The following is a 144,179-nucleotide window of genomic DNA, read 5'->3' on the forward strand; positions in this document are numbered from 1 at the left end:
TAGCGATTTTAAAAAATCTGCAATCGCAATTTGCGAGTTGCAAATACCGAATCACAAAAAATTGCAAATCGGTATTTGCAAATTGCAAATTGCAAAACTGGCAACCCGGAACAGTCTGATGACATCACAACCAGGAAGTGAGTCAGTCCATGCTTTTTCCAGAAGCCCCAGCCACAAAAGCAGGCAGGGAGACCCAGCCAAGCACCAGGGAGGCAGTCTTGAGAGCCAGCCAGGACCAAACAGGATAATGGCTACTGATGGGAATGTGAAGGAGAAAGGAGAGAAGAAGCGCAAACTCAAATTCAGTGAGCAGGAATTGGAGGTGCTCACCGAGGAGGTGGTCAGGAACCACGACAAATTATTTGGAAAACACTCTCTACAGGTACCGGAAAGTGAGAAGAGAAAACTGTGGTCAGACATCCAGACACAAAATATGCACAGTGGGTGTTGCGCTGTGCTCCGTTGAGGAGATACGCAAGTGATGGCTCGACTTGCGTTCATGTGCCAAAGAGAGGGTAGCAAGCAGGGTAAAGGAGGCAATGTGTAAACTAGTGGCAATAGCATTGTTATTAGCAAAACGGAGAGTGGCGATTTGCTGCGAAAGAAGGTCAGCAACCACATACAACCAATGGTTGAGGGACTCGGTTTACAGCAAAGACAATCTGGAAAAATATGCAGAAGAACTCCCTATGCAATCTTGCCCCAAAGATATATGGCATCCTAACAGTTTATTTGCTAGAACGTGCGGAGTCAATACCTGATGTTCAAAAATAGATAAATATGTTACACATAGATTGCAAAAAGAATAGACTGTAATGTATAAGTTGACTCTATTCGGCTTCACATAGATGGAGCTGCTAATGTCTTTTTTTGTTCTTTGTTTTGTTGTCCTTGTTAAGCATTTTGCTCACTGATCATATGTATGGTGCATTCATTATTAAAATACCCAAAAATAAATAAATAAATAAGTATTACTATATAAGGGCCTGTCTTTGAACAGCCATTTGAAACCAACTGATTACCTGTGTGTAGATTATTACTCTCTCTGGCGCAACAGTGAACCTGCTTTTTGCCTTGCCAAGAGGAGTCCCGTCTTTATTTATTTCAGTTTCCCCACAACAGTATTTATTTTTAAAATCACAAAAATACTGAAAATTGGTCATCTTTTTTAGTGACTCTCCACGCTGTTATTCATGGCTTTCAAGCCAACAGCTGAGCAGATTCACAGCATGAGGAGTTAAAAAACTGGATGCGATTTTGTTTAACTCAATGTATATCTTATTATATATTTGTTTTGTAATGCTAGCATTGTTTATTTTATTTGGCTATTTAATGAGTTTAAACTCGACCGGCATGAAAGCAGGATTGCATATTTATCGGTTAAAGTAATATGGAAATACACAAGTCCTAACATAATTTATTCACAAAACGGATAATAAATATGGATAAATACAAAAAAGATGGCCAAAAACTAAATATGGATAAATACAGACGGTAATGTAAAAAAAAAATATGCCATAAAACAGGGAGCCCTAATTACCAGATACACATCTCTGCACGCAGTCTAGAGAGTCCCACTAGGGCCAAGAAAAAACAACATGTTGCGTGTTTCACAAGAAGTTGGGCACTCAGGTTAGGGATGCATGTCCAGTTACCATGCAGGGGACATTCCTCTCCCTACAGGTGTGATGTCATGTCATTGGTATTCCATATGTGTCAGTTGGGGCACTGAGGGCCAGATGTAGGAAAGGATTTGCAAGTCGCAAACGGCAAAAACTGCCGTTTGCAAGTTGCAAATCGCTTTTTCCTATGCAGAAATGCATTCTGCGAGTCGGGACCGACTCGCAAAATGCATTTCAGAATCGCAAATAGGAAGGGGTGTTCCCTTCCTATTTGCGATTCCTAGTGGTATGCAATACCATTTGCGACCGCATATGCGGTCGCAAATGGTGTCGCAGTTACCATCCACTTCAAGTGGATGGTAACCCACTCGCAAATTGGAAGGGGTCCCCATGGGACCCCTTCCTCTTTGTGAATGGACCCCAAATTATTTTTTCAGGGCAGGTAGTGGTCCAACGGACCACTACCTACCCTGAAAAAATACCGAAACTAAAGGTTTCGGATTTTTTTTAAGTGCAGCTCGTTTTCCTTTAAGGAAAACGGGCTACACTTAAAAAAAAAAAAAATGCTTTATTTAGAAGCAGTCACGAACACGGAGGTCTGCTGACTACAGCAGGCCTCCATGTTTGCGAGTGCCCATAGTCGGTATGGGGCCGCAATTTGCGACCCACCTCATTAATAGTAATGAGGTGGGTCATTGCGACCCCATACCGACTCGCAGACGGTGTCTGAGACACCGTTCTGCATAACATTTTGCGAGTTGCAAATAGCGAGTCGCTATGACTCGCTATTTGCAACTCGCAAAATGTTTCTTTACTACATCTGGCCCTGAATTCGCACATTGGACGGAGCTCATCTACATCTAGCTTCTGGTGTGTTTTTTCTCATTTAGATATAACTGAGCTGCACCCTGTAGAATAAAGTACTTTGCATGTACTTACTTCGATCCTGTACCTCCATCACTTTCATCTCTTAAAGGTGGAGTAATCTCCATGCACTTGTAAGACCTAAGTGATAAACTATCGCAATAAATGTGCATAATGAGGCTTTCATTCTAATCCGCTACCTAAGTCACCTTCATCTTTCTCTGAATCTAGAAGTGCGTTAGAGTGCCATTTTCTCCTCCCACTAGACCACCTCACATTATCGGTAGCAGGACACTAGAGGCCTTGTTACCAGGCAGAAATGTTTAAGGCATTGGCATACTGGGGTTTGGCCAAGGCCCCCAGACTTCTAGGAGGACCCCAGATAGAGCCAGCTCTGTTAAGCAGATTCTTGCCCTGATGACCTTGAATAATTCTTACACAGATTGTTTTAAATACCGTCTTCATTTAATTTATTTTTATTGTGGGTGTTGTATGAGATTCAATTACAGACATTTTGCAGATAAATGTTAATTTTGTATTTGATGCACCAGCTATAAAAAAAAGTTAGATCACTACATGACCTCATGTATGAAAAATAGGTGTGTGGCAGAGATTATTTGCAGTAATATTAGTGAGCTGCTGTGTTAACATATTGAAATAGTGTTACTATCCCTGAATGGTAGATGTAAATACATTTAGAATTTGGACGAGTGTGCCTGTGCACTGTCAGTGACTTGGCCAAACATGTCATGAAAGGCCTAAAATTGAATCATAATTTCGAAGCTGTTCTGAACAGGGGCCCAGAAATACGATTGGCCCAGGGACCCCAAAATCCTTAAAATGGCTCTGCTACCAGGTGAGTAGAAATAGGGGTGTTAATTCTACACATGCAGTATTATTAATACCAGTGGTCCATCAAATCAAGAGCGATTGCAGGTTGAACCCTGAAAATTGCTGATTTAAGAGGAATTACTGCAGAACTGGTAATTCTGGGTTTAATTTCCCTGGTAATTCCTCATTCCATCTGAATTTTTGCTTTGGAGATTTCATCTGCTTTCAGCAGCCAAAGTCTCCAGGTAAAGCATGAGTGGTCCCTGCATCTTATTATTCCTAATGTGGCCTGCTACAGGGTTAATTGCCCCCAAAGGACCTATGGGCCTCTTGTAATGAGGTTGTCTGTTGGCTATCTTTTTTGGAGACTTTGTTTGATGCGCATGTGTTTACAATCATTGATTTCCTACCACTGCTCTCATTAACAGATACCAGATAATTTGCAAATCTGCTTCTTGTGTTTCATATACTGTTCTGTTCTACATAGTTCAGGTTGATGCGGGATAAATTTGTTATCCCTCGTGAGCTTTAATCCCCACACCTTTCAGCTGTGTACACTTTGAGTAACCATCCACTTTCCAAATGCCATTTTCTTGTAATAGGTGTGTTTCTTGTTCTAAGACTAGATCGCATTTCAGTTTCTTGAGCATTGATAGCTTTCTAGACATTTTCCTCCGTTTTTGATAATATTGTTTGAAATATCAGATTTGCGCCTTCATCATAGAACATTGTGGTGTATTTATCACACCTGGTAAATACCATTACCCTGTGGTGAAGTATTTACCAGCTGTGGTGAATACACACATTCCAAGTTTTCAACTTTTAAATGACTCATGCAGAATCAGTATTTACCACACAAAATTCTGCAAATTTGGCCTGCTTTGGAGCCTTTTCCCTCAATGAATTTAAGCAGGTTACCTAAGGCACTCATTGTGTTTGCGTACGAGTCGGAATTCCGAGTTGTGTGGTATTTACTGCACCTGGTAATTACCATCTGAGTTAAACAGCTCACCACTCACTACATTTTGGCAGGTCATATCTGATGAAATGCAACAAGGGGCCAACAATATGCATTTACAGTGACACAGATTTTGTTGAGGTAAGCAACAAAATCTGCGTGTTATTCCCCAAAACCTCAGAATAGGTGCAAACGTACCCCACTCTATAGTTACTTTTCAGGTATAATAAAGGTCACACCTTACACTAGCCACTCGTAATGAGTGCCTTTCAAGGAAAAACTACAAGGGTGTGATAATTACCGCACAAGTCATGATTCCAATTCCTATGCAAACGTCTGCTTAAAGAGGGATCGCAATTTACACCTGATCTTGTAATGAGGACAATAGTGATGACCATATCACTCATCTATACCTTTGCAGCACTGTAACTTATTTGACATGTATACAGCTGTGAACCTCACATATTTTTGGGAAGCGGTGGATGTCCTAAGCCCCAAGGGAGCTTTCAGAGAAAGGAGAACTGGCAGTTGTCTTTCGTTCCTCTTTACAAGACATTATGCTCATTTAGGTAAGGAGTGTTAGGGAGTCAGACAACTCTTTCAGAATAACCTCCATTTGCAGGGCGGTGCTATATATAGATACGGATTCCTACCCTCGCCCCTAGAAATAGTAGGCAAACACAATTGTTGGTGTTTTACAACATAAAGTTATTTGCTGTGTACTATTCGGCCATAATATTCTCCAGTGTATCAATTTAAACTTCTACATCTGCTTTAACCTGGTTAACAATCTGTTTCATACTAATCCCTACAACATGGACTGTTCTTTGTGAAAGGAGTAGGCTTGGGACTCCACAGAACAATCCTTAGAATGAGGAGCTCCCATAACGATTAGGAATAAAACAGGATGCACATTGATGTCTCTGTCAATGGACCACTGTGATTTACCTCTAGGACAGCTCCAAGTCAGCAGTTTTTCTCCCACACCTCAGGAGCCATCATTGTGAACTGCTCCCTGCTTATTCATAATTTAGGATTAAAACATTTTGGGGGTCATTACAACATTGGCGGTAAAAGGCGCTTACCGCCGTGCAGAAGACCGCCAATACACCGCCGCGTCAGCGGAATTCCGCCACAGCTATTATGACACACATCTCGGAAACCGCCGAAATTCAGACACCCACACAAGTCCGCCACACCAAAGGTCAGTGATAAACTGGCGATAACAAAACCTCCACCTCCACGCCAACAGAAACACGCCCATGCTATTACGACCCATGAATCCACGCGGCGGTCTTTCAACCGCGGTATTCCATTGGCGGTACACACTGCCGCGCTCAATATACACACACATCTCCAAAACACCACCACTTTGGACAATTCAAAATACACACACCTGACACACATACAAAAACACTCCCACACACCCAACGCAATATAAAACACACACCCACATCACCCACACACCCATACGACCAAAAATGTATCACGAAGGCCAGAGACACAGCACAGATCAGACAATCCCACCACGCAGAGGCACACAACACCATCACCAACACAACATCCACGCACAAAACACCACACACCACGACACATCACCACACATATCAACACTCACACCGCCCCACACATCACACACACCACCCCATGGCACGCCAAAGACACCCCCGCTTTTCCAAGGAGGAGCTCAGGGTCATGGTGGAGGAAATTGTCCGGGTAGAGCCACAGCTATTTGGCTCACAGGTACAGCACACATCAATAGCCAGGAAGATGGAGCTATGGCGAAGAATAGTGGACAGGGTCAACGCTGTGGGACAGCACCCAAGAAATAGGGAGGACATCAGGAAGAGGTGGAACGACCTACAGGGGAAGGTGTGTTCAACGGTCTCCAGGCACAACATCGCGGTTCAGCGGACTGGCGGCGGACCCCCACCTCCTCCCCCACAACTAACAACATGGGAGGAGCAAGTCTTGACCATCATGCATCCAGAGGGCCTCGGAGGAGTCGGTGGAGGATGGGACACTGGTAAGTCAAATCTTAACTAACATATCCCCCACCCTACCTGCATGCTATCACACACCCCCACCCTCACACCCTCCCCTATCACCCCAAATCCTCACTAATGTACTAATAACACAAACTACACATCCCAACACCAAGCCCTGCATGACACAACAAAGCATGGACACCTATCACCTAAGCATGCCCACTGCACATACCCAGAACAACCCCCTAACCATCATCACACAAGTCCCCACACAGGAATGCTAGCACTGGGGTACACGGTCACCCACCCATTGCACACCATGACACACACACATGCAATAATCATGCTCTTATGCCCCTGCAGGAACACGAAGGACTGTCACCACACCAGAGCATCCAGACAACACCACTCCACCCCCAGAAGAGGCCCACAGTGACAATAGCAGCTCTGCCCTACTGGAGCCTGATGACCAGCCCAGACCATAATGGGCCTCAGGACAGTCGGTTCCCCTCGCACAGGCACAGCCCAACACTGACCTTCCACCCTCTGGTAACACCAGCACAGCACCCACCCAGCAGGCCCAAACCTCCCTACCCAGGACAGGTCAATCAGCGGTGTGTCCACCACTACAGGGAACCCAGGCTAACCCACCACCCCAACAACAACAGGGACCTGGGGGCAGTGGTAGTGGGCACACGGTCCAGGGGACGGAGGCACAGGAACACAGGGGAACTGGGAGGGCTGCTGTGCGACAGGGGGCGGACAGGCCAAGGGAACCCACTCTCCACGAGGCCCTCACCTCCATCATGGGAGCATACCACCACTCCCAGGAGACGATGGCCACGGTCCTGGTCAAGTTTCAGGAGACCCAGCGCCTGCAGGAAGACCAGTATTTGGGGTTCAGGGAGGAGCTCAGGACCATCAGCTCCACCCTGGGCACCATCGTAGGGGTGCTGAAGGACATACAGCAGACCCTGAGGGACACCGTGGCACTCCAAGGGGCCCCTGACACTAGCCAGGACGATGAACTGGCCACCAACTCTGCTGGCGCTAGTGGACAGGACGCCCCGCCACAGGACCACCACACCAGCACCCCACCCTCTGCAGATTGACAACCACCCCGCAAACGGTCCCTGGGATCCAGGAACAGGACAGAGCAAGATGGCAAGACCCCCGCCAGGAAATGAGACCACTCTGATTGTCCCCCCACTGCCCCACTTTGTTACCCTGTCCATACTTGAACTGCCCCAGATCCTCTTCCTATGCCCAGATGGGCAGTGCACCTGTGAGACTAATAGACTGGACTCTGCCATGGACATTCCTCCGCCATCATCCATCACCATGTAACAACCCCCTCCCAATTCTGAGCAATGCAATAAACACCCTTGAAACACAAAACAATCTGGAGTCAGTCTATGATTTGTTAAAATGTAATATCAATGACAGTGTGAAAATGGGTTGTGAGATGTAAAAGCAACATACCAATGTCACACATCAAAAGTCCTTGAAGGATGCAAGTAGATGACACACGTTGGTAACCACACCTGTGAAACCGTAATGGAAAGAAACAACTCAATTACCAAATAATCCCAAGTAATTACACACAGGATAGAGGAAGACATGTGACAGTGAATGTAATGTAAAATCTGAAAACGTTCTCACCTGTGTGTCACTGGAAATATTGCTGTATGACTGACTCCCTGTTGTCGTTGTCTTCTTCCTCAGCTTCCTCCTCATCACTGTCCCCAGGCTCCACAGGCTCCACAGCTGCCGCAACACCGTCATCTGGACCATCCTCCTGCAGAAAAGGCACCTGGCGTCGTAAAGCCAAATTATGAAGCATCGAGCAGGCAATGATGATCTGCCACACCTTCTTCGGTGAGTAGAACAGGGAACCACCTGTCATATGGAGGCACCTGAACCTGGCCTTAAGGAGGCCGAAGGTGCGTTCGATCACCCTCCTAGTCTGCCCATGGGCCTTATTGTAGCATTCCTCTGCCCCGGTCCTGGGATTCCTCACTGGGGTCAGTAGCCAGGAAAGGTTGGGGTAACCAGAGTCCCCTAATAGCCATACACGGTGCCTCTGGAGTTGACCCATCATATCAGGGATGCTGCTATTCCGCAGGATGTAGGCGTCATGCACAGAGCCAGGGAACATAGCATTAACCTGGGAGATGTACTGGTCTGCCAAACATACCATCTATACATTCATAGAATGATAACTCTTCCTGTTTCTGTACACCTGTTCACTCCTGTGGGGGGGGGCCAGAGCTATATGGGTCCCATCAATGGCACCTATGACGTTGGGGATATGTCCAAGGGCATAGAAGTCACCTTTAACTGTAGGCAAATCCTCCACCTCAGGGAAAATGATGTATCTCCTTACGTGTTTCAGCAGGGCAGACAACACTCTGGACAAGACGTTGGAAAACATAGGCTGGGACATCCCTGATGCCATGGCCACTGTTGTCTGAAAAGAGCCACTTGCAAGGAAATGGAGCACTGACAGCACCTGCACGTCAGGGGGAATTCCAGTGGGATGGCGGATTGGTGACATCAGGTCTGGCTCCAACTGGGTACATAGTTCCTGGATTGTGGCACGGTCAAACCTGTAGGTGACGATGACATGTCGCTCTTCCATTGTCAACAGGTCCATCAGCGGTCGGTACACCGGAGGATTCCGCCATCTTCTCCCATGTCCCAGCTGATGGCGCCTACGAAGGACAAGAGCGACAATAAAGTAAATTTTCATCCAGGTATGTACCCACAGTTACACAGAACACGACACCATACACTTCCTGTATGTGTGTTGAGTGTAGGCCTAGCTATGTGTGACGCAGAATCAAATGAAGCCATGTGGGCCCCTGAAATGGCGGCTGCCTGACCTCTATACTGGGACAATGGGATTGTGGGGTAACCGTGCTGGCGTTGCACACCGTTGCGGTAGGCGGTCGTAGACCGCGGCGCAATGCTGCATTGGTTCACATAGGACCCTATGGGTCCCAGGAGCCAATGAACAGGTGCGCCGGCGGTGATGATACGCACCGCCGCAGACGTCACCGCCGCGGACGTCACCGCCATTTTCTATCTGTTTAATCACTAGATACCTGACCTTCGACAGGAGAGGACCTACACTGCAAGTGCTGCTGTGACCTCGGTCTGGAAGCGACGATGGCTGCTGCGTCTGGGGAAAGGGCCCCTGCCTTAACTGCTCAGGAGTTGGAGAAACTGGTAGACGGGGTCCTCCCCCAGTACACGCTACTCTACGGTCCTCCAGACCAACAGGTTAGTGCACAGGGAGCACGTTGTATGGGCTAGGCCTGGGTGGAGAGGGCTGGGTGGAAGAGGGAAGGGGGCAGAGTTCAGGGAACATTAATGCATGTCAATGAATGGGCCACATGGCTAGAGTAGGGAGGGGGGCCACTCACATCGACGGTGCAGTTGGTAATGACTTCTCTTCTTCCCTTGTGCATGTCATGTACGTCAGCGCCCACCAGAAGAGGGACATTTGGCGTGCCATCGCCAAGGACGTCCGGACCCTGGGGGCCCACCAGAGACGGGGCACCCACTGCCGTAAAAGATGGGAGGACATTCGCTGCTGCAGCAAGAAGACGGCGGAGGCTCAGCTGGGGATGGCCTCCCAACGTGGGAGGGGTGCCTGTCGCATTATGACCCCCCTGATGTTCCGGATCCTGGCGGTGGCCTACCCGGAGTTGGATGGGCGCTTGAGGGCATCACAGCAGACACAAGGGGGTGAATACAACCTCATTCTGCTGACTTTGCGCGCAGTAGAGGGGTCTGGGTGGGGGAGGAGGGCTGTGGGTGTACCTAGGCCAGCCAGAAATGCGTAAACTTGGCCCCTCTGTAATGCAGCCCATGTGGCACTCTACCCCACCTCACTACAGTGCCAAGTACAGGTATAGTTGCCCCTGTGGCATCCATGTGTGCAGATGTCCACCATAGCGATGTAGGCCATATCCCAGGAATTGCATATGCAGAGCCAAGGAGCACGGTGTAATGCAGGGGGCTGCTGTGTCTGTCTTGTCCACCAACGGTAGCGGTATGCCATGCACTCAACCTGTTCTTCTTCTGTCTTCCCCCCTCCTTTTTGTGCTCTCCCTGTTCTTTTGTGCATCAGCATCATCAGGCGGAGGTACAGTGGCACCGGAGCACGAGGGAGCTGCATCCCACATGGCCATGGAGGGCCACACCACGGACTCAGAATGCACCAGTGGGACGGAGGGCGAGGGGAGCTTCACGTCGGCCACCGGATCACCAAGCAGCGACACAGACTCGTCCGCCGATGGGGGCTCCCTTGTGGTGGCGGCACCATCTGTGCGCCCCACTTCTACAGGTACAGCCGCCACCTCCCCTACCAGCACCGCCCTCCCAGCAGCCCCTCAGCGTTCGCCCCGTGCCCGCCCACCCAGGAGGGTGGGCATCACCTTCGCCCCAGGCACCTCAGGCCCTGCCCCAGTCACCCCTGCTGCCCTCAGTGAGGAGGCCATTGACCTCCTCAGGTTACTCACTGTTGGGCAGTCTACCATTGTGAATGCCATCCAGGGTGTAGAACGAGAATTTCAACACGGTAATGCATTCCTGGAGGGCATTCATTCTGGTCAGGCTGTCCTTCAGCGAACCCTGCAATCTCTGGCCTCAGCACTGATGGCAGCCATTGTCCCTGTGTCTAGCCTCCCCCCTCCAACCTGCACCACCCAGACCCAATCCCCTGTACCCCAGCCTATCCCAAGCACACCATCAGACCAGCCTGCACACACCTCAACACACAAGGGCAGCTCAGGCAAACATAGGCACCACACATCCCACAGGCACTCACATAAGCATCACCCACATACAGACACAGCAACATCCACTGCCTCCACTGTGTCCACCTCCTCCTCTTCTCCCTCCTCCCTCCCAGTCTCGTCTACACACACACCTGCATGCACCACATCTACAAGCACCAGAAATCGCACCAGGACACCCAGCACCACAAGCCGCTCACCTGCACTCACCACCTCCACTGCCATTTACACATCCCCTGTGTCCTCTCCCAGTGTGTCTGTGACGCCCCCTCCCAAAGTACACAAACGCCGGCAACCACACACCCAACATCCATCCACCTCACGACAGCCTCCAGTACCTGCACCTGCACCCAAAACACCTAAAGTGACACCTCCTACAACCACCTCCTCTTCCTCCACTCCCAGACCACCTCCAACTACCCATCCCAGTGTTCGTCAGAAACTGTCCCTGTGTAAAGTTTACCTTTTTGCCCCCCCCCCCTCCAATTCATCAGTCCTGTCGTAGCGCCTCAGCCAAAAAGCCTCCAATACCAGTGGTGCCTGTTCAAGGTATGTGGAGTGCACCGGCCACCAGGGCAGGCAGTATGAGCCGGAGCCAAGGCACTGGCAGCCCACCCCCTGTAAAGGCTCTGAAATTGGAAAGTGGACGACGGGACCGTGTGAAGACTCCTGGTGGGAAAACAACTCACAGGGGTCCCAAGGGGATTGGAGAGTCAGCTGTGGCTCCACCAAAGGTGGGGAAGGGCCAGAGGAAGTCTGCCCAGCCTGTTGTGAGTCTCACGGCGGAGAAGGGCGTCATCATTCCCAGCGGTCGAGACGCCACCGCCAGCACCGTCGTCACTGGTCAGGAGACCACCGCCGGAGTCAGTGCCCAGGAGGGCCCAAGTATCGTCACTGGTCAGGAGATCACCGCCCAAGTCATTGCCCAGGAGGGCCCAAGTATCGTCACTGGTCAGGAGACCACCGCCGGAGTCAGTGCCCAGGAGGGCCCAAGTACTGTCACTGGTCAGGAGACCACCGCCGGAGTCAGTGCCCAGGAGGGCCCAAGTATCGTCACTGGTCAGGAGACCACCGCCCAAGTCATTGCCCAGGAGGGCCCAAGTATCGTCACTGGTCAGGAGACCACCGCCAGAGTCAGTGCCCTGGAGGGCCCAAGTATCGTCACTGGTCAGGAGACCACCGCCCGAGTCATTGCTCAGGAGGGCCCAAGTATCGTCACTGGTCAGGAGACCACCGCCGGAGTCAGTGCCCAGGAGGGCCCAAGTATCGTCACTGGTCAGGAGACCACCGCCGGAGTCATTGCCCAGGAGGGCCCAAGTATCGTCACTGGTCAGGAGACAACCACCGGAATCAGTGCCCAGGAGGGACCCGGCTGCCACAGCCCCGGTGCGCTATGAGGGAACGCCATGCCACACACCAATGCCCAGTCTGGGTATCGTCATGCCACACACCAATGCCCAGTCCATGGAACGTCATGCCACACACCAATGCCAAGTCTAGGGATCATCAAGCCACACACCAATGCCCGTTCCAGAGACCGCCATGGCAAAGCACCGCTGAACAGTCCAGAGACCGCCATGGCACAGCACCGCTGAACAGTCCTGAACCGCCATGGCAAAGCACCGCTGAACAGTCCTGAACCGCCATGGCAAAGCACCGCTGAACAGTCCTGAACCGACATGGCAAAGCACTGCTGAACAGTACAGAGACCGCCATGGCAAAGCACCGCTGAACAGTCCAGAGACCGCCATGGCAAAGCACAGCTGAACAGTCCAGAGACCGCCATTGCAAAGCACCGCTGAACAGTCCAGAGACCGCCATGGCAAAGCACCGCTGAACAATCCAGAGACCGCCATGGCAAAGCACCGCTGAACAGTCCAGAGACCGCCATGGCAAAGCACCGCTGAACAGGGCAAGCACCGCCATGGCACAGCACCGCTGAACAGGGCAAGCACAGCCATGGCAAAGCACCGCTGAACAGGGCATGCACCGCCATGGCAAAGCACCGCTGAACAGGGCATGCACCGCCATGGCAAAGCACCGCTGAACAGGGCATGCACCGGGTAAGAATGTAAAGACCGCCACATCAAGCATCCTTATCCCATGTGCATCTGGGACAGTGACGGGACAGGAACTTTCATGGGGAGACTGATCCAGTCTGGCCACCAGTCCCCCTCCAGAGCCACTGGCGGATGTTATCTACTTGAGAGACTGTGGCTTTGCACTCCCCAGGATATGGCAGTTGGCAACCCACCCACTGTAGAGACTTGAGAGACTGTGGCTTTGCACTCCCTAGGATATTGCAGTGGGCAACCCACCCACTGTAGAGACTTGAGAGACTGTGCCTTTGCACTCCCCAGGATAGTACAGTGGGCAACCCACCCAGTGTAGAGACTTGAGAGACTGTGGCTTTGCACTCCCCAGGATACATCAACGGGCATGGAGCCCCGTCGTGGATCTGGCTTTGCAGTCATCCGGCTGAGGTGCCCCCCCTTCCCTTCCCCCTGAGGTGCCTGTAGTATTTCTATCTGATGCCCCGGCAGTGTTATCTCCGATTGAGGACAGGTATCTTTTGTTGGCCTCGCCCATGCTTTTTTGGATTAGTGGTGCACGGACATTGCTATGTGCATATCTGCACTACTTCTCGTAATGTATATATTTCTGGCTAATTTTCTTATATATCTGTATATTTTTGACAGACATGTATATTGATACATTACAATGTTTGAACAGATTTCGCTTTGTCTTTGCATTCTTCCGGTGGGATTGTGGGTTGTTACTGTGATTGTTTTGGATGCATTGGTGTGTATGTTGTAATATGTGAGGGTGGGGGTGGGGGTGGGAGTGTTTTGTGGGTGTCCCCCTAAGTTTTGCCTCCCCCCTCCCCCATGTCGTAGGTGCTGTACTCACCGTTGCCGTCGGCCGTGCCGCTGTTGGTCTTCGTAGATGACTAGGAATACAAGGGCCGGAAGAATGTGTAATTCGGGCTCCATGGACTCCTCGTTCCTCGTGGGATGTGTTGAGGTGAGCGTTTTCCCATTGCAGTAACTGTTTCCGCCGTGTTTTTATCCACGGTGAATCCGCCTCGGAAAAGGTGGCGGATTGGCGGGTTGTGATACTATGGGCGGTACATTGTCTTCCGCCTGTCTGTTGGCGGTGACCGCCGCGCTGCTTGTCTGTACCGCCCTGGTGGGCGGTGTGTTAAAGTGGCTGTCTTTGTTGGCGGTTTCCGCCAGGGTCATAATTCCCTTTTTTGGTCCGCCGGCATGTTTGCGGTATTGCCGCACCTTTAACACCGTCCGCCAGGGTTGTAATGACCCCCTTTGTCTGTCATCGCATTGTATGGCATTTTATTTCTCATGCTTTACTGCATCATTGGAGCTGATGGAATGGGCATTCAAATAGATTTTTGATTTTTGTGTTCTGCTCTGAATTTTGCATATTTGACTTTCCACCATTTCTCTGCAATTGTGCGAGTTGTTCTGAATTTACCAGTGCCCTGTTTAGATTTTTGTCTGCACTCCCTCTTCAAATGCCCAAGTCTTCTACAACAATGGATGCTGTATTTTGTTCAACATCACAAAATTCACATTAGTGCCATCATTCCTAACACCTTGCACTCCTTGATTCATTCTCCTCACTCCATTTTGTGTAAAATTCATATTTGAACCCATTTGTTAATAGTCCCCTCTCTCAAATTGCTTTGTCTGAGCAATCATCTATTTTTCTTTAAGCTTAAAAATATTCACTAATATTTTTCACCAACATCAAAGTCTCATCATTGCTGTTTGCCACCCAGCACAATTCACTTTGCTGAATGAGATTACTTATTTCTGCTCTCAAACTATTCATAAATTCAGATAGGAAACCACAAGCTTCATCTTGCCTGGGGTTTTCAACTCCGCTATGCATTTAGTAAATTTGCATCAATCTCTTTATAATATGAATGCTCTGATTCTTTTGGCTTTTGTGTGATTCTCAAAATTGTGATCCAATTCACATCTTTCTCACCGATCTGCTTTTTCAAATACACAATGACAGCCTTATATTTGTCAGCTGCTACTGCAGCTTGTGCATTATTCGGACCAACCCTCAATGGTTCTTTTATCAGCCACCCGACAATAACCTTGAACTCTAACAGCAAATCTTCAGAAAACACAGTTTCAGATAACAAGTTCAAATCTGTCTATAACATGGCAGAAATGCTTATCAGTTTATGAAATTCATCACACATTTTACTCGATCTTCTCAAAGATTTTGGAAAATTATGGGTAAACTCCTACAAATAATCTCTAGACCAAGGCACATGCAAATAATTACCACCATAAACCTCTCTCAAGAGAAACATTAGTAATGCACTCACTGCCACTTCAGAACCACTTGGAACATTTCTCTGTTTTCCCTCAATCTCTTTCATTTTCTTTTTCTTTGCTGTGCTTGTCTTCTATCTTATTCTATATTTATTCAAATCACTCCATTCCAGTGTTGTCTGAATTAGATCTTTAATATGAGCCCTTGCGATAATCAAACCCATTTCTTTGATTTCATCAGGTGTCAAATCCATTTTATAATTTTGCTTTACATTTCTTCCAATTCATCAGCTAACTACATGGAACATAAAAATGAGAGATTTTCACAAATAATTTGTGTCGCAAATTTGCACATTTGAAAACAACATCTAGGGGGCACAGTATTCCCATTCCTTATACTGAAAATAGGGACTGATCTTCCCTCTGAGTTGAGCGTCCTGAAAAAGCAATTCAGAAAAAAGCTAAGAAAATGTGCTTTTCAGTAATGCTATTTACATGCCTGTTGGCACTAAGTAACTATAGTTGGCATCAGTGCAGTCTATAAAATTAATTCAATTGCATCAAATATGGGCATCACTTTGGTGTTATTCCAAGCACCATTTTACAAATGAAAATAGACCGGAACAGTGTAAGCTGCAGGCATAAAAAAGGATCAACTAATTTAATTCAAGATCAGCTTTACTAAAGTGTATCACAGAAAGATTCCACACTTAAGATTGTGTTCAGCCTTTGATACCTTGGGCCATATTACAGAAAGTGCCCTGGTGGTGCAGCAGATTTTTGCACTCATTTCTATCACCTCTGGTGCTACAGATGTTTGTGCGACCCTTTCTATAACACAAATCAATCAATCAATCAATCAATCAATCACAATTGGGTCTTCCATAATTTCTATAGTGGGTTTGGTCACATGCAAATAAGGAAACACTTTGCCTTTGTGCCCACACATTATTGCAGTGTGGATGCAGAGGCAAAGAATCTATGAGGAAGCACACAACTGCGCAACATTGAGGTAGCGCACATTTAGTGCACTTCCTTACAGTGTCCATTTGGAAGCAGGCATCGGGGTCACTTTAGGGACCCAAGGAGGTATCCCCCTGCCGGTGGGTGCAGTAATGCACTGTACCTGCCTACCTTTTCCCATCTTCGAAGAGAGGCCAGTCCGCCTCCAGTGAAATACTGAGCTGCAGTTTAAAACTGTTGCTATGTTTTCCCACAATGTGCTCTCTTCTGTGCAGGCGCAAACTGTCAGAGTTTGCTTCTGTGATGAGGACAGCACATTTTCTATGTAATCCGGGGCACTGTCTAGGTCTGCAGAAGGTGAACCAAGTTAAGTGTGTGCCTCATTGCTAACAGGGATGGTACGCCTGGTACGTAATTCTGGCCATGGAATCTGTTCTATTTTAGAATCCTTGCAGGGGTCCCCACCCCAATACAAGACACCCTGCAGACATGGCCCTTGGGGAAAACTAGGGCTTCTGAGCTGACCCAAGAATCCAATCAGGCATATATTCCTGACCATATTGGAGTCCTACAACTTGCATGATGCCTTAGCAAACCTATGTCCAGCACATACATATAATGAGGTCAAAACAAATCACAGTTCATATGTGTGTTTCAACTCTCCTCTGTTTATCAAACCTGGCAGTGTGTGACTGGGCAATCCCCACCACTGCATTATTGTAAAAAAATTGTTTATTAGTTGAGAAGGGTGAGAGACCCACTCAAATGATAAACACAATCATTGTCAGGGTTGCTAAATAAACCTGTGCTTAGACATCTGGTAGCCTGGCACAAAAGCTGTCGGGTTTAAATTAGGGGCATTTATGCAGTACTCAACAAGTGATGAAGTAAAAAACAACCCCAGAAAAATCCCAAACTCATTTGGAATCCTAGAGACAATTATAATAAATAAAATGACACCAAAACAACAAAAATCAATTGTAAGTAAATTTTAAGTAAATACAGCACCAGGAAGTACTTAGAGGCATATTTATACTCTGTTTGCGCTGAATTAGCGTCATTTTTTTAATGCTAATTTGGGGCAAACTTAACTCCATATATATATTTTGGTGCTAGACATGTCTAGCACCGAAATATTGGAGTTTACGTCATTTTTTGCCTGTGGAAACTATATTGCGTCAATGAGATGCAAGGTAGGCGGTCCCTGGCTAAAAGTGACTCAAAGGCCCTAGCACCTCATTTATCCTCCCGTGCAAAAATGGTGCACAGGAAGGAAGCAGGCCTAAATAATGGTGCTACGCTTGCTTAGCTTCATTATTTAACGCCTGGGTCAGGGCAGGTGTTAGGGGACCTGTGGGCTTATTTCCATGGAATAAGGCCACAGGTGCCCTTCCAGGCCCTAGGGACACCCCCACCCACACCACAGGGACAGCAGAGGATAGGGGACCCATCCCGGGTAAGTACTGGTAAGTAGAGGTAAGTATTTACCTTTTTTTTTAAACTGCCATAGGGGGCCCTAACTTGCCCCCTCCCACATGACGCTAGGGACTTAAGTCCCCTGGGCATGGCCATTAGGCTGGGGGGCATGACTCCTGTCATTACTTAGACAGGAGTCATGTCCATGGGGGTTGTGTGTCTAACAATCACGCTAGTCAGGTTAGAGTCATAATTTTGACTCTAGACTGACTAGCGCTATTCTTTCACACACACTGCGCCATTCTTTAAATATGGCACCCAGCCGGCGCTCTGAAATGGCGCAAGACGGCACTATACTTTTTGATGCAAACCTGCGCTAACGCAAAAAGTATAAATCAGGGTCTAAGTACCAAACGCTGTTATCTGATTTTGCTGACCTGGCCAAAGCTAGAAGTTAAGGTTGATCGCAATGGGGCACAGGTTGGGTACAGGGAAAAGTTTACCTTATAACTTAGTCCATGTTTCACACAAGAAGCACTTGTCAAGGAGATCAGCGGCAGTCAAACTAAAGGCTGGATCTGGAGTGGGGCTTGCCAGGGACATCTTAAGGATTCTTGAGGCTCTGGGCGAAACATATTTTGGGGTCCTTATTCAGAACTGCTTTGAATTTCTTATCCAATTCAAGCTCTTTCATGCCCTTTTTGGTGAGGTCACTGACAGCGCACAGGCACACTCATCCCAATTCTAACTCTTTACATCAAATACTCAGGGATAGTGACTTGTTTTTACTACTGTAACACAGCAGCACTAATATTACTTGAAATAATCTCTGTGACACTCTCCCATTTCTCATATGTGAAGTCCTGTTTTGATCTAAATGAAACTCTTTTTATGGATGTTACATGATACATAAACACAACATTTCACGACAAAATGTCTGTAATAGACTCACTCATCACCCACATTAAAAATAAATTAAAGGAAATCAGTATTTAAAACAATCTATTTAAGAATTATTAAAGTTCATCAGGTCAAGCCTCGCAGCAGAACTGACATGGGTGCGTCAGGGGGCCCGCTTAAAGGTTGGGGCCCTGTATCAGAGCCCACTTTGCCCAAGCCTTAAAACATCTCCTGAGCTCATTGTTGGCAAGGTTGCCGAAATCTCAGCCCTCAGTTGGAACTTTGCATTGGCGGTGTGGTCATCATCGGCTCAAAGAGCTGGTCGATGGATGGAACTTCGTGTTGGCGGGAAACATCTTGTGTTTGTTGTCATGAAGAGCTCTGGACGGTGAAGTTCAGGGTCTGTGACTGGGAAGGTCTTATTGGCAGTTGGATGCAGGTCTCAAATTTACCTTGGTGAAGTCTGCTCGTGCTTGCACTCATGAGGAGACTGGGGATGGTTATTTTTGATTCAAACAGCCCAGAACTTCTGTTTTCTTCATCTGGAGTGCAGTGTTTGCAGTTTTGTGGTTGTAGAAGTCTAACACCAGCTAAGGCCCCGGGGCCCAGGCCCCAGGTGACACCTCATAGGGGTTAAGACTCCTTCCAGCAGAAGCCAGCAGCAGGGTTCAGGCTGGTCCACCTGGTACTGATCAGCTGGGCATTTGAAGGGAAGGCCTCTAGAAGCGTGCTGTAGCCCTGTAGCCCCAACAGGAGGTTGACTGACTGATACTTGGAGTCACTTTTGTGGTTGTGGCTTCAAGGCAATCAGGTCTAGTCTTCCTTCAGGCTTCAGACAGCAGGGCAGTCCTTCTTCTGAGTCTCCACAGGTCCAGGAGGGCTCTTATGAAAGATTCTGAGTGTGTCATGTTTGTACCCAGTGCTAGTCTGTGTGGAGGGTACCCCCTTTGTCTAATCTAAAACTGGCTCTGGGTAGATCTTGATGTGAGTTGTATATGCCAGTGACAGGGCACGCGTCTTCAGAAGTCAGGAATGGAGTGGGTACAGCCCTCAAGCTGCACTTTGAAGCTCAGTAGGGACTGAGGCAACCCCCAAGACTTCCTGTTCTGGAAGGAATACAGATAACACCATAAGAGAGGATTTAACAGGCATGTGACCTTGTACACTGGCAGAAAGGCCCATTTTTGCCTTATTCCTCCATTTTTGCTGATCTGGTTTTTGTTGGCTTTATGGCTCTGTGCACTTCACCTCTGCAAACCAGTGCTAAAGTGTGTGTCCACTCTCCTTTAAACATGGTTAAATTGACTTACATCCAGGGTGACTGGAATCATGTGATTGTGCAGCGGTGGCGATTTTCGTATAGTTATAGATTTGCCGCATTTGCCACATAATCCATCATCTGTCATATAATCTGCAGATCTTAACAAAAAAAATTGTTTCTAACTCAAACTGTTCAAAAGTTACTAAAAATTCCGTGACATGTCACACAAGGGAAGGACCTTTGCAAAGCTAGACTAGTCAGCTCTCTGTTAGGTGTTATTGTATTTAGGTGTTTAACTGGTACTAATCAGGTGCAGCCAATGCCCAGAAAGTATTACCAAGTTTAAAAATGATGAACTAATGCAGAAAAGTTATTACAAAATCTGTTGCATTATGTTGCATAATTTGGCCCTCTCTTGCTGCATAATTCCAGTGGGCCTGCTTACACCCAAATGGCACTTTTAATTTACTTCTAAGTGCTTGGTAAAGTGGTGCTACCTGAACATACACCTTCATGTTTTTTCTGTCAAATGTTCAGGTCTAGTTATCACTCTACAACTCAGGGGGTTTAGGCTGAAGATTCAACATATAGCAGTAGTCTTCAAACTTTCTAATGCCGCGCCCCCCCAGTTGAAAAATAAAAATCATTGGCCCCACCCTCAGTATTTTTCACAATTATTTTAGAAAGATGGCAATGTTTAAATAGGTCTAAAGCTATTTAAACATTGCAGTTAAGTACTGTTACCTTTTTAAAACCGCAATAACATGCTTCTGCTTAAAACAAAGGCATGTTATCTGTATAATATTTCTTTTGGACAGAGTTTGGCGCCCCCCCTGGGATCACTTGAGGCCCCCCAAGGGGGGCCCGCCCCCCAGTTTGAAGACCTCTGACATATAGTGAAGGTAATGGCAAAGCTACAAGAGAAGACCTGGATTCGGTCATATGCATACTAGTGGAAACATACACTGCAGAGCATTTTATGTACCAAGCATATGGACACTACAATTTTCCTGTACTCCCCTGCTCCTAATTGAATACATTGCACAGAACCTTCATTATCTTTAGTATGCTTCTACAAGGGCACCAAACTGGTGGTGATGGACAATAATTTAAAATACTCTCACCTGCAATTCCCACCACTCCAGAATGGTCAAGATGGTACTACCAATAAGAGAGAATATGGTTATGTCCCACTGGATCCCAGCTATGATGAATACAGATAATAGTTCATCATTCTAAATCTGTGAATTCAAGCTAACCTCTCTAAATTGGGGGTTGCACACCTCAGAGTCACTCCTTGTTGGCACCATTCACATGGGATATTGGAGCTCTTTATGAAGAATCTAAAGATGTGCACTATCACTTCATACTGCCCTCTTCCTCTTGGTGCACAGTTGCACCTATTCTGTTAAGAAAAAATATACAGTAGATTATCCTAATAAACCCTGCCTGGGAACTTATAATTCTAAATAGTTATCATGTTGAGAGCAAGGGACACAGAAACAGAATGGGGAATCAAATGGAAGACAAGAATCATGATGTGCATTCAGAGCTTGGAACATTGTAGAAACCTCCATCCGTGTGGGAATCTGAATTAAGCAATTGAATTTACAATACTGTGGAATGTTTAGTGGTTATTGTAGATGGTTAGGACAAATTTATAAACAGTAAAGTGGCATTTCTCATACAGTTCTGTCAAACACCATCCTTTGTCTGAGGTCTACATGTCATGCAGTGGCAGGGCCTGAGTATGAAACCCGGAACTCAAACTATACAGGCTCCACCATGCACCGATAAAGACTTCACCACTCCTTGACACATGGAAACAGCAAATTCAGAAACTTACTGCCATTGTCCATTCTCAACCACAGGATGGTGACCAAAACCTTAGTGATAAGGGATCACTGAGTCCAAGACCACTAAGACTTTAGATAAGGTTACCCCTCAAGATGTAGGACCCCACCTCTCTGAGTCTGTTTGCTAGGTTAAATATGACCAGTTTAGACATTGTGGCCCTCCATCTGATGGGAGTAGTAAAGCATTTACTGCATATATTAGGCAAAAGCACCTGGTAATTCACTAGACCAGATTTCAAGTCTGTGTGATTTTAGTTCATGTATTCTTACAGTGCACACATTCTTCACTTGCTGTAAAACAGAATGCACTAAAAATACATAAGGTAAACAGACCCAGCTACTGCTTCCTTTTCTGTATTTGACATTTGTGTATTTGTTTAGGGCATCCCTCATTCCATTGAAAAAAGTGTCACATTAGGTGTCCAGGTGTGATGCCTGCCCTGCCTCCATCATGTTCATCCTCTGACTCATTTCCTGCAGTACATCAACAATGTTGCTGGAGGATAGATGGGTGCTGGTACAGGAGTAGCTGGATACTCCTGGGTCCAGGGTGGATGGGGGCCAAAAGTCTCCCCATCCACTAAAGCCTCCAGAGCTGGCCATATGCTTAGCTTCATCACCTTTTGTAGTCATGGAGAAGATGTTCTCCACCCACAGTTGCCTGACAACTTGTTTGTTCTCTGGTATAGGCATCACATGAATGGAGGAAGGAGGATCTGAGGTAGTAACTGGAGTTCTGACAGAAGATCCAGCTGAAGCTGGGTTGTTAGCTGTGACTGCTGCTGAGATGGCAACATTGGTGGATTCAGATGTTGGAAGGTTGGAGGGGCCTCAGAGCATATTGAAATGGGGTGATTTTCTTACAAAGGGAGGTGTTGATTAGTGTGTGACACATGCATCTACACCCACATCACCCACAGTCACAGAACTCAATTCACAAAGATAAACTTAAACCTGAAGTTTAAGTTTAGACCTGAAGTCCAAGTTTAGCCCTGAAGTCTATGTTTAGACTTTAGGTCTAAACTTAGATTTTAGGTCTAAGTTTACATTTGTGAATCAGACCCTTAGACTTCAGGGTTGAAGTTAGACTTCAAATCAAACTTGGACTTCAGGTCAAAATGTAGACTTCAGGTCTAAAGCTAGACTTCGGAGCTAAACTTAGACTCCAGTTTTCCTTTGTGAGAACGTGTATTGTAGCAGTTTGTGTCTGTGGTTAGGTGATATAAGTTTGGTTTGGTTACATCAAAAGAGCCATACTGTTTCTGACAGTGGTCCCACACCTTGGTAAATCTCGCATCGTGGGTTATTAGTAGTGCCACACATGTATGGTATAACTTTGACACAAAATACCTGCCCTCTGAGTCCGTAATCAACATCACCAGGGAGGTATTTGTCAAGGACCAAGGGGTAAGAGAAGATCTGAGCCCGCAGTGCACTGTCGATGCACCATACGGCGAAATGGTCCAGGAGAGAGGCATCTACACATCAGATATCATCTCTATGGGACAGAGCATGTCCATCGGGGAAGAGGTCACCAAATGTGTGATGATTATGGTGTGTCAGAGTTTGCTGAACTAGCTCATCCTGTGTAGGGCGTAGCTATTGGTTATTGATGCATGGTAGAATTAGAGAGTACAGAAGCCCCGAGCAATTGGAGGAGTCTCCTCCATGCCCAGCTGGCGGTAGAGAGGGTCTGTATGTTGATTGGGTCCAATGGGATCCCAATCGGAAGAATGGAGGCAAAATTCATCGGGTCAGCTTGGTCGTGCTCAGATACTGCATAGAGGAAACGGGCGTCACCATGAAACCAATGATAGTCAAAGTGGCACTGAGCAGTGAGGTAATACTGCTGGAAATGTGGTACCCCAACCCCCGTTTATCGTCTGAAAGCACCAAAGTGTTCCAGCCCACCTGAGGTTGTTGTCCCGCCCAAACCAGATGAATCAACAGAGTCTTAAGTGTAGATCGGGGAAGAACAACCATCCTAATAATGGTGATACGACCCATCATGGATAGTGGGAGTTGACACCACCCCTCAATGTGCATTGTGAGTTTATTGATAGCATGGCCCATAGTTCAGGTGGATAATTTGCTCTTTATCGCTGTGTAACCAAATGTCTAAGTAGCAAACAGGACCGTCACATCACTTCAGAGGGAAGGCACGGGTGAATGGAGCCATGGTGTTGGTGAGAGGAAATATTTATGTTTTTTTCCAGTTGGTACCGCGATCAGAGAAGTCACCAAATCAGGTTATTTCCTGGATGAGGAGGACTATATTATCTTCTGAGTGCTGAATGAATAGCAGAAAGTCATCTGCATAAAGTGACAGGAGAAGCGGACGCAGTTAGAACTGTAAGCCGCGTGGAGGTGTCTTTCCTGGAGGTGCCGAACCAGCAGGTCCATCGCAATGATAAAAGAAGAGGTGACAAAGGGCAACCCTGTCTAGTCCCCCTGGTAATCTTGAAGGCATCCCGGAGTGATAGCTATTACGATATAAACAAGCATTTGCAATGTAGCGGGTATCGCGTTTGCTTGAGTTAAAACAATTAGCGTTGTAAACTCCTAACAGACTTTTTTTGCCACATAAACTGAAAATGAAGAGTAAAACAGTTTCACATAAATGAGCTGACGGTCACCATTAGCGTGAAGGAGACACAGAAAAGGAAATAGAAGCTCGCTCGCAGTGAAATGTATTGGCAAAAATGCAATTATCCAATGTACCGCCAAAAGTACAATTATCCATGTAACCAGAAAAAGTGCAATTATCCATGTAACAGAGTCACTGTCATGCAAAGTGCTCAACTACTGCACAGATCACGCTGCCTATGAAATAAAGAGAAATGGTAGTACAGAAACCATACGGAAAACATGGAGCCTCCTATGTTTTCAGTAGTTGCTGGTGCGCTCGAGGAGGGCTAAACACTAGAAAAGGCATGACATATGCATGCCTTTCAATAATGAAATCCATCGAATCTTAAAAGGCAAGCCTACAAACCAACCAAACTCACTGGCGTGACATGGGTGTGGTTACATGCCCATAGAGAGATTTCAACAGGGACAGAGTACTTTGCACTCTCGACCCTAAAATGCACAAGACTATGAATAGAATATTGAGAATGAGACTATCAAGGATGTTTGTTTAACCAGTTTGTTAATTCAGCAGGAACACACGTTTCATTATCAATATTATATCCACTGGTAATAAACAGTCAAACTCTTTTAAAAACTCTGGGGGTCATTACGACATTGGCAAGCGGTAACCGCCGTGCGGCCGCCAATGCGGCCGCACTCCCGCAGCCACCATCACGACATTCCCGCTGGGCCGCAACATAGGAGCCGGCTCCTAATGGAGCCGGCGGTGTTGCGGCCGTGCGACGGGTGCAGTTGCACCTATCGCGCTTTTCACTGTCTGCTATGCAGACAGTGAAAAGCTGGCCGGGGCCCTGTTAGGGGGCCCCTGCACTGCCCATGCCAGTGGAATGGGCAGTGCAGGGGTCCCCAGGGTCCCAGGACACCCCTTACCGCCAGCCTCTTCCTGGTGGTGCAAACTGCCAGAAACAGGCTGGCGGTAGGGGTGTCATAATCCCCAGGGAAGCGCTGCTTGCAGCGCTGCCCTGGCTGATTATCACCGCCGGGGCTAAAACAGCGGGAAACCGCCGGCCCCAGCGGTGCTACCGCCGCGGTCGTAATAGGCCAGGAAGCACTGCCAGCCTGTTGGCGGTGCTTCTGTCATTTTAGCCCTGGCGGTCTCGGACCGCCAGGGTCAAAATGACCCCCTCTATCTTTGGTACTAGCTTAGTGATATATTTTAGGGAGAAGTTGCAATCCTATTTTAACCAGTCAAGACAGGCAAGGAAGGAAATCTGGGGAGGGGATTTATAACTCCATATTTTGGGGAATTAATGGTGGCAATCTGTAGGCTCCAGTTAGAAGATGAGTGGCACATGCACAATTCGACCTTGCCATGATGTACTCTTCTTAGCTATTGCAAAGGCAACTGTTTGAGAATTGACTCATTTTCAGTATATGACCTCTGTTTGATTAATAACATGATCATTAAAGTGCAGCTAAAACCCATACTCTGTTTGGATCACAGTCTGGTTACTAATGAAATAGAGGTGGATGGCATAGAATGGCCTAATAACCAATAATCATTAAGTTTGATATCTCCATATTAATGAAGGAGCATGGGTGTTGATGTCTGAGAACAGCTAAGCACACAATGCCCAGGAAACATCATACATGAAGAAGAAGGAAGATGGGACAGTGGAAACTAAGCTAAAGCAGGACAGACACTTCCAGTACTTGGCTATCTGTATGCTGCCATTGCCACTACAGAGCCAAAAGGTTATACTGGCACTTCCATGTCACAATAGTTAGAGATCTATAAAGACTTATGAGACTAGAGATGAGGTGTTTGGTGTCAGCAGATGTTATGACTCTTTCTTGGTTTCATATCAATTTGTGACTCTGGTATTAAGTTCATCCATTTGTGCCTTCAGGACCATTTGGTATCAGAGCACCCTCATCCTTTCGAACTTCAATCGTCTTCAGGCCCAGAGCGAGTTTCCAGATTTCAAATCACATGAGGTGAACAGATCCAAGCATATGCTTATTAATTAATCATATTCAGGCAACCTATGATTAAACCAACAACAGTTTTCAACGTATTTAACCAGAAAATATTCAGAGATTTTGTAAAGATTTTGGAACAATTGCCTGACCCACAACTTATAGTGGCATGCTTCATCATAGGCACTCTATCCACACCAAGGTGGGTGGATGCCACTCTGATGGACTCATGCTGTGGTGGCAAATAAGGATTTTCTAGAATAAAGCATAGACCCAGACTAATAAAAATATTTTAGAATATTCCATCAATGATTCATTGGGAACCCTGGATAGAGTTAAAATTAAAACAAACTGGGTATTGGTAGAACTGCAATAGTTCTACTACAATTGAAAATCAAGAAAACATCTTTTGGCCATATTCAAAGCCCACATGGGTCAACTGCATTCTTCCCTGCTCATTTAAACATACGTTTCCCAAGGTCTTCCCAGACCCCATGAGCTCTGGGGAGGGGAAGATGTGCTCCTGCCAATATTGGGAACAAATAGGAGGAAGATTTAGGAAAAAATAAGCTAAATATAATTTTCCAATAAACTTCTATTGAATTATGGGTGTTGGCCAATGGCTGACACCAACACTACCTCCCCAGTGCATCCATTTACCGACACTGGGGAGGTATTGAAAGTTCTCTCCGGTACTTGCACCGGAGGATTCCTTTTTTTTAAAGGGCTGAGGTTAAGCAGAATCACTTCTGTCCCATACCCCCCACCCATCTGTGACATCAGCATACCACAAGTGGGGTGTGAATGTCACAGTCTCCCCACCGGACGCAGAGGAGCCAGGAGGTAAGTGTTTTCTCCTGCTCTGGTGCGGTTTTTAGGCCCTCAGTGCTTTTTCAGGGAGGGATCGTTGGGAAGGGGAGGATCTCTTCTTTCCAATTTTACTGTCATGAAATGATTTTCCTAGTTGAAGAAAGCAGGATACCCATTAGGCCATCAGGGATTCCCCCAGGGAGCAATATTAGAAAAAATAAGTGGTTTTCCCCTGGGGGAAGGAGGGCGATCGTGCCCTCAGGAAAATACAAATTAGAAAATTAAAAAAGAAATTGTCAGGGGGTAGGCCCTCCTGCCATACAGGTCAACTGTGCTTGGGCCCCAATTTATTTTGAAATGTGTTTGTGGGGGGTTGTCCCTTTTGGTGGACAGGCTGACATACTTCCACCCCCTGGGAGCCAAAATAGTTTAAAAACTATTGCACCTCTGGAGGAAATAAAAAAAAAGGAAAGAAATTGTCAAGTGGTCGGCCACCCTGGCATATGGCCCAACCCTTTTTGGTCTGAATCTTTTTTTAGATGTCTGTTTAAAAACATGTAGTTAGGGGATTGGCCCCAACTGCATGCAGATTAACCCCCTTTGAGGCCCTATATATAGATTTTTTAATGTTTTGAAATGTTTGTTTTCTCCTGGGGGTGCGAATTGCACCCCTCCAGAGGAAAACCTAATTTTCAAAAAAATATTAGTAGGGGATTTGTACAGAGCCCTCCTCATTCATTGGTCTGTTGTGTCATTATTCTTCCACCCTGTGCTACATTGGTCAAAAGTAATTTCATAGAAGGTAAAATCTACATTTGCTCTCATAAAGCACACATTCACCTAGTAGCCCCGCAACTTTGTGCACAGGCGTGCTCCTTATGAAAATTCACAGTGCTGTCACTCACAGTGAAGTTAGCCAAATGGAGAAGTAGCTGTTACTCCTGCTGTTCTGCTGAGCATGTTATGGCATCAACTTGTACATGCTGTGTAAGTTCTCCTGGCTATGTATACAGCTTGGACCTGTATACAAGGAAAGACTCTGTAGGCTGTCTAAAAGTCATGGAAAAGATTGTATGGGAGCTTGTCCAACCACTCTTTCATAAAGGTTATAACCTTTATATGAACAACTTCTATACAGGAGTAGAGCTGTTCAGTGAGCTGTGCAAGGCTGGCACTGTGGCATGCAATATAGATCGATGTTGCCACAAAATATTCCTGCAGGAGTCTGTTTGTAAAAACCTCAAATAATCCCAGAGCACTCTTGCCTTCCAGCGAGCTGCTTGTAGTCAAATTCCCTGATAGGCGTGATGTGTATGAGCTCACTACAATCCATGAAGAGAGCACTTCTCCCATCCCGGATTGGGGTCAGACACCAAAGTTCACAAGCCTACCTGAATAATTGATTACACCAAGTACATTGGTGGAGTGCATAAGAATGATCAGGTTTTTCAGCAATACAAGACTCGTAAAGCTTCCACAGAAGGAGTTTACCCACTTGATCCAGAAGGCAACATATAATGCATATGTTGTTTCTTGTCAGACCGCATGGGAAGACCCATATCGTTCCCTGACTTTCAGTTGACCGTCATTGAAAGTCTTACTGCTACACAGGGAGCAGCCTCCACTTAATCTGCTGTGAGGACTTGACAAGGTTGCAAGACTGATACTTTGCTGACCACATTTCAGCAGCAGATAGAACGACCACGTTGTCATTGCAAAGTCTGCTTTAAGCAAGGAAATCGGCAGGAACCTCGTTGTTACTATACCAAGTGACTCTCTCATCTAGCTGTATGTTCTCCAACTTGCATTATGTTGTACCATACAAAAGTGAAGTATTGGGAAACTGACTGAGGTGGAGCTGCCCTTTTATATGCCTTTCATGAGCTGTGCATGGATGGGTACCTTCCATTGGCTGCAACATCACTAGGCAAACTGCCTTACAAATTGTTTTCTTCTGCTTGAGAAAACTATGGACCTGTTTATGGCCTGTTCGACACCTTGTATCCACTGTCAAAACATGGTAGGTTTTTTGTTCACATGCTGGAAATGGCCCTTTCTGCAGGGTCATCACCAAACTTTTTTCCTTCCTCCTTGTCTGACCCTCTTTTTGTTAGCTTTAGGATTCTGGACACTTTACCACTGCTAAACAGTGCTAAATTGCATGTGCTATCTCACCTAAAACATGGTATGTTTGGCTTACACATTTTAGGGATTTTTAATTTACCTGTAAGTCCCTTGTAAAGTAGTATACCATACACCCAGGGCCTGTAGATTAAATGCTACCAGTGGGTCTCCTGCACAGATGGCGCCACCCACAAACGTAGCCTTTCAAACCTGTTTCAGGCCTGCCACTGCAGTGCCTGCATGCACAGTTTACTGGCACATTGACATGGCATTTCAAACTACTTGCCAAGGTCCAAGGGACGAACCCTTCCGATAGCCACAGTGCTGCTGACAATAGAACGTCACAAAAGTCTGTTCCTTCCAGAAGGAGTCCCAGAGGAAAAACCCCAAAGGGGGAAAAAACCTCTTAGACAGGAACTCCCTGGAACAGAAAAAAGGACATGTGAAAAATCCGAACTTCACGCCAGGAAAGAAATAACTGGAAAAAACAGGAACAAAAACCAGCCGAAGCATGATCACCACCAAAGGAGGTGTTGCAACGCAAAGAGAACAAGAATTTGACCCCTTATACACCACTTAGCAGGAAGTGACATGCACAAAGAAGCAAGAACGCCATCTTGGAGTGGAAAAGGAGCTATAGAATAAAGCAGAAGAAAGCACCATTTTAGAAAGGGAAACCGATGAATGCAGGGAAAACAAAATGAGAATGGCATTCTGGGAAGGAGAAACCCTGGCCCCCAAGGAAAAATAAGAAAGAAAGCACCCTAGATTAGGGCATCAGGTAAGTGAAGGGCTGGTGAGGGGGGGTGCAGGCACCCCATGGCGAACACCCCTGCCACGCATTGAATGTGGCAAGGCCCGATGCCCAACCCTGGGCCTCTGACCTTGCTGCAGGCAAGAAAATGGGTCACAGCCAGAAAAAAGGGCAGCAGCGAGTCCCGCGATCCGGCAAATGGAGTGCAGCTCCCACCATGACCGTGCAGGGAATGCCGTGGCATGACACCTATCTACAATCCACGTCTAGGACAAGATGACATCTACACTTTGTGCCTACATTCCAGACAGCCACAACACAGGAGGGACTGGGTATGACAAGAGAGGCATCTCCATCCATCTGTATTCTGTGCAACAAGTGTGAAGTGAGCACCTCCTTTTTACCTGCTCTGAAAAAAACATGTGTTGAGAGCTGGGGTGCCTGGTGGACTTTGCCCTGGTATGCCTCCAAGTGTGAATGGCCCTGGTCTGTGGATACAGAGCGAGGTCTTGCCCTGTCTCACTTCTATGGCATCCCTGCCTTCTGGGCGTGCTGGTATAATGAGCTGTGTGCCCTCCTGACAGCTGGAGGGTGTAGGGCCTGTAGCCCCGACGAAGGATAAATCAACCTGCCCAACCACAACCGCCTCTATCTGGAGTGTGGGTCTGCCACTCACTCCCCCGTGTGCAGCTCCCTGTTGGAAACCATCACTCTCGTCACCAAGCGGGGTGGGCCAGACTACAGAGGCTCGTCCGCCTGGCCCTGTACCCAGACCAGCCAGAGCAGAGGGCAGAACAGGCCTCCTGGGTCTGACTTGATCCCCCTGACGGGCCTGTTGGGTGAGCGATCTCATGGGAGGGTGAACGGGTCACATAGCTGTCCCGCTGTACCTTCGTAGGTGGCACTGCTTCCAAGCTGCACCGCTTGCACATGGGCAGCTGTCATTGGACAACCCTGCAAGGTGGGATGCCTCCCCACTAAAATCTTACAGTGGATGCCCCCTCCCCTTCTTGTGTGGGCACATACTTTGTGTGACACTTAATATTGGTTCGTGGTATCGCGGGGTGAACCACAACAGAGGTCGCCCTTCTCCACGTTGGAGCACTCAGGAGTTAGCTGGAATTTACCATGAAAACTATAATGGGGGCGCTGGTGCGCTACTTTCTATGCTTTGCCATTGTATTTTCCAATTAGGATTATCACAACCCTGCTTGTAGGTCAGCAGGTGTTCCTATACCCACATGGACTTATCGTTTCTAATGTGTTCACGGGATATGATGGGGAGTTATGTGTTCCTGGTGATCCCTGATGTTTCTGTGTGCTTCGTCCTTACATAACTACTAAATTTCATACCCCAATGATTTAGTCTAAGTTGTTCTGCATGCCTACGCAATGTCAGGATAACAAGTACTACAGGTCATGCACAGCATTTATGTTGATAAAATCACAGTTTAATGCTTTGTCCTCCACCTGCTTTCTCACTTTTCTCATGCTACTTAAGTGGCTACCTCTACATATGAGCCACACCATGACACAGGCCGTCATCACCAGCCGACTGGAGAACAGCAACGTCCTCTGCGTAGGAATCTGCAAACACCTCCTACAGAGACTTCAGACCACACAGACTGCCACAGCCAGGCTCTTCCTTGGCCTTCCCCAACGAACCTACATCACACCCCACCTCAGGCAACTCCACTGGCTCCCCATACAGAAGAGATGCTAATTCAAGCTGCTGATCCATGCACACAAGACTCTACACAACCAAAGGCCTGTGTACATTAACCACCGCCTGAACGTCCACCAACCGACGAGAAGACTACGCTCTGCCTCCTTTTCACTTGCCAATACTTTCTGCATCTACCAAAGCAGAAGTGGCGGATGCTCCTTCTCTAACATTGCAGCAAAAACCTGGAACAGCCTCACCATGCACCTTCTGACTATCACCTCACTTCCGGAATTCTGAATGGCCCTCAAGACCTGGTTGGTCGAATAAGCCTCTGAGACCTGCACCACCTGTATACTCTATTGGGTGATTAGCTGCAATTTATAAATCCCGATTGATTGGTTGACCTAGAGGTGTCCAGTGTGGTGTAACTTGAACAGATCTCACTCAGTTTCCCACAATGCCCTGCAACACTTGGAAGTTTGCGTAAATAGCTAAGATCACTCCTTTATTTACATTTTGTGTTGGTTATTTCTGGAATCTTAACACCTGCGGTAGAGCACAAACTGGAACATGGATGTATCAGTTTTTTCCACTAAAAGACATCATTTTTTACAATGAGTAGTTGTATATATTGTGGCTTGTCTGTGCCACCACTTTGGAAAACCTACTAAATCTGAGCAGTTTTGCTAAACTTTGAGGGTTACAGAGACTTCTGGGTAAAATTGCCTTGAGAGAGCCATGCAAGACAGCCCATCCTGAATTTCCCTACATTTCCAGTTCTTAAAGATGTGCAGGTTTGCTAATTTTCCCTAGGTGCCCACTGAGCTAGGGCCCAAAATCCACAGTTACCAACATTGCAAAAAAGGATCAGTTTTCAGTGTCAAAATGTGATGTGTCCATGTTGCATTTTGGGCCCTTTCCTGTCGCAGGCGATAGGCCTACCCACACAAGTGAGATACCATTTATATCGGGAGACTTGGAGGAATGCTGGGTGGTAGGAAATTTGTGGGATCCCACAGATTTCAGAAGTTTCTCTCACAGAAATGTGAGGAGAGAGTGTTTTTAGTTAACGTTTGAGGTCTGCATGGGTTTTGGAGTATGAACAGCTGGTGAGAGCTACACCAGTCACCCTACTCTGGATTCCCATAGGCATCTAGTTTTCAAAAATGTGGAGGTTTGCTAGGTTTCCAAAGGTGCCAGCTGCGCTAGGGCACAAAATCCACAGCTATCCACGTTGCAAAAAATGGGTCAATTTTCAATGGAAAATGTGATGTGTTCATGTTATGTTTTGGGCTGCTTTGTGCTGCGGGCAGTTGGCTTACCCACACAACTGAGGTAACATTTTTAGCGAAAGACTTGTGGGAATCCTAGGTGGTAGGAAATCTGTCCCTCCTTGCAGACGCCATACATTTTTCTCACAGAAATGTGAGGAAAATGTGTGTTTTTGTCAAGGTTTAAGGTTTGCAAGGGCTTCTGGGTAAGAAACGCTGGTGAGAGTCACCCCACTCTGGACTCTCCCAGGTGTTTGTTTTGGTCTGTTTCCTATCACAGGCACTAAGCCTACCCACACCAGTGAGGTACCATTTTTTACCAGGAGACTTGGGGGAATTCTGGTGTAGGAAATTTGTGTCTCCCTGCAGATTTCAGAGATTTCCTTCTCCGAAATAAGAGGAAAATGTGTGTTTTTAGCTACAGTTTGAGGTCTACAAAAGCTTATGAGTAAGGAAACTTTGTAAGAGCCAAGCAAGCCATCCTACCCAGGTTTCCCCAAGGTTTAAAAAATGTACAGGTTTGCTAGATTTCTCTGGGTGCTGGCTGATCTAAGACCCCAAATCAGCAGCTACCAACATTGCAAACAACGGGTACGTTTTCAGTGAAAAAATGTGTTTTAGGCAGATTTTTGTGTTGCAGGGGCTAGGCCTACCCAGACAGTGAGATATAATTTTATCATACCACATGTGTGAGCATAGACTAGTGGGCATTTGTTATTACTAATTGGATTTCACTGCATTTGTGCCTTCCAAATGTAAGCCAGTGCATAAGAAAGAAGACATTTTGAAAAATGCCCTCTGAATCACATGCTAGTATTGGTACCCCCACATTGAAAGATGTACAAATAACCATTGCTCGTAAACTCCATATCTGGTGCCCACTTCAGAAATACATAGGTTTCCTTGATACCCCTTTTTGACTCTACATATTTCACCACATGAGTTTATCTATACTCGATACACATTACAAAAACACTGTATGGTGCAGCTCAGCTGTTGGCTCTGGGTACCTCAGGTTCTTGGACAACCTACAAACTCTATATGGCCCCACAACCAGAAGGGTCTACCGGACTTATGGTATATTGCTTTTGTAAATCAGCCACTGTGGCAAAACGTCACAGATGAAAATGTTGTAAAAAATTGCAGTTTTTATCTACTCATATAATATTTTTTATTTCAACAGTCCCTTTGTTAAAACCTTGAGGGATCTACACATGAGATCCCTTGCTGAATTCAGAATTTGGTCTACTTTTCAGAAATATGTAGCCTTCCTGGATCACATATGGCTTTCACACGATTTTGCACCAGAAACTGGAAGAAGGCTGGGAGCACAAACAACAGGAAAATAGGCTACCTCTTTGAAAAAGGTCTAAACTGGGGAAAAAATAGTTTTTGGGATTCAGCTATGCATGGTCCTGAAAGCTGGCAAGATGGTGACTGTAGCACAGCAAAACGTTTGCTGCTGCGCTCGTAGTGGTCTTCTTCCCACCTCCGGTTTAGAAACCTCAAGCACTCTAGTGCGACATTATCAATATTCCCACCACTAGAGCTTGACTAGATCTTTGGACTTGGTGAGATCAGATTAATTCAATCACAATTCAACGTTATAAAACCATAAACGACTCAGAACCCCATGAACAACCTAACACTAAATCAAACTCCAAACCAAATAAAGTTTCAAAGCTTTATCACAATCCCCAAATCAATGTCACAGATATAGAGCGCAAAACTAAGTTGTAAACATACATGAAAACCATTGGCTGGCCAAAACGTCTAAAGAGATTTAGCCTATTAAACATCAATGCTGTTAAACACTCCAAAAGAATGACATAGATCAGCAAAACCACAATATGCACATTATTTCAGCATTCAAAACAGATGATGGTGACATTAGTAAATCATCAAAATACAAGTTTAAAAGTCAATTGCATTGCTGAACCATCCTTACTCTAACACGAATTTAAACTTGCATGTGTGGGAACGGGCTAACACATGCAGGCAAAAGCAAAACAAAGGCAAAAATAATTTGGAAAAATTATCTAACTTGGGCAACTCTCAATAAATTATGCTGGTGTAATTATCTAAGCTGAAAAGAAACAAGAAACCACATTTAATTATACCTCTCCTCATAGGACAGCAGACAGGAATACTTCATCAAATAGAACGATCACCTTCTTCTGACATCAGTAGACAGCAGCATAAGGGCGGTGCAGAACACGGGCTGTAAATAGGATAAGTCAGCAGTTCAGAATTAGTTGGGCATATTAGTACTGAACAGCATACGCAAATAGGGCAATTAGAAAGTATGACTTTATTCTTCAGAAATTAGCTAGAGGTTAAAGAGATTCAGAAGAAGCAGAAGGCAGGTGGGCATCATCTGCACATTAAGACTGTCTCTAGCAGAGCGACTAGGTGGACTAACTCAAAGTTTCAGTCTCTCACTAATTAGAAATAGCCATGGTCCATTGATTGGACCTTCAGTTGGGCTCATCTCACGCACAAGATTTAGCGTCTAATGGTAGTCGCTGGCACCATCAAGTTTGCAACTATTCAGGATTTTCTCAGAAATTACACATTGTTATTTCAATGATTTCATACAGTTATGACAAAATATTACATTTTCTAGTTGTTTGTTACTTTAGAATCCTTTCTCACGGTGCACACAAATTAAGCTAAGCATTTTTCACATGAGAATTATTTAGGTTTCCTGTTTTGTTTGACAGCTAGAACAAATATTGTTACATAATTATAATTGAAACATGCTCTTCACCTTCAATACAATAGGACATTCAACATCATGTCAACAACTTAGGGAGATAATTCATGTCAGTGGGAACAGAATAAGCAATTCATTTTCCTCTATTGGTGCAAGAATGAAACTTCAGGCCTAGTCAAGCTAAGAAAGCCTAAATGCACATTGATACAATTAATACACTTACAAAACCTGTTTCACACCTTCCAATTGAATCACATATGCAAAGCAAATTACTTTATTACATACATTATTTGCAACATTATTAGATTACAATTTAAATGTGCATTTATTTTTCTGCTCACATGTGACTCATGTTAATAATTTAATTTAATATAGGTATAATTGATTCATTTTCATTTAATATTGCACTTCTAATATTTATCTATTAAAATACTTTTTGCATTATCTCATATCAATAATTCACTCAAATATAAATGCACAATGTCTTTCATGTTAAACGTGATGCCAAAATATGAATGGTGGCCACATTGTCCACCATGATTCAAATATGCACATTTTATATTTCCACGGGAATTTCTCTGTTAGACTTTTAAATGAATTCACCTTATGCTAACTTCTATGCCATTAATGTATTTGTAACATTTGATCTGTATCATTTCATTGATGCCATCTTTGGGGAACAAAAGCACTCTTTTGCAAGCACTTTTTCCTATTTTTCCCAAATAACTCAAAATTTAGATATATTTTGCCAATTTTCTCAGTCTCCTCCAGGGGTAGCCTTAAACCTTGGATCCCTGTAAGAATGCCCAGGATGTTGAAAAAAGGTACACAGTTGACATGGATACATTATGGATGCCTAAGCCCAAGCTACTCCAAATAGTCAGAAAAAGGTTTAGCCTTTTAAGGGGTGAACCTCAGAAGTTTAGGGGTTAAGCTGGAGAAGAATACATTGTTTTTGGCTTACAAAACTGGAGTTTCGTACCCAATACCGGAAAGTTAGCAGGTCTGACGACACCTCATTAGGACTCTTCCCAGTTCCACAGAATTATATTTTTGTAGGTTGTGTCTCAGGGAAGGTAATTCTTGGAATTATAGGCATCACTGTTGAGCCACACAGCGCCAGGGAATACTGCTGGGAGTCTCTAACAATTGCTGGTTCTGCCAGGTGGAGTATGTGTGGCATTCCAGAGGGAATCCGTGAAATCTCCTTTTGGCAGAGAGCTATTTGCACACCTGGGGTAATTAATCCTTGGTATTATTGTTGTACTTTGGGACTCCAAGGCTTCTAGGGTGCGGGTTCTCTGCTAGGTGATGGCCACCATGTGTAACCAGGATATCAGCATGATTGTATTTGTGGAGCAATGCTGATGTCTGACAAAGCCCTGCTATTTTTCATTTGGATCTCACCTGTGTTCTACAGAGGTATCATTTTTCATTCATTATGTATTAAATGGCACTTTATTTAATTTTTTCACACCTGTGTTTGGGTACCCTTGTGAAGGATCACCCCTCCATTCCTTTGAATTTTAGGAGTAAACGTATTTGATTCCATAAAATTAAAATAATAGAAGAATTCCAAAACATTGAAGGACTACATGGATTTTGAATTAGATAGACAATGTACATAATGGTTCTCTGTTTTGCATGTGAAAGGGCAGCAGGTGAAATACTGATGAGTAATGAACAAATGGCCCAAATAGTATACAAAAAGGAAATATGATTTCTCTTTAATTACTCTGTTTTGTCAATTACATTCAGTGACTGGAGATTAGGATTTGTCTTTGATATGTAATTGGATTTGTTTCCACATTACTTCTGTTTTAAAATGAATGTTATATTATAAATACATTTAAACACATTGACTTTTCTGTGTTGTTTTATACCAAGAAATCGAAGAACCATAAAGAGATTTGTTTTTTTCAAGTTCAGAACCTATAGAGCATTTCTTGGACTGGACTGTATGAATTGATCTACTTCCTGATGATTAATCTGTTGACTGTCCCATGATTTTACCTCATTTAGGGGCAGATTTATGGAAAGTGCAGCTGCACTAAGTGCAGCACCACTTCCTCTGCGCCCCTTAGCTCCCCCCTACCGCCACCATGTGTGCACCATATTTAAAATGGGGCACACCGTGGCACAGGGTAAGGGGCAATACTGTCATTCAATGTGATGCTATTGATGTACTCTGCAGGAGCAGCGCCAACTCAGGAGTAGCGTCAAAATGTTGGAGCTACTCCTGCAGAGTACATAGTGGCCCATTCTAAATAATGGAAGCCCAGTTTTTAATGCCTGCTCTGAGCAGGTGTTAAAAGTGCCTTAAATAATGGCGCAGGGAAATCTCACAGTTTTTTCAGCCCCCCCCTAACGGGGGAACGCCCCCTTTGCATACATTATGCCTGGCACAAGCATAAAGTACCGCAAAGGGTTACAGAGTGGCGCAATGTATGCATGTAATATGGAAAGGGGGTTTCAGACTCGTTGGGCCACATTAACGTAAAATATAATGACACTAATGTGGCACGAGGTGGCGCTAGGGTATTATAAATATACCTCTTAGTATTTGGCTGTTGGGCAGCAAATCTATGGAGGTGGGCAGCATGCACAGCAATTGATGAGAACTAGTTGAGTGATGAGACTCAAATTACCTTAGTTGTCCACTATTTTTTGGATGACCAAATATATATTCACCATGCACCTACCATTCTCTCTCGGATGTCGGTGCATGATCCAGGCACACCTTGGCAATGGAAATTTACCAGAGTTAAACTGGTAGTCTTCTCACTCTTTAAGAATAGGTAAAGGGCCTGTATGTTACTACAGATCAGAAGAAACACTGCTTCATTATTACATGCTGGGAGACGTACAGTAGTCATGTGTCCTAGGAAGGCACACTTGGTCAGCTCCTCCAGGCTACAGAGCCACTCTCTCTCTGCCGCAAAACCTTTCAGCACATACATGATTGTCATCTTGCTGTGCACACAAAAATAAGGATACGAGTGAAAAGTACAGTTGAATTTACTAAAGCTAGGGTTGAACATCTCTAAAATCATGCAGGGTATATTCCTATTATGGCAAAAACAATGTGATGCACAACTATTCGTTATAAATGAAATCGCCCTTTGCTTGTGAGTTGCAAAGCTTGTCAATTGCAAAGGCATATGCCAATGCTTTTGTGTTAGCAAATATGGTCTCAAACTACTGGCAGGTTATTACCTTTAAAACCGTGCTATTGGGATTTGCAAAGTACGAGCTTCTCCGAGATGGACAACTTCCACTTTGTAAATGCAGCTGCACGCATGCGATTTCCTTGATGTCCATTTGCATGATGCTATTTTTTGTACATGGCAGACAATCCCTTTAAGGGACATTGGATACTCTGTTGACAGTCTGTGAATGTGAATGCTGGGATAGCAATCTGCTGTCTCTCGCACATCTTTGCAAACAGAATACCTACCTCGTTCATTTTAAAGGATTCTATGAATACTACAGAATGCTGTTATCACTGATACACATTAATACATGCATCCCGGCACAGAAACTGCATCTGAGATGTAACCCAAGGTTAGGAAATCAGGCCTATAGAACCATATGTCGTTGTAAATCTGGGAAGATTCAGATCTCGTGAATTATAATAGCAAAATCTACAACTTTCGATATTTAGGAGATTTTATATTGTACTTCGATCCAAAAAACTCTATCATTGAGATCGTTCTTATTTAGTTATTGAAATGCATGATTACTAGGCAAACTGCCTAAGTATGTGTCTCTTTTTCCGCACATGCTTTTTGTGTAGGTCACGTCTAGCAACTACATAGGGTAAATTGTTAGACATTTGCAAAGTAACAATAGATTATTTGTCAGTTATCCACATTGGTTCATATTGTCAGGACACACCTTTTCTAGTCCGATCCTTTATGTTAAAAAAACATTACCACCCAAACACACCACATACTGCCCCCTCACTTCGGTATTTGACATGGGCATGGTTTAATGCAAACCATGCAAATGGCTGAAGCATGTAGCTAGCCCTGACCTGTTTACTTTGGGAGCATGACCACTGTGGCTGAACTGTGCCTACGCCTCCTTTCTAAATTCCTATAAATGTCACTGTTGTTCTTTCAGAACCTGCCGGCATGTGGGTAGTGTTTTGTCATATTTCCATTAGCACTTGGTATTCATATAAGACAACATTTGGAAGCAGGAAAGAGGGAGGGTTTGAAAAATAAATTGTGAGGAGTTCCCCATTGACTTGCACTGGAGCGGAGACAACTTAAGGAGGAAAAAAGCTAAAATAAAGCAAATTATCCTCTATTGATTGGGTCTCGGTTTTAACTTGTGTTCCACATTTTTATTCCTTTCATAATTATGTCATTGGTGGGAGTTCTTTGTGGATGTTTCAGGACTCTTTGTTGAACAACTATTTCTAGATGTGACTCATAATATAAAGATTTTTTTTCCTCCTATTGTGACAGAGATCTGCAGAGTTATGGTAAAATGGGGAGAAAAAACAAGAATGGGAACAGTTTACATGGAATGCATGACTTTAACTGTTTACTGTTGAATAAAAATAAATCAAAAAACAAAATTGTTACTATCGTGTTTTTGTCCAATTGAAACAAGGCAAAACTATACCTCCCAGTATGCATTAATGTGGCATTTGAAAGATCAGGAGTGGGAAGCATGGTGTTGTGATTACATTAAGCAAGGTGGTGTTAGTGCATCTGACCTTAATAAGTAATCTTACAAGGGGACGCTAATAGGTCGATGAACCTTTTGACTCGCAATTAAGATGTTCTTACCATAGCTCCGGTACATATTCAATAACCAATACACAATATCAATAATCACCAGCAATCAATAACATCAATAATCAATGGAGTCAGTAATTGTCACATACCATGAGCTTTCAGTCATGAATAACCACACCTGTAAATAACAGTTAGAGTATTTATTTCCCTATATTAACAATGCTAAGGTCATGTAGATTAATCTCAAAATCAGATGAAACACATACAGAAAGAATACTGGCTGTCCAAAGCAGCGGAAGAAACTTAATCTAGTCAAAACTTGAACTACAACACATTCTAAGGTTATGGTGCAAATTAATAACAAAGGCAACTGCATCAAAGTGATTACATACATAGAGTCCAGCAGAAAAATTCATCAAGCATTATTCCCATTTAGCCTAATTTCATTACAGAGGATCCTTAACTAACATCAGATTAGCATCAGCACGTTGGGCTTCATGCAAAACAATTTAGTAACATCATTTTGGAAAACCATCTAACTATGGCTCTATAAAAACAGTGCAGTTGGTACCTAGAAAGGAAAAGCAAATATACATAATAATCAGCAGTCTAATTCATAATACCTATCCTCAGTGTGGATCAGCAAGCAGGGTTAGTCTTCGTCTTCAGGACATCAGTCGATCAGCATGGCATCAGGATTCAGCATTCAAGTTCAGAAAATGCAGTCTTTAAGCAGTAAAGTTAAGCATGTCTCTTGACAAGATGCACAATGGGCAAGAATGAGCTAACCCTCTCCAGTGCAGTTCTGTTAAATTAAAACTAGTAAAACTACTTCCCAAATCCCTATTGGTCAATTAATCGCATGTTCACATTTTGTCCAAATCTATGAATTCTACTATTACTCCCTTCATATGTCATTGATCGGTTTGTCCTGCAATGTCCTCATTATTCGGCTTGTCAGGTACAATTTTGTTGCAGCTTCCACTCCAGTCAGTATCTCCATTGTTCTTCTCCTGAGAAGGTCAGTCTCATACGCATTACACACAAAATTTTACATTAGCAAGAACAGCATCTTCTAGCAGTCAGTTTTCATGAGAAAACTTTAGCTGTGAGCACATTTAAACAGTATAATAAAAATCACAGTTTAACTCTCTAGGACAGCCATTTCTTAAACGTTAGGAAATACAGCTTTAACATGAGGCCTGGCAAGTAGGCCAAAACACTCGCTAAGTTAAGGCCTATAATTAATTAAACTAATACATAATACATAACCTTTAATATGACATATTACTACATTAGTCAAACATATATTCAACATTTCACAATGTTAGGATATTAATAAGTACACCGTGAACATTGGCGGCCACTCTTCGTAATCACATTTTCAAATGCGTGCATTCTTTTTCTACGTTATTATATTTTCTACTCAAATCACTTATTTAGAATTCATGAACACTCATTCATAATTTTTAGTAAACCACTTGCGCTAGCAATCCCTCCTCTGATGACTAAATGTGTCATCACACTAACTACCACCTACAAAATTTAGCATCAGCTAAAATTCTGTCAATTCAATCCCTTAATACTTTTGGTTCCCTTTTGAATTTTCTCTATACAATTTTTCCCTTTTCATTCTTCCCTACTCTGATTATTCTTTGACCTTTTCAGTTGAATTCTTTTGCATAATTTACACAATCCCCATATTCCAATTAGACAAACCACAATAATTAATATTCTGTTCAAGATTTTCAATAGAATCCCAATGTTGATGAGCGAATTTCCCACTGAAGCAAAACCTTTGCCAACCTTTTCCCAAACACCTTGTTCTTTCAATTCTTTCAAATCAGCACTTTCATTAGTCAGATTAGTAATTAAGCTTCTAATTTCTTTACTGTTGTCAGGAATATACGAACAACAATGCCTAGAATTAATCATTCTACAGATTCCACCATCCTTCGTTGAAAAAATGTGTAAAGCAAGACTATTCTGAAGAGTCAGCAGCTAACTCAGGCCCAGATTAATACTTATTTGCGCCCCATTTGCGTAATTTTTTAATGCATAAAATGGCACAAATGTGGCGCAAAACAAGCATAAATATGGGCCTCAGTATCTATCAGGAGTATGGCCCCTGAAAAATTTGCCAGCATGTTATCCACAATAGTAGACAACTTTCGAATCTTTATCGAATTCAGAATGACTCCCACTGAAGGAATCACTGTCTGAAGGAATCACTGTTCCAAATATATCTCCTGCTATACCAGAAGAGGACTCCCTCCCCTGTCTCATATGATGTAATTCCGTCTTCAAATCATCCATTTGATAAATCTTTGGGAAAACTGTCCCCAAATAACATGTCCTATACCATCCTCTTGGAAGACGGTAATAAGCGTTAAGACCACAGATATAATAAATTCTGGGAATTGCCAGATCCTGTCCATTCAACATGAACGCCCATTTACTCTGAAACAAAAACACATGCTTAATTTCACTCTTTTCCACTAACAAAGTATCAGTGCGTGATTTAGGCCTGTATATACAAAGTTTCCCTACGTGAAGCGCATCCAAAGCTAATTTCCCTTGCGTTTTAATTGCACTACAAGCATAATCATTCCTATAAGTCCTTTTCTCCAAGCTTTTTCCTAACTTCTTCAATGCCTTTCTCCTGTCATCTGTGTGATCTAAGAAGCTTTTCTCTAAAGGAGTAAGCAAGCATGTCAAATTATTCCTGTGCGCATAAGCTGTGCCAAACGTTAATGTAGGTTCAAAGAAACCTCCTACTTTTACTATGTCATTATCCTTAGCTACTCTACTTTAATACCTAATTGTAGGAACAAACGAAAACTCCATATCATAATTCCAGTGAAAGTACTGTATGTACTTCTGGTTATAAAATCTTGTTAGTAGCAGACTACAACTTATTCCATAAGTTAATGGCAAGCTGTGATAAGTAACTCCTTCCTCAACTGATGAAGGAATCTGCGTACACACATATCAATTCCTCGCATCCATCATCTCAACATACTCACTCAATAAGCGATAGAAGAGATTAGAAGAAAGTTCTCATTGCTCATTAGTATCCCCATGCAAATATTTCTCATCTAACCTAAACTTCTCTATTGTCGTTAGTGCAGTCGTTGTCCCAAAAGCAGAAGAATGGTTGGCTTCACTCTTATCAAGAACAGACATACCCACAGTCAACACTACAAACAATATTCCACACATAATCGCCAAACCAATACTCACATATTTACAGTGGATAGTATTTCTACCCTTTTGGCTAATATTACTCATGATCTGTAAAGAATCAGAAAGAAGAAAAAATTTAGAAAAACTGCAGCAAATATCCAAACTAGACAATTCTTCTTTCAGCAGTTATTTGCAGCTTTCAGTCTCACTTCCAGGATCCCTAGTCAAAAATCGGTAAACAGCTTGTCAAAATCAGGTTTCAAAAGTCAAATCAGGTTATCAATGTCTCTTCCGGTTACTTTCAACAGTATCTCTTTCAAAAACAAATTTTCTCAGATTGTTTCAACAGTTCAGTTCATCAGCTTCCTTCAGGTGCCAAAATACTGACTCGGAATGTCTCTATCAAAACAAAAAGATAAGAACTCTTGCTGCCACTCACTTGTAGTTGCATACGCCCATTCAGGACCTGCGTATCTCTGACTTGCCATTTCAACTTTCTTTTCTTTTCAACTTTCGATCACCATTTAATTCTCCTTCACTTAGATCTTCTCTCCTTATTGTATCTACTTCTTCCTCGAATATTGTTTCAACAACCACTCCTGTTCCTCTTTCTACTTGCAACTCTGGCCACTTATCTCCTTTCAGTGGACCTTTTGTCAGTATTCTCTTCAGAGTCGAATTTGAACCTTCCCCTTGTTCTGCAGTGTTTTCTCTTGACGGACCTGAAATCGGTCCAGGAGGAGTCAGATCACAATGACTTTGATCCACCACAACTCTTTTCCCCTCTGGGTCTGGCAACTGCCCTGTTTGTCTCTCAAGATCGTCTACTTCTGGGATAGCGTTCCTCTGATGGGACTCTCCTGCTGCCTCAATTGAGATAGGCTCTCCATCACCCTCCTGGAGGTCTTCTCCTTTGCCTCTCACAGGAGTGACTGAACCGTCCTCAACGGGTTCTGATCCGGTCTCAGTTCCCCTTTGTTCTCTTTCCAGCCCTGAGACTTGTTTCGCTGTTGTTGGTACTCTCAACAACTCTTCTTCCTCATGATCCAGTGTACATGCCACTTTTTTCATGTGACTCGCATGAATCCAGTCAGGAATTCCAGCGCACTTCACAGCTGTGGTAGTTGTCAGAACTACCTGATACGGTCCCTTCCAACAAGGCTCCAAACACATTTTCCTCACGTGTTTCCGGACCACAACCCAGTCTCCAGCTCTCAGATTATGTCCTGGGTCAAACCACATCAGCCAGACCTTTGCAGTGGTCCAACACCATATAATCTGTCATGTTGACAAGTGAATTTGCAGGCACCATTGGCAACATCATGGCTCGGCCCATAAGGATTTAATGCGGCAGCAATCATGTTTTCCTGTCGGGTGTGTTTGTAATTGACATCAACACTAAAGGCCACGCGTCAGGCTCTTTCAAATTCTTGGATGCACACATCTTTGCAACTCTTGACTTAAAGGTACCATTGATCTGTCCCACTAGTCTGATGCTTCAGGGTGGTAACTAGAATGCAACTTCTGCTCAATGTTCAATGCTGCACACAATAATTTAATTACTTCATTGTTGAAGTGACTTCCCCTCCCTTACGGTTTACAAATAAACTGCACCTAAACCAAATGTATGGTATTTGGTGACCCAAAATTTAGATTAAAGAAAAAATAATTCTTGATTGCGAGGTTCTTGAACATGTCAGTGATTTTGATTATTTGGGAATTAGGTTAGACAACTCCCATAATTGGACATCACATCTGTCAAAGTCCGTTATGCCCCTCAAACAAAAGACAGGAGGCATCTTGAGATTTGCTGCTAAAACGGCCACCTTTCCCATTACACCTGCAATGGATATTTACAAAGTGCAAGCTAGAGCAGGCGTTCTATATGGTGCCGAGCTCTGGGAGCATGTCAAACTCCATGATATAGGAAGAGCAGAAAATCTCTTTATCAAGGCCCTGCTAAAAGTTCCATCAATGTCTCCAACCTTGCCTATCCGAATGGATCTAAACTTGCATTCTATCGTAGATATTGCTGCTCTGCGACCGCTCCAACATTGGATTCGGATTTGGCCCACAGTGGCGCTGGATCCCTACAGAACATGGCTAACAGCACTTTTACAAGATTCTCAGGTTGATAAAATCCCATGGTGCAAGTATGTAAAAAGGATTTTTTTTAAACTTGGGTTGGGGTCTTATTGGGTGGACCCCTTGCATCTTCCAAAAAAAGCCCCCCAGATGTTGAAGGATGCATACTGGGAAAATGTATACACTTCAACTCTAGCAGCTGTCTCATTGGGTAGTGTGACAGACAGCTTCTTTCTTATCTTTTAATTGTCACTATGAGTCCAAGCACTTTTTGGAAATTATTACACACCCAGTGGCGCGTGCACTTTATTCAAGATTTAGACTGGGATACTTACCAGTGCGCGATCTTACCGCTAGATGGAAGCAATCTACTAGTTTGTCTAATTCTTGTCCGATGGGATGCAATACCAGGGAAACTATTGGTCACCTTTTATTCCACTGTCCAGCATTTAAAAAGCAAATGGCTCATTGGATAAGACCCCTTTGTAAGATGATGGGCATCAGAGACCGTCACTCGGCCCTTAGGATTTGTAGTACAAATGCCCATGAGCTGGTGGTGGGCGTTGTGGCAACGTTTTTAGCAGCTATTTGGTGGTATAGAGCAGGTTTTATAAATTGATACAACATGTATTCAAGGGTAGCGAATGCGTTTTCGATTGCCTACTATTTAAAATTTTAGATTCTGAATATACGTTTTTATAATATTACATCTTTTTTAACATTGGGAGGATTTTAGATGTATTCGCTCAAGTCTTATTTTGTGTTGTTTGTCTGAGAAGCCAATTTTGGACAATTATTTAGTATAGGCTATTAAAATTATTAGGGAATAAGCCATACATATTCTCGATAGAGACCTTTGGTGTGTGATTCTCACACCCTGGATGTTGATAATGTGAAATATTTCTTAGCTTGAAGATCCCACCATTTTTACTGTGATTATTTGTTATTTTATTTTTAAATATGCTTTGTGAATTTGGTTTTACGTTTGTACTTGTATTGCTTTTATGGCACTTGTTGCTGAAATAAAGCTTGAATGATGATGATTATGATGATGACTTCCCCTGTCTGATTGTAAAGAGATCGGAAACCCGAAATGCAATATCTGTTCCCTTAGCAGTAGTTTCGCTACTGTGAGACTATCATTTCTTTGTGTATGGTAAGCTTCAATCCAATGACTGCAATCACCAAACATATCTCAAACCTCCACATACAGGCATCACGATACAATCCATATACATTCTGCAGAATGGACTTCCCGCTCTTCCAATGTGGCTCAAATTAACCACTGTCCCTTTTCCCGCGTTTAGTTGTTGGCAAATAACACAATGATGGCAAACTGCTTCAGCAACTTGTCTAAACTTTGGGTTAAACCAATCATGTTTGAATAATTGAATCATTGGATCCCTTCCAATATGTGCTTGACCCTGATAGTACCTCACCATTTGAGACAACAGAATACTTGGCAAAACCAATTGACCCTCTTATGAAACCCACAATTCATCTTGTCTTTGCACACATTTTAGCTTGCTCCATGAGCGCTTTCCTCCCCGTCAGCATTATTTTGCAACATTTTCAATTTCTCCAAGGTGTCAATTACTTCCAATGCATAGTTTGTACAGGCTTCATCTTCTTCAGATAACAGTTCCCACTTGTCTTTGAATGATATACAGTTAAATGCGCAAAACCTTGTGACTCGATCCGCATACCCATTTCCCAGTGACACACAGGGGGTCATTACAACCCTGGCGGACGGTGTTAAAGCTGCAGTAATACCGCAAACAGGCCGGCGGAGAAAAAAAGGGAATTATGACCGTGGCGGAAACCGCCAACATAGACAGCCACTTTAACACTCCGACCGCCACGGCAGTACAAACAAGCAGCGCAGCGGTCACCGCCAACAGACAGGCGGAAGACAAAGTCCCGCCCACAGTATTACAATCCACCAATCCGCCACCTTTTCTGGGGCGGATTCACCGTGGATAAAAACACGGCGGAAACAGCTTTTGCAATGGGAAAACGCTCACCTTAATACACTCCACGAGGAAGGAGGGCTCCATGGAGCCCGAACTCCAAATACTCCCTGCACTTGTCTTCCTACTCCTCTACGAACATCAGCAATGGCGGTGCCGAAGACAAACGGTGAGTACTGCACCTACGACATAGGGGAGGTGGGAGGCAAATGTCAGGGACACACACACGCAAAACCCCCACCCCGAACCTCACCCACTACAACACACACACCAATGCATATCCAAACATCACAGGAACAACCCACAACCCCCCCGGAAGAATGCAAAGACAAAAGGGAATCAGTATAACTATTGTAATGAATAAAAATACAGTAAGCTTATATATACAGAAATATATACACATTCCAAATATATACATCACGATTAGTAGTGCAGGAATGCACAATTCAATGTCCGTGGACCACTGGGCCAAAAATGCATGGGCGAGGCCCACATACGATACCTGTCCAGAAACGGAGAGAACACTGCAGGGGCATCAGATAGAAATACAACAGGCACCTCAGGGGGAAGGGAAGGGGGGGCCCCTCAGCCGGATGAGTGCAAATCCAGATCCACGACGGGGCTCCATGCCCATTGATGTATCCTGGGGAGTGCAAAGCCACAGTCTCTCAAGTCTCTCCAGGTGGTGGTTTGCCCACTGTACCATCCTGGGAAGTGCAAAGCCACAGTCTCTCAAGTCTCTCAAGTGGGTGGGTTGCCCACTGTACCATCCTGGGGAGTGCAAAGCCACAGTCTCTCAAGTCTCTACAGTGGGTGGGTTGCCCACTGTACCATCCTGGGGAGTGCAAAGCCACAGTCTCTCAAGTCTCTCAAGTGGATGGTTTGCCCACTGTACCTTCCTGGGGAGTGCAAAGCCACAGTCTCTCATGTCTCTCCAGTGGGTGGGTTGCCCACTGTACCATCCTGGGGAGTGCAAAGCCACAGTCTCTCAAGTCTCTCAAGTGGGTGGTTTGCCCACTGTACCATCCTGGGGAGTGCAAAGCCACAGTCTCTCAAGTCTCTCAAGTGGGTGGGTTGCCCACTGTACCATCGTGGGGAGTGCAAAGCCACAGTCTCTCAAGTCTCTACAGTGGATGGGTTGCCCACTGTACCATCCTGGGGAGTGCAAAGCCACAGTCTCTCAAGTCTCTCAAGTGGGTGGGTTGCCCACTGTACCATCCTGGGGAGTGCAAAGCCACAGTCTCTCAAGTGGATAACAGTCTCCACTGGTTCTGGAGGGGGACTGGTGCCCAGAGTGCTTCATCCTGTGAAGGACAGAGGTAGTGGATGCAGTTCTCCACTGGTTCTGGAGAGGGACTGGTACCCAGAGTGCTTCATCCTGTGAAGGACAGAGGTAGTGGATGCAGTTCTCCACTGGTTCTGGAGGGGGACTGGTGCCCAGAGTGCATCACGCTCCTCATGACGGTCCCAGTTCCGTCACTGTCCCAGCCGCACATGGGCTCATGATGCTGGAGTTGGTGGTGCATGCCCTGTTCAGCTGTGCTTGACTTTGCCGTTTCTGACCTGTTCAGCGGTGCTTGCCCTGTTCAGCGGTGCTTCCCATGGCGGTCTGTGCCCTGTTCAGCGGTTCTTGCCATGGCGGTCTTTGCCCTGTTCAGCGGTGTTTGACTTTGCCATTTCTGACCTGTTCAGCGGTGCTTGCCCTGTTCAGCAGTGCTTGCCATGGCTGTCTGTGCCCTGTTCACCGGTGCTTGACTTTGCTGTCTGTGACCTGTGCATGTGTGCGTGGCATGACGGTCCCTCAGTGCCCAGCGGGGCTGTGTGTGCCGGGGCCCTCCACGGCACTGACGCTGGTGGTGGTCTCCGGACCAGTGACGATAGTGCTGCCCTCCAGGGCACTGACTCTGGCGGTGGTCTCTGGACCAGTGACGATAGTGCTGCCCTCCAGGGCACTGACTCTGGCGGTGGTCTCCGGACCAGTGAAGACAGTGCTGCCCTCCAGGGCACTGACTCTGGTGGTGGTCTCCGGAACAGTGACGATGGGGCTGGCGGTGGCGTCCTGGCCGGCGGGGAGGATGGCGGCCCTCTCTGCCATGCTGCTCTTACCAGACTTTGGAGACTTCTTCTGCCCCTTCACCACCTTGGGAGGGGTCACAGCTGACTCAACACTCCCCCAGGGACCCTTGTGGGCGGCTTTGCCGGCAGGAGTCTTCACCCTCTCCCGTCGGGCACTGTCCAACTTCTGGTGCTTTACAGGGGGTGGACTGGCAGTGCTTTGGCTTCGTGTCACACTGGCTGCCCTGGTGGCCGGTGCACTCCACATACCTCTAACACGCACCACTGGTACCAAACGTTTTTTGGCTGAGGTGCTACTACAGGACCTATGAATTGGAGGGGTGGGGGTGGTGGGACAGAGGTCAAGGTTGCTCAGGAAAAGTTTCTGACGAACACTGGGACGGGTAGCTGGAGGGGGTCTGGGAGTGGAGGAAGAGGAGGTGGTTGTAGGAGGTGTAACTTTAGATGATTTGGGTGCAGGTGCAGGTTCTGAGGCTGTTGTGAGGTGGATGGATGTTGGGTGTGTGGGTGTCCGCATTTGTGTACTTTGGGAGGGGGCGTCACAGACATACTGGGAGAGGACACAGGGGACGTGTAAATGGTAGTGGGGGTGGTGTGTGCAGGTGAGCGGGGTGTGGTGCTGGGTGTTCTGGTGCGAGTCCTAGTGGCTGTAGTGGTAGTGCATGCAGGTGAGAGTGTAGACAAGACTGGGAGGGAGGAGGGAGACGACAACGAGGGGGAAACAGTGGAGGCAGTGGATGTTGCTGTGTCTGTATGTGGGTGATGCTTATGTGAGTGCCTGTGGGATGTGTGGTGCCTATGTTTGCCTGAGCTGCCCTTGTGTGTTGAGGTGTGTGCAGGCTGGTCTGATGGTGTGCTTGGGATAGGCTGGGGTACAGGGGATTGGGTCTGGGTGGAGGAAGTTGGAGGGGGGAGGCTAGACACAGGGACAATGGCTGCCATCAGTGCTGAGGCCAGAGATTGCAGGGTTGATGATGGGCAGCCTGACCAGAATGAATGCCCTCCAGGAATGCATTAGTGTGTTGCAACTCCCTTTCTACACCCTGGATGGCATTCACAATGGTAGAATGCCCAACAGTGAGTGACCTGAGGAGGTCAATGGCCTCCTCACTGAGGGCACCAGGGGTGACAGGGGCTGAGGTGCCTGGGGCAAAGGTGATGCCCACCGTCCTGGATGAGCGGGCACGGAGCGAAGGCTGAGGGGCTGCTATGAGGGCGGTACTGGTAGGAGGGGTGGCGGCTGTACCTGTAGAAGTGGGGGGCACAGATGGTGCCGCCACCACAAGGGAGCTCCCATCGGAGGACGAGTCCGTGTCGCTGTTTGCTGATCCGGTGACCGACGTGAAGCTCCCCTCGCCCTCTGTCCCACTGGTGTATTCTGTGTCCGTAGTGTGGCCCTCCATGGCCATGTGGGATGCAGCCCTCTCATGCTCCAGTGCCACTGTACCTCCGCCTGATGATGCTGATGCACAAAAGAACAGGGACAGCACAAAAAGCGGTGGGGAAACAGAAGAAAGACATGTTGAGTGCATGGCTTACCGTTACCGTTGGCGGACAATACAAACACAGCAGCCCACTGCACTACGCGTACTCTTGGTCTCTACAGATGCAGTTCATGGGATATGGCCTACATGGCTATGAGTGCCATCTACCCACATAGATGACACAGGGGCATGTATACCTGTACTTGGCAGTTTACAGAGGTGGGGTGGAGTGGCACATGACCTGGATTCGGGAGGGGCCTAGCCTACGGAACTTGCCCTGGCCTAGGGAAACCCACAGCCCTCCTCCCCCACCCAGACCCCTCCACTGCGTGCAAAGTCATGAGAATGTGAGTGTACTCACCCCCTTGTGTCTGCTGTGATGTCCTCATGTGCCCATCCAACTCAGGGTAGGCCACCGCCAGGATCCAGAACATCAGGGGGGTCATGGTTCGACGGGCACCCCTCCCACGTTGGGTGGCCATCCCCAGCTGAGCCTCCTCCGTCTTCTTGCTCCAGCGGCTAATGTCCTCCCATCTTTTACGGCAGTGGGTGCTCCGTCTCTGGTGGACCCCCAGGGTCCGGACGTCCTTGGCGATGGCACGCTGGTGGACCTGTTAACAATGGAGGAGCAACATTTAATCATCACCTACAGGTTTGACCGTGCCACAATCCAGGAACTGTGTACCCAGTTGGAGCCAGACCTGATGTCACCAATCCACCATCCCACAGGAATCCCCCCTCAAGTGCAGGTGCTATCAGTGCTCCATTTCCTAGCAAGTGGGTCATTTCAGACAACAGTGGCCGTGGCATCAGGGATGTCCCATCCTATGTTTTCCAACGTGTTGTCCAGAGTGTTGTCAGCCCTGCTGAAACACGTGAGGCGCTACATCGTTTTCCCTCAGGTGGAGGATTTGGCTACAGTTAAAGGTGACCTTTATGCCCTGGGACATATCCCTAACATCATAGGTGCCATTGATGGGACCCATGTGACTTTGGTCCCCCCCCACAGGAGTGAACAGGTGTACAGGAACCAGAAGAGTTATCATTCGATGAATGTACAGATGGTATGTTTGGCAGACCAGTCCATCTCCCAGGTAAATGCTATGTTCCCTGGCTCTGTGCATGACGCCTACATTCTGCGGAATAGCAGCATCCCTTATGTGATGGGTCAACTCCAGAGGCACCGGGTGTGGCTATTAGGGGACTCTGGTTACCCCAACCTGTCATGGCTATTGACCCCAGTGAGCAATCCCAGGACCAGGGCAGAGGAACGCTACAATGAGGCCCATCGGCGGACTAGGAGGGTGATCAAACGCACCTTCGGCCTCCTTAAGGCCAGGTTCAGGTGCCTCCATATGACAGGCGGTTCCCTATTCTACTCACCAAGGAAGGTGTGCCAGATCATCATCGCCTGCTCGATGCTTCACAATCTTGCTTTGCGACGCCAGGTGCCTTTTCTGCAGGAGGATGGTCCAGATGACGGTGTTGTGGCAGCTGTGGAGCCTGTGGACAGTGATGAGGAGGAAGCAGAGGAAGAAGACATTGATAACAGGGGCTCTGTCATACAGCAATATTTCCAGTGACACACAGCTGAGAAATTTTTTTTTACTATTACATTCACTTTCACACTTCTACCTCTATCCTGTCTGTCAATTTGAAGTAGTATCTGCTAACTGAGTGATACATTTCCATTACGGTTTCACAGATGTGGTTACCAACGTGTGTCATCTGCTTGCATCCTTCACGGACTTGTGATGTGTGACATAGGTATGTTGACATTACTATTGAGAACGGATTTTGTCACTGTCATAGCTAATACACATTTTCAAAATCACAGGCTGACTCCAGATTGTTTTGTGGTTCAATGGTGTTTATTGAAGTGCTAATTATTGGAGGGGGGGGGCAAAATGGTGATGGGTGATGGTAGAGGAATGCCCATGGCAGAGTCCAGTCTATTAGTCTCACAGGTGCACTGCCCATATGGGCATAGGAAGTGGAGCTGGTGAAGTTCCAATCTGGACATGGTAACAAAGTGGGACAGTGGAAGGACAATCAGGGTGGTCTCATTTCCTGGCGGGGGTCTTACCACCTTGCTCTGTCCTGTTCCTGGATCTCAGGGACCGCTTGCGGGGTGGTTCTCCGTCTTCAGGGGGTGGGGTGCTGGTGTGGTGGTCCTGTGGCGGGGCGTCCTGTCCACTAGCGCCGGCGGAGGTAGTGGGCAGTTCATCATCCATGCTAGTGTCAGTGGCCCCTTGGAGTGCCACGGTGTCCCTCATGGTCTTTTGTATGTCCTTCAACACCCCTACGATGGTGCCCAGGGCGGAGCTGATGGTTCTGAGCTACTCCCTGAACCCCAAATACTGTTCGTCCTGCATGCGCTGGGTCTCCTGAAACTTGGCCAGGACCGTTGCCATCGTCTCCTGGGAGTGGTGGTATGCTCCCATGATGGAGGAGAGGGCCTCGTGGAGAGTGGGTTCCCTTGGCCTGTCAGCCCCCTGTCGCACGGCAGCCCTTCCAGTTCCCCTGTGTTCCTGTGCCTCCGTCCCCTGGACCGTGTACCCACTACCACTGCCCCCAGGTCCCTGTTGTTGTTGGGGTGGTGGGTTATCCTGGGTTCCCTGTAGTGGTGGACACACAGCTGACTGGCGTGTCCTGGGTACGGAGGTATGGGCCTGCTGGGTGGGTGCTGTGTTAGTGTTGCCAGAGGGTGGAAGGTCAGTGTTGGGCTGTACCTGTGCGAGGGGAACCGACTGTCCCGAGGCCCACGATGGTCCGGGCTGATCATCTGGATCCAGTTGGCCAGAGCTGCTGTCATCACTGTGGGCCTCTTCTGGGGGTGGAGTGGACATGTCTGGACCCTCCTGTCTGGTGACGTTAGGTAGTGGTTCTGCAGGGGTATAAAAGCATGATTATTGCATCTGTGTGTGTCATGGTGTGCAATGGGTGGGTGTGCGTGTACCCCATTGCAAGCATTCCAGTGTGGGGGCTTGTGTGATGATGGTTCGGGGGTGTTATGGGTATGTGCAGTGGGCATGCCTTAGTGATGGGTGTCAATGCTTAGTTGTGTCATGCAGGGCTTGGGGTTGGGTTGGGTGGTTTGTGTTATAAGTACATTAGTGAGGAGTTGGAGTGATAGGGGAGGGGGTGAGGGTGGGGGTGTGTGATGGCATGCAGGTAGGGTGGGGGATATGATAGTTAAGATTTGACTTACCAGTGTCCATTCCTCCACCCACTCCTCCGAGGCCCTCTGGATGCATAATGGTCAAGACCTGCTCCTCCCATGTTGTTAGTTGTGGGGGAGGAGGTGGGGGTCAGCTGCCAGTCCGCTGAATCGCGATGTTGTGCCTGGAGACCACTGAACGCACCTTCCCCCGTAGGTCATTCCACCTCTTCCTGATGTCCTCCCGATTTCTTGGGTGCTGTCCTACTGTGTTTACTCTGTCGACGATTCTTCGCCATAGCTCCATCTTCCTGGCTATAGAGGTGTGCTGCACCTGTGATCCAAATAGCTGTGGCTCTACCCGTACGATTTCCTCCACCATGACCCTGAACTCCTCCTCCGAGAACCTGGGGTGTCTTTGGCGTGCCAGGGGGTGGTGTAGGTGATGTGTGGGGTGGTGTATGTGGTGATGAGTGTGGTGATGTGTAGTGATGTGTGGTGTTTTGTGCGTGGATGTTGTGTGGGTGATGGTGTTTTGTGCTTCTGTGTGGTGGGGTTCTCTATTGCTGTGCTCTCTCTCTGTCGCCTACGTCTCTGATTTTAGGTCGTAGGGGTTTGTGGGTGATGTGGGTGTGTGTTTTATATTGTGTTGGGTGTGTGGGAGTGTTGTTTGTATGTGTATCAGGTGTGTGTATTTGGAATTGTCCAATGTGGTGGTGTTATGGAGATGTGTGTATATTTTGAGCGCGGCAGTGTGTACCGCCAATGGAATTCCGCGTTTGAAAGACCGCCGCGTGGATTCGTGGGTCGTAATAGCATGGGCGTGTTTCTGTTGGCGTGACGGTGGAGGTTTTGTTTTCGCCAGTTTATCACTGACCTTTGGTGTGGCGGACTTGTGTGGGTGTCTGAATTTCGGTGGATTCTGAGATGTGGGTCATAATAGCTGTGGCGGAATTCCGCGGCCGCGGCGGTGTATTGGCGGTCTTCTGCACGGCGGTAACCGGCTTTTACCGCCAATGTTGTAATGACCCCCATAGACCTGTGACTTCAGGTGTGCACTGCATTTCACCACGGCAATCTTTTCAGGCTTTTGAATAGCATGTAACAATTTTTTTAATTCTCTCACCATTTCTCACTGATGAGCCAGAAGAGGTCATGAAACCTCTCTGTGACCACAACTGGCCACAATCATGGATTTTTCCAAATCCATACTGGCTATCCCTATAGATTGTAACTTTCAGCTGAGCAGAAACATGGCACGCTCTAGTAAGGGCTACCAGTTTCGCTACTTGGGCAGAATACACTCCTCAAAGCCAACAGGCTTCCAAAATACGTGTAATTGTGCACACCGCATATCTTGCTCTCAGTGTCCCTGCATTGTCTCTCAGACAAGAACCATCAAAAACAAAGATAATTTGGTCATTTTCTTCCAATTGGGTGTCTCTAGTGTCAGGTCTTGGTTTTGTGCACAAGTCAGTTACTTCAAGACGATCATGCTCAACATCTTCCATCTTTTCAATTTCAACATTTTCATTTGGAAGTAAGGTTGCTGGGTTCAGCACTGTGCATCTTTACAATTACACATTTGGTAACCCTAGAATACTTGTTTCATATCTGGTCAACCTCGCACCAGTCAAATATTGGGTTTTCGACCTTGAAAGTAGAATCTCAATAGAGTGAGGGACCATTACAGTCAGGGGATGTCCCATCACAATGCCTTCACAATGTGTAAGGCTTTGACCAACTGCTGCAACTGTGTGCAAACAACCTGGTAAGGCTGCTGCAACTGGGTCCAAAGTAGCAGAAAAATATGCTACTGGGCGGTTTACACCTCCATTGACCTGTGTCAAGACAGACAAAGAACATGCATCACGCTCATGACAAAACAATGTGAAAAGTTTAGTGTAATCAGGCATACCCAATGCTGGAGCCTTGCATAGACTCTCTCTCAATGCAGTGAACGCTTTCATTCCAGCCTGTTCTAATACTATAGGATCAGTGACTTTCTTATGAGTCAGCTTCTGTAATGGTCTCGAAATGACTGAAAAATTTGGAATCCATTGGTGACAATAGCGTACCGTCCCTAAAAACATACTGACATCTCTCTGTGTGGTCAGGGGATTTATCTGCAATATGGTTGTAATCCTTTCTCTGGATATCTTTCTTGATCCCTTCTCAATTTGGTGACCCAAATATTTCACTACTTTTTGACAATATTGCAATTTAAGTGGAGACACTTTGTGACCATTCTTTCCCAAATGGTTCAGCAGGGCAATTGTGTCATACTTGCACTCGTCCCTTGTCTTGGACGCAATCAGCAAGTCATCAATGCACTGCACCAATGTCGATTGGAAAGGCAACGACTCCAAATTCTTTTTCAAGATCTGATTGAATGTGGAAGGTGACTCTGAAAACCCTTGAGGAATTCTGCACCAGCCATAAACTTGATCTAGAAATTTGAAACAAAAGAGAAATTGGCTATCCTCATGAAGAGGCACAGAAAAGAAAGTTTGTGACAAATCAATGACAGTGAACCACTCAGCATAACACGGAATCTAAAACATTATCACAGCTGGATTTGGCACCACAGGACAACATTTGACCACATTTATTTTTCTCAAATCCTGGACAATTTGAACTTTCCCACAGGGCTTTTGCAAACCCATTATCAGTTAATTACATGGACTGCTCAATACTTTCTTCGGAACCCCTTGCTTTACAAACTCTGCAATTATTTTAGCAACCTTCATAAGGACATCTTATGGCATGTGGTACTGCGGAAGTTGAGGGAAAACTGCATTCGGCTTCACAGTAACCTTAACTGGCTCAACTCCCTTTATCAGACCTACTTCTTTTCCTGTCAGATCCCGCACTTTCTCCTTAAATTTAATCAGAGGGTACTCCTCAATTGTAGTTTGCCCTTATATTTCCACTATTCCTCTGGATCTCAATCCCATCATTTTAATAAGTAATCGAACACTTTGTTTTACACAGCAAGCCTCTTCCCAGTAGGGATACCGGACTTGAATCACAGTCTACGAATTTGTGCAATCCCTGAAAGTTGCCAATCTCAACTTGAACTGGATCTGTAATCGGGTTTGTCAAATGCTGGTTCGCTACTCCCACAACCTGAACTGTTCTGCCTGAAAGGGGCAAATTTGGAACTTCTGCATTACTTACTGTAGAGCGTGTAGCTCCCGTGTCAACCAAGAAGGAATGTGTCAGTCAATAGTGTCATTCTTAAATAGCACGTCCCTCTTAATTGGTCAGGAGGTCACTGCTGTTGTATCATCCATTGCTCCTGTTAGCGTTGCCAAAGATAGTACCAACACAACTACTACCCATCACTCACCTATAAGTGTGACAACTCAGACTGTTTTAGGCCCCCAAAGCAATAAGAATGTCTTTGGCAACAGGTATTAGTCACTGTAATGTGTATGGAATTAATAAGCAACTGGTGTTATACTCATCTCGAAATTAGACAAACAACATCACCATAAGTGCCAGGGTTGACAATTAACCGGGAGTGGTGAGCACTTGAAACCACTGACTCAAATTAAACATTGTGGATTATGTAACTAGAACCATGTCCCATCTTTAAGTGCAAGTGGAGCCAGGCTCACCTTTACAAGAGTGCCAGGCACCCATAACCTTTCCCTTCACGTAGGGACCTCTTTGATCTACTTCTAAGGAAGTTGCAAGCACACACGGCTCCTCATCTGAACTGTCACTCGTCCAGTCATCATTTATTCCATTCTCACTGTGTAACAGGAATTGATGCACTGTGTTACTACTTCATCATCATCAAAAATACTTTATTCGATTGTATCTCACAATCATAAAAGCAGATAAAATATACAAGATAGCACCAATCGCCATCCACATAATATAAATAAAATAAAGCAAATCAAAACATACAACAATTAATACCATGTGATAAAATTCACTACAAAAACGAAATCCAGTTATTCTTCTGAAAAACAGTATAAGATCAATAAAAGCAAATATTTGGAGAACAAGAATCTATTATCCTAGCTAAAAACATTTTAAGATCGAAGGCCTCCTCAATTTTGCCTAGAGATATAGAGGGTCATTCTGACCCTGGCGGCCGGTGGCCGCCAGGGCCACCGACCACGGGAGCACCGCCAACAGGCTGGCGGTGCTCCAACGAGCATTCTGACAGAAGCGGAAAGTCAGCGGCCTCCCGCCGACTTTCCGCTGCTCGTGTGAATCCTCCATGGCTGCGGAGCGCGCTCCGCAGCCATGAGGATTCCGACCCCCCCTACCGCCATCCTGTTCATGGCGGGAAAGCCGCCATGAACAGGATGGCGGTAGGGGGGTCGCGGGGCCCCCGTAAGAGGGCCCCGCAAAGTATTTCAGTGTCTGCCTTGCAGACACTGAAATACGCGACGGGTGCCACTGCACCCGTCGCACCTTCCCACTCCGCCGGCTCGATTACGAGCCGGCATCCTCGTGGGAAGGTCGTTTTCCCCTGGGCTGGCGGGCGGTTTTTCAGCAACCGCCCGCCAGCCCAGGGGAAAACTTGTAATACCCGCTGCGGTATTTCGGAGGGGGGAATTCTGGCGGGCGGCCTCCGCCGCCCGCCAACATTGGAATGACCCCCATAATCTGGCCTTCATTACTGCGCACAGATATACAGCTAGACCATTACAGATTTTGATCGATGGGACAGACAACAAATAAATAAAGGCAGGACGACACTGTTTAAAATGCAGAGATTTTAAGAGTGGAATCACAAACACTTTCCTTAAATCAGAGTAAAATGTTCAGAAAAAAACTATATGCATTGTGCATTTTCCAAGACTGGACTCCAGTCGTTGGTAAGCGGAAAACTGACAAGTCGATGAAATGTCTCTAGTCTTAGGCGTGTGAGGACATATCAATGCCTCGGGTTCAATACATATTTTAAATATGGTTCTATGCCATCTGATTGCTGCAACAGAAGATTCCCTCTTCCACTAGATTTCTTTGACTCAGTAGCCCACCTCAGGTCAGCCAGGTGGGTAAGGCAGATATTTTTCAGGTCTTTCCTGGAAAGTGTTTCTATTTTTTCTGGTGTAAAGTAAAACTCAGGATGGCCCAGGTCCGTAAAAAAAATCTTTATATAATCCAGCCATGGAATTTGCAACAAATGACTTAGGTGGTCATTACAACCCTGGCGGACGGTGTTAAAGGTGCGGTAATACCGCAAACAGGCCGGCGGACAAAAAAAGGGAATTACGACCCTGGCGGAAACCACCAACTAAGACAGCCACTTTAACACACCGCCCGCCACGGCGGTATAGACAAACAGCGCGGCGGTCACCGCCAACAGACAGGTGGGAGACAATGTACCGCCCACACTATCACAACACACCAATCTGCCACCTTTTCCGGGGCGGATTCACTGTGGATAAAAACACGGCGGAAACAGCTTTTGCTATGGGAAAACGCTCACCTCAACACATCCCACGAGGAACGAGGACACCATGGAGCCGGAACTACAAATACTCCCAGCCCTTGCATTCCTGCTCATCTACGACCAACAGCGACGTAGGCGCAGAAGATACCGGTGAGTACTGCACCTACGACACGGGGAGGCAAAAGTTACGGGGACACCCACCAAACACCCCCACCCTCGCATATTACAACATACACACCAAATCATTCACAAAAATCACAGTAACAACCCACAATCCTCCCGGAAGAATGCAAAGACAAAGCGAATAGCGGTCAAACTTTGTATTGTGCCAATATACTACTCATTAAAAAATATACGGATATATATCACAAAATCTGTCAAAAATAAATGTACAATACAAGAAGTAGTGCAGATATGTACACAACAATGTCCTTGCACCAACAGTCCAAAAATGCATGGGCGACGCCCACAATAGATACCTGACCAAAATCCGAGAGAACACTGCCGGGCATCAGATAGAAACAATACAGGCACCTCAGGGGGAAGGGAAGGGGGGCACCTCAGCCACATGAATGCGAAGCCAGATCCACGACGGGGCTACATGCCCATTGATGTATCCTGGGGAGTGCAAAGCCACAGTCTCTCAAGTCACTTCAGTGGGTGGGTTGCCCACTGTGCCATCCTGGGGAGTGCAAAGCCACAGTCTCTCAAGTCTCTACAGTGGGTGGCTTGCCCACTGTTACATCCTGGGGAGTGCAAAGCCACAGTCTCTCAAGTCTCTACAGTGGGTGGCTTGCCCACTGTGCCATCCTGGGGAGTGCAAAGACCATATCTTCGCAAGTAGATGCAGTTCTCTACTAGTACTGGGTGGGACTGGTGCCCAGACTGGATGAGTCTCCCCGTGAAAGTACATGTCCTGTCACTGTCCCAGCTGCACATGGGAGAACGATGCCTGATGTGCCGGACTATTCATACCCACACGGTCTTTGCCCTGTTCAGCGATCTTCACCATGGCGGTCTTGGCCTTGTTCAGCGGTCTTCGCCATGGCAGTCTTTGGCCTGTTCAGCGGTGCTTTGCCATTGCGGTCTCTGCCCTGTTCAGCGGTCTTCACCATGGCAGTCTTTGGCCTGTTCAGCGGTGCTTTGCCATGGCAGTCTTTGGCCTGTTCAGCGGTGCTTTGCCATGGCGGTCTTTGCCCTGTTCCGCGGTCTTCACCATGGCGGTCTTGGCTTTGTTCAGCGGTCTTCACCATGGCAGTCTTTGGCCTGTTCAGCGGTCTTCACCATGGCAGTCTTTGGCCTGTTCAGCGGTGCTTTGCCATGGCGGTCTTTGCCCTGTTCAGCGGTCTTCACCATGGCAGTCTTTGGCCTGTTCAGCTGTGCTTTGCCATGGCGGTCTTTGCCCTGTTCAGCCGTCTTCACCATGGCAGTCTTTGGCCTGTTCAGCGGTGCTTTGCCATGGCGGTCTTTGCCCTGTTCAGCAGTCTTCACCATGGAAGTCTTTGGCCTGTTCAGCGGTGCTTTGCCATGGCAGTCTTTGGCCTGTTCAGCGGTGCTTTGCCATGGCGGTCTTTGCCCTGTTCAGCGGTCTTCACCATGGCGGTCTTGGCCTTGTTCAGCGGTGCTTTGCCATGGCGGTTCTGGTACGGATATTGGTGTGTGGCATTACGATCTCCACAATGGACATTGGTGTGTGGCATGACGATCTCCACAATGGACATTGGTGTGTGGCATGACGAACTCCACACTGGACGTTGGTGTGTGGCATGACGAACTCCACACTGGACGTTGGTGTGTGGCTTGACGTTCCATCATTGCCCAGCGGGGCTGTGGGATTCTGGACCCTCATGGGCTGTGACTCCGGCGGTGGCGGTGGTCTCCTGACCAGTAACGATACTTGAGCCCTCCTGGGCTATGACTCTGGCGGTGGTCTCTGGACCAGTGACGATACGTGAGCCCTCCTGGGCTATGGCTCTGGCGGTGGTCTCATGACCAGTGACGATACTTGAGCCCTCCTGGGCTGTGACTCCGGCGGTGGCGGTGGTCTCCTGACCAGTAACGATATTTGAGACCTCCTGGGCTATGACTCTGGCAGTGGTCTCATGACCAGTGACGATACTTGAGCCCTCCTGGGCTGTGACTCCGGCGGTGGCGGTGGTCTCCTGACCAGTAACGATACTTGAGCCCTCCTGGGCTATGACTCTGGCGGTGGTCTCTGGACCAGTGACGATACTTGAGTCCTCCTGGGCTATGACTCTGGCGGTGGTCTCATGACCAATGACGATACTTGAGCCCTCCTGGGCTGTGACTCCGGCGGTGGTCTCCTGACCAGTAACGATACTTGAGCCCTCCTGGGCTATGACTCTGGCGGTGGTCTCTGAACCAGTGACGATACTTGAGCCCTCCTGGGCTATGACTCTGGCAGTGGTCTCTGGACCAGTGACGATACTTGAGCCCTCCTGGGCTGTGACTCCGGCGGTGGCGGTGGTCTCCTGACCAGTAACGATACTTGAGCCCTCCTGGGCTATGACTCTGGCGGTGGTCTCTGGACCAGTGACGATACTTGAGCCCTCCTGGGCTATGACTCTGGCGGTGGTCTCATGACCAGTGACGATACTTGAGCCCTCCTGGGCTGTGACTCCGGCGGTGGCGGTGGTCTCCTGACCAGTGATGATACTTGGGCCCTCCTGGGCTGTGACTCTGGCGGTGGTCTCCTGACCAGTAACGACGGTGCTGGCGGTTGTGTCTGGACCGCCGGAAATGATGGCGCACTTCTCCGCCGTGACACTCACAACAGGTTGGGGACACTTCCTCAGGACCTTCCCCACCTTCTTTTGAGTTACAGATGACTCACCAATCGCCTTGGATCCCATTTCACTGTTAGTCCCACCAGTAGTCTTGACACGGTCCCGTTGTCCTCTCTCCAATTTTGGAGCCTTTACAGGGGGTGGGCTGACAGTGCCTTGGCTCCGGGTCCTACTGCCTGCCCTGGTGGACGGGGCACTCCAAAAACCTGGTACACGCACCACTGGTACTGGAGGCTTTTTGGCTGAGGCGCTATGACGGGACTGATGAATTGGAGGGGGGGTGGGGGCAAAAAGGTCAATTTGACATAGGGACAGTTTCTGACATACACTGGGATGGGTAGCTGGAGGGGCTCTGGGAGTGGAGGAAGAGGAGGTGGTTGTAGGAGGTGTCACTTTAGCTGTTTTGGGTGCAGGTACTGGAGGCTGTCGTGAGGTGGATGGATGTTGGGTGAGTGATTGCCGGCGTTTGTGTACTTTGGGAGGGGGTGTCACAGACACACTGGGAGAGGACAGAGGGGACGTGTATATGGCAGTGGAGGTGGTGAGTGCAGGTGAGCGGCTTGTGGTGCTGGGTGTCCTGGTGCGAGTCCTAGTGCCTGTAGATGTGGTGCATGCAGGTGTGTGTGTAGACGACACTGGGAGGGAGGAGGGAGAAGAGGAGGAGGGGGACACAGTGGAGACAGTGGATGTTGCTGTATCTGTATGGGTCTGATGCTTGTGTGAGTGCCTGTGGTGTGTTTGGTGCCTATGTTCGCTTGAGCTACTTGTGTGTGTTGACTTGTGTGCATGCTGGTCTGTAGGTGTGCTTGGGATGGGCTGGGGTACAAGGGATTGGGTCTGGGTGGAGGAAGTTGGAGGGGGGAGGCTGGACACAGGGACAATGGCTGCCATCAGTGCTGAGGCCAGAGATTGCAGGGTTCGCTGAAGGACAGCTTGACCAGAATGAATGCCTTCCAGGAATGCATTACTATGTTTCAACTCTCGTTCTACACCCTGGATGGCATTCACAATGGTAGACTGCCCAACAGTGTGTGACCTGAGGAGGTCACTGGCCTCCTCACTGAGGGCAGCAGGGGTGACTGGGGCAGGGCCTGAGGTGCCTGGGGCGAAGGTGATGCCCACCCTCCTGGGTGAGCGGGCACGGGGCGAACACTGAGGGGCTGCTGGGAGGGCGGTGCTGGTAGGGGAGGTGGCGGCTGTACCTGTAGAAGTGGGGCGCACAGATGGTGCCGCCACCACAGGGGAGCTCCCATCGGCGGACGAGTCCGTGTCGCTGTTTGGTGATCCTGTGGCCGACATGAAGCTCCCCTCGCCCTCCGTCCCACTGGTGAATTCAGAGTCTGTGGTGTGGCCCTCCATGGCCATGTGGGATGCAGCTCCCTCGTGCTCCGGTGCCACTGTACCTCCGCTGATGTACAGAAGGACAGGGAGAGCAGAAAAAGGGTGGAGACAGAAGAAAGAGAGTTTTAGTGCATGGCATACCGCTACCGTTGGCGGACAAGACAAATGCAGCAGCCCCCTGCATTACGCCGTGCTCCTGCCCTCTGCACATGCAATTTCTGGGATATGGCCTACATGGCAATGGTAGAAATCTGCCCACATGGATGGCTAAGGGGCAACTATACATCAATTTGGCTTTTTTTTTAGCTTGGGTAGAGTGCCACATGGCCTACATAACGGAGGGGCCTTGCCTACCTAACTCGCCCTGGCCTAGGGACACCCACAGCCCACCACCCCCACCCAGACAGCTCCACTGCACGCAAAGTCCATAGGATGAGGTTGTACTCACCCCCTTGTGTCTGCTGTGATGTCCTTAAGCGCCCATCCAACTCCGGGTAGGCCACCGCCAGGATCCGGAACATCAGGGGGATCATGGTGCGACGGGCACCCCTCCCACGTTGGGAGGCCATCCCCAGCTGAGCCTCCGCCGTCTTCTTGCTGCAGCGGCGAATGTCCTCCCATCTCTTCCGGCAGTGGGTGCCCCGTCTCTGGTGGGCCCCCAGGGTCCGGACTTCCTTGGCGATGGCACGCCAAATGTCCCTCTTCTGGTGGGCGCTGACCTACATGACATGCACAAGGAAAGAGGAACAGTCATTACCTACAGCACCGTAGTTGTAATTGGCCCCCTCCCAACTCTATCCCTGTGGCCCATTCATCCCCATGCATGACTGTTCTATGTACTCTGCCCCCTTCCCTCATCCACCCAGCCCTCTCCACCCAGGCCTAGCCCATACAACGTGCTCCCTGTGTACTAACCTGTTGGTCTGGAGGACCGTAGAGTAGCGTATACTAGGGGAGGACCCCATCCACAAGTTTCTCCAACTCCTGTGCAGTGAAGGCAGGGGCCCTTTCCCCAGACGCAGCAGCCATCGTCGCTTCCAGACCGAGGTCACAGCAGCACTAGCAGTGTAGGTCCTCTCCTGTCGAAGGTCAGGTATCTAGTGATTGAACAGATAGAAAATGGTGGTGATGTCCGCGGCGGTGACGTCCGCGGCGGTGTGCATCATCACCGCCAGCGCACCTGTTCATTGGCTCCTGGGAACCATAGGGTCCAATGTTAACCAATGCAGCATTGCGCAGCGCTCTACGACCGCCTACCGCGACGGTGTCCAACGCCAGCGCAGTTACCCCACAATTCCATTGTCCCAGTTTAGAGGTCAGGCAGCCGCCATTTCAGGGGCCCACATAGCTTCAATTACTACTGCGTCACACATACCGAGGCCTACACTCAAAACCTTTTCCGGATGGGTTAATTGTCTGGTGTAGTCTTGTGTGTGACTGTGGGTACATACCTGGAGGAATGCTGACAGATTTTTCACTGTTGTCCTTCTTAGGCACCGTCAGTTGGGACATATTGGAAGATGGCGGAATCCGCCGGTGTACCGACCGCTGGTGGACCTGTTGACAAAGGAAGAGCGACATGTCATCGTGACCTACCGGTTTGACCGTGCCACAATCCGGGAACTATGTACCCAGTTGGAGCCAGACCTGATGTCACCAATCCGCCATCCAACTGGAATACCCCCTGACGTGCAGGTGCTGTCAGTGCTCCATTTCTTTGCAAGTGGGTCTTTTCAGACAACAGTGGCCATGGCATCAGGGATGTCCCAGCCTATGTTTTCCAACGTCTTCTCAACATTGTTGTCTGCCCTGCTGAAACACGTAAGGAGATACATCATTTTCCCTGAGGTGGCGGATTTGCCTACAGTGAAAGGTGACTTCTATGCCCTTGGACATATCCCCAACGTCATAGGTGCCATTGATGGGACCCATGTAGCTCTGGTCCCCCCGCAGGAATGAACAGGTGTACAGGAACAGGAAGATTTATCATTCGATGAATGTCCAGATGGTCTGTTTGGCAGACCAGTACATCTCTCAGGTAAATGCAATGTTCCCTGGCTCAGTGCATGACTGTAGGAGGCTGGACTGGCTTGTAGTGAGTACCTAGGTGTACTTGCACCTTGCACCAGGCCCAGTTATCCCTTATTAGTGTATAGGGTGTCTAGCAGCATAGGCTGATAGATAATGGTAGCTTAGCAGAGCAGCTTAGGCTGAACTAGGAGACGAGTGAAGCTCCTACAGTACCACTTAGTGTCATATGCACAATATCATAAGAAAACACAATACACAGATATACTAAAAATAAAGGTACTTTATTTTTATGACAATATGCCAAAAGTATCTCAGTGAATACCCTCAGTATGAGGATAACAAATATACACAAGATATATATACACAATACCAAAATATGCAGTAATAGTATTAGAAAACAGTGCAAACAGTATAGTTACAATAGGATGCAATGGAGACACATAGGGATAGGGGCAACACAAACCATACACTCCAAAAGTGGAATGCGAACCACGAATGGACCCCAAACCTATGTGACCTTGTAGAGGGTCGCTGGGACTATTAGAAAATAGTAAGGGTTAGAAAAATAGCCCACCCCAAGACCCTGAAAAGTGAGTGCAAAGTGCACTAAAGTTCGCCAAAGGACATAGAAGTCGTGATAGGGGAATTCTGCAGGAAAGACACAAACCAACAATGCAACAACGATGGATTTCCAGTCGAGGGTACCTGTGGAACAAGGGGACCAAGTCCAAAAGTCACAAGCAAGTCGGAGATGGGCAGATGCCCAGGAAATGCCAGCTGTGGGTGCAAAGGAGCTGCTACTGGGCAGTAGAAGCATAGATTTCTGCAAGAACGACAAGGGCTAGAGACTTCCCCTTTGGAGGACGGATCACTCACGCCGTGGAGAGTCGTGCAGAAGTGTTTTCCCGCCGAAAGAACGCCAACAAGCCTTGCTAGCTGCAAATCGTGTGGTAAGTGTTTTTGGATGCTGCTGTGGCTCAGGAGGGACCAGGATGTCGCAAATTGCGTCAGGGGACAGAGGGGACGTCGAGCAAGACAAGGAACCCTCTCAGCAGCAGGTAGCACCCGGAGAAGTGCCAGAAACAGGCACTACAAGGATGTGTGAAGCGGTGCTCACCCGAAGTTACACAAAGGAGTCCCACGTCGCCGGAGAACAACTTAGGAGGTCGTGCAATGCAGGTTAGAGTGCCGTGGACCCAGGCTGGACTGCGCACAAAGGATTTCCGCCGGAAGTGCACAGATGCCGGAGTAGCTGCAAAAGTCGCGGTTTCCAACAATGCAGTCTGGCGTGGGGAGGCAAGGACTTACCTCCACCAAACTTGGACTGAAGAGTCACTGGACTGTGGGAGTCACTTGGACAGAGTTGCTGGATTCAAGGGACCTCGCTCGTCGTGCTGAGAGGAGACCCAAGGTACCGGTGATGCAGTTCTTTGGTGCCTGCGGTTGCAGGGGGACGATTCCGTCGACCCACGGGAGATTTCTTCGGAGCTTCTAGTGCAGAGAGGAGGCAGACTACCCCCACAGCATGCACCACCAGGAAAACAGTTGAGAAGGCGGCAGGATCAGCGTTACAGAGTTGCAGTAGTCGTCTTTGCTACTATGTTGCAGTTTTGCAGGCTTCCAGCGCGGTCAGCAGTCGATTCCTTGGCAGAAGGTGAAGAGAGAGATGCAGAGGAACTCGGATGAGCTCTTGCATTCGTTATCTAAGGAATCCCAAGAGACAGAGACCCTAAATAGCCAGAAAAGAGGGTTTGGCTACCTAGGAGAGAGGATAGGCTAGCAACACCTGAAGGAGCCTATCAGGAGGAGTCTCTGACGTCACCTGGTGGCACTGGCCACTCAGAGCAGTCCAGTGTGCCAGCAGCACCTCTGTTTCCAAGATGGCAGAGGTCTGGAGCACACTGGAGGAGCTCTGGGCACCTCCCAGGGGAGGTACAGGTCAGGAGAGTGGTCACTCCCCTTTCCTTTGTCCAGTTTCGCGCCAGAGCAGGGCTAAGGGGTCCCTGAACCGGTGTAGACTGGCTTATGCAGAAATGGGCACCAAATGTGCCCATGAAAGCATTTCCAGAGGCTGGGGGAGGCTACTCCTCCCCTGCCTTCACACCATTTTCCAAAGGGAGAGGGTGTAACACCCTCTCTCAGAGGAAGTCCTTTGTTCTGCCATCCTGGGCCAGGCCTGGCTGGACCCCAGGAGGGCAGATGCCTGTCTGAGGGGTTGGCAGCAGCAGCAGCTGCAGCTGCAGTGAAACCCCGGGAAAGGCAGTTTGGCAGTACCAGGGTCTGTGCTACAGACCACTGGGATCATGGGATTGTGCCAACTATGCCAGGATGGCATAGAGGGGGCAATTCCATGATCATAGACATGTTACATGGCCATATTCGGAGTTACCATTGTGAAGCTACATATAGGTAGTGACCTATATGTAGTGCACGCGTGGAATGGTGTCCCCGCACTCACAAAGTCCGGGGAATTGGCCCTGAACAATGTGGGGGCACCTTGGCTAGTGCCAGGGTGCCCTCACACTAAGTAACTTTGCACCTAACCTTTACCAGGTAAAGGTTAGACATATAGGTGACTTATAAGTTACTTAAGTGCAGTGTAAAATGGCTGTGAAATAACGTGGATGTTATTTCACTCAGGCCGCAGCGGCAGGCCTGTGTAAGAATTGTCAGAGCTCCCTATGGGTGGCAAAAGAAATGCTGCAGCCCATAGGGATCTCCTGGAACCCCAATACCCTGGGTACCTCAGTACCATATACTAGGGAATTATAAGGGTGTTCCAGTAAGCCAATGTAAATTGGTAAATTGGTCACTAGCCTGTTAGTGACAATTTGTAAAGAGAGAGCATAACCACTGAGGTTCTGGTTAGCAGAGCCTCAGTGAGACAGTTATGCATCACACAGGTAACACATACCTATAGGTCACAAACTTATGAGCACTGGGGTCCTGACTAGCAGGGTCCCAGTGACACATAACAAACATACTGAAAACATAGGGTTTTCACTATGAGCACTGGGCCTTAGCTAGCAGGATCCCAGTGAGACAGTGAAAACACCCTGACATACACTCACAAACAGGCCAAAAGTGGGGGTAACAAGGCTAGAAAGAGGCTACTTTCTCACAATGACGCCTACATCCTGCGGAATAGCAGCATCCCTGATATGATGGGTGAACTCCAGAGGCACTGTGTATGGCTATTGGGGGACTCTGGTTACCCCAACCTGTCCTGGCTACTGACCCCAGTGAGGAATCCCAGGACCAGGGCAGAGGAACGCTACAATGAGGCCCATGGGCGGACTAGAAGGGTGATCGAGCGTACCTTCGGCCTCCTGAAGGCCAGGTTCAGGTGCCTCCATATGACAGGTGGGTCCCTACTCTACTCACCGAAGAAGGTGTGCGACATCATCATCGCCTGCTCCATGCTCCATAACTTGGCATTGCGACGCCAGGTGCCTTTTCTGCAGGAGGATGATCCAGATGTCGGTGTTGTTGCAGCGGGTGAGCCTGTGGAGCCTGTGGACAGTGATGAGGAGGAAGCTGATGAAGATGAAAACGACAACAGGGAGTCAGTTATACAGCAATATTTTCAATGAGACACAGGTGAGTACAATTTCATGTTTCACATTATATTACATTTCACACGTCTACCTCTATCCTGTACCTACATTTCACTCCCTATTTGGTAACTGAGTTGTCCCCTTCCATTTCAGTTTCAGTAATGTGGTAACCTACGTGTCAACAGCTTGCACCCTTGAAAGGCTTGTGATGTGTGACATTGGTATGTTGACCTTTCAATGGGTAACCTTTTTTAACACTGTAATTGACAATACAAAGTTCACAATCATTGACTGACTCCAATATTATTAAGGTTTCAAGGGTGTTTATTGAAGTGCATAAAAATGTAGGGGGGTTGTGAAATGGGGAGAGGTCATGGTGGAAGAATGTCCATGGCAGAGTCCTGTCTATTAGTCTCACAGGTACATTGCACATCTGGCCATTGGAAGTGGAGCTGGGGAAGTTTAAGTATGGACAGGGTAACAAAGTGGGACAGTGGGGGGACAATCAGGGTAGTCTTATTTCCTGGCGGGGGTCTTGCCATCTTGCTCTGTCCTGTTCCTGGATCTCAGGGCCCGCTTTCATGGTGGTTGTCCGTCTGCAGGGGGTGGGGTGCTGGTGTGCTGGTCCTGTGGCGGGGCGTCCTGTCCACTAGCGCCGGCAGAGGTCGTGGGCAGTTCATCGTCCTGGTTAGTGTCAGGGGCCCCTTGGAGTGCCACGGTGTCCCTCAAGGTCTTTTGAATGTCCGTCATCATCCCTACGATGGTGCCCAGGGCAGAGCCGATGGTCCTGAGCTCCTCCCTGAACCCCAAATACTGCTCGTCCTGCAGACGCAGGGTCTCCTGCAACTTGTCCAGGACCGTTGCCATCGTCTCCTGGGAGTGGTGGTATGCTCCCATGATGGAGGATAGGGCCTTGTGGAGAGTTGGTTCCCTTGGCCTGTCCTCCCTCTGTCGCACAGCAGCCCTCCCTGTTCCCCGGTGTTCGTGCGCCTCCGTCCCCTGGACCGTGTGCCCACTACCACTGCCCCCAGGTCCCTGTTGTTGTTGGGGTGGTGGGTTACCCTGGGTGCCCTGTAGTGGTGGACACACCTCTGATTGACCTGTCCTGGGTAGGGAGGTATGGGCCCGCTGGGTGGGTGCTGTGCTGGTGTTACCAGAGGGTGGCAGTTCGGTGTTGGGCTGTGGCTGGGCAAGGGGAACCGACTGTCCTGAGGCCCACGATGGTCCGGGCTGGTCATCAAGATCCAGTAGGGCAGAGCTGCTGTCGTCACTGTGGGCCTCTTCTGGGGGTGGAGTGGTGTTGTCTGGACCCTCTGGTGTGGTGACATTCCTTCGGGTTCCTGCAGGGGTATAAGTACATGATTATTGCATGTGTGTGTTTCATGGTGTGCAATGGTTGGGTGTGCGTGAACCCCAGTGCAGGCATTCCTGTGTGGGGGCTTGTGTGGTGATGGTTGGGGGGTGTTGTGGGTCTGTGCAGTGGGCATGCTTTAGTGATGGGTGTCCATGCTTAGTTGTGTCATGCAGGTCTTGGGGTTGGGATGGGTGGTTGGTGTTATGGGTAGATTAGTGAGGAGTTAGGGTGTTAGGGGAGGGTGTGAGGGAGGGGGTGTGTGATGTCATGCAGGTAGGGTGGGGGATATGATAGTGAAGATTTGACTTACCAGTGTCCGTTCCTCCAACGACTCCTCCGAGGCCCTCAGGATGCAAGATGGACAAGACTTGCTCCTCCCATGTTGTTAGTTGTGGGGGAGGAGGTGGGGGTCCGCCGCCAGTCCGCTGTACCGCTATGTGGTGCCTGGAGACCGTGGAACGTACCTTCCCCGTAGGTCGTTCCACCTCTTCCTGATGTCCTCCCTATTTCTTGGGTGCTGTCCCACAGCGTTGACCGTGTCGACTATTCTTTGCCATAGCTCCATCTTCCTGGCTATGGATGTGTACTGTACCTGTGAGCCAAATAGCTGTGGCTCTACCCATAGGATTTCCTCCACCATGACCCTGAGCTCCTCCTCGGAGAAGTGGGGGTGTCTTTGGCGTGACATGGGGTGGTGTGTGTGATGTGTGGGGTGGTGTATGTGTTGATGAGTGTGGTGAGTGTAGTGGTATGTGGTGTTTTGTGCGTGGATGTTGTGTGGGTGATGGTGTAGTGTGCCTCTGTGTGATGGTGTTATCTATTCTGTGCTGTCTCTCTCTGGCCTTCGTCTCTAATTTGTGGTCGTAGGGGTTTGTGGGTGATGTGGGTGTGTGTTTTATATTGTGTTGGGTGTGTGGGAGTGGTGTGTGTATGTGTATCAGGTGTGTGTATTTAGAATTGTCCAATGTGGCTGTGTTTTGTAAGTGTGTGTGTATTTTGAGCGCGGCGGTATGTACCGCCAATGGAATACCGCGGTTGAAAGACCGCCGCGTGGATTCGTGGGTCGTAATAGCATGGGCGTGTTTCTGTTGGCGTGGAGGTGGAGGATTTGTTTCCGCATATTTATTGCTGACCTTTGGTGTGGCGGACTTGTGTGGGTGTCTGAATTTCGTCGGATTCCGTGATGTGTGTCATAATAGCTGTGGCGGTCTCCCGCCGCCGCCGCGGTGTATTGGCGGTCTTCTGCACGGCGGTAAGCGGCTTTTACCACCAATGTTGTAATGACCCCCTTAGTGATTGAGCATCTTCTATAATGGCCCTATTCAGGCTAGCAAATTCAGAGGTCCACACTTTATGCCAAAGTAAAATTGGTTGCATGCTTATTAAATCTGTGATGTATGTTACCCCCATTTCTGAATGGTACGCCAAGATTGAGGTAGATTTTGGCACACTTAGGATGGACTTTAAAAAATCATTTTCGGCTAGCTGTAGGGCGTTACATTTCCTATATCCCCATAAGCCTACCCCATACAGTGCAACAGAGACACATTTTGCATTATAAATTGTCATCATGTCTTTGGAAGTGGCCCTACCAACCTTTTTAGAGAATTTTTTTACAGCTATAATAGTTTTTGTGAAGAGTAATTTCCTAGACCTAATGGCTTGCAGCCAGGTGCCTTTGTTATCAAACATAATTCAGAGGTATGAAAACGTTTCTATGTCGTCTAATTTGACACCCTATACAGAGTGACATGTTTTTTTTTGTTGCAGATTTTATACCACAGGTCATCATGAAGGTTTTAGAATGATTGATTTTAAGGCCTAAGTCATCCATATAGTCGTCAAAGGTTGCCAGTAGTCGTTGCAAAGCGACTGGGGTACGTGCCATCAAAACAGCGTCATCCGCATACATTAGTGCTGGAATCTTTCGGAAGCCAAGTTGTGGAAGATCTCTACAAGCAGTAGATAGAACATCCTCTAGTTTATTAATGTAGAGGGAGAACAATAGGGGAGCTAAAACACAGGCTTGACGTACCCCCTGCTTTACAGGAAAGAAGGAGGTTCACTCCCCCTGAGACCCGTAACGCACCCTAGCTTTAGCTCCAGAATATAGGCCCTCATTACAACCCTGGCGGTCGGTGTTAAAGCGGCGGTAAAACCGCCAACAGGCCGGCGGTAAAAAAAATGGAATCACGACTGTGGCGGAAACCGCCAACATAGACAGCCACTTTAACACTCCGACCGCCACAGTGGTACAAGCAAACAGCATGTCGGTCACCGCCAACAGACAGGCGGAAGACAATGTACCGCCCACAGTATCATGATGAAAATCCAATCCGCCACCTTTTCCAGGGCGGATTCACCGTGAACAAAAACACGGCGGAAACAGGACTTGGAAGGGAAAACGCTCACCTCTACACACCCCACAAGGAACCAGGACACCATTGAGCCCGAACTCCATATTCTACCTGCCATTGTCTTCCTGCTCCTCTACCAGGAGCACGAACGCCAGCGGCGAAGACCACGGTGAGTACTGAACCTATGTCACAGGGGAGGGGGGAGGGAAAAGAGAATGACACACACACGCAACATGCAAAACCCACACCCCCACCCTCACCCACTACAACACACACACAAGTACATGTTGATATATTACATTTACACCCCCAATCCCCCCTGGAAGAATGCAAGGACAAAAGGAAATGAGTTGAACGATTGTAATCAATAAAAATCCATTACTCAAAAATATATATACACTATTAACAAATATATACACCAAGAATTCAAGTCCATGTACTGCACATACATAGTCCGTGGACCACTGGGCCCAAAATGCATTGGCGAGGCCCACACTCAATACCTGATCAAAACGGAGAGAACACTGCAGGGGCATCAGATCAAAATAAAACAGGCACCTCAGGGGGAAGGGAAGGGGGGGCACCTCAGCCGGATGATTGCACGACACCAGATCCACGAGGGGGCTCCATGCCCATTGATGTATCCTGGGGAGTGCAAAGCCACAGTCTCTCAAGTCTCTTCAGTGGGTGGTTTGCCCACTGCTTTTTCCTGTGGAATGCAAAGCCACAAGTCTTTCCAGTGGGTGGTTTGCCCACTGCTGCATCCTGGGGAGTGCAAAGCCCCAGTCTCACAAGTCTTTCCAGTGGGTGGTTTGCCCACTGCTGCATCCCGGGGAGTGCAAAGCCCCAGTCTCACAAGTCTTTCCAGTGGGTGGTTTGCCCACTGCTGCATCCTGGGGAGTGCAAAGCCACAGTCTCACAAGTCTTTCCAGTGGGTGGTTTGCCCACTGCTGCATCTTGGAGAGTGCAAAGCCACAGTCTCACAAGTGTATAACAGTCTCCACTGGTTCTGGAGGGGGCTTTGTGCCCAGTGTGCCACTGGCATATGATGTGGCGTGGCCGCTGGCGGTGCTTGCGGCGGCCTCAGTAGCGGCGGTGCTTGCGGCGCTCATTGGCCTGCGGTGCTGGGGGGTGGCTCAGTGAGCGTGCTGGTGGCTCTGATGTCCTTGGCAGCGGTGCTGGTGGCGGCGGTGTCCTTGAAAGCGATGCTGGTGGTGGCGGTGTCCTTGGCACCGGTGCTGGTGGTGGCGATGTCCTTGGCAGCAGTGCTGGTGGCAGCGGTGTCCTTGGCAGCGGTGCTGTTGGCGGCGGTGTCCTGGAAGCAGTGCTGGTGGTGGCGGTGTACTTGACAGCGCTGCTGGTGGCGGCGGTGTCCTGGGAAGCGGTGCTGGTGGCGGCGGTGTCCTTGGCAGCTGTGCTGGTGGCAGTCTTGTCTGCTGTGCAGGTTGGGGGCGACTTCCCTTTCTTTCTCTGCCCCTTCCCCACCTTGGATGGTGGCACAGCTGTCTTGCCACTCCCAACTGTAGTCCTGGGAGAGCACTTGGTGGCAGGTGTTTTGCCCTTCTCCCGCCGGGCTGTGGCCAACCTCTTATGTTTCTGAGGTGGGGGACTGTCTATGGTCTGGCTCCTTGGCACACTGGCTGCCCTCCTGCTTGGTGCACTCCAGAAGCCGGTTACTGCTGGCACCACTGTTCTCGGTGATGTGATGGCTGAGGTGCTGGGTTGGGACCTGGAAAGGCGTGCCCTAGGGGACGGAAGGGGTGGGGGAGGTGTAGGGAAGAGGTCAACATTTAAGAGAAAAGTTTTTTAGACACACTGCGATGGGTAGATGGAGGGGTTTGGGTGTGGATGGCTGTTGGGTGGGTATGTGACTGCGTTTGTGTACTTTGGGAGGTGGGCTCACAGACACACTGGGAGAGGACACAGGGGATGTGTGAATGGTAGTGGGGGTGGTGAGTGCACGTGAGCGGTGTGTGGTGATGGGCGTGCTGGTGATGGACGTGCTGGTGATGGACGTAGTGGCTGAAGATGTAGTGCATGCAGGTGTGAGTGGAGACATGACAGGGAGGGAGGAGGGAGATGAGGAGGAGGGGGACACAGTGGAGGTAGTGGATGTTGGTATGTGTGCAAGAGGATGATGCTTGTGTGAGTGCCTGTGGGATGTGTGGTGCTTATGTTTGCCAGAGCTACCCTTGTGTGTTGAGGTGTGTGCATGCTGGTGTGATGGTGTGCTTGGGATAGGCTGAGGTACAGGGGATTGGGGCTGGGTGGAGGAAGTTGGAGGGGGTAGGCTGGACACAGGGACAATGGCTGCCATCAGTGCTGAGGCCAGAGTCTGAAAAGCTCGCTGTTGGGCTGCCTGACCAGAATGAATGCCCTCCAGGTATGCATTTGTCTATTGAAACTGCCTCTCTGCACCCTGGATGGCATTCAGAATGTTAGACTGCCCAACAGTGAGGGATCTGAGGACGTCAATGGCCTCCTCACTGAGGGCAGCAGGGCTGACAGGGGCAGGGGCTGAGGTGCCTGGGGCGAGGGAGATGCCCACCCTCCTGGATGAGCAGCCATGGGGTACATGCTGAGGGGCTGCTGGGAGGGCGGTGCTGGTAGGGGGGGTGGCAGCTGTACCTGTAGATGCAGGGGGCACAGAGGGGCCCGCCACTGTAAGGGAGCTCTCATCAGAGGAGGAGTCTGTGTCGCTGGTTTCAGCTTCTGTCTCTGCTATGGAGCTCCCCTCGCCATCCGTCCCACTGGTGAATTCGGAGTCCGTAGTCTCGCCCTCCAGGGCCATGTGGGATGCAGTTACCTCCTGCCCCGGTGCCACTGCTTCTCCGTCTGATGATGATATTGCACACAAGAACAGGGAGACCACATTAAGGGGGGGGGAGACAGAAGAAAGACATGTTCAGTGCATGCAAGATCTCTACTGTTGGCGGACACTACAGACATAGCAGCCCTTTGCACTACGCCATGCACTTAGAGTTCCCTAATTAATCACAGGGCCATGGGCTACAAGGCCTATGCCTGATTGCTGCACACATGGAAGTCACAGGAGCCTGACTAGGTGTAGTTGGCTCTTAGCACTGGTGGGGTGGGGAGGGGTGCCACATGGCCTGCCTCACGAAGAGACTTTGCCTACAAAACTCGCCCTCGCCTAGGGGTACCCACAGCCCACCTCCCCCACCCAGACAACTCCAATGCACGCTGATTCAGCTGAATGAGAGTGTACTCACCCCCTTGTGGCTGCTGTGATGCTCTCAAGCGCCCATCCAACTCCGGGTGCGCCACCACCAGGATCCGGAACAGCAGGGGGGTCATGGTGCGACGGGCACCCCTCCCACGTTGGGAGGCCAGCTCCAGCTGGGCCTCCTCCGCCTTCTTGCTCCAGCGGCGAATGGCCTCCCATCTTTTCCGGCAGTGGGTGCTCCCTCTGTGGTGGACCCCCAGGGTCTGGACTTCCTTAGCGATGGCACTCCAAATATCCTTCTTCTGGTGGGCGCTGACCTACAGGAATAGTACCGGGGAAAAGGAGAAGATATAACCGTCCAGACCATCACAGTCATTGGCCCGCGTTCCTATCCTTGCCATGACGCACATACACTCACTGTTGTTTCATGCACACCTCATTCTCCCCCTGTATCTTACATCCACACCACTCCACACAGGCATTGCCCATACAGCAGGCTCACAGTGTACTTACCTGTTTGTCTGGAGGACCGTAGAGTAGCGTGTACTGGGGGAGGAGCCCATCCACTAGTTTCTCCACCTCTTCTGTGGTGAAGGCAGGGGCCCTTTCCCCAGACACACTAGCCATTGTCAGTTCCAGACTCAGGTCACAGCAGCACTTGCAGTGTAGGTCCTCTCCTGTCGAAGATCAGGTATCAAGCGAGTGAACAGATAGAAAATGGCGGTCACGTCTGCGGTGGTGTGTACTGTCACCGCCCGCGTACATCGTCATTGGCTCCTGGGACCCATAGGTCCCAATGTTAACCAATGCAGGATTGCGCTGCGGTCTTCGACCGCCTACAGCTGCGGTGTCCAACGTCAGCGCAGTTACCTCATATCCCATTGTCCCACCTTACAGGTCAGGCAGCCGCCATTTCAGGGGGCGACATGGCATTATTTTTAAATGCGTCACACATATCTAGGCCTTGCATACACACTAAGACAGGCCAATAGCGGATTGAAAAATGTGTGCAATAAAGTTGTGTCTTCATACCTCAGTGTTGGCTGACCCTCTGCTCGCTGTTCTCCTCCATAGAGCACGTCCGCTGGGGCAGGTGAGGAGATGGCGGCATCCTCTGGTGTACAGACCACTGGTGGACCTGTCGACAATGGAAGAACGACATGTAATTGTCACCTACAGACTGGACCGTGCCACAATCCATGAACTGTGTGCCCAGCTGGAGCCGGACCTGATGTCAGCTATCCGCCATCCCACAGGGATACCCCCTCTAGTGTAGGTGCTGTCAGTACTCCATTTCCTGGCAAGTGGGTCTTTTCAGACGACAGTGGCCATAGCATCAGGGATGTCCAGGCCTCTGTTCTCCAACGTGTTGTCCAGAGTGTTGTCTGCCCTGCTGAAACACATGCGCACCTACATCATGTTCCCTCAGGTGGAGGATTTGCCTACAGTGAATGGTGACTTCTCTGCTTTGGGACATATCCCCAACATCATAGGTGCCATTGATGGGACACATGTGGCCTTGGTCCCCCCGCAGGAGTGAACAGGTGTACAGAAACCGGAAGAGTTACCATTCTATGAATGTGCAGATGGTGTGTTTGGCCGACCAGTACATCCCCCATGTGAATGCCAAATTTCCTGGCTCAGTGCATGACGCTTAAATTCTGAGGAATAGCAGCATGCCTTATGTGATGGGGCAACTCCAGAGGCACTGTGTGTGGCTATTAGGTGAGGACATGGACCCTATACAGTGTGAATAGTTGTCTGGATCTGGGGTTGTCCCTAAGGGTTAGTGTGTGTCTAACAGTTGTCCATCGACATTTGCAGGTGACTCTGGGTACCCCAACCTGTGATGGCTACTGACCCCAGTGAGGAATCCCAGGTCAAGGGCAGAGGAACGCTACAATGAGGCACATGGGCAAACTAGGAGGGTTATAGAGAGGACCTTCGGCCTCCAGAAGGCCAGGTTCAGGTGCCTCCATATGACGGGTGGTTCCCTATTCTACTCACCAAAGAAGGTGTGCCAGATCATCATGGCCTGCTGCATGCTGCACAACTTGGCTTTGCGATGACAGGTGCCTTTTCTGCAGGAGGATAGTCCTGAAGGAGGTGTTGTGGCAGCTGTGGAGCCTTTGGACAGTGAAGAAGAGGAAGCAGAAGAAGAGGATATCGACAACAGAAACACCGTGATTCATCAATACTTCCAGTGAGACACAGGTAAAAAGACATCACTGCCTGCTACATCTGATACACTTGTTCTACCTCTCATCTGTCTGTCACTTTCACCCAGTGTATGGACCCTGATTTGTCACTTTCCCTTTCGATTTCACAGATGTGGGTCCCACTGTGTGACCTCTGCTATGTTACCTCATGGACTAGAGCTGTGTGACATAGGTATGTTGACAATACAATGGATATTGCTATTTTCCTCAGTTATTGCAAATACACATTTGTGAAAGCACAGACTGACTCCAGATAGTTTTGTGATTTAAGGGTGGTTATTTAAGTCCTAAATAGTGGAAGGGGTTGCAAAATGGGCAGAGGTGATGGTGGAGGAATGTCCATGGCAGAGTCCAGTCTATTTGTTTCACAGGTGCATTGTCCAAAGGGGCATGGGAAGTGGAGCTAGGTCAGTTTAAGGATGGACATGGTGACAAAGTGGGACAGAAGGATGACAATCAGGGTGGTCTCATTTCTTGGCAGGGGTCTTGGCATTGTTCTCTGTCTTTGTCCTGGATCTCAGGGACCGCTTGCAGGGTGGTTCTCCATCTGCAGGGGGTGGGGTGCTGGTGTCGTGGTCCTGTGGCGGTACCTCCTGTCTTCTAGCGCCGGAGGAGGTGGTGGGCAGTTCATCATCCAGGCTAGTGTCAGGGGCCCCTTGTTGTGCCCCAGTGTCCCTCCTGGTGTTTACGAGTTCCTTCAGCACCCCTACAATGGTGCCCAGGGTGGTATTGATGGATTTGAGTTCCTCCCTGATCCCCAAATACTGTTCCTCCTGCAGCCGCTGGGTCTCCTGAAACGTGGCCAGTACCGTTGCCATCATCTCCTGGGAATGGTGGTAGGCTCCCATGATGTTGGAGAGGGCCTAGTGGAGAGTGGGTTCCCTCGGCCTGTCCTCCCCCTGTCTCGAAAGCAGCTCTCCCAGTTCCCCTGTGTTCCTGGGCCTCTGTTCCCTGAACTATGTGCCCACTGCCCCAGATCCCTGCTGTTCTTGGGGTGGTGGGTTAGCCTGGGTTCCCTGTAGCGGTGGACACACTGCTGCTTGACGTGTCCTGGGGACAGAGGTATGGGCCTGCTTGGTGGATGCTGTGCTGGTGTTTCCAGAGGAGGGAAGCTCTGTTGTGGCTTGTGCCAGTGTGAGGGGAACCGAATGTCCCGAGGTCCCTGATGGGCCGGGCTGGTCATCTAGATCCAGTTGGACAGAGCTGCTGTCTTCACTGTAGGCCTCTTCTGTGGGGGTAGTGGACATGTCTGGCACCTCCTGCCCGGTGACGTTGGGTAGGGGTCCTGCAGGGGTGTAAAGGCATAATTTTAGTATCTGTGTGTGCCATGGTGTGCAATGGGTGGGTGACCCTGTACCCCAGTAATTGCATTCAGGTGTAGGACCTTGTGTGCTAATTGTTTAGGGGTCTGGGTGGGTATGGGTAGTGGACATGCATTGGTGATGGGTGTCCATGCTTTGTTGTTGCATGCAGTGCTTGGTGTTGGGATGTGGGGTTTGTGATAGTGGGACATATGTGAGGAATTGTAGTGATGGGGGTGAGGGTGGGGTATGTGCGGCCATGCAGGTAGGGTGGGGGATGTAATAGTTAAGATTTGACTTACCAGAGCCCATTCCTCCAGCAACTCCTACGAGGCCCTCAGGGTGCAGTATAGCCAAGACCTGCTCCTCCCATGTTGTTAATTGTGGGGAAGGAGGTGGGGGTCCGCCGCCAGTCCTCTGAACCGCGATGTGGTGTCTTGAGACCACGGAACGCACCTTCCCCCGTAGGTCGTTCCACCTCTTCCTGATGTCATCCCGTGTTCTTGGGTGCTGTCCCACTGCGCTGACCCTGTCCACGATTCTGCGCCATAGCTCCATCTTCCTAGCTATGGTGGTGTGCTGCACCTGTGATCCAAATTGCTGTGGCTCTACCCGGATGATTTCCTCCACCATGACCCTGAGCTCCTCCTCAGAAAACCTGGGGTATCTTTGGCGTGCCATGGGGTGGTGTGTGTTGTGATGTGTGGGGTGATGTTTAGGGGTGTGTGGTGTTTTGTGCATGGATGTGTATGTGGGATAGTGTTGTGTGCCTCTGTATGGTGGTGTTGTCTTTGCTGTGCTGTCTCTCTGGCCTTTGTCAATATTTTAGGTAGTAAGGGTTTGTGGGTGATGTGGGCGGGTGTTTTATAGTGGTGTGGGTGTGTGGGAGTGGTGTGTGCATGTGTATCAGGTGTGTGTATTTAAAATTGTCCAAGGTGGTTGTGTTTTGTATATGTGTGTGTATTTTGAGCGTGGCGGCGTGGATTCGTGGGTCGTGATAGTGTGGGCGTATTCCTGTTGGCGTGACGGAGTTGGTTTAGTTCTCGCCAGTTTATCACTGACCTTTCGTGTGGCGGACTTGTGTGGGTGTCTAGATTTTGGCGGATTCCGAGCTGTGGGTCGTAATAGCTGTGGCGGAATTTCGTGGCCGTGGCGGTGTGTTGGCGGTCTTCTGCACGGCGGTAAGCGGGATTTACCGCCAATGTTCTAATGAGGGCCATAGTTCCCTGATAAAGTGAATTATTGTATTGTCTAGCCCCATATGCAGCAAAATGGGCCAAAGTTTGCTGTGAATTACACAGTCAAACGCCGAGGTCAAGTCTACAAATACAAGGTGTAGAGCTCCTGTCTTAGCCTTTGTGTATTTACCAATCAAAATATCTAAGTTCAGGGCCTGTTCCACAGTCCCTATCCCAGCCCTGAAGCCATATTGTAGGTCCGTTAGTGTATTATTAGCTTCCGTCCATTCCCACAACCTATTTAGGACAATACGTCCTGCAATCTTTGCGAGGGTGTCGAGCAGTGAAATTGGCCTGGAACATGCTGGATTTTGACGGTTGCCTGTTTTTTAAATTTTGGGACAATAATGTTCTCTGCCCAGTTCGGGATAAAGGCTGTGGCGCAACAGGCTCGTAAGACCTGTGTCATTAAAGGGCCCCAAATTGAAACATTAGACTTATAGATATCAATTGGTACTCCGTCTGGGCATGGTGCTTTCCCACTCTTGCTAGCATTGATGACATCAATGATCTCGTTTCAACTGAATGGTGGAGTAATAGGCTGAAAATCCACTCTATAGGCATTTGTATCTGGGACTAAGTTTTTTGAGGAGTATATTTTGGAAAAATAGGTAACCCACTCGTCTCCCGTGATGGCTATTAAGATACTTGGTGACGTTCCATCACCCAGGAGAGGGGAGTTCAATGTCTTCCAAAATTTGGCATTGTTGTTCTGGAGGCTTGCATCATAGAGGGTATGCCACACCTCATCTTTAAAAAAAAAAATCCTGGTTTTTATGGCCTTTTTATACTCGTGTCTGAGAGTGGTGATCTTGTGCTTGTCAGGGTTTTGTCTATGTAGGTGCTGTTTGTCTCTTATGGACCTGTGTACATTCAGTATCAAACCACCCTTTGTTTCCCCGTTGTCTAGATTTGCCTGTGCTTACTGTAAGAGACTGTTTGATTCCAGTGGTGATTACTGTAAATGCTTTAATACACTTCTGTGGACTAATGTTGTCTGAGAGGCAGGTTTCAATCTCATTAGCATAATCACTTAACAGTTGTTCCATAAAACCTATTGGTTCAATCTGTGACCAACGAATAGAATAACCATTCCTTGAGCCCAATTCAATGTTCGCTACCTTATCTACTACTCCCTTGTGTTTGTTTATGGCTTGAGGCAATGCAAGGCATAAGCTTTGAGGATAGTGATCGCTGAGCGCAATATCATGGATTTTGTACTCAGATGTGCAAAAAACGAGATTATTAGATATTAATATAAAATCAATTATAGTATTTGCACATCTACTGATAAAGGTAGGTTTAAACTGTGAATTACTATCATTTAAACCATTGCAGAAAAAGAGATCAAATTTGAATAGTACATCATTCAACAAATTGCTGTAATAGTTGTGAGTGAAATGAAATAGGTCGTTGTTTTTACCTACGCCAAGGGAACAAACTTTCTCATCTGTTTGGGAGCACAGGTGGATTTTAAAATCCCCCCCCCCCCACATGACAAAGGTCTCTTTATGTGAGGAATTACATGCGCGATCCAGATCGTCCTGAAGTTGCCTGAGTGTATGTGAGATTTTTTGTAAGGGGGCGTTATTATAGAAATTGATAATCACTAGATGCACTCCATTTTTTAATTTGCATAGTGTCAATTGGTAAAACGTATTAGAAATTAGGCTAGTCACCTTTATTGAATCATACTTATTGAAGATAAATGTGCACAGTCCACCTTTCGCCCTGCCCCGTAAACAAGGGATTGCGGGGGTGAAATGTCCTGAAACCATTTATATGAATGGGATCTACGGACCAAGTCTCCTGTAAACACACACAAGAAAAGGATCTAATGATTTTAACCAATCCTCATTCTCAATTTTGTTATGCAGACCTGCCACATTCCAGAATAGGAGTTTGTCTTCCGATGTAATTGGGCCCAAACCCGGAGGATCGTTTTGCCCTACTTTCCTTGTTAGTGTGGAGATATTAGTCTCCAACTCTATGTGGAGTGTGGATATTGGTATTGGAGTGGCCAGATGGGCAGGAACTCCGCCTGGTGATGTTTTGTCAATGAAATCCTGTTGAGCTCTTTTTTCCTTTACCGTCATTTCGTCCCCTTTGCTCCCCACCAGGGCGTCACCGCCCTTCAATAGACCAAGGCAGTATTCATCGAAATAGACCTCATCCTGCCCGCAGCCTGATCTATTGTCAGTCAATCAACTTCCTTCAAAGAGAGGGCATGAAATCTATTCTTAGCAGGGACCATATAATTTCTTTCGAGTCTACTTTGTTGATTTGAAGGGTCTGTGCTGAGTTGGTCATGCCTTCCATTAAAATTATAAAAAAGCCTAGGGGGAGCAGTGAAATGCCCTGGTCAGAGAGCTGTCGCGGGCTTAACTTTCTCAAAATGTCCTCGACCAGTTTTGGGGTTTTAAACGAAAGTACCACACAGTCACCTCTTAGTTTTTTATTGCTCCTGCCCACCCATTTAACCCTCCTGACCATTTTAATAGCTTCAAAAAGTATATCTATCATGCCAGGTATCCTCCAGGTCCCTATCCAGTTCAGGGATTTGTTTCTCAGGGCCATCCATGTTTCCCTGTTGTCCATGGGTAAGGTGGGTACGTTTGCAAGAACTACTACATAAGGAGTTACAGCAGGAGGGAGGTCTAGTGTATCTCTTGATGTTGGTGATATATCGAAGGAAGATTTTGGTCTATTCTGTGGTTCCGAACCATTTATATTCACATTTGATTGGTGGGAACTTCTGGTGCTAGTTAGAAAAGTACAGGGTTCTACATGACATTGGTTAACCGGGGAGTGATTGGTGGGTATTGTCGCTCTTTAGGGGGATGTAAATTTCGATTTGAATCTATATTGCCACAGTGTTGAGGAATTATAGGCGTTGGGCCTAAAATCCGAGCCTTCACTAAATTGAGTATTGACTCACGTTCTGAAATGAGTTGATGCCATTACTCTGCTGAACGACACCTTCCTGCACCATCATTGGACACTCCCGTTTCCAATGTCCAACTGCTCCGCAAACGTGACATGGCAATAATTTCTTCATTCCCTGCACATCATTCTAAATCCCCATAGTACCTAAGTCTGGACCACAAGTCATATTTCCTCCACGACCTCTACCCTCATTTGGGGCTGAAACATCATGTTTTCCTGCTGCTTCAGTAACTGCTACAGAAAATAACCCTGCTCTCCCATTTGGTTTGCTTTAATCTGCATCACCATCGCTTTCTCTATCAACTTTTTCTGTTTCAGTTCAATCTCATCACTCAGTATTTTGCATACTGCAACACCTCATCAATTGGTTTCGCTTGCCAGCAAATTAAGGGGGTCATTCTGACCCTGGCGGGCCAACGACCACGGAAGCACCGCCAACAGGCTGGCGGTGCTTCCTGGGCCATTCTGACCGCGGCGGTAAAGCCGCGGTCAGAAAAGGGGAACCAGCGGTTTCCCGGCGGTTTCCCGGCGGTTTCCCGGCGGTTTCCCGGCGGTTTCCTGGCGGTTTCCCGGCGGTTTTCCCCTGGCCCAGGGAATCCTCCGTGGCGGCGCTGCTTGCAGCGCCGCCATGGGGATTCCGACCCCCTTCCCGCCATCCTGTTCCTGGCGGTTCTTACGTCCAGGAACAGGATGGCGGGAACGGGTGTCGTGGGGCCCCTGGTTGCCCCTGCACTGCCCATGCCACTGGCATGGGCAGTGCAGGGGCCCCCTAACAGGGCCCCATAAAGATTTTCAGTGTCTGCTGTGCAGACACTGAAAATCGCGACGGATGCCACTGCACCCGTCGCACCCCTTCAACTCCGCCGGGTCCATTCAGAGCCGGCTTCATTGTTGAATGGGCTTTCCCGCTGGGCCGGCGGGCGGCCTTCTGGTGGTCGCCCGCCGGCCCAGCAGGAAAGTCAGAATGACCGCCGCGGCCATTTGACCGCGGTACGGTCTTTTGGCGGTTCCCGCCAGGCGGGCGGCTTCCGCCGCCCGCCGGGGTCGGAATGACCCCCTTAATCATCTGACCAATTTCAGGCTTCAATCCTTCCACAAATCTGAACACAAAATGTAGCATGTCTTTCAGCTCAATTGTTTCTGTACCACTATATTTCTTGAATGCCTGAAACAATCTCTCATAGTGCGCATGTATCGAGTCCTTTGCTTCCTGCACTGTCCTGTCAATCCTTTGCCAATCAATATTTTTGGGCGAAATCCTCGATTTCAGGAATTCAATTACCTTATAGTAATATTTCATTACCTCAGGAGGGTGCACCTGTATTCTTATCTCTCCTTGGTTCACTGGTTGGCCAGTCTACACTCCTCTTACACTCGACCCATAAGTCAGCTGGAACCACTATCTCCAGTAATGTGTTCAAGTCCTCCCACAAACACTTCATAAGTTTCACAGACCTATCTGTCTGCTGATACCACTCTACTGGCTCCTCTCTCAATTTTGGATAATCATTTGTAAATGATAGAATGTCACCTTTGCTCCAACGGACATGAACAAAATTTCCCCCTGGAATGTCCCTCCTTGGTAAAATCTTTACTGGATCATTTTTCCTGCTGTACATTCTCAGTCAACTCCAAAGAATCTCTTTTTTCTTATCTCTTTTCTTTACCCATCTGCCTTCCCATTTGTCTGATGCTCCCCAGATCTGAGCACTCTGCAGTAATTCTTTAAGGTGTACCTTCATTCCGGCCGACCTCATATGTTCAAAATCTTTTGCCTCAAAATCTAATCTGAAACTCCTCTTCAAATGCTTAATTTTCTCAATTTCTATGCCATACTTCTATGCCAAATCTGCTAATCTCTGATGTACCCTGCTCACCTCTCTCATAATCTTTGGGCACAAGTATCTCAAATCTGCCTCTGTGTGGGGTTTTAACCTATTCACCCCATTGTTCCCTCAACAAGTTCACTCGCTTCCATGCCTATCTGACACAATTTAAGTATTCCTCTCCTTTAGGGGCATTCTGTGGGGTATTCAGTTTATCTAAGCATTCAGTCAGCTGCTGAGCTGTCAGTCCCTGCAACAAAATGTTACTCGCTTGAATCAGGGGCACCTGCTGTGCCACTGCATTTGAATTCTGGGGTGTCAATAATTTCAGGCTCTGGCTTACATTTGTTCCTGTCACAGCATCTGGAAGTGCAACAAGTGGACTAAGATCTAACAATGATCTTGATCCGTGAAGAGTCTGACACACAGGAGAGACTACCTGCACTTGTTCATTATGTCCTCCCTACATTAGACTCTGGGCCATTGCTTCCTGTTCACTCACAGTTGTTTTCGTTTGTGCAAATAATGGTACAGCTGGACCAACAGTAATCAGTAGCCATATTGCATCCGGGGCTGCTCAGGCACCTACACTCTGTGGGGGAGTAACTCCCATACTCTGATTCATCATCGGAGTCAAGTCTGACTGGGTCCCTGTCATTGGCGTAAATCTCGGCATTAGCTGCGGCTCCACCTGGGGCAACAAAATTGGAATCGGCTCAGTCTGGACCAGTGTTGGTCTCGGAACTACCTGCTCCGTGGGCACCACTACATTCGAAGTCATTTCTAAAATCGGTACATCAGGATAAACTCTCTGTATCTGTGGGGGGCTGCATCCTTGTCTGCACTACAGATGTAATTGGCACATTAGGACCACTTTGCACCGCATACTGTGTCAGGTTGGCATTAACCTACACCGGACTCACTGTCCCCGTTACCTGTGTTGGGGCTGTCAGATCCGCACTAGTACTCGGACCACTCTTGTGTACTATATATGGTGGTGGTTGGTCTCTCAATAATTGTGTAAGGAACTCATCATCATCCGATGATTCCTCTACTCTTGAAGAACTTCTAGCTCCCTTACTTTCGGACGGACTTCTATTTGTCTTCCTAGTCACTTTCTTTCCTTCCTTCTCATCCTCCTGCGTAATTGCCAGAAACAAATTAACTCCCTGCAAAGTCTCTGATCTCCACATCTTATGCTCCCAATCCCATTTAGCCTCCGCTAAAGTCTTTTCTGCCTTTCTCATCTTTCTCTCAAATTTCAATTGTTGTTGCTGTCTAGCTACCAGCTCTTAAACTGCTAATGCCTCAAACTGTGCTGGTCTCGGAAGGGGCTTCGATTCATATAGTGCCATCCGCAATTGCTCCAGAATCCTCCAATTGAATGCCCTATTTTCAGGAAACGCTAAGTTCTCATTTTTCTCTGTCCACTAGCACCATTGCTTTAGCCAAAGACATGGCATGACACCTTTCTCTTCCATTACATTGTGAGCCGGTGTATTCTCTGCCAGTGTAGGCTCCCCTACACTCGCTGTAAAGTAGGTATCGCCCCTTAGGGCACATCTCAATGCTTTGAAAAAGTCATCTTTTCTGCTTTTGTTTATTCAAATTCAAATCAGGAAATGACTTTTAATCCCAAGATCCTTTCACCCACGCTCTCAACCAATTGTCAATCCGTGCACAACCCTTCTCACTAACAAACCTATCCCAGCGCGGTTTCAATGACATCACACTCATACGTACTGCGGCTGACAAAGTCTTGCGGCTCGTCTTCCTAAACTCGTCTTCACAAAACTAATGCAACATATTGTGAGCACTAACCAAAAAACAAAACCCAAAAACAAATCTGCTGATTTACTACAGGAAAGCTAATACAGTCGCTTCAGAAACCTTACGGATTTTCACTGATGGCTTGTTTCGCGCAAGCAGCTATTCCTCTTTCTCAGTCTCCCAGATTCGCAAGCAAAATTCGACCCGCAAATTTTACTCTCAACTGATCAATGGATCTGTCCTGGTGCACATAGGACTCACTAAATCTCAGTCTAAATTTCCTCTCGCCCACTTTAAATCACAAATTGACTTGTTGACCACGCCCGATCAACCTATTAAGCCAGACAAATTACAACATATAACCAAATGTCTCATATACTTTTCAATATACTCTGGAGTCTTAGACCACGCAGAGTCCGTACATCAACAACCACGTGGACAATTTGTGAGCACCAAACACCACACACATGTGAAGTTTGATGACTTCCATTCTCTCACACTGCAGAGTACACACACTCCTACTACAACTTCATTTGGAGTACGCAAACTCCCTAAAAATCCTCGCAAACCTCACAATTCACCTGCGATTTGCATGAGCTTGGACAAGCGCAACCTATTTCTCTCACTCTGTCACTAGAACGCCGGTAACATCCTCAACAACCATTAGCAGGATCCAGGATCTGGGGAAGTCATTTCTGGGCTTAAGGGGACATCGTTTTCTCTCCAATTATCATCATTGAAAAACAAAATCCAAATCTTGATGATAATGAACTCTTGAAAGGACCACTTCAAACAGCTATCATCATTGTGGGCACCTGTCACTGTATGCTGCACGTCTATGGTAGGCTCCTAAGGATACAAACCATTGGTCTCTTACCGTCTCTGTTATCACTCTGTACCAGACACCTATGGCAAGCTCTTAAGGAAACTAACCAGCAATCTGCTACCATAACTGTTACACTTATACTGGACACCTATAGCAGCTCTTAAGGAGACTAACCATCAATCTGCTACCATAACTGTTAGCACGTCACACCTTAATAAGTATACTTACAAGGGGACGCGAATAGGTCGATGAACCTTTAGACCCGAAATTAAGAAGTTCTTACTATAGCTCCAGTACATAATCAATAATCAATAAAACATAATCAACAGTCATTAGCAATCAATAAAATCAATAATCAATGGAGTCAGAAAATGTCACACACCATGACCTTTCAGCCATGAATAACCACAACTTTAATACAAAATTAGTAAGTTTATTTCCCTATATTAACAATGCTAAGGTCATGTAGATTAATCTCAAAATTAAATGAAACACATATACAAACAACACTGGTTGTCCAAAGCAGCAGAAGAAACACAATCTAATCAAAGCTTGAACCACAACACATTCTAGAGCAGAGGTCTTCAAACTTTTTGATGCCGGGACCCCCTCTTAAAATAATTTAGGTGTAAGGACCCCCTTCTGATAAAAATTTCTAGAACCTGGTACACCTCATCATCAACAACAATAATAAACGTCCCCATTTCCCACAGCAAATCATTTTTACTGTGAGGAAATAATATTAAACAGTGTTTAGCAAACCAAAGGTCAGTGAGTGTGGGGGTGTGTTCAAGGGTGTGGCTAAAAACAAAGGTACTAATTTATGAGGATTTGGCATAGGAGAGTGCCACAAGTCTTCTTGCTACACTGCCCCACGCCAATACAAAAGGGCAGCTATGCACCGTATTTATGAAATACAGTGCATTCCTGTCCTTTCCCCCGCGCTGGAGCACAATTGTTGCCTAGCACCAATATAGGCAGGATTGTATTTGTGCAGGAAGGGGCACCTTCCGGCGCAAAAACAATCCAAAGAGGCATTGTACCTCTTTCTATATGTGCGGCAGATAGCAACACACATGGAAAGAGGAAAAAACAATGAGAAATGAAAACCTTTCTCCTCATTATGCCTCTCTGGGGAGGCGTAAGGTTTTGGCACTGCTCCAGTTTACGTGATTTTGTAAATCTGGGGCAGCGTCAAAATCCATGCGTGTTGCATGGGAACACCCACCACTACTCCCATGGAACGCCTCCTCGACGCAAAGTAAGGCAATGCAGCAGCTTGCGCTGCTTTGCCTTTCTCCATATCTACAACGCCATTCAAAGCCACTCAGAAAGGCTTTGCATCACCTCATAGGTATGATTGAGAGGCCTGTGCCACTGGAGCATCAAAAAAGGTGATGCTCCAGCAGCGCAAGCCTCTCATAAATAAACTCAAAATATTCTCTACGTTTTTTTTTAGGTCTTTCACTGTCAGATAGCTAAATATAAAATAACAGCCAGCTTAAATGAAAAATAAATAAAAGAAAGTTGTTACTTATTGGTAAATGCACTGTAGTGCATTATGAAACCTCTATTAGTTAATGCACTGCAGAGGTCTGCGTGTAACCAGAGAGCGACAGAACAAAATCTTGGTTAGTGCAGTTGAGAATAGTGACTTGTGTATTTTTAGTGCCATGAGGTCACAGACTGTGACAGAAAGCACTGTGAATATGTGAGGCATTATTTTATACTTGCATTTACACAGTATAAGATAGGCCACTAAAAAAAGGTTTAAGACAAAACTGTGGTTCCAAAATGTAGATTTAAGTAATACCAGAGCATATGCAATACCTTTTTTTTTTAAATAGCTGTCTCTTCAACACCTCCAGGTGAAGTAAGCACTGTGGAAATACAATTACAATTAAAAGCAGGCACTTCACAGCCCAGTTGTTAACTCTTTGCACTACCCTCAAAAAGAATAAATATTTGTCGTCCCAAAGCTTTGAGTGATTCCATCATTTAAAGCTGCTCCCAAGCACCCTTTACATTTGCAGATGAGCTCATAGAGCACATTTGCATTTCATTCAGGAAGCAGACGCCCTGGGAAGGCCTCAGCTGTCTGTGCAGCTTTCACAGCACAGGAGACTCAAAGTTCAGCTGAGGCATTTTGAGGATCGGCTGGGTGACTGTGGGACCCCCTTTCCAGGACTCCACGGCCCCCCTGGGGGTCCCGACCCCCAGATTGAAGACCTCTGTTCTAGAGCTACAGTGCAAATCATTAGCAGAGTCAGTTGCGACAAAGATATAACATACATGGAAATTCAGCGAGGTAATTCATCAGTCATTAGTCCCTGTAATTGTCAGCCATTTATGAGGGCACTTAACTAACGTCAGATTAGCATCAGCATGTTGGGCTTCATGCAAAACAATTTAGAAACAAAAATTTGGAAAACAACTATGGTCAAAACAGTGCAGCTGGTCCCTAGAAAGAAAAAGCATAAAATGCATACCAGTCACATCATTATATCTACCTATCCTCGATATGGGTCAGCAAAGCAGAATCAGTCTTCGTCCTCAGGTCATCAATCGATCAGCAAAGCATCAGACTCTCGGTCAGATATGATCCAATGACAGTATGAATCTCGAATCTCTCCTAAAATCTCTTCTTCTCTCAAAGTCACTCTAGATCTGATTAATTCTCCTCTGTTGCGCTGTTATATCAAAGTCACCTAAACTATCCCCTAATTCTCTATTGGTCAGTTAATCGTACGTTCATACTTTACCCACTAATATTTCTATACCAAATCTATGAATTCTAAGGTTTCACTATTCACATGCAGTTGATTGGTCCCTTTTACAATGTTCCAATCATCTGGCTTGTCAGGTAACAATATTGTTGCATCTTCAGCTCCGGTCAGTATCTTCATTGTTCTTGTCCTGGGAAAGTATGTCTCACACACATTACACATAAGTTGTTACACTAGCGGGAACATCTTCTCTTTGCAGTCGGTTCTCACAAAAAGTTCTGGTAAGCACTTTTAACAAGACAATGGACATTTCACAGTTTAATCCACTTGGTCAGCATTTTTATTAACCACTAAGAAATACAGCTTCTGCATGCGGCCTGGCAAAAAAGGCCAAGACACTCGCTAAGTTAAGGGCTAAAATAAGTAAAGCTAGAACATACTTCATAATCCTAAATTGACATATTACTGCATTAATCTAGTACATATTCGATATTTCATAAGTATTAATCATTAATTAGTACATTTCGTGAACACTAGTGGCCATTCTTCGAGGTCACATTAACAAATGTGTCCATTATTTTTCTACGTTATTCATTTTCTACATAAATTCATTATTCAAAATACATAAACACTAGCACCCTTGAATCTTATAATGTATGAGGAAAGTGTGAGAAGATGCCCATGTTCCAGATCGGCAGATCTCCGTTAGAGGTACCAATGTACTATCAGCTGAAGAGAACGCTACACCTCTAGTTAATCTCCCAACAATCTTTTCAGGAGGAGAGATATTAGATGAAGGGTAGGCAGAAGAAATAGTCTCCCTTATCTATCTACTGATAGTAATATTGGAAACTTTGCTTCCTTGATTTGAGTTCCCAAAGGTAACAAACAAGTTGTCAGATTTTCTAAATTAATTTGTTATTTCACAAAAAATCAAGAGAGCTATTTTAATATCTAATGTGTGCAAAGATTTCTCTTCTAAAGATTTTAGGTTAGGAAAAAAAGTGAGGAGAAAATCTCTTGGTCTCTATGTGCCAAGGAAACTATCTTAGGAAGGAATTGAGGACTAGGTTTATGTACAATTCCTTTTTCCAGGACTCTAATACATGGTGTTTTACACAATAGAGCATCTAGTTTACCAGTCATCCAAGCTGATGTATTGTCAACTAAAATATACTTTTAAGATCAGGAATTTCAGTTTAATAGTTTCTAAAAGGTTCAACTTGAAAACTTTGAAAAGCCTTTAAAACTAAAAGTAAGTCACAAGGGAGGAAAATGCATGAATAGTCCTAGATAAATAAGTACTGTTAAGTAGCCCAAATCCTAGATTCCCACCCTGTAAACAAGAAACCCAAGGTACTTTGAATGGTCTATTAAGAGTCTACTGACCTATGAAAGAGATGACAGCTTACCCCTTCTGAAATCCATCCAACAGAAATTGTAGAAATATATTTATGTTTCATTCTATATATTAGACCTGGCATCCTTGGCATGGTCTCCCCTAACTTTTTGCCTCTACCTCCAAGGTTGTTGATGTGTGATGAACTCTGTTTTTGCTGTTTTTGTTACTCTGGGCACTTTACCACTGCTGACCAGTGCTAAAGTGCAAGTACTCGCTATGTGAAATTGTATGTGTAATTGTTTTTTTCCATGATTGGCATATTTGATTTACTAGTAAATCCCTAGAAAAGTGATCTAAAGGTGCCTAGGGTCTGTAAATCAAATGATACTAGTGGGCATGCAGCACTGACTGTGCCACCTACATGAGTAGCCCTGTAAGCATGGCTCAGACCTGCCACTGCAGTGTCTCTGTGTGCAGTTTTAAACTGCCAGTTTGACCTGGCATGTGTAACCACTTTCCAGGCCCAAACCTACCCTTTTTATACATGTAAAGGTACTCCTAAGGTAGGCCCTAGGTAGCCCCAACGGCAGGGTGCAGTGTATGTTAAAGGTGGGGCATGTAATGATGTGTTTTACATGTCCTAACAGTGAAATACTGCTGAATTGTTTTTTCACTGTTGCAAGGCCTATCTCTCTCATAGGTTAACATGTGGGCTGACGTTAAATATTCTTAAAGTGCAGTTTCCCTTTGAGAGACAATAAATATGGAGTTTGGGGTCTCTGAACAATTTTAAAAAACATCTTTCAGTGGAGTTGGGTTTTGGATTGTTAGTTTGAAAATGCCACTTTTAGAAAGTAGGCATTTTCTTGCGTTAACCATTAAGTGACTCTGCCTGTTTGTGGATTTCCTGTCTGGGTCAGACTGACAGTTGGGCTGTTTGTGAATCTCCTCTATACAGTGACACAAAGGGAGCTGGGGTGTAGCATGCATATCCTGATGAGCCATCTGGGCTAGAGTGGGTGGAGGAGTGGTCACTTACACCTGAATGGGCTGTGCCTGCCCTCACAATGCAGTCTCCCACCCCTGGTGTGTGTCTGGGGCCTGGCCTGGGCAAGTCAGGATCCTGTAAACAACAGAGACATTTATTTGAAGTTGGGCAACTTCAAAGGCAGAAAGGGGTTTAAGTACTGGACCCAAAACCCCAGACTTTAGATTTCTTCAAGACTTGCTTCTGGAACCAAAAGGAACCTCTGGTAAATAGAAGAGCTGAACAGCTGAGGAGAAGTGCTGCCCATGCCTGTGACTGTGCTTTGTTGGTCTATCGTGCAGTTGCTGCTTCTGCCTTTGAAAGGGGCTAAAGACTGGATCTTGTGGTATATTCCTGATTGAGAAGAATCTCCAAGGGCTTGGACTGAGTTTGCCTCCTGTTTCCTTCGCCTCGTAGCCCCGGAATCAACGTTGCATCAGTTCCAGCGATGTCTCGCTCCCCAGCGCCAGCATGTTCTCCACACTTTTGCTAGGGGTCCATGTGACTCTGTAAACGGTTCCAGTGGCGTCGCATAGGGGGAAATGACTCCGTCACTATATTGCATAGCATCAAATTGCAGCATTGGTGCTTCTAGGCACTATTTTTGTGTTTTTAATTGCTAAAGTCATATTTTTAATTGTGTATTATGGATTTTTATTGTATTTGGTCTTGTTCTACTTAGACAAATATTTACTATTTTTCTAAACCTGTGTGGTGTTCATTTTGTAGTGTTTCACAGTAATACTGTGTGTATTGTTACAAATACTTTACATATTGCTTCTGGGATAAACCTTTTTGCTCGTGCCAAGCTACCAAGGGGGTGAGCAGGGGTTAACCAGGTGCGTTTCTCCTTTGCCTTTACTAGAGTGAGAGTCCTTGCTTAGACATGGGGTAACCTGACTGCCAACCAAATACCCCATTTCTAACACTATAGGAATTATAGATTTCGACAAACACCAAGTTTCTGAGTTTTTCAATGTCTGGAAAAAGCCTTGAGACTGGAGGGACACCTAGAATGTTGGGTGGAAACTGTTAAATGATTTGAAATACCCTTGTGTAGCAGCCCATACCTGTCAACCTCCACAATGCCAGACATAAGCTTTGAAGAGGAAGAGGGCCCAGTAACAGAGTGTAAGATGGAAGAAGAATTCTATAAAGGGGAACAAGAGGCATGAATAGCAGAGAAGGGAGCCATGATATTTTTGGCCAGTACAGAACAACCACAATCACTTCTGCTTTCTGCTAACTCCCTTTCAAATTTTTAGAAGTAGGTGAACAATGAAAAGAATGATTAAAGGAATAGAAAGGAAAGCATAAAGCAGAAGTGTCCAAAGAATAGATAGGGGGTCCACTCCCCAGGTACCCTGTGAAATCGAGAACTAAATATCTTGGAAAGAAAGTTGTGAGGGGAAGCAAATAGGTCTATCTCTGGATTCCCTAATGTGACATATCTCCTGAAAGGCAGATTTGGTGATGCACAGATGCTGGGATGTTGAGAATTTCAGTCTCAGAGAATCTCTCAGTACAAACTCCTTCCCTATGATGTACTCAGCCTTCAAGGACAGCAAGTTCTGTTCTGCCCAATTTGTTATCTTCATTGATACCGTGTTCAAGGGTGTTGATCGTGATCCTCCTTGTTTGTTGGCATATGCCATTGTTGGAAATTAGGTTATTGGTTGAAGAGGGTGAAACCCTACGCAAGCAGCAACCACAACATCTTTCAGAAGGAAATGACAAGCAAATTCTAATTTAACCTGTGCTTTACCTGTGGTATTTGGCACAAAAGCAGTCAGGCTTAACTTACAGGCAATGTGTAAAGTATTTATGAAGCACTTCAAATAGTAATAGAGTCAAAATACAAGAAAAAGCTCACAATAATTTAGAAAAACAGAGTCAAATGTAGTTAATTACTCGAGATCAAAATGACAAAATACCAATCATTAGAACCAGAGATATGCTAAAGTAAAGGTTTAAGTGAAAATAGTGCCTGGAAACACAAAACACATACTGTGGTAATCTGGTCACGCCATAATGGGACAAAGTCACAGGTTCAGGCCGACCGTGATGGAGCATGGGCTGGATACGTAGACTAAGTTAGGCCCGCTGAACAAAGTACCTTAAATTTGAGTTTGTGCAGCGATTCCAGATTCCGCATCCAAGATGCATCACACAGCAGTAGTTCTGAGGAGCTGCGAGGTAGCAAAGTCCTGCATTGTTGTAAGGGAGGCAGCTGGCGGGGGCCTTGTGAAAATAAATACTGAGTTCAAGATGCCTCACACACCAGCAGTTCTGCAAGTCCAAAGAAACTGCAGTGCTGCGATGCAAAGTCCTGCATCATCATTAAACTGGCGATGGACAAGGGGTTGTGATGCAAAGGCCTGTTTTAAGGATGTGTCGGCCAGCAGCATTTCTGAGTACCGCAATGCCTGGTCTGGAACTGGGGATGCATCACGCTGCAGTAGTTTTGAAGAGGAGCTGCAAGAAGATGCTAAGTTTGTTTCAACCACAGAAACAGAACTGGTCTGGCAGACCACTTCAAGCCCACCTCCAAAAGTCCAAGACTGGGGTGTCCCTGCATGGAGGACAAAGCCCATAGAAGACTGAGTCCAGGTGCTGGACTCAAGGTGGTTAGAACCTTTTCTGTCCCTGAAGCTCTGAACGGAAGGCCAGCCAACTAGCCTTGTAGTCACTTTGGTGGTCCTGGGATCAAGATACAGGTCCAGTCCTTTCACCCAGGCAGCAAGGTGCTGAAGCATGGAGATAGCAGTTAAATATTCGTTGACAGTTTGTGGCTTACCAATTCATCAATGTGGAAACCCCCACTGAGTCACAGGCTGATAGACCTTGAACACAAGTGAAGTTAATCAGGAGTTGCACATCAATTAAACAGTCATTATAATTCAATTATTAGTTTGTCAGTCAAAAATGAGAGTGAGTTCAAAAGCTTTATTTATATATTTTTATAGTTGCTCAAATAATTATTTAAATCTGCATAGACAGTCATCAATATCAAACTAATGTTTAGTAAATCATATTATAAATCAATATAAGAATGAATGCTCTAAGTGCGTTCCATAAAGCAAACTGCTCTATTCTAAGTCTAATAATGGGTTTGAGCAGAACTAGAAAAAGGTGTCCGTCAGAACCCATAAAGAGCTCCAAATAGAGAGGTTAAAGTATGAAGCTTCAGAATTCTGGACCAGATGTAGCAAGCAATTTGCATGGTGCAAACTGCAAAAATCGCAGTTTGCGCCATGCAAAATGCTGTTTGCGATGCTCATTCACAATTTGCGAGTCGGTACCGACTAGCAAATTGTGAATGCGACTCGCAAATAGGAAGGGGTGTCCCCTTCCTATTTGCGACTCGTATCGCTTTGCTAAATTGCTTTGTGACCGCGAATGCGGTCGCAAAGCAATTTGCAGTTACCACCAGTGTCACATGGACCCCTTCCCCTTTGTGAATGTTGCCAAAAAGGGTTTTTCAGAGCAGACAGTGGTCCAATGGACCACTGCCTACTCTGAAAAACCGAAACCACATGGTTTCAGTATTTTTTTTATTTTGCAACTCGTTTTCCTTTAAGGAAAACGGGCTGTAAAATTTTTAAAAAACTGCTTTTATTAAAAAGCAGTCACAGACATGGAGGTCTGCTGTCTTCAGCAGGCCTCCATCCCTGTGAGTGCAGGGACTCGCTATGGGGTCGCAAAATGCGACCTACCTCATTAATATTAATGAGGTGGGTCTTTGCGACCCCATAGCGACTCTTAGACGGTGTCTGAGACACCGTTCTGCATCGGATTTTGCAAATCGGAAAATGCTACATCTGGCCCTAAATCTCCAATCTAAATCAAAGCAGATCTCATAAAGAAATGTTCAAGAAACTCAGTAGAGTCTCAGAGCAGCAAGATTCGGACAGCATGAAAGTCTCCTTCAGAAAATCAATGAAAGAATGTCTCAAAGAGTGCTACTCTCCACCGCTTTAGGAACACGCACTAATATAAAACCAAACATCTAAACTTTTGCAACATGGATCATCTTCCTCCTTGCATCAGACAATCAGTACTGAGGGGCTGCCCTGGAACATCCCATCATCTTCTCACAATGGAAACAATAGTTCATACACAACAGTGCTTAACTGCAACATTTTTATCAGAATTTAAAATACATGGGTGACAGTTCTCACCATTGACCTCTGTTACAGAAAAAGTCAGTTCATACCTAGGCTTTACATCATTCTATTAAGCCACTAGCTACCTAATGATTTCTAGACTAAGCTACTATGTGCTTTGAAACATTTAGTAGGATTACGCTATAACATTGTAATACATTATCATAATATTATGAAGATATGCCTATGGGAAGGTTAAACTAACTTCTTTTGTATGAAATCATCTTTTTCACAGCATGTGAGCTTTGTCACAAGTTTTACATTTTCACATTCCTAACCTAGGTTAACTGCAAAACCAGCTTTCCATGTCTAATACGTATAAATGTGTTTGCTTAGTGCATTTACATGAATTAAAACATTGCATTTTTGTCTAAGGCCTACATGTTATTTCTATACGTTTTTGCATTCATTTTCTTTATTTTAAAATGCTCCCTCAAGTGCAACATAGTAGCAGTCCTTCTTGCAGATCGGCACAGCAGCGCTTCTGAATCTTCCACGGGTCTAGAGGTGTCCTGAAGTTCAGTCTGAGTGTCCATTATTTATACCTGGTGCCCACTTTGCAGTAGGAGAATATTCTGGAGGTTTCTGCCCTTAGAGGTGTCTGGAATTTACTGTCTTCAGCCTTAGCCGGAGCTTATCTCAGGTCACTATAGACCTTGGTGAGTGTGCTGGGCAGAGCCTTTCTGATGTCAGAGATAGCCCATACTGCCAGCTACTATTACCCTTTGTCTCACTGTCTAGGAGACACAGAGCCCAACTGCCAGCACCTAGCCATACGACCCAGGTTATAGGCCTCAGGCACCAAATGCATATTCAGAATTGTGACTAAAAATCCAACTTTACCATTCAATAGGTTTTCTATGACAATTCTTTAAATGCCAAACCCGATATTCCCACCTGCACACAAATGAAAATTATAATTTATTAAATGTCATAAGTTAAACAAATGTTGGTGGCGTGGCTTGGCCAACCAGCAAGATGGCCGTCACTCTGTTGCCTCTGCTGGCCTGGGGACCTATTTCTTCCATTTATCCTCGGAGTGGCCCCTTTTACTTGTTATTTTTAGAGGGGAGCCCTCCTGTTAATCCCCCTGAGGCAGCGCGCTGTTTTTCTTGGCAGCTGTGGGCTGCAGCTTCCCCGGGCGCTCCTTGACGGGAGAGGGCCGGCCCGAGCACTCCGGCGCCTCTCTGGGGTCTTCAGTGGGAGGCGCTTGTAGCCTCATGGATCGTGCTGTCCTGGGTCTTGCTGGTTCCTCAGGCGGGCTGCCGGGGTGGCGGTCCCAGCTTCGGAGCAGCTGCAGACAGTAGGGGGTGAGCGCCTGCTCGCCCCCTGAGGCTGGATCGGCGGTTGGGTCAGACCACGGCCCCATGTGGAGCGTGGCCTCGATTGGGGCAGGGCCCGCGCTTCCCTCTGGTGCCTGCGGCCACAGCCTTTGCAGCTGAAGAGAGGCCTGTGTGGACCGGTTGGCAGCGACGGTGGCGCCTCATAGGTGCCGTGTGGACCTTAGGTGTCGGGTCCGTTATTCTCCGGTGGAGGTGGTGCCTGGCAGCAGCGTGTGGAGGTGGGTGCCCGATCCCCTGCTGATGGTGATTCTACTGGGGGCCTGAATCTCCTTTGGACAGAACCTTGCCGCACGTGGATGTGGATTGGTGCGGCTGCTGCGGAGGGGCAGGTGGTGCTCTGACTTCTCTGGCTGGGGGGCCATTCGGAGTTCGGGTCGGTCCACGGGCCATTGATGGTGCTGTGGGAGTTGATGGACTGGACTTGGAGCTAGAGCTATACCCTGCGTGCTGATTCCGGACCCGTGGCGCAAGGTCAGTTGCTGGACAGGGCCTGGGGACGGGGGCTGGTCCCTGGATTCCCGGGATCGGCTCCACGGGGCCGGCATACCCAGAGGTATATTCCTATTGACCTGATCTGGCAGACGGGGACTCCCTGGAGACGGCTGAGACTTGCGGAGTGGCGGTGACTGGGCCCGGTGCGCCTCCCATTCCCTTTGTGGTGATGATCTGTGTTGCTGCACTGGTGGGAGCTGTTGACATTCCTTGGCTGGTCACCTTCTTTGTCTTCTGCAGTCCCGCTGAGGTCTGCTGTTGGGGCCCCGAACTGCTTCCTTTGGCTGCTCTGATGTTTGATTTATTCAAGGGTTCCTTGCCCCGTACCCGCCATCTCAAGTGGGCGGGTGGGACGGATGGCCTGACGCACGCCCCCTGGATGAGTCCTTTTGCCATGGTTAGGATTCTAATTCTGAAGGGGGGTGGGTTCTCTGCTTTGACCTGATTGGGGGGGTCTGCGTGGGAGGGTGGAGTGGGGGGACTGGTTTTGGTTTACTGTTCTTGTTCTTCTCTCTTTCACTCTATACTTCTGCTCATAAGCGGTGGGCGATTGTCATGAGGCGCTGTGGTGGGGCAGTATTTTTGATTGGAAGATGTGATGGTGCACGGAGCTGTGACACTGGTGCGCTGTCTTACTTGTGATGTGCGCAATTTGAATGATGGGCGCAAGGTGCGGCTATCGTCTGCCTTTGTGAAGCGGCAGGAGATTGACATCTGCATGCTGCAGGAGACCCACTTAGTTGCCGAGACTCAAAACCGGTTGAAAGCAGGCTGGATTGGTGAGTATCATGGAGCGGTGTTCTCGCGCTATGCGATAGGAGTTGCTATTCTGCTGCGAAAGGGACTGCAGTGACGCACTCACAGAGTGATTGTGGACCCCAATGGCCGATATGTCATGATTAGTGGAATGCTGTTAGACAGAGCTTGCAGGCTTGTTTCTGTTTATGGTCCTAATACCGACGACTCCGAATTTTTCCGAGAAGTGTGGCGGCTGACTGAGTCTCTGGGAAGCTGCACCTTGATTTGGGGAGGTGATTTCAATGTCATTCTGGACCCTAGATTGGACCGCAAGAGCCTGTCTAGAGTACAGCACGTTGCCGCTGCTAAAGCCCTGTCGTCTGTTATGACTGAGGGGTCCCTGGTGGATCTATGGCTGGCGAGGCACGGGGATACTAGAGAGGGCACCTGCGTTAATTATGCTCATAATTGCTGGCCTCGTATCGATCGCTGGTTGGGCACGAGGGATGTGGCGCTTTGGACGTGGTCAGTTGAGCACATGGCGCGCACTTTGTCAGATCACTGGCTGGTCAACTTAGTGCTGGCAGTGCCGGGAGGGCAGGGGCGTGCGTATGCGTGGCGTCTACCGCATAAAGCATTGCGAGAACAGGTGTTCCGGGAGGAAGTTCGTGAGGACATTATTCACTATTTCGATGAGAATTGTGGGTCGGTGAGTTCTGCTGGTACCTTGTGGGAGGCATTTAAGGTGGTAATTCGTGGGATATGCCTCTCTAAACAGCATGGTGTGCTGAAGTCTCTGTGGCGGGACTTGGTTGACTTGGAGGCGCAGATAGTAGAGCTGGTGTTGACTAGTCTGGGGATACACTCTCAGCTTTGAGAAGAACTGTCACACAATATGAGGAGGCCTCTCTGCGCGAGATCTGCTTTCTGGGGAAACATGCCAAGGCAAGGAGATACGGGGAAGGTGAGAGGGCAGGATGCACCCTTGCGACTATGCTACGAAGGCCATGGGCTATCAACTAGATTGTCGAGCTGAACGATGCGTCTGGAGGGCCTGTGGCGGGTCGGATGGCATCCTGCGGGTCTTTACTGACTTTTTTGCAGAACTGTACGCGGAGTCTCCTGGTCTGGACCCAGAGGCCACACAGGACTGCTTTTCCGAGATCAGCTTGCTGTGGTTTGATGACTCGCATAGGTCCTACCTAGACGTCCCCTTCACTGTGGAAGATGTCAAAACGACGATTCGTAGCTTGCCAGGCGATAGGTCTCCCGGACTTGATGGTCTCACCCCGTCCTTTTATATAGAATATGCGGACATTCTAGCACCTCACTTGTTGGAGGTGTACGTGGAATCTATGGAGACTGGGGTTCTCCCCGCCTCCTTGCCTGAGGCCCTGATCGTCACAATACTAAAGCCTGGCAGGGATCCGTGTAGCTGTGACTTGTATCGACCACTCTCTATTATTAATATCGATAACAAAATCTTGGCCAAGATGATTGTGGCGAGATTGCAGCCCTTGCTCCTGAAGCTGGTCCTGCGCGACCAGTCTGGGTTTGTTCCTGATCGGTCCACGGCTTATAATCTTCACACGTTTTTTGCTGTCGCGAGAACAATTGCAGCTGAGGATAATGCAGCAGCGTTTTTTTAGATGGCACCAATGCTTTCGATTCTCTGGGGTGGCAGTATATGTTTGCGCTACTAGCCAGAGTAGGGATGAGCGCTAGGTTTGTGCAACTGATCCGCTTGCTGTACTCGGAGCCTACTGCTCGTCTGCGAGTGAATGGGATTGTTTCCGGGTAGCTCGGGGGATTCAGCAGGGCTGCCCTCTGTCTCTGCTGTTTTTCGTGATTGCCATGGAGGCCCTCGCGCCGAGGCTGAGACAACATCATAACCATTGTGGACTGGTATTTCTCCAGTGCCCTATATTGATATCCATGTACGCTGATGACATTGCATTGTATGTACGCGAGCCACATGATCATCTTGATATCCTGCTTGACGAGATAGTATGGTTTGGTGCTTTCTCTGGGATTACGATTAACTGGTCTAAATCTGTGGTGATGCCTCTTTCTGTGGGAACACCGCGATTTTCTTCCAGATACCCTATTGGGTGGGCTGATGGACCAGTGCAATACCTGGGCATTTGGCTAAGTGGGGAGGTAGAGACACTATGGTCTGCTAACTATGGAAGAGCAATGACGTGGCTGGAGGACAGGGTGGAGGCCTGGCTGTTGTTGCCGCTCTCACTCACGGGACGTATTGCGATTGCTAAAATGGTGGTGCTTCCTAAATTTTTATACCTGTTTGTGAATTTACCTCTTATTCTCATGGCTAGTTTTTTGCAGAGACTCCGATCTGAGTTGATACGGTTGGCCTGGGCAGGCGGACAGCCCAGAATCTCTTGGGACAAGTTGACACTCCCGTTTGACTTGGGTGGTCTTGCTGCTCCGGACTTGGAGCTTTACTATCATTGTGCGCAGGCTCATTATGCACATTTCTGGATACACCCTATCCGATATTTCCTGCATTTTGTATCAGAGAATGATACGTTGTGGCTTGACGATTTGTCCCAGATGATCGGTAACCTTTCCCGCCCTAGGCTGCATGGTGTGGATACCCTGGCCTGTACGACTCGGGCCTGGGCTGCTTTGCTGCGCCGGGCTGGTGTGCGTGAGCCGTAAGCCCCTTCGATGCTGGTACTTGATGTTGCAGACGAGCGGATGCACCGGGATGCCCAACTGCGTAAATTCCTCTGTGAATCAAATTTAACTGTCCTGGGAGACTGGTATGTGGAAGGGCGGTTTATCTCGTCGGAGACAGAGCTGGGGGATGGACAAGACTCTGCGTTGCATTGGTTATATGTGCTGCACATTGGCGCGATGCTCCGTGCCCACTTCCCAGGCTTTCCTGAGGCCCTGTTGGTGTATCAGGAGCTGGAGTTGTTGTATTGTGCGCAATCCCTTCGCCGGCTCATTACTAAGTTGTATAATTGCTTGCAGAGTGAGAAGCAAGAGCAGCGATGACTGCTAAGGCGCAGTGGGAAGTGGACATTGGTGAAGATATTTCTGATGAGATGTGGAGGAAATGTTCCGCGCATATGTGGGTACTCTCCCCCAATTATAGACTACGTCTTATTCATTTCAAATTCTTGCACCGCTTGTACTATACCCCCGCGGTTTGCGTGACATGGGACTGCGGGTCGACTTGGAATGAGGTGATGCATATGATAGAAGTGATAACTGGCATGTTTCTGCCCTACTCCCCTAAGCTTGCGCTGCTTGGATATGTCGACGAGATACCGTTTGTCCATAGGAAGCTGGTGGGCCTCCTGCTGCTGTTGGCGAAATGTAGAGATGCGATGTGCTGGGGGCGTTGGAGGTCCCCGCGAGGATCTGAGTGGATGCGAGATGTAGCTTTTTGCCAAGAACAACTAATGCTTTACTGGGAGTTGATGCCTGAGGGATCCCGACCTCAGGACATCTGGGCCCCATTACGCCTTTTCTTGGAGACCGACCTGTGAGATTGTAGAAGGGGAACTGTGCCCGCGGCGTGCATTGTGATCAGAAACCTACATTTGCTCTCCGTGAGCTTTGATTGATTTGCTGGAATGGATGCTGCTCTGCTTCTGCGTCACTTCTTGTCCCACCTTGTTCTCTTCTCTCTGTTGAGTATAGGTATGTTATACAGCCTTATGGATGCTTTTTGAGTCTTACTTTCTGTCTCTGTGATTGCTGCTATCTCTGCACGCCTACCGTGGGCGACGCCGGACATTTTTGACAGGCTCAATGGTTTAAGTGAGATTGATATATGATGGTGCAGATTTCTGTGAATGTTATCTGTCAATCTGATCAGCGTCTATAAGGCACAGTCTTCATTCATTTTATGTGATGGGGTGTTTCTGTTGTTGTTAAACTCCATAAAAAGAATAATAAAAAAAACAAAAATAAAGTTAAACAAATGTTATCCTATGGGAGAGACAGGCCTTGGAGTACTGAAAAATGAATATAAGAGTTTTTCACTTCAAGGACATGTAAAAGTGAAAAGTACATGTCCAACTTTTAAAATACACTGCATCCTGCCCTATAGACTACTTAGGGCCTGCCTTAGGGGTAACATACATGTATCAAAAAGGATGGTATAGACATTTCAAAAGGTTTATTTTGGACGATCAAAATGGCAGTTTAAAACTGTACACACACACTGCTGTGGGAGGTCTGAGACATGTTTCAATAGCTACTTAAATGGGTTTACACAATCAGTGGAGAAGGCCCACTAGAAGCATTTAGGCCCGTATTTATACTTTTTGACGCTAAACTGCGCTAACGCAGTTTAGCGTCAAAAAGTTTTGCGCCGGCTAACGCCATTCTGAAGCACCATGCGGGTGCCGTATTTATTGAATGGCGTTAGCCGGCGCTAGCAGACCGGCGCTGCCTGGTGTGCGTGGAAAAAAACCACGTACACCAGTTTGCGCAGGCGTAGGGAAAAATGGCGTTAGGGCGTCTTAAAAATGGTGCAAGTCAGGTTGACGCAAAAAAATCGCCTCCACCCGATTTGCGCCATTTTTAACGACGCCCAGACGCCATTTACATGAATCCTGTCTTAGTAAAGACAGGAGTCATGCCCCCTTGCCCAATGGCCATGCCCAGGGGACTTATGTCCCCTGGGCATGGTCATTGGGCATTGAGGCATGTAGGGGGGCACAAATCAGGCCCCCCTATGCCAAAAAAAAAATATAATTTTTTTTTTTTTATACTTACCTGAACTTACCTGAATGTCCCTGGGGTGGGTCCCTCCATCCTTGGGTGTCCTCCTGGGGTGGGCAAGGGTGGCAGGGGGGGTCCCTGGGGGCATGGGAGGGCAGCTGTGGGCTCATTTTGAGCCCACAGGTCCCTTAACGCCTGCCCTGACCCAGGCTTTAAAAAGAGGCGCAAATGCGGGGGTTTTTGGCCCGCCCACTCCCGGGTGTGATTTTTGCCCGGGAGTATAAATACGACGCATTTGCGTCGCAGTCGTTTTTTTGGACGGGAACGCCTACCTTGCATCTCATTAACGCAAGGAAGGCGTTCACGCAAAAAAATGACGCTCTTTCCTCATACTTTGGCGCTAGACGCGTCTAACGCCAAAGTATAAATATGGCGTTAGTTTTGCGCCGAATTTGCGTAAAAAAAAACGACGCAAATTTGGCGCAAACGGAGTATAAATATGCCTCTTAATTTATAGGCTGTATGTACAGGTAGTACCACTTTACTAGGGACTTATATGTAAATTAAATATGACAGTTGGGTGTATGCCTATTTCACCATGTTTAAAGGAGAGATCGCACACACTTTAGCACTGGCTAGCAGTAGTAAAGTACACACTCAGAAGGCCAACAAAAATTAGAGGAGTAGGGCAAAACGTTTGGGGGAAGACCTCTCTAAGGCTAACAGGTTTAACAGCCATGGAAATTTAATTATCTTTCCTGATCAAAACATGTTGATGAAGTATCTGTTTTGTGAAATCAGATTCCTACAGATGGGATCAGTTCTTTCCAGATTGATGACTGATACTGATACACTGTAAATCATCTCCCCTGTGCTGGTAGTCTTTTTAGGATTGCTCCCCAACCAATTAGGCTTGCATCTGTAGTCTCTACGCACAGCCTTGAAGGTGCTAAGGGGAATCTCTTTTCAAGTGACTCCTTTTTCATCCACAAAGCAGTTGCTGAGAGATTTGTTTTGCCATTCCATTGATTACAGTTTCCAGTACTTGCGTAGATGAATTAGAAGGGGTCTTAAATGTTGTCTGGCCCAAGATACTAAAAATATAGAGGAAGTCATATGTCCTTGAACGTTTAGCCAAGATTTTGCTGTAGCCTGGATTTGGGCCACAAGTGAGGAGAGGAACTTCCTTAATCTTTCTACTCTTTCTAAAGCAAGGAACACTATGCCCAATCTGTTCTGACTCGAGTGCCTATAAATGTCCAATTTTATGCAGTTGTTAGATGACACTTAGGGAGATTCATCAACAGCCCATGTATGGATATGAATGTCTGCATCAGCTGTCGCCCCTAAAGAACTAAGGCCCTCATTACGACCCTGGCGACTGGTGATAAAGCGGCGGTAATACCGCCAACAGGCCGGCGGTAATAAATATGAAATTATGTCCACAGCGGAAACCACTCAGACAGACAGCCACTTTAACACACCGACCACCAGGGTGCAACCAACAGGCACCAAGGCGGTAACCGCCTACAGCCAGGCAGAAGACAATGTTCCACCCACTGTATTATGGGACACCAATCCGCCACCTTTTCCGGGGTGGTACCAATGGCATCAAAAGCCTGGCGGAAACACTGCACAGAAGGGAAAGAACTCACCTGTGGAGACTCTAGGAAGAACCACGCCACCATGGAGCCCAAGTTGCATGTGTTCCCCATGAACTTCTACCTTCTTCTCCATTAACACCATGCAGGTGTATGGGCTGGATGCTGTTGTGAGGTGGATGGCTGTTGGGTGTCTGAGTTCTTGCATTTGTGTACTTTGGGAGGAGGGGGCACAGACACAGTGGGAGAGAACATAGGGGACGTGTGCACCGATGTGGGGCGGGTGACTGCCAGTGAAGGATGTGTACTGTTAGGTGTGCTGGTGATATGGTAGTGGATGAGGATGAAGTGTATGCAGGTGTGAATGGAGATGCAACTGGGAAGGAGGTGGACGAGGAGGGGGCCACAGTGGAGGCAGTGGATGTTGGTATGTCTGCTTCTGGATGGTGTTTTTGTAAGTACCTGTGGGATGAAGTGTGGTGCTTGTGTTTGCCATGTCCACTCTTGTGTGTTGTCCTGGGTGCATGCTCATCTGACTGTGTGCTTGGGATAGGTTGGGGTTGAGAGGAATGGGATTGGGTACAGGAAGTTAGAGGGGGAAGGCTAGAAACAGAGACAATGGCTGCCATCAGAGAGGAGGCCAGAGCCTGGATTGATCTATGTTGGGCCGCCATGCCAGTATGAATGCCCTCCAGGAATGCATTTGTCTGTTACATTTGGGCTGCCAGCCCCTGGATGTCATTCACAATGGTTGACTGCCAAACAGAGATGGATCACAGGAGGTCAATAGCCTCCTCACTCAGGGCAGCAGGGCTAACTCGGGCAGGGCCTGAGGTGCCTGGGGCGAAGGAGATGTCCACCCTCCTGGGTGAGCGGGCACAGGAAACTCGCTGAGGGGCTGCTGGGAGGGCAGCGCTGGTACGGGGGTGGCGGCTGTACCTGTAGCTGAGGCGGGCACAGAGGTGTCCACCACAACCAGGGAGCTTCCATCGGAGGAAGAATCCTTGTCCGAACTGTCCCCTCCAGTCTCTGCCGTGGTGCTCCCCTCGCCCTCCATCCCACTGGTGCCCTCACCATCAGTGGATTCAGCATCCTGGATCCTGTGGGATGCAGCTCCCTCTGTCGCCGGTGCCTCTGCTCCTCCTCCAGATGATGCTAATGCACATAAAGACAGGGTGACAAAACAAAAGGGGGGAGGCATAGAGGATACACTTGGTCAATGGCGCCAACAACACCACCGTTGGCGTACAAAATACACTCACACACAGGGAACAGCCCTTCGCACTAGGCAATGCACTACCAGTCACATTGCTAGTCACCAGGCCCTGGATAGGGACACCTAACGCCAATTGCAGCATACCTGAGACCCACAGACCCGTGCCCAGTAGTGGATGCCTACTAGTTTGGTTGGAGTACTTTCACATCAGATCCCTGCATGGGACCAACCCTGCAATACCAGCCCTGGCCTGGGGGCACTAACAGGACCGACCCCCCACCCGGATCCCACCCCACCAGGCACAAGTTGTATATTAGGGCATTGTACTCAACCCATTGTGGCTGCTGTGATGCCCCCAGGCGCCCATCCAGCTCCGGATAGGCCACTGCCAGTATGTGGGCAATCAGGGGGGTCAGGATTCGATGGGCACCCCTTCCTCTTTGGGAGGCCATCCCCAGCTAGGCCTCCGCAGTCTTCCGTGCCCAGCGTCTCAGGTCCTCCCACCGTTTCTGACAGTGGGTACTCCACCTGCCGTAGACCCCCAGGGTCCACACGTTCTTGGCGATGGCACACCATACACCCTTCTTTTGATGGGCGCTGACCTGCAGGGAAATGGACACAGGGAAAGGTATTAGTCCAACCATCCTGCCTGTTACACTCATGGCCCACCATGCCCCTTCCCATCCCCATTAGCAGAGACATGGCCCACCATACATGCTGCACGATGCCCAGGGACCATCCAACACACACACCCTACATGAGGCCTTCACACACAGCCTTCCATGCATTTACGCCCCATGCATCGTACTCACGGTGTACTCACCTGTTAGTCTGGAGGCCCAGACAGCATTCGGTACTGGGGTAGGACCCCATCCACCAGTCTCTCCAACTCCACTGAGGTGAAGGCAGGGGACCTTTCCCCAGTTACACGAGCCATGGTCAGTTCCAGACAGAGGTCACAGTAGCACATGTAGTGTAGGTCCTCTCCTGTTGAAGGTCAGGTAGCAAGTGAGTGAACAGATAGAAAATAGCGGTGACGTCTGCGGCAGTGCATATCGTCACTGCCGGTGTACATCACCATTGGCCACTATACCCCATAGGGCCCAATGTTATCCAATGAGGAGTTGCACAGCGGATTTTGGTGCAAAATGTCAGCAGAATTACCTCATTTCCACCTGTCCCTCCATACAGGACAGGCAGATGCCATTTCACGGGGGCAGGATATGGATCCTAACTGTGTCACAGTACAGAAATGCACCATTTGGACATCTCCCACAAAATAACGTTATGATCACAACATGCAGTGAACTGTAGTGGTTGGAATTAAGAGATAATGACCAGCTGCTCACCATTTTGCCCCATAGATTGCAACTACTGCAGATGAATAGGAGATGGAGACATCCCTCTGTGTACAGACCCCTGGTGGATTTGGCAACAATGAAGGACAGGCACATTATCCTCAACTACAGACTGGACAGGGCCACAATCACAGAGCTGTGTGCCCAATTGGAGCCTGACCTAGTCTCTGCTATCCGTCACCCCACAAGGATCCCCCCTCTTGTGCAAGTGCTATCTGTGCTCCATTTCCTGGCAACTGGCTCCTTCCAAGTGACAGTGGGCTTGGCAGCAGGAATGTCTCAGCCAATGTTCTCAATAGTGATGCCCAGAGTGTTGTCTGGCCTGATTAAACACATGTGCAGCTACATCGTTTTCTCCCAGGTGGAGGATTCGGCCACAGTGAAAGCTGATTTCTATGCAATGGAACATATCCCCAACATTATTGGGGAAATTGATGGAACACATATTGCATTGTCCCCCCCCCCCCCCCCGGGTGGGATGAATAGGTGTTCAGAAACCGAAAGAGCTTTCGCTCCATCAATTTGCAGATGGTGTGCCTGGTGGACCAGTACATCTCCCATGTCAATGCAAAACATCCTGGGTCTGTGCATGATGTCTTTATCCTGAGGAATAGCAGCATCCCAAATGTGATGGCTCAACTCCAGAGGCACAGGGTGTGTTGCTAATAGGTGAGCCCTGGTTCCCACCCAGAACATGTTGGTGTATGGGTATGGTGTTGGCCCTAATGGTTAGCGTGTGGCTAACAGTTGTCCCTCGATATTTGCAGGTGACTCTGGTTACCCCAACCTCTCATGGCTGCTGACCCCCGTGAAGAATCCCAGGACAAGGGCAGAGGAAAGTTACAATGAGGCACATCGGCGAACAAGAAGAATTATCGAGAGGACCTTTGGGCTCTTGAAGGCCAGGTTTAGTTGCCTCCATCTAACAGGTGGATCCCTGTGCTACTCACCCAAGAAGGTCTGCCAGATCATCGTGGCATGCTGTATGTTGCACAACCTTGCCTTGCGTCGCCAGGTGCCTTTTCTGCAGGAGGAGAAGACTGGAGATGTGCGTGTGGCAGCAGTGGACCTTGTGTACAGTGAAGATGAGGAGGCAGAGGATGAGGACAACAGAAGTGCAACAATTTGTCAATACTTCCAATGACACACAGGAAAGACAGTGTAAATTCACATTTAATGGACAGTTTTGTGTTTGCCATTGTCACCGGCAGGCTTTTTTTCTCACTTCTATGGCCACTCACTGTACCCTTTGGCATCTCTATTTGCAGATATTTGTGCCCCAATATCACTCCTGGTGTGTTGACTGCAGCCAACTACAGGTCTTTCCTATGTATACATTACTGTACAGTTGAATTGCAATGTTTAAACCTAGAAAAACATATATATACTTAAATCATTTGACATACTCCATACTTGTATTTTTTTTAAAGGTGTTTATTTAAGTCCTAAGAAGTAGAAGGGGTAGTCGAATGGGCTGGGTTGATGATGGAGGAAAGTCCAGGATAGAGTCCAGTCTATTTGCATCACAGGTGCATTGTAAGGGGGCATAGGAAGGGGAGCAATGGCAGTTCAAGGTGGACAGGGTGACAAAGTTGGTGGGACACATGGGTGACAATCAGGAGAGTCTTATTTCCTGGTGGATGCCTTGGCAATAGTCTCTGGCTTCTGCCTGGATTGCAGGGAACGTTTGGGGGGTGGTTCTCCTTCTGCAGGGGGAGGGGTGCTGGTGGCCTGTTGTTCTTGTGGGAGGGCCTCCTGTCCACTAGCGGCAGTGGAAGTGGAGGGCTGTTCATCGGTTTGGCTAGTGTCAGGGGCCTGGTGGTGTTACACTGCCTCCCTCGTAGTGTTGGCCGTGTCTGCCAGCACCCCTGCAATGGAGACCAGGGTGGTGTTGAAGTCCTTCAGGTCCTCCCTGATCCCCAGGTATTGTCCCTCCTGCAGCCGCATGTTCTCCTGCAACTTGACCAGAAACTGTCTCAGCGTATCATGGGAATGTTGGTATGCTCCCAGGATCGCGGTGAGTGCCTCCTGGAGAGTCGGTTCCCTGGGCCTGTCCTCCCCCTTTCGCACAGTAGTCCTCCCAGCTTCCTTGTTGTCCTGTGCCTCTGTCCCCTGAACTGTGTGCCCACTGCCACTGACCCCAGGTCCCTGAACGTCCTGTGTTTATGAGGTGGCGTGGGGTCCCTGTAGTGGTGGACACACTGCTGATTGACATGTCCTGGGGACAGAGGCATGGGCCCGCTGGGTGGGCACTGTGGTGGTGTTTCCTGAGGGGGGAGGCTCTGTGGTGGTGTGTGACTGTGCCTGGCTAACCGAGTGTCCGGAGATCCCTGTTGGGCCAAGTTGGTCATCCAGATCCAGGTGAGCAGAGCTGCTGTCATCACTGTGGGCCTCCTCTGGGGGGTACTGGATGTTGCTGGCACCTCTTCTCCAGTGACATTGGCTGGGGTACATGTGGGGATGTGAATGCAGTGTTATTGTTTCTGCGTGTGACATATTGTGCATGGGTGTGTTGCCCTCTATGGTTGTTGTTGCCCTGGCAGATTTACCTTTGTGTGAGTTGCAATTTGTTGGGCTAGGTGATTGTCTCCAGTGTGCATGCAGTGGTGATAGGTGCCCATGCAGGTCTGTGAGGGGTGTCCATGCATTGGTGTTGCATGCAGGGCTTGGTATTGGGATGAGTGGCTTATGATGGTGGGGTATGTGGGAGGTGGTGAAGTGATGGGAGTGAGGGTAAGGGTGGGGGTTTGTGATGGCATGCAGATAGGGGGGGTGATAGTATTAGAGATTTGACTTACCAGAGTCCAATCTTCTCCTCTCATGTTGTTAGTTGTGGGGGAGGAGGTGGGGGTCCACTGCCAGTCCTCTGTACAGCTAGTTGGTGACTTGCTGCCACGGATTGCACCTTCCTCCGTAGGTCGTTCTACCTCTTCCTGATGTCATCCCTTGTTCTGGGGTGCTGTCCCACGGCGTTGAGCTTGTCCATGATCCTCCGCCATAGCTCCATCTTCCTAGCAATGGATGTCTGCTGCACCTGTGCTCCAAATAGCTGTGGCTCTACCAGGATGATTTCCTCCACCATGTCCCTTAGCTCCTCCTCTGAGATCCTAGGGTGTTGTTGTGGTGGCATGGGTGTCGTGTGAGTGGTGTAGGTGAGAGTGTGTGGGGTGATGTGTTGGGGTGTATGATGTAAGGATGTGTGGATGGTGTATAGGTGATGATGTTATGTGGCTCTGGTTGTGTGGGTGCTCTTGCTATATCTCTTCTGTGGCAATTATTTCTAGTGGTAAAGGGATGTGAGTATTGTGGATGTGTGTTTTATAGTGGTGTGGGTGTGTTGGTGTGTGGGTGTGGTGTGTGTATGGGTGTCAGCTGTGTGTAGTTTGAATTGTCCAATGTGGTGTAGTTTTGTTTGAGTGTGTGTATTTTGAGCACAGCAGTATGTCCCGCCAATGGTTTACCGCCATTGAATGTCCGCCGCGGTGATTCGTGGGTTATAATGGGATGGTCGTAGTTCTGTTGGCGTAACGTATGGGTTTTGATACCGCCAGTTTATCACTGACCTTTGGCCTGGCGGACTTGTGTGAGTGGCTGTATAGTGACGGATTGGTATGTGTGTGTCATAATATGGTTGGCGGTTATCCGCGGCGGCAGCGTTATGTTGGCGGCAGTCGGCATGGCAGTAAGTGGGATTTACCACCAATGTCATAATGAGGGCCTAAATTCCTTGAAGAAGCGACCAAAAACCAGTCGTCCAAGTATGCAAAATACATAAAGATCCTGCAAGTGTAATGCAGAAATCAGAGGTGACATAATTTGTGTGAACACTCCTAGGACACATTTGATGACAAATGGCAAGACCTGGAACTGATAGTGTTTTCCGAAGGTGGTAAATTTTGGATACTTCTGGTGAGATACCTCTATAGGTATCTAGGTATCTAGAAGCATGCATCCATCAGGTCTACGGTTATCAAGAATGCTCCTGGTTGAATAAATGGATTGATCTTCTGAAGGGTTTTCTTCTTGAAGTGGATCTTCCTGATCCACTTGTTTAGACCATCAATCTGAATCCTCCAGTCATCTTTTGCACTTAAAAAGTATTGAATAAATTCCCCTCTACTGCTGAGATATGGGAACTCAGACTGTAGCTCATTTAATGATGACAGCATTAATTGCTAACTTTATGGCTCACAATTTGTGAGCGCCTTGTGGTGTTGGGGCATTTATGGTCCCGGCAGATGGAGGAGAAGAGGAAGACTATATTTTGAAGCCTCTATTCATTAGCTCTACAATTCAGGAATCTAAGTTTTTTTTTCCCTATGGCAGGAAGAAATGTGTGATCCTTCCTCCAACCGACCACTCTGGGCCTTTTCCGGTATGGTCAGGTACACTGTAGAAGTTTTGAGTCTTCTGCCTCTCTATCATCTCAGATTATACTAAGATTGTCTCCTTGAGGGTTGTTTAAAAGAAGACTTGAATGGATTCTGGTGTGATGAAACAGAAGACATCTGAGATTGGCTAAAAGATGAAGAGTGTTTCTTTTCTTTGAAAATGTTATGTAATGTTTTTTCTAATTTATGTCCAAATAACTTGTTCCCTCTAAACAGCAGATGCATTGATTATATTTTTCTGAACTGAATTGGAACGCCAATCTCTCTAAGTTTCTTCTTGCTGCAATGATACCTCCCGCTGATAAAGCAGATTCTCGGACCACGAGGTAGGTAGATGACAAAAATTGAGACTATCTTTCCAAGTTTTCCAGCTCAGCTGTGCATTCTGTTCCTTCAATCAATCAATCAATAGTTTATTTGGTCCAGATTTGGACCATTTGAAAAGTTAAAAGTGATCATACATACAAAAAGATAAAAGCCATAAACCATCGCTTAGTAAAAAAGACATTGGCAGTTAATGCAAAAAAAAAAAAAAAAATCATAAAATTACATAAAAAGTTTCATAGATAATTAAGACAAGGCTCTCAAAATAATCTCTGAATCTTACCCTATGCAAGAGGCTAAATGCTAAAATAATACTAATCAATTGTTAAAGGCAAGAAAACCATTCTAAAACAGGTTTATACATAAAATAAGACATAAAAACTACATATAATAGCTCCTGTTAGCAAAAGCTAGAGGTCAGCCAATGGAAAATAATGCCATAAGTTAATCAGTTCAATTAAATAAGTTGATCAAATAAATTGCAACTTGCGATTTATAAAATTATATATGCTGAGGGACTATAAGTCACTTCAATTGGGGTAACCCACTAGACAGCATGCTCGGGGCTACAGTCTTATATCGTCGATAGGTCGTACTAATCGTTTTATTTAAAATCCCAGATTAATATAACAGGGTGCAAGTTCGCTAACTTCTAGACCGTTCTTTGACCGATGGATTAAGATCTGTAATAATCCTACTGCGGATTTTCCATGCTGCTGCCAAATATTTGGAAACAGAACTCACTATCAGCATGGAAGTGTCATATTTGCATATTCTATATACACTGTTTCGGTTTTGTGATGGCAGTGTTTTGCACAGAGGAATAATCCACTTCCTGCGAGGGCATTTGTACAGAGGACAGAAAAATAGGACATGCTCAGAAGTTTCCTTGCATAGATGGCAGTTTATGCATTTGTCAGATAAAGAACTATTGGCCCACCAGCAAGCTGTGAAGCTGTTGACTGCCAATGTTCCATATCTGAACTGAAGTAATAAGGAACGAGCACGGGCTGGCATAGGGAGATCCAGGAAGCTTTCAGGCAGAGGTTCATGCTTAACCAGCAGAAACTCTGCTGTCAACCGACCCAACCCAATTGAGCCGAGAGATTCCTCATGGACCTTTTCCCAATAGCGGTCTTTGATCAGACATTTAGCGTTACCAGGGATCGTCTCGGGATTCTCCCAATAATGGGCTAAGTTCAGTTTAACCCAAGCCACCTTCATCTCCCTAAGCCACCGTACTTTTTCCCATCCATAGCAAGGTGGCAATAGTTCTTTAACTGCTAATCTGAAGGGTTCAAGTTCCTCCGTTTTCCATAATCTGACCCAGTACAGAAGTGGTCTTAGGTATGCTGTATCCTTAATACTATTTAGACCCAGGTCCAGTCTTAGGGGGAGCATCGGCGTGCCCTTCCCTAGTCTGGATATGTGTCTAAGGAAATTATTTTCTTTGATTTGAAGAGTGTCCATTTGTCTGTTAGATCCCCAAAGTTCCGCTCCATATAGGGCCGCGGCACGGATTTGGGCTTTGTAGATTTCAGAGATGAGGGTCAAAGGGGGACTTGTTGCAGTGCTAGCCTTACGTCCTATCACTCCACATCTTTGGCTGATTGTTAGTGCCCCTTTCCTTATAGCTGGATCCCAGCTGCCCTTATCAGATAGTCTAATACCCAAATAATCGTATTCCATTACCCTCTCCAGATGAATTGAATCCATCCTAATATTTGCTCTAAGCTTCTTATTCGGGGCACTGTATATCATGAGTTTAGTTTTCTTAAGATTTATGTCTAACCCGTAATCTCTGCAAAAAACACCGAACTGGTTGACCAGATTCTGAATTCCCATGGATGATTTAGACAGAAGGATAGTGTCATCTGCATAAAGTAGGCATGGAACTTTGGTCCTGGCCAGCTTTGGGGAATCAGTAGTGCAATTTGCTAGATACTTAATACAATTATTTATGTATAGAAGAAAAAGGGTGGGGGCCAAAACACACCCCTGTCTGACTCCCCTCTCAATAGCCACTGCTTCTGTTAGATCACCATTCTTACCACTCCTGATTTGAGCATAAGTATTCTCGTGTAGTCGGATGATAAGTTTCAGGAGGCCATGTGGGACACCCATATTGGCTAGTGTCAGCCAAAGCTGGTTTCTGGGGACCAAATTAAACGCGGCTCTAAGGTCAATAAAAACTACAAAAAGGTTACCTCCGCCTACTTCCACAGTCTTCCATTTTATTGTTAAAAATCTTAGCACCTGATCTATGGTACTAACTGCTGGCCTAAACCCTGCTTGCAAATCAGAAATGGCATTGGTTTCCAGAATCCATTCTTCTAAACGAGACAAAATTTGCTTAGCAAAAAGTTTTTGGAAGTTGTCAAGTAAGGAGATTGGGCGGTAGTTAACAGGGTTAGAGGGGTTACCTTTCTTAAAGATGGGAACTATCTCTGCTCCCATCCAGGAGCTCGGGACAGGTGCTCCTGCAGTTACCGCATTGGAAATGACGTTCAGATATGGGGCCCATATATCTGGGTTTGTCTTATATAAATCGCCAGGTATTTTATCAAGGCCGGGGGCCTTTCCCCATTTCAGTGAAGCGATCGCAGCCTTGGTTTCTGCCAGGGTAAATTCAATTTTGGGAGTCTCAGTAATCATGGTATGGGTCAGTTCCCTGAAAGTAACACCAGTAATCCCAGAATATAATCGGGAAAAGTGATCTGTCCACTCTACAGGGAGTATTGAGGCACCGGGCGAACAATTAGGTTCTTCGCTGGCATCAGCCACCAATTTCCAAAATTTCGAGGTGTCATTTATTTTAGCAGACTCCAGGAGGGAAACCCATCTAGATTCATCCCATGTCCTACGGGCTCTACTTTGTTCCTGTCTATAATCTTTCCTGGCTTCCCTTATATGGTCTGATTGGCCTCCTCTTAAAGCTCTCAGAAGTTTGTGCTGTGCTTCCCTACATGCGGCGTTGAACCACCTTGCGTTACACTTCTTTTTAACTTCTTTTGCAGACTCTTTAGTGAAAAGATTTTTTAGAGAATTAAAAAATTGTGTGTGGGCTGCTATAAGCACACCACTATCTTCTAAAGGCTGGGATATACGATCCATGTGATCAGCCAACTGCCTGTACACAGATACCAAGGTGGCTGTGTCGGTGCTCAGGGATTCCCATATAACATTTCGTCTATTGTTGGTCAATGCAAGCAGTTGTTCGTGGGTCTTGGGACAAGAGACTTCTAGTAGGGGTAATAGGTTCCTAAGAAATAAAATCAATGGTTCGTGGTCACTTTCCTCATGTTCTACAATATTCATGTCAACCATATAGCCCCACAGGCGGATATCAAGCAAAATATAGTCTATCTGGCTCTTCTGTGTCCCGCGCCTGAATGTAGGGTGAAGATTAGAATCCGAGCGGGAACGACCATTGCAAGCCCGCAAGCCATGTGCCAGTGTAATATCCACAACCTGATGTGTTAATCTATTTATTTTTGGTCTTTTGCTAGATACCAGTTGAGGGATACCCCAGTAGACGTCTTCATCTTTATATAATTCCTGGGCCAGCGAGTAGGGTTCAAAAGTGACATTAAAATCTCCAGCAATAAGAATAAAGTGGGAAGATGATTTACAAGAAAGAAAGCTGTCCAAAATAGTCAATGTGTAGACTCATATTTACTACCCAGGCTCCTGTTATAAATATTAATTATTAGAAGTGGTTTCTTGCTAAGGGATGGTATTGATAACCCCATTAGATCAGGGCAGCCCAAGTCAATTGTTTCAATCCGACATTTGAAGGAACAGCTGAGCCATATAAGCAGCCCACCTGAGGGTCTCCCTGAATTCACCTTAGTTGCTGGGACCCAGTAACGTTTGTAGCCAATTCTGTATTTGGGCTCCAGTGCCCATGTTTCTTGGAAAAGGCATATTTTATGTTCATCTATGAATTTGCCCCATTCAGGGTTGTTCATTTTATTCTCCAACCCTGCAATATTCCAACTAAGGATGGTATCTAGGCCATCTATTATGTCTTGGGGAGCTTCAACCACAGGGTTCTCTCTTGCAAATGGAGTACCGTGGGGAAGTTTTATACCCTTTTCAGTTGTATCTATACCAGCCGTATTTGGATTTCCCACTACAGTATTTCCCAAAGTATTTCTTGCCCCGTCTAGATCGGGGGGTGACATGAGCAGTTCGAGTGTCTGAAGTAGTGGTGGATATCCAAGTTTACTAAGGTCTGATAAATCTATTGCTAAGTTGGTCTCAATCACCTTCCGCTCCTTATTTGCACCCCCAATACGGATTTCAGAACTCTGGGCACAGGAGGAAAGCCAGATGCTAGTTTCCATCTTAGAAGGATCTGGCTGGGCAAGTGTAGGAATTGGCGTAGGGTCTCTGGTGTCTGCAGTAGGGGATTGTTCAACCTCAGGATTACCTTGCCCTATTGTATGAGTTTTATTATTTCCGACTATAGTGTACTCTTTATCCCAATTATTTGAACCTTGAGGCTGAGATGAACTGTACTCAGTGCTGGCTTTTAGTCAATCAATTTCAGAAAGCGAGAGCGAGAAAGGGCTGCGTCTCGGCTGAGAATCAGGCTGCATCTGTGCCCTAGTGGGACCTCTGGGTGACATTGTTACCCCCTTAATAGCTGGTGCAGCTTTGTGAGGGTAGAAAGCCTGGAGCCTGCAAAGTGAGGTTACTCCCCCTAGAGGGTTAGAGTGACACACATTCAAGGAGAGCTGTTGGACAAGGGAAGGCGCATCGAAGTTAATAACAATACAATCCCCTGTACCGGGGTTTTTAAGTGGACCCACCCAACCCACCCTCCTCACCATTAATATTGACGGTATCATGTGAAAAGCAAATCTAGCGTATCTATGAAGCCAGTGGATGATCTTATTTTTCAGTCCTGTAAATGATTCGGGAATATTAGGCTTAAGCTTAGGAACATTCGTAATAACAAGCACATAAGGGCAAGCTTCCGGTGGTAGGTGTAAAGTTCTCATGTTGGTTCCTAGATCCCTATGCGACCGGTCTGCTGGAGAGTTGGTATGATCCTTGAGCAGTTTTGTGCCCATGTTCATGGAAGAAGCAATTTCATCAGTCCGCCTTGGGAGGAGGGAATCTCTCTTTAGGTGCCAAGTTTTAGGGGATTGGCCAGTCTAGCAGTAGAAGCCTTCACTGGTTGGTGCGAAGAATCAGAGCAAAGTGATTGAGAAATGTGGACCGTACTTGATGATAAAGGAGGGTCACTGGCACTGTTGACTGGAGGGCATGGGAGAAAATGTTGTTGCGAGTATTGTAAATCTAATGAGGAAGAGGTGTTTGGCTGATTAAGTTTGATGAGAACGTCAAGTTTCTCCTCAATAGCTGATAGGCGAGTTGTTATAGGGTATAGTTTTTTGGAGAGCTCGTCTTTTATAAGATCTATTATGAAGGCTATGTCAAGGCTGCCGTTGTTAGTAGCTTGGGCAGGTGTACAGTCCTTGGTCCGAGTAGGCACGGCATGATTGGGGGAGTTCAAAACACGGGCCCGTTTATTCTTTAAGTTTACCTCCCCTCGTTTCCTTTTGCCCTTTGAGCTATGCTCTGGGGAGGGTGCAGGCCTATCTGGCATAGGCTGTGTAATTTCTGAAGGATATACTGTATGACCTTGTCCAGGGGCTCTGTGACGGACATTCGGGTAGTTTGGGTAGTTGGAGGTGGAGTTGGCAGGGCAGGCTGGAGAGCTGGTGGGTGTAAAGGTTGTAGTGGAGTTTTCGACAAAGCCTCCGTTGGTGGGGGGGCAGTCAGACGGCGCTCCACCAGTTCAATTTCTTTTTCTAATGCCCCAACCGCTTTTTGAAGGAAACCATCTAGAGTCTTGTTATTGTCGGCTTTTTCCAGAGGCATCCCCCCCTTCCGTCTACCCATCTTGCTTTGATAAGGCACTTAAGTCCAGTACCAAAGTTTGGCAGTCTATTTCCGTAGGTGCCCTTCCTCTCCTGCTCCCACCCTGTTTTAGCTCTACTGGGGCTTTGTTAAGAAAAGCTAAGACGCCAGGAGGGCCAAAAGTGCTGCTCACCTATATTGAGAAGGTGTCCGGGTGGGTAAAATGTGTTCGTCCGCTGGTCACCAACCTCGGAAGTCAGGATGAAAATAATATGGCCCAGCCCGGCCTCTTCCGGTCGCTGACGGGCGCAGGACGGGCCCGCCCTTGGCCCGGGCTTTGCCCGGGCGCGTCCCGCGAGGCGGGAGCGCTGTCTCAAATTTAAAGGGCTCCTGCCCGAAACGAGGGTTGCCGGGGGTTTCCTCCTCCTTCCCCCGCCTTCCTGAGCGCGTCCCGCGAGGCGGGAGCGCTGTCTCAAATTTAAAGGGCTCCTGCCCGAAACGAGGGTTGCCGGGGGTTTCCTCCTCCTTCCCCCGCCTTTGATCTACTTGTTTAGACCATCAATCTGAATCCTCCAGTCATCTTTTGCACTTAAAAAGTATTGAATAAATTCCCCTCTACTGCTGAGATATGGGAACTCAGACTGTAGCTCATTTAATGATGACAGCATTAATTGCTAACTTTTTGGCTCACAATTTGTGAGCGCCTTGTGGTGTTGGGGCATTTATGGTCCCGGCAGATGGAGGAGAAGAGGAAGACTATATTTTGAAGCCTCTATTCATTAGCTCTACAATTCAGGAATCTGAGTTTTTTTTTCCTATGGCAGGAAGAAATGTGTGATCCTTCCTCCAACCGACCACTCTGGGCCTTTTCCGGTATGGTCAGGTACACTGTAGAAGTTTTGAGTCTTCTGCCTCTCTATCATCTCAGATTATACTAAGATTGTCTCCTTGAGGGTTGTTTAAAAGAAGACTTGAATGGATTCTGGTGTGATGAAACAGAAGACATCTGAGATTGGCTAAAAGATGAAGAGTGTTTCTTTTCTTTGAAAATGTTATGTAATGTTTTTTCTAATTTATGTCCAAATAACTTGTTCCCTCTAAACAGCAGATGCATTGATTATATTTTTCTGAACTGAATTGGAACGCCAATCTCTCTAAGTTTCTTCTTGCTGCAATGATACCTCCCGCTGATAAAGCAGATTCTCGGACCACGAGGTAGGTAGATGACAAAAATTGAGACTATCTTTCCAAGTTTTCCAGCTCAGCTGTGCATTCTGTTCCTTCATCAACAGCTTTAAATAATTTTTGGATGTCTGAAATTATACTTTGACTTGTAAAGGCTGCATAAATTCCCGCTCTCATGGCAGATTTGATCCTGCGTATGCTTTCTTGGGAGCAGAGTCAATCCTCTGGTCTGTGGAATCCATTCGCATATTCTCCTCTGCAATTGATGATCTGCTCACTAGTCTTACCACCAAAGAATCCACATAGACCGTTCCTGGTAGTTTCCTTTCCATTTTGTACAGTGGTTATAGTTTAGACATGAAACGTGAAAACCACAATCTTGTCTGGATCTTTCCATTCACAGAGAAATACACATAGGACATATTAATGTATGAGTAGAGATGATGCATTCGCTTAATGAACTGACACAGAACAAGCTCACTAGAAGTATAAGGGTCTTCTTCATTGGGGAACCCCATATTGGGGAGTATCTAGACAATTCTCAAGCAAGAGCTTCTCATCATTATATTTGCCCTTCTGCTCAGCGAATGAAATGGCATCATCTTCTACAGCTGCAGAAGCAATTTCAGAAAACTCCAGCTTGTCTCTGGCAGAGTCTTTGTATTTAGAAGTGGCTGATGTATCCCATAGAATTCTCCTCACTTTCTCCTCCTAGCCTTCTTTATTTATATGTCTCCTAGATCTTTTCCTGGGCAGTGATGGAGATCTAGAAGTAGACCCATTGGAATCAGGGCTTCTCCATGCTTCTCCATATTGCCAAGTCTGTAGACCAAAAAACACTGTGAGAAAGCAGAAGATCTGTCATTACGCTCTTTATATAATGATAGGGTATTCTGCAGGCACAGAAACCCTTTCTGCTCATGCACTAGAATTGTTTGAAGAACCAGGCTTCATCTCTCCATGCATAGCTTTCCGACAGAAAAACACAAGGAGAATACCAAGGTAAGAAAACGTGCTGCCTCCGCCTGCTAACTCAATGCTTTGTCCCCAGTTCGCAGGCACCACAATGGAAAATGTCTCAGGATCCCAGCCTTCGCACAGGACTTCTTTCTTTTGCATCACTCTGCCTCACTCCCAATGTAGCAGAAACGTTAGTGCTGTATCTCATGTCACAGAGGTTATGAATATGTGACAGTTGTGCATTATTTTAACCAACGTTCTAATCGGTTGACTGTAGAAAGATGCACCTAAAAGCCATTTTAAATGTGCATTTGTTTAGACTGACATTAGAAACCCTGGAGGTATCAGGGGTAAATTAAATGTTTGAAGGATTAAACTGATATTGTAATGAAATTCATACTCTAGAATAATAATATGTATTGAAACAATATTGAACTTCTAATGATTAATGATTTAAATACGTGTGCAAAAATAGATAAATTCAGTTCCACGTTATACTGACTGAAATGTATTGGAAAAGTTATTTTGTTTAAAGATATTGAAACATGAATGCTATTGAAATATTAATGCAGAATTAACAATTTGCATATTAAATGTGTTTTATTTGATGTACTAATGTGCTGTATTAACTGATTTGTGCTAGCCTAAGTGAGGTCTGCTGGGCCCTGTTTCCGTGATTGTGCAGAAAATGCAAAGTCATTTCTTTGACGTGAACATTATTTCAGACTCTGTTCCCATGAGAAGACTAGCTTTGGCAATAGATGCCTAGGAACATATTTAAGAGCCCATAGCGGCACCTTAGCGCTGCCATAGCGTAATTTATTTTTACTCTAAGGCGGTGCTAAAGTGGCATTTTCCCTGCAACATATTTACAAAGTGGGGCAATGCATGCATTGCGCCACATTGTAAACCCTTGTGCCACAATATGCCTGCGCCAGGCATAATATGTGCAAGGGGGTGTTCCCCTACTGGGGATGTGTGAAAAAATGGCGCAAAAAATTCCTTGTGCCATTTGTTCGCCACTTTTAATGCCTGCGCAGGGCAGGAGTTAAAAGGGGGCATTCCATTATCTATGACGGGCCCCTATGTACTCTGCAGGAGTAGCGCCAAAATGTTGGCGCTAATCCTGCAGAGTAAATCAATAGCATCAAACAACTGACAGTATTACTCTCTACACTGCACCATGGTGTGCCGTGTTTTAAATACGGCGCACACATGGTAGCTGTACGGGGGCACCAAGGGGTGCAAAGAAAGTGGCACTGCACTAGGTGCAGCGCCACTTTTTTAAAATCTGTCACCTAATATTTTACACATAGAAAGTTACACAATTTGATCTTGAATGTGCAACATCCTGGACTGTGGACTAGCAATGTAAACATTTCTTTCAGTCCCTTGTGAAGCTACATGGATGGTTGTGGTTCTCATGACAGACCAGGGAAGAATGCAAATCATATGATCGATTTCTATTGGCCCTGTCATCGCCAAATGAACTGTTACCCTAACAAATCAGATTCACCGTATGAACTTTAAAACATCAATGACCAGTTGGATGTTAGTTAGAAAGGAGAGATGAAGAAGATGACTTTCCAGATCCTTGTATCCTGAATGCTGAGCCCCTTGGAGAGGAATCTTCCTCTCTGCCGCTGCCCCTTTGAAATGCCAAGCTAAGACTTAGAGATTTTCTTCCTGGGCCCTGCTGAAGACTCTTGACCGAGCTTCTGAACTGCTGACGCTTTTCCCTTTTTACTGTATTTTTTCCACCTTAGTTAGTGTTCTGGTATCTGAGATTACCTTTTTTCAAATTATTTTGTCCCTTTTGTTTTTGCCCAAATGTATTCCGCCGCACCATGTAATCTCTTGATTGGCTAAACTGCAGATATTCCCTTTGATCAGCCAAGATGAATTTGATAATTTGAATTGCCTAGATGCTTATTAAATCTGAGAAACAGTTATTTTCTGTTCATCAGATTCTTTTGATGTTTTGTGTTATCTTCATTGAATGCCTAGTTCTCCTAAAATTAGTTCGCCTTAACCTATTTCGTCGCCTTGGTCATCCCATGGTGATACAGTATCTTTATAATTTTGTCTTGAGATTTGTACACATGACTTTAAGTACAAGCTTCTAAAAAAACTCAGTAACTTATTTCTGGCTGGTGTTTTCCTTGTATGGCCACATGGGCCATACTGTATGAAGTAATTGGGTTATATTGAAAATTGTGTTAATGGTTCTACCACATCCTATGCAGGGTTCAAAGATCTGTTGGCTTCAATAAGCATTGATACCTGTGAAAGATGAAACTGCTCTAGCACTCCCCTGTGCCAGACACACGAACATCTAATGAAAATGTTGATGGGGGGGCGTCTGATCCCATTAAGTTGCTGTTCCTTGTCCCAGTCTATAGAAAGGGAAAAAAACAAAAGGAACTATGGGTAGTCTAATAATTGATGCTCACAAAGATGGTCTGGTTAGTCTAATGTCTACTGCTTCACCCAGATTTTTTTTCATGCCATGAGGTGGGATACACCTCAATATTTAATGACTGGAATGAGGACGTAGGGATAATAGTCAACATATAAATAATGCAGCAGATTGTAAACAGACTCGCATTCAAATACCAGTTGGAGTCCATTTCAGAATATCAATAAAGGGCTAGTATTATTCTCTAAAAAATGTGGCCACCCTACAACACACAAAAGCATGCTGTAGCATTTTCATCCTTCACAGTAATCAATACTTTTCGAGGTGGATGAACCTTTGGATTCAGTAAGTAGTGTGGTAGAACCATCAGCACGATTTCAATATCACCCCAAACAATTTAAACACCATGACCAATGTTGCCATAGATGGAAGACTCCAATCAGGAATAAAGTTAAGGATATATTACAAACACTGCTCAAAGTCATGTAGACAGTGCGCAAAACCAAGTTATAAAGATACATAATCACCAAGGGGTGCCTAAGGCATCAAAATAGATTTAGGCGAACTAACATTAATAAAACTAAGCTTTGAAGAACAAAAAGCATAAGATCAATAAGAATATCTGAGATACTAAAAAAGTTGTTGCTCAGAGTTAACAATCATTGATCAATTCAAATTTAGCAGAGTCAATAATCTTTTGCAGGGTACTGGTCAACCTTAACATTAACCAGATCAGGGAAATACATGTGTGGGGAGGAAAACATGCAGACAAAAGACAAAAAGTACAAAAAGGGCAAAAATAATTTGGAAAAAAATAATCTCGGACTGCAGGTCACTAACTAAGTTAGGCAAGAGATAAGAAAAAAAGTGAAAGTTTCAGCATCTCAGAAGGTCAGTAAAGACGCTTCTGAATGGAGAAATAATACAATGACTAAGGCTCTCATTTTGAACACGGCTGTGTTCAGGCTGGCGGTCATTTAACTGACCACCAGCCCCCCTGGGACCCTGCCGGCCGCATAAAGAACATTCTGCCAGGACATTGCCGGCGGCTCCACATGGAAAGAAAAGCATGCAAGAGAAAATATGAAATGCATTTAAGTCTTTCAGGTCTCTTTTCAAGTCAATCATGTTTGAAGTGTACTTTCTTTTCTCCTTGCTTTTATTAGGGATGCAAGTGCAACATTGTTGCGAATGTAGCATTTTGCAAACTCCGCCCAAGACGATTTTGCAAAACTATTTATTTCATACCTACTATTTCTGTGTCCATTACCAATATGGCACCTGCAGTTTTTGTAGACAACTTTCTTATCTTGATGTCATTCAAAATCACACCTACTGATGGAATTATGGCCCCAAAAATATATCTTGTAATTGCTGAAGCTCTTGCTTCTATTTTGACTCAAGAGTTTGATTTCTCACTCCAAACGGGGTCATTGAAATATTCCACATGATAAATCTTTGGAAAAACTACTCCCAAGTAACATGTACCATACCAGCCTTTTGGCAGTTTGTAATAGGCATTTCGTCCCCATATAAAACACCTGGCATGGCTGGGTCTTGACCATTCAGCATAAAAGTCCAACCACTTTTAAACACAAATACATATCTGCATTCACTGATACCTACACATGCATTTCAGTCTTTGACTGTGACCTATATATACATAGCTTCTCTACATTTTGTCAGTCAATAGCCAGGAACCCTTGATTTCCAGCCACTGAATGTGTTGCATATTTTCCCCAATTCTGTAAAACTACTCATTTTTCTACTTTGGGTTTCATTGCTCTTCTTCCTTCTTCTACTTGTCCAATGAATTCCTTTCCTACATGACTAAGAATTCAAGTTAAATTATTTTTGTGTGCATATACTGTTCCAAATGCCAATGTCATGCTCAACTGCTCAACCTCATCTTTGCAGTAACTTACATTTTCAACATGAATAGGCATCAAAGTTGTGGGGTTTAATACTGTGCATCTCTTGATATTCACGTTCAAACAGGCAAGGATCATTTGCTCATAATGGGTGAAATGGACAATTGTGAAATATTTAGTCTTTGTTTGGATTAATAAAATCTCCCCTGATTAAAAATGTTCAGTGGATGTCCCATCACAGTGCTTTCGCACTGTTTTATGTTGGCGCTGTGGCCAGCCACAGCCTTTAAACAACCAGGCAACGCTGAAGATCAAGTGTGTCTGAAATATCTGCAAAAGGCCTATTGGCATTTCCATTCAACTGTGTCAAAACTAAGGCCCATATTTATACTTTTTTAGCACCACATTTGCGCCGCTTTTTGACACAAAAGCGGCACAAACTTACAAAACACAATTGTATTTTGTAAGTTTGCGCCGATTTTGCGTCAAAAAGCGGCACAAATGCGGCACTAAAAAAGTATAAATATGGGCCTAAGAGTGCACATCCATTCATCTTGCAACAAAACAAATAAAAACATTTGTTATAATCAGGGGTTCCCAGAGCTGGGGCTCGGCATAGGCTTTCTCTCAGCTCTGTGAAGGCACGCATTTGATTTTCATCAATGGTACCGGATCAGTCCCATCCTTGTGTGTTAGCCCCTTTAAAGGTTTGGCCAAATGAGAAAAGTTTGGAATTCAGTGACAACAGTAGCCAACCATGGGGGGGCGTGGCTTGGCGCCATGGCGGTTGCAGCTTCTTTCTGAAGCTCCTGTCCTTCTCTCCTCACCCCTGGGGCTATAGCACTTGGATTGGCTCCAGGACCCACAAAGATGTGGCGGAATGAGCGGTGACCCCCAGGTTATCGCTATTCAGCTCCTGACCCCTGGGTGCCACTGATTCGGGCTCCGGCGTGAGCGGGTTTGAAGAGAGGATGGAGAATAATCAAAGCGACAAGATGGCGACTGCCGGGCGCTCCATGGCCTAGACGCTCAGGGGGTGCCCGAGGTGGCGAGGGACTCCCTCGAGCCGCTGCCGCTGGACGCCCCGGCTGACAAGCGGACGCGCGGCGACCCGGACCGGTCCTTGCCGGCTCAAGGTGAGCGGAGAGAAGAAAGAGCGGGCGGACCGGGCTGTGCCGGAGAGAGCAGCCCGGCCCTGCGGTGAAGCTGAGCAGGGAGGAGAGGAGGCCTGGCATCGAATCGTCTGTGCATGGCCCCCCGGGAGAGGCCAACCCAGTGAACCGGAGCCCGCAGACCCGAGCAGTGACAACTGCATAAAAGGTGAGGAGAGGCCCGGCGCAGCGAGGTTGAAGCCCTCACCGGAGCGTGAGGGTCCGCTATAGGGGCCTGGGGAGATTGGCCTGAGCCAGATAAGAGGGGATCCCGAGAAAGCAGAGCGGAGGGGCGCCCTGAAGAAGTAGTACGGCCTGGATGAACCCCGGGGCCCGGGGCGAATTGGCCCAGGAAAGGAAGAGGCTTTCTCCTACCCGCCTCCCAAAAAATTGCATGCTCCGCGAGCGGCTTGGGTCGGGGATGCTGGGGTCCGACATTGGGGTAATCTCCGAAATTAGGAAGCAATCACTGGGAAAAACCCCTGCCCAACATAAACTAAGTAGAACCGCCATATGGCCAACGCGATGTGAAAGATGATAAAGGACCAGTAATTGATTAGAGGCTGGGGTTTTAAGACTGGAAAAGCCAGACCTGTTCCACTGAAGAAGCTGCTTCGATACCCTAGCACCCTGTCCTTTGACAAACCTAGCCAACGGCTCAAAACCAAAAGACCAACAGAATATTCATCGAGCCAGCTTAAAAACTTGCATAAAGGCTGACGGCTGGCTCAATAAAAGGTGCTAATAATAATGAAATACACTGTTCCTAGAGAGCAAGAAGAAAACAGGGAGAGTACTAGGGGGTCCTATTTAGTAGGAGCAAGAGTCCTCACACACCCGACTGGGTGTCATGCTTCATCATCGGACCAGCTCCTCGCCAGACTGGCGCTGCAATGTCTGGCGGGCACCACCCTTACGAGGGGCTCTTTGCCGGAGATCTTTTTGATGATGCCACCCTTTCCCGCAGGTAGGTGAGGGGGAGAGGGAAAAAGGGATAAAGGAGAGAACGAACAAGAAGGATAAAATTGGCTCGGCAACCCTTGCTAAGAACTATCTTTATTAATGCGGGGTTGAGGCCAAGATTAAAACTGTAACCAGGAGGGTGCGGTCGAAGTAATGTTCGACCACTCTCAAACTGTATTGCACATAACAAGGAGGTCAAGGAACTACATGACCCACCTTAAAAATGGGTCGACATGTTTCGCGTCTGTAAGGTCCAAAAGGATCCAGCTACGCTTCTTCAGGACCTAGTGTAAAAACGCTTCTCCAAAAAATAAACTTTAATGGCTCTTGCCTATATATCAACTGACAATCAAAAGAAAGGGAGTTTTAGTGTCGTCAGTCACTTACATGAGTCCTTTTGACCCAGTGTGTCATTCCTACTCGTCGCCCCTCCTACTTTGAGATAGGGCTTCATGGGATCACGCGGACCATGGACCTGGTCCACATAACATTGGTTAAGACCAGTAGACGGCACTTCCACCTACCCCTGGGTCGCGCTCCCGAAATGACCAATAAAAGGTGCAACATGACCCCCCTGAAGCTAGATCAAAGCTCAGTCTCCTTGTCGACCCCCCCTCACACCCAAAAACACTTGGAAGGCAGCTAGATAAACACTAACATCGGCATCATATTGCTCTTCCCCTAACAAGAGAACAACATCCTCTCAAAAGCAAACAACTACCAGCAAACACACCGGGCACCTTCCGCAATGGGCAAAACAGGCAGACAGTGAGAAACTGATAATGCCAGGGATACCCCAGACAGTGCACCCCCAGAACAAGAGACTACGAGGAAATCTCCCTCAAGGGAGGAAAGAGCACGAAGGGAACCTACCCTGCAAGATGTAATGCAAGCCATCAATGCCTCCAGAACTGCTCTCGAGGAGAAAATAGACTCTTTAGCATCCGACTTTTCAGTGCTTAGAGATGACCATCGCCGCCTAGCAGAGAGAGTGACCTCCACAGAAAAACAGATGGAGAAAATGGTGCCTGAGATTCAAGGCATTTCCAAAATATCGCGCCAAATGGAGAAAAGAATAAAGGAATTGGAACTAAGGGCCGAAGATCCCAAAAATAAATTGCGGCGAAATAATATCAGGATCATAGGACTACCAGAGCGGGTGGAGGGAACCAACATGGTAGACTTCCTAGAAAAATGGCTGAAGGAAAACATAGCGGAGGAAGGCCTATCCCAGTTCTTTGCGGTGGTGAGAGCACACAGAGTCCCCGCACGTCTGCCCCCACCAGGCGCCCCTGCTAGACCAATAATAGCCAAGCTGCTACACTATAAAGACAGGGACCATCTACTCACCCAAAGTAGGAAAAAAGGAGACTGTATGCTCGACAACCAAGTGATCCATATCTTCCCTGATTTCTCCCGAGAGGTGCAGAGACAGAGAGCCTCCTTCAGGGAAGCCAAACAAAGGCTCCGCAATATGGGGATACAATACGGGATGCTATTCCCAGCCAAACTACGAATAATAACTGCAACAGGCTCACAGTTCTTCAGCACAGCGGAAGAAGTCTGGAACTGGATGGATAAGCAACCACCTAAAGAGAAAAGACTCAGCCCTGAAAAGCACCATCTAAACCTTAAAGGAAAGACTAATTACAGTAAATCTACTAGACATACTAGTCCATCACCTCTAGAAATTCTGAACGATCGTCAAAAAGCAGTGGAGGCAGCTGCATCCCTCAACTGCTCAGAACAGAGTTCACCTAAGCAAACACACGGATATATGAATCAATCAAATTCAGAACATGAGTCGGACCTCTCACTCACACCTGACAAGAGGGGCCCAGAGGTGACTCCGGGAACGTCAGACAACATTATCTGAAGAACAAACCTGACTCACAAACAGAGACTCGGAATTTTACGTAAACATCTTTAGTAACCAAGAATACAGCCTCAGCTTCTAAGACCGCACTAAAAAGTTGAAAAGTGGAATAGGCCTTCTGATATCCTGATGAACGAAATCTTGGAGCCACGAAATCCCGGTCTGTCTCTCACCTGGGGGTTGAGGAGGGTTCGCCTTGCTGGGCTTCAGTTTCCTATCTGGAGCACACCCCACGTTATTGGACAGTTAACGTTTTTACGCAAGTTTGGGCGAGAGAGGTTTGACTTTTGTCCTGGGGATGGGAAGTTGGGTAGTTAATATGTTGGGGAACCTCCTCGGGTTTAATTCTGTACCGAGAATCATCACAAAAAATACAAAATGGAGCAGGGAGCAGGAAAATATAAGTGGGCATACCTTGACACAGGGTCATCAGAAACCACACCTGAATAAAATAACAGAAGCGCCTCTATAAATACACCAAAACCATATAAGTTCCTTACATGGAACATCAGAGGTATGCATTCAATGGTCAAGAGGTATAAGATATCATCTTACTTGCAGAGAAGGGGTATTCAAATAGCTATGCTACAGGAAACTCACTTAACATCAACAGAGGGCAAGGCCTTACAGAAAAGGTGGAGAGGGCAGGCATTTTTCACTACCTATTCAGCATACTCGAGGGGCACCCTGATTTGGATCCGAGCAGGGGTCCCTTTCCAACTGACAGATAGCCTCATAGACCCAGAGGGGAGGTTTGTGGCGATCAAAGGCAGACTCGAGGGGAAAGACCTGTCTCTAATTAATGTGTACGCCCCCAATACAGGGAGGGTGAATTCTTCACCCGTCTATCCAACTTGCTAGCGTCATACCTACAATCACCGGTGATAGTGGGGGGTGATTTTAATTTCGTAAGCGACCTTAATGCAGACAGATCACATCCTCCCCTACCGCATTCCCAGCTGGTGAAAACAGCTCGACAGTTCACTACCTGGCAGGCGAACTGGGGCCTCATAGATGCCTGGCGTAAATTACACCCTAATACCAAGGACTACTCCTTTTTCTCTGCCCTCCATGAACTCCATGTTAGATTAGACTCCTTTTTATCCTCATCAGATATACACGCACTTATATCAAACATGGAATACTTGTCTTGTACAATATCTGACCATAATCCCCTGTTATTGTCTTTGAAATGGGGGGTCCCCCACCCCGTGTAAAACCAACGTGGAGACTCAGACCCGAATTACTGGAGGATCCCCCCTTACCAAGACGATGTCGGCCAAGGCATATTGCAATACTTCAAAGAAAATGACAGCATCGCAACTAGCAGTCTGGTAGAATGGGACGCCTTCAAGGCAGTAATAAGGGGGAGATGCATTGCCGAAACAGTAGGAATCCGTAGGACCTTGTTAGGAGACACTGAGCGAGCTGAGGCTAAACTGAGAGAAACAGAGAAAAATAGACCTGGAAACCCACACCTACAAGCCCTAATACAAGAGCACAGGTCAGAAGTAGCACTTTGCGTTGAACGCCTCAGATGTTTCGACCATAAACACTATATCGGAAGAGTACATGACGAAAGAGATAAAGCGGGTAAACTGCTTGCCTGGGTGGTCTCGCAATCAGAAAAATCCCCCCCCATAATGAATGTGATCTCAAGAGCAGGGACCCAAATGCATGACCCTGAACAGATTAACGCCCAGGTCTTAGTTTTCTACGAGATTCTATACCAAAAAAGACGCAACATACAGGGACCTGACTGAACATTACTTAACAACAATAAATTTGAAACCCTGGGAACCAACACCCGCTGACACACTAGAGGAGAATATCACACTAGATGAGATCAAGGATGCTATGAAGAGACTTGGAGGGGGAAAATCACCCGGTACTGAAGGCCTTCCTGCCGAATTTTTAGAAAGCCTTTGCTGAAATTCTCTCACCCAGACTCGAAAAAATGTTTAAATGCGCCAGAGACCAAGGCCTCTTACCCGAAACTACTAGGGAAGCAATTATAGTCCAGCTGCTCAAGCCCGGCAAGGATCCAACTGGAGTGGGAGCATACAGACCCCTCTCCATGCTGAACCTCGATTATAAAATCCTCAGCAAGATACTGGCAACCAGACTCCTCCCACTGATGCCCTCTTTAATCCACCCAGACCAAGCAGGTTTCATTCCAGGACGCAACACAGCGGGAAATATTTGCAGACTAATTGCAGTTATGAGGGACTTAAATCCCACTGCGGAATCCCCGGGCATCCTGGCAGTAGATATCGAAAAAGCCTTTGATAGCTTGGAATGGGACTTCCTTTAAAAAGTTATGTCCAAACTAGGAATAGGCCCAGAATACATTGCATGGGTGAAATTACTATATACTAACCCCCCGCTAGAGTGCGCACGGGGCGCATAATATCGTCCAGATACACAGTTGAACGCGGGACGAGATAGGGCTGCCCCCATTCCCCCCTGCTGTTTGCACTGGCAATGGAACCTCTGGCCGCTGCGGCCAGGGCAGGACAGGGGGGACCTGGAATCCTGGTGAGAAACGTGAGACATTACATAGCCCTGTACGCGGACGACCTCCTAATTTTTTTGAATGACATTCAGAGAGACTTACCCCTAGCTCTACTAATGCTATCCAACTTTGAAGATCACTCAGGCCTAAAAGTAAACTGGGATAAAACAGGTTTATTCCCCCTTGTAAAACACCATCAGCCTCCCCTGAATCTGGGAATGGTAAAATTGATACCCGATGGGCTCCCATATCTAGGGGTGAAAATATATCACGATGCCAGGGATATTCTTGATGGAAATTTAGGCGGCGCCGTCCGCTCCATAAAATCCTGCATGACATTCTGGCAAACACTCCCACTATCAGTGACAGGATGCATTGCGATTCTCAAAATGATAGTACTCCCAAGACTATTATACCATTTCTCAGCTCTCCCGATCTGGATTCCTAAGTCCTTCTTTAGGGACCTGAATACAACAGTAAGCTCATTCATATGGGGTAACGGCAGGAAAAGAGTTGCTTTAACAAAGCTTCAAATACAGGCGACAGAGGGGGGCTTGGAAACACCAGACTTCGAGTCCTATTACCTGGCAGCTCAATTACAGAGGCTGGCACTCTGGATCTCGAACAGCTTGTTGTTAAAACCAAATGCAGAAACCTCCACATCGCAGAAAGCAAGACTGTTTGAGATATTACTGGGCTCTCCCAGAGATCAAATCAAATCATTAACATTTATAAAGCGCGCTACTCACCCGTGCGGGTCTCAAGGCGCTAGGGGAAAAAGGGGGGTTATCGCTGCTCGAACAGCCAGGTCTTTAGGAGTCTCCGGAAAGCGGAGTGGTCCTGGGTGGTCCTGAGGCTGGTGGGGAGGGAGTTCCAGGTCTTGGCCGTCAGGAAGGAGAAAGATCTCCCACCCGCCGTGGAGCGGCGGATGCGAGGGACAGCAGCAAGTGCGAGGTCAGAGGAGCGGAGGAGGCGGGTGGGGACGTAGAAGCTGAGGCGTCTGTTGAGGTATTCCGGTCCCTTGTCGTGGAGGGCTTTGTGTGCGTGGGTGAGAAGTCGGAAGGTGATCCTTTTGCTGACTGGGAGCCAATGCAGGTGTCTCAGGTGTGCGGAGATGTGGCTGCTGCGGGGTACGTCAAGGATGAGGCGGGCCGAGGCGTTTTGAATGCGTTGCAGGCGATTTTGGAGTTTGGCTGTGGTCCCGGCGTAGAGGGTGTTGCCGTAGTCCAGGCGGCTCGTGACGAGGGCGTGGGTCACGGTTTTTCTGGTGTCGGCGGGGATCCAGCGGAAGATCTTACGGAGCATGCGGAGGGTGAGGAAGCAGGCGGAGGACACGGCGTTGACTTGCTTAGTCATGGTTAGAAGAGGGTCCAAGATGAAGCCGAGGTTGCGGGCGTGGTCTGTGGGGGTCGGTGCGGTGCCGAGGGCCGTGGGCCACCAGGAGTCGTCCCAGGCGGACGGGGTGTTGCCGAGGATGAGGACTTCCGTTTTTTCAGAATTCAGCTTTAGGCGTCTGAGCCTCATCCAATCTGCGACGTCCTTCATACCCTCGTGTAGGTTGGTCTTGGCGCTGGCGGGGTCCTTGGTGAGGGAGAGTATAAGTTGGGTGTCGTCGGCGTAGGAGGTGATGATGATGTCGTGCTTGCGTACGATGTTGGCGAGGGGGCTCATGTAGACATTGAAGAGTGTCGGGCTGAGTGATGAGCCTTGAGGTACGCCGCAGATGATCTTGGTGGGTTCTGAGCGAAACGGAGGGAGGTAAACTCTTTGGGAACGGTTTGCGAGGAAGGAGGCGATCCAGTCCAGGGCCTGGCCTTGGATCCCGGTGGAGCGGAGGCGGGTGATTAGGGTGCGGTGACAGACGGTGTCAAAGGCAGCCGAGAGGTCGAGGAGAATGAGGGCGACTGTTTCACCATTGTCCATCAGGGTTCTGATGTCGTCTGTGACTGAGATGAGGGCGGTTTCAGTGCTGTGGTTGGTTCGGAATCCGGTTTGTGAGGGGTCGAGCAGGTTGTTGTCTTCCAGGAGGGTGGTCAGCTGTTTGTTGACGGTCTTCTCTATTACTTTGGCTGGGAAAGGCAGAAGAGAGATGGGCGGAAGTTTTTCAGGTCGCTCGGGTCAGCCGTAGGTTTCTTTAGCAGGGCGTTGACTTCGGCGTGTTTCCAGCATTCGGGGAAGGTAGCAGAAGAAAAAGAAGAGTTGATGACGGTCTGGAGGTGCGGGGCGATGATTTCGTCGGCTTTGTTAAAGATGAAGTGCGGGCAGGGGTCATGATGGATTTGGTTTCTTCCGTGTTGATGTGGGTCCAGTTGTTGAGGGTGATGGCCGGGGATGCGGGTTCGGTGGTGTTTGGTTGGGTCTGGTGTCCGAAGCTGTCGTGGAGGTCGCTGATCTTGCGATGGAAGAAAGTGGCGAGGGATTCGCACAAATCCTGTGAGGGCGTGACAGCGTTGGCGCTGGGGTTGGAGAACTCCTTGACGATGCTGAAGAGTTCTCTGCTGTTGTGGCTGTTTTTGTCCAGTCTGTCGGTGAAAAAGTTCCTTTCGGCAGCGCGGATCAGGTGGTGGTGTTCGCGGGTAGCGTTCTTGAGGGCGGTCATGTTGTCAGCGGTGTGGTCCTTGCGCCAGGCTTTCTCAAGGGCGCGACAAGTTTTCTTTGATTCTTTGAGGGTGTCAGAGAACCAGAGGTTTTTTGGTGTTGGTCTGTCGATGCGTGCGTTTGAGGGGAGCAAGGTTGTCTGCGCAGTTGGAGATCCAGTTTGTGAGGTTGAGGGCTGCGTCGTTGGGGTCGGTGGTGAGGGTGGGTTGGTTGGCGGCTAGTGCGGAGAAGAGTTGCTCTTCAGGGATCTTGTTCCACTGTCGACGAGGGATGGGTTGAGTGCGGAGGTGGCGGGTCTCGTGTTGGAATGTGAAGTGGACGCAGCTGTGGTCGGTCCAGTGTAGGGCGGAGGTGTGGCTGAAGAAGACGTGTTTGCTGGCGGAGAAGATAGGGTCGAGCGTGTGTCCGGCGATGTGGGTGGCGGTGTTCACCAGTTGTTTGAGGCCGAGGTTGGCGAGGTTGTCGAGCAGGGTGGTGGTGTTGGGGTCGTTGTTTTGTTCCAGATGGAAGTTGAGGTCGCCTAGGAGGATGTAGTCCGGTGAGGCGAGGGCGTGCGGGGAGATGAAGTCGGCGATGGCGTCGCTGAAAGGGGCGCGTGGTCCGGGAGGACGGTAGACGAGGGATCCTCTGAGGGTGGTCCTCGTGTCGGTGCAAATCTGAAAATGCAGGTGTTCAGCGGCGAGAGGGGTGTCTTCGGTGGAGGTGGTGACGCTGATGGAGTCTTTGAAGACGATGGCGATACCTCCTCCTGCTTGGTTGGTGCGGTCTTTCCTGGAGATCTTGTAGCCTTCGGGGATGGCGGTGGCGATGTCTGGAGCAGAGGAGGCGTTCATCCAGGTCTCCGTGATGAAGGCGACGTCCGGTGCTGTGGAGTCCAGGAGGTCCCAGAGTTCAACGGCGTGTTTGTGGACGGAGTGAGCGTTGACTAGGATGCACTTGAGGTGGTTGATGGTGCGTGGGCTTGTGGTTGTGGTAGTAGCGTGGTGGAAGATGCGTTTGCAGGAGTTGCAGGCGAAGGGTCCATGGGTGCGTTTGGGGTGAGCTTGGAAGCAGGTGTTGGAGCGTCCTGGGTTGAGGGCGTGGAGGGTGGTGGGGTCGTAGCGGATCAGCGGGGCTTGGGAGAGCTGGGGACCAGGGGTCGTGGCGCTGGGCGCGGGCCAGGCGCGGACGGGCGCAGACGGGCTTGCCTCTGGCGCGCCTCCGGCGCGCCTGCAGCGTGCCCGCTGCACACTCGCACAGCGGCCGCCATATGAGGTAGGAGGGGGGGAGGGGTCAGCTGGGGGTGAATGGGAGCTGGGGGGCGGGGCGTGCAGGAGGTCGCGGCGGGAAAGCGCGAGGGAGGGGGGGACAGGTAGAGTGAGAAGAGCTGGGGGAGGGGGGTTTAAGGGTGGAGGGGGGTGAGTGTTAGGAGGTTTAGGAGATTAGGGAGAAAGATAGGAGTAGGGTTGTGAAGATAGGGGAGGGGGGTTGTAGAGGTGGGTGAGGTTGAGAGGTAGAGTGAGAGGATAGGAAGATAGGTAATAGAGGGGGTGGCGGGAAGGGGGGGAAAGATAGAGAAATAGATAGAGAAAATAGATAGATAGAGAAATCGATAGATAGGGAAATAGATAGAGAGATAGGAAGATAGGAGGAGGTGGAGAGTGAGGGAGTTAGATAGTGGGATAGAGAGATAGAGAGATAGGTAGATAGGAGGAGTGAGGGAGGTAGATAGTGAACGGGTTAGATAGGGGAGATAGAGAGGGGGGTGCGAGTGAGGGAGGGGGATGAGGCAGGAGCAGGAGGGCAGGTGCGGGGAGAAGGAGACGGAGGAGGCAGAAGAGCCGAAGGCAGAAGATAGAAGACAGAAGACCAGAAGACCGGAAGAACAGAAGAACAGAAGAACAGAAGAACAGAAGAACAGAAGACCGGAAGAACAGAAGACCGGAAGACCGGAAGACCGGAAGAACAGAAGAACACAGAAGAACACAGAAGAACACAGAAGAACACAGAAGAAGATACAGAAAACGAAGAACAGAGGGCAGAAGACCAGAGAAGAAGATGAGGAAGAAGAGAGGCGACGGGAGAGGCTGAGAAGCACACAGAAGAAGAGAGAAGACGGGGAAAAGAAGAGTACAGAAGAAGATTACAGACGAGGAGCGAGGAGGAAGAACAGAGAAGAAGAAAAGAAGAAAAGAAGCAGGAGCAGGAGAGAGGGTGAGTAGTGCGGGGCAGAGCGAGGGGCTGGGAGGTGGGGGGTACTTACTGTGAAGTGGGTCTCAGGAACTCAGGAACCTGGAGGAGCTGGAGGAGCTGCAGCGGCAGGGGGAGCGACCTACCCTTGATGAGAAACAAGACAGTCCAGAATTGAAAATAATAACTAAATGTTGGAAATCATACCCACGTAAAATAAAAACGAAGACTCCCTATTCTGCGGAACTCCCCCTCAGCGCGCTGCAGGCAATAACACAGAAGAGGTCTGAACTTGAGCTTAGAGACTGGTTGGAGACCGGGATTAATACTGTAGACATGCTATTCGAGAACAATAAATTGATATCCTTTGAGACCATTAGAGCACAATATAACATCCTGGTGAAACATTTTTTAACATATGGGACCATAAAAGCCAGTATATACAATCAATGGCGAACAAAAAACACTGAACCCCCAACGAAAGCAATGTGCACATATCTGACATCCTCAAATGCCAAGACTAGGGCTATATCGATGCTGTATGCTTTAATACGAGCAGACATTACAGACCCTCTACCCTACCTTAAACAACAATGGGAAAAAACAATCAATTGCGACATCCCGGAAATAGAATGGGAACACATACTGTGGAACCTGCCCAAAGCTTCGCGGAATGCCAGATTTAAACGAATCAACTTTTATATCCTGCATCAAGCCTATTTAACGCCTGCCTGCATTAATAAATACTTCAATAAATCCACAGAGTGTTGCCCAAGATGCAGATTAATAGACGCAGAATTTATTCAAATGTTTTGGGAATGCCAAATATTGACATCTTACTGGACTGAGATTTGTCAAAAATTGTCTGAGATACTAAATAAGACCGTGACATGCTCTGTGGATATCTGCCTCCTGCACGCATTTACACATTCTACTAAACACAAAGACTCAGACAGATTCCTGGACTTGGCCCTAACACTAGTGAAAAGAGAAATAGCTAGCAATTGGAAAAATCCTATGGGCCCTAGAGTAATAACCTGGAAAAATGAACTAATTAGGTGGGCAACTGCTGAGGGTACACTGCTGCAAAGAGAGGCCAAATCCGGGATCAGACCTCCGGAAATATCAGAAGGCTGGGAAATAATTATGGATACACTTAGAACTGAGTTAATACAACATCACACCCCAACACTCCATAACCAGGACCATGATATCAATACCAAAACGCAATAACATACAATACTCGAATACAGAACAAGACTCACTCATAAATAAGAGTAGAAACCCCCATCCCTACAAACTGCTACCAAGGACTCATAAGGGCTAACTAAAAATCTGTAGCTTCCCTGCTACAAATATGACATTGCCAAAACAGGATCTCGGACAGAGGGGTGAGGGTGGGATTGGGGAGGGGGGAGTTGGAATCTGTTACTACGTAAAGTGCATGGTGAATACTAAATATGAACCACTACCAGAATATATACATAAGTGACTAAGATAAAATGTGATAAACAGAGAAATGATAAGAGAAAAACAATGTATAAGTATTATTGAACTGTTTTAAAAACCAATAAAATCTGGTTTAAAAAACAAAAAAAACAGTAGCCAACCATTCCCAAAACATGTGGGCTTCTTTCTGGGTTATTAGAGGATTCATTTTCATGATTGCTGAGATTCTTTCATGTGACACTTTCCTCACACCTTTCTCAGTGTGGTGACCTAAATACAGGGCTTCTTTCTTGCAAAACTGTATTTTAGCTGGGGAAACATTATAACCATTCTCTCCTAAATAATTCAAAAGGGCATTAGTAAGTCTTCTGCATGCTTCTCTGGTGTTTGACACAACCAACAGGTCGTCAATGTATTGCACTAAGACTGAATGATAAGGCATTTTAAGGGACTCCAAATTCTTTTTCAAGATCTGGTTGAAAATGGATGGTGACTCCGTATATACCAGAGGAGTTCACCACTATGCCAAAACATGACTGCCAAATTTAAATGCAAATAAGGACTGACTTTCCTCATGCAATGATACAGAAAAGAATGCTTGGCAAAGATCAAAAACTGTAAACCATTCAGCTTCACAGGGAAATCAGAATAATATCACTGCAGGATTCAGTATCATGGGACAACATGGAACAACAATCTGGTTCCCGTTTCTCAAATCTTGAATTATGTGGTATTTTTCATTGGGCTTCCGCAATCCTAAAATAGGAGAGATACAGGGACTTCCCATAATTTCTTTTAAAATACCTTGCTCAATCAATCAGTCAAAGAGGTAATTCCAGCAATTGTCTCTGGGGACATAATACAGGGGAATGTGTGGATACACTGTGTTAGAAATGGGGTCTCTGGTTGGCAGTCAGTTTGCACTCTGTTGAAGCAGGGACCCTCACGCTAGTCATGGCAATGGAGACACCCTTAGATAACCCCTGTTTACCCACTTGGTAGCTTGGCACAAGCAGTCAGGCTTATCCCAGAAGCAATGTGTAAAGTATTTGTACCAACACACACAATAGTCCAGTGAAAACACTACAAAATGGACACCGCACCAGTTTAGAAAAATAGGTAATATTTATCCAATCAAATAAAAAAAAATCCAACATACACAAGTCAAGATATTAACTTTCAAAAGACGTCTTACTCCATAGGAAACAATGGAAACATTGATTTTACACAAAAAACCTGGTGTACATCAAAAATAAAGCTGCATGTGTGAGAGTACATCGGAAAATTCAGCGATGCATTGATTTCTTACTCACAGGTGAGGCCGTGCATAGTTTCTTCTCGGTCAGGTAGGCAATGCATTGTTTTATTTCCTCGCAAGAGAGCGATGCAGCGATTTCCGGACAGGATACCTCAGATCCGCGCTGATTCACAATGACTTTGACGCCCAGGAATGATGCATGTGAAATGTAGCCGCATGGTGTTAGAAAACCACGCTGCCGGGGTTTGTGTTGTCATCAGCAGCCGCAAGAGGGTGTTGCGGCATTTCTCCAGCCGCGATGTGCCAATCTCCCAGCCACGATGCAGGTGGAGCATCGATTTGAGCTGCGTTGCAGATGGTGCATCAAACATTTCCCTGCCCGGTGTTCTGTGCGTGGATTCAGCTCTTGTTCTGCCAACTTCACCTTTCAAGGGCCCAGGGACTGGATAGGGCACCACTTGGCAGGGCAGGAGTTTCAGCAGAGACTCCAGGTGCTGGCCGAGGGAGTCTTTGATGGCCCTAAGACTTCAAAACAAGAGGCAATCTTAGTTCAAGCCCTTGGAGATTCTTCTTCAAGCAGGAATGCACAACAACATTCAGCATTTGTACCCTTTCACAGGCAGAAACAGGAACTGCAGGATAGCCCAACAAATCACAGTCACATGCAGGGGCAGCACTTCTTCTCAGCCCTTCTTCTCAGCCCTTCTTGACAGAGGGTCCTCTTGGTTCTACAAGTGATCTTGAAGAAAGTTTGGGGTTTTGGTCCACTACTTATACTCCTTTCTGCCTATGGAGTAGGCAAACTTCAAAGGAAAGTTTGTTTTGTTCACATGATCCTGCCTTGCCCAGGCTAGGCCCCAGGGGGGTTGGAGACTGCTTTGTGTAAGTGACCACTCCTCCCTCCACTCTAGATCTGGTGCCTTCTCAGGATATGCAGGCTACACCCCAGCTCCCTTTGTGTCACTGTCTAGAGGAGATTCACAAACAGCTCAACTGTCAGTCTGACCGACACTGGGAATCCACAAACAGGCAGAGGCACAGAATGGTTTACGGAAGAAAATGCCTACTTTCTAAAAGTTGCATTTTCAAATTAACAATCTAAAAACCAAATTCACTAAAAGATGCATTTTTAAATTGTGAGTTCAGACACCCCAAACTCCATATTTCTATCTTCTCTCAAAGGGAAACTGCACTTTAAGGATATTTAAAGGCAGCCCCCATGCTAACCTATGAGAGAGCTAGGCCCTGCAACAGTGAAAATGGAAATTGGTAGTATTTCACTATTAGGACATGTAAAACACATCAGTATGTGTCCCACCATTAATATACACTGCACCCTGCCCCTGGGGCTATCAAGAGACTACCTTTGGGGTGCCTTACATGTATAAAAAGGGAAGGTTTAGGTCTGAAAAGTGGGTACACTTGCCAGGTAGATTTGGCAGTTTAAAACTGCACACACAGACACTGTAGTGGCACATCTGAGCCATGTTTACAGTGCTACTAATGTGGGTGGCACAACTCGTGCTGCAGGCCCACTATTAACATTTGACTTACAGGCCCTAGGCACCTCTAGTGCACTTTACTAGGGACTTACTAGTAAATCAAATATGCCAATCAGGAAAAGTCAATTACACATACACTTTACATGGGAGCACTTGCACTTTAGCACTGGTCAGCAGTGCTCAAGTGCCCAGAGTACCAAAAACAGCAAAAACAGATTCCAGCACACAGTCGAAACATGAGAAGCAGAGGCAAAAAGACACCTATTTTAACAGAGACTTACTCTGTTACAGATTTGTTAAGTGTTTATTGGCAACTCTTACCACCTGGACTCTTTCCTGAAAGGGGCAAATTCAGTACTTCAGTTCTGACAGAGGAACGTGTAGCTCCAGTGTCGACTAAGAATGACACATCATGGCCCATAATGTTTGTGCTTACATAGGGATCATGTTGATCTCCCTCTATGGATGCTCCTAGCATGCAATCCTCATCATCACTGTGAAATATTTCAATGCATTCATCGTCACTCAAATGAATTGAGGAAAATTGTGATGCTCTCTGATTCGCGTTTGCATTTGTCATCTGATTCATAATTTGCTGAGGAACAACCACCTGCTGCTGTGTCATCAGGGCTTGTGGTACCTGCGTCTGTTGTCCTGGGGACACATATACATGAATTTGGGTTCCTTAAATTCTTTGAACATGAACCTGATTATTACCTTGAGTCTGAGCAACTCCAGCATTCTGCACTTGAACATTCACTTTCTTATATGGGCATTCTTGTCGTCAGTGACCCACATTTCTGCACATATTACACAGATTAGTCTTCTGCAAATACTGGGCATCAAGGACATCTCCACTCTGATCGTTTTGAAGACTACTGGCCTCTAACTCTAGTCTGGACAACATTCAACACCTGCTGTGTGTGGTATTCCTTGTATCACTCTAGTATTCACCATAATCTGTGAATTCTTATTTGCTTTCTGTGCAGCTTTGAACTGCACAACCATGACCTTTTCTTTCATTTTGTTTCTGCTTAAACTCCATCTTATCCATAAAGTGTTTCTCATAATGCAGGATCTCATCAATCGCTTCATTCTGCCAAAAAACCAAGTGCTGCTGAATCAATTCGCTTATGTCCGGTCTCAACCCAGTACAAACTTGAACACAAAAAGACCCATACCTTTAGCCTCTATTCTCTCAGCACCACTGTGATGCTTGAAAGCATGCAACAATCTCTCATAGTAAGCATGAATCAATTCTTTTGTTTCCTAAGTGTTAGAAATTGGGTCTCTAGTGGGCATAGGTATGCTCCCTGTTCAAGTAGGGACCACAATCCTAGTCAGGGTAAGTCACAACACAACTTAAATTATCATCTGCTTACTCTCCGGTAGCTTGGCACAGAGCAGACAGGCTTAACTTAGAAGGCAATGAATAGCATTTTTATGCAATAACTCATATAGTAACACAGTGAGAACACCACAAAAAGTGCACCATGCCAGTTTAGGAAAATGTATAATATTTATGTGAATAAAATAAGACTAAAATGATAAAAATCTAATATGCAAAAGTCAAGGTATCAATTTGAAAGGCTTTAAATGAGTCCCAATCCTTATGAATCAGTGGCTGTATCCTTTCAACACACAGCACCAGTGATGTGTCAAAAATAACACAGAAAGGTCGCAGAGGAGGAGATGTGTGGAAAAGTAAAACTATGTGTCCATTTTTCTGTCATGGCAAGAGGCCATCCGTCATTTCTTTCCACATTGCATGGCAATGCGTTGGGTTCCAGGAGCATATCCATGGTTCCTCACTGTGATATGGGGATATTTTGATGGCCAGGGATGATGCATAGAAAACTCAGAATGCATTTAGCAGAGGGAACAGGTGCTGCATCATTCTGGCAGGTGATGCAGTGATTTTTCAGCTGCCACGCAGGTTCCTGTTGATCCGGCAGGCGTTGTGTCAGATCTTTCAGGAGTTGCATTGATTTTTCGACGCACTGGATTTTCTTCTCTTTGATGAAGTCTCTTATAGCCCTGAAAGCTCTATCCAAGCCTTTGGAGAGCACTTGAGGAGCAAGACAGAGTCCTTCCAGTAGAGTCAGGGGTCATCAGGCAGGCAAGCAGTCCTTCAAGCAAAGCAGTCCTGATGAGTCCTTTGGGCAACCAGGCAGTCCATCTGACAGAGTCCAGTTGTAGGACCAGAAGTATCTGATTTGTTGGGGTTACAGACTCAGTATGAATACCCAAAGTGGAGGAAACTTTGAAGAGTGGTTTGAAGTGCACAAGTTCCCCTTTCAACCCAGCCCTGCATACCAGGAGCCCTGTGAGGGGTTATTGGTCCTTTGTGTGAGGGCAGGCCACTGGTTTTTGAAGTGTA

Source organism: Pleurodeles waltl, chromosome 2_2 (assembly GCF_031143425.1).
Source record: "Pleurodeles waltl isolate 20211129_DDA chromosome 2_2, aPleWal1.hap1.20221129, whole genome shotgun sequence".
NCBI lineage: Eukaryota > Metazoa > Chordata > Amphibia > Caudata > Salamandridae > Pleurodeles > Pleurodeles waltl.